The 144179-nt window shown below is 49.0% G+C and overlaps 1 protein-coding gene across 2 annotated transcripts; it reads left to right on the top strand.

Annotated features, from left to right (window-relative positions):
• The first annotated feature begins 11436 nt into the window (after positions 1–11436).
• Positions 11437–117145, top strand: syt8 (synaptotagmin VIII). Of its 2 annotated transcripts, none has more exons than XM_072466307.1 (9): positions 11437–11630; positions 71879–72038; positions 81748–81908; positions 89786–89875; positions 95270–95437; positions 96525–96692; positions 111551–111668; positions 113225–113358; positions 115980–117145. In XM_072466307.1, exons 2-9 carry the CDS (start codon positions 71915–71917, stop codon positions 116202–116204), a joined length of 1188 nt encoding a protein of 395 aa, XP_072322408.1. In that variant the 5' UTR covers positions 11437–11630; positions 71879–71914; the 3' UTR covers positions 116205–117145. The 2 variants fall into 2 exon arrangements, with proteins under 2 accessions (XP_072322408.1, XP_072322407.1); XM_072466306.1 differs by having other exon boundaries at positions 11438–11618.
• Positions 117146–144179: the final 27034 nt, after the last annotated feature.

The following is a 144179-nucleotide window of genomic DNA, read 5'->3' on the forward strand; positions in this document are numbered from 1 at the left end:
ATTGTTTTCTACTTACTCCTGCTGCAATTACAGCATTGTTTGATGGCTTCCGGAGTTAGCTAATTTGCTGAAGACTAGGGAGTGGTGTAGCACATGTTAATTCAACCTGACCTAAAGGATTCTGCATAAACCAGTCGCTCCCAGACATGATGCAGTATTTGCATTCTTCTTGGCCTGCAGAATGACAGGGACAATGAACAGAGGTGGCACAGGTTGGGATAAGCTGCTGGAATAGGGAGGAGGAGAAGGAGGGAAGGGGGTCTTGTAAGGAGACCATATCCACCCAGGATATTCAGAGTGCAATTCTCCTACCTGAACCTTGGGGACAATTAGCATTGTCAGACATCTCCACTTTGCTGTGCCGATCCTCACTGAATTCTGCCACCTGCTGAAGCCACCACTGCAGCCTCAGAGCAAGATGACGGTGGCTTTGCCAGTGGATGTGAGGGTGACTATGGCCGTGGACCTTTATTGTGCTGGGCTCCTTTCAATATGGAACAAGCGATATTTGCAACATCTCCACTATCACCGCCCACTGTTGCATTGGGAGGTCACTGAACCGCAGTATTACAAGACAGCTGAAAACATTTCATTCTCTCTTGCCAGAGAGGAGCAGGTGGAGTAAGAAAATGGTTTGAAGAGCATTGCGGTCTTCGCAGGGCGCAGACTTTCATTGACTGCACGCACAATGTGTGGGTCTACATGTCAGCACTGCAATGTACCGCAATTAAAAGGGATGACCTTCCTCAGTCTAGCTGGTGTGTGACCATACACAGTATATCATGTATGTTACTGCCTGATATCCTGGCATCAGTCATGATGCCTTCATTCTGCGGCCATCTCTTACTCACAATTGAACCACCACAAAACAATCAGAGCGTAACTACCTTATGAAAAGGGTTATCTACTGACCACACAACGATGACTCTGGTGTGAAAGTCATTCACAAGTGGGAAACATGCATTTCTTTATTAGTTGTTGATGAGATATGACCAAATTGCCCTTGAGAATGTGGTGGTGAGCCGCCTTCTTGAACTGCTGCAGTCCATGTGGTGTAGGTACATCTTCAAGGCTGTTAAGGAGGGAATTCCAGGTATGCCATTCTACCACAGGAACATGATTGAACAGACTATTAGGGTGCTAATGAAATGTTTCATGCAAGGCTCTAGAGGAACATAAGAAGTAGCAGCAGGAACTGAACATACAACTCCTTGAGCTTGTTCCACCACTCAATAAAATCATGGCCGATCTTCTGCCTAAATCCACTTTCCACCCCAGTCCCTGTCATGATATGCAGACTGATATGCCATCAATTAAGACGGAGAACGCAGAGTGAATTAACTGTGGCTTTAATTGACTTACAACAGAGCTGGCAGCATGCCCCAGAATGAGGCAGTGTGAGAGGCCGGCAGCTTATATACCCAGGCCCTAGGGAGAGGAGCCACGGGCAGAGCCAAAACCGTATAACATGTAATATAGTGGCAATACTGTACAACAAGTAATATGTGGCAGCACAATACAACGCAGTGGTTTCAGCACATTCACCCCCTGTTTTAAAAAAAAGTCCAGCGGGGGTGAAGTGAACAAGTTCCGTCAGAGATTGAGTCTGATGGGGGCTTTGATTGTCTGCCGTGACCGCCTCAGTTCCGGCTGTGGTGTGGGTATCGAAGTCGGCTGAAGCGTTGAGGCCTGCGTGTCCGGGAGCAAGACAGCTTCTGTGCTCTCAGGCGGGTGGGCAGCAACGGGGGAAGGAGGTATAGGGTCGGGTCGAGTAGTAATGGAGAGGCGAGGAATAGAGTCGGGAGCGAGTCGCTGGGGAACCTGCGGGTGCCAAATCCCGAAGAGAGACTGGGGGGAGAGAGAGTTGCAGGCGGTCGGGGTCAGGCCCTAGGACTCTGTTTTCCACGACATAGCCAAGGATGGCTAGTCGGGTTGTGTGGAAAACACATTTCTCCTTATTATATGTCAGATTCAGGAGCTGGGCAGCATGGAGGAATTTCTTGAGGTTAGCGTCGTGGTCCTGTTGATCATGGCCGCAGATGGTGACATTAGATACGGGAACGTGGCCCGCAGCCCGTACTGGTCAACCATTCGGTCCACCGCTCGCTGAAAGACCGAGACCCCATTGGTGACGCCGAAGGGAACCCGGAGAAGTGGTAGAGGCGGCCGGCTGCCTCGAAGGCAGTGTACTGGCGGTCCTCCGGGCGAATAGGGAGCTGGTGGTACGCGGACTTCAGGTCCACGGTGGAGAAGACCCGGTACTGCGCAATCTGATTGACCATGTCAGATACTCATGGGAGGGGGTACACATCGAGCTGCGTGTACCGGTTGATGGTCTGACTGCAGTCGATGACCATCCGATGCTTCTCCCCAGTCTTGACGACCACCACTTGAGCTCTCCAAGGGCTGTTATTGGCCTCTATGATCCCTTCCTGCAGGGGCCGCTGAACCGCCGACCTGATGAAGGTCATGTTTCGAGCACTGTATCGTCTGCTCTTAGTGGCGATGAGCTTACAGTCTGGGGTGAGGTTGGCGAAGAGTGAGGGAGGGGTGACCCTAAGGGTCGAGAGGCTACAGACGGTGAGAGGGAGCAGGGGTCCATCGAACTTCAGGGTGATACTCTGGACGTTGCACTGGAAGTCGAGACCCAGAAGAACTACCGCGCAGAGGTGTGGGTGGACGTAGAGCCTAAAACTTTTGAAATCTACGCCCCGTACCGTGAGAGTCACGACACAGTACCCACGGATTTGCACGGTATGTGACCCGGAGGCCAGGCAGATGCGGGTAAAATGGGAAGGGTGTAGCGCCGTACCGTGTCCGGGTGAATGAAGCTGTCTGTGCTCCTGAAGTCAAAAAGGCAGGCCGTCTCGTGGCCGTTGATCTGGTCCGCCATCATAGATTTTGCGAGGTGACGAGGCCGAGACTGGTCTAGGGTGATGGAGGCGGCCATGGGACGGTGGGCTGCCTTTGGACGGCGGGCGGGCTTCGGACAGCGGGCAGGCTGGTCGAGAGTAGCGGAGGCCAGCTGACGGACGGGCAAGCCGGGGTTCCGGGAGGCGGCGGTGGATTTCGAAAATGGCATCGGAGATGCGGCGGTGGACTTCAAAAATGGAGTTGAAAATGATGTCCACGAGGTTGCCGCATGGTCGGAGGCATAGGCACCTATGTTACGGAAGGCCACCTCCAGCGATTCAGCAAGCTGCACCGTTTCCTGGAGGTCGAGTGTCTCCCTCTCCAGCAGGTGCTGGCGAACGCAGTGTGAGTCAATGCCGGCATCATAGGCGGCCCGGATCAGAAGGTCGGTGTGCTTAGCAGCCAACACCGCCTCGTAGTTGCAGGCCTCGCCAAGCACCCGCAAAACGTGCAGAAATTCTGCCAGGGACTCTCCAGGGCGTTGACGCCGCGTGGCAAGGAGGTGCCTGGCGGGTCCGTTAACCCGCCTCACATCCCGTCCTTTCAAGAGAGTAATGGCTTCATCAAACCAGGCTGCGTCCCGGAAAATGAGAAAAATTTGCGGGCTCACCCGGGAGATGAGGACTCTCAGCTTGTGTTCTTCAGAGACAGCGACAGCGGCAGAATTGATGAAGGATTCTAGACAACGAAGCCAGTGTGCGAAGAAGACATCGGCATCGGCTGATTGGGGGTCGACCTGCAGGAGGTCCGGTTTGAGACCCGGATCCATGTTAAACAGCTCTTTGATTTAATGTAAGTCAATTAAATTGATATGCCATCAATTAAGACGGAGAACACAGAGTGAATTAACTGTGGCTTTAATTGACTTACAAAAGAGCTGGCAGCGTACCCCAGAATGAGGCAATGTGAAAGGTCGCAGCTTAAATACCCAGGCCCTAGGGGGAGGAGCCACGGGCAGAGCCAAAACCGGACAACATGTAATATAGTGGCAATACTGTACAACACGTAATATGGGGCAGCACAATACAACACAGTGGTTTCACCACACAGACATGCACATAATGAGATACAAACAGGCAGCTAATGAATACAGAGAACAGGACATAACCAATCAGCAGGCAGAACACTTGGGGGTGGTTTCCCACTATAAAAGGCACGAGGCACTCACACTCCACCTCTTTCCACTGGTGACATCTGCAGTGTGAGTCAGGGTGTATATCATATAACCCCTACAGCACGTGGCTAAGAGCTAGTCTGGTTCAGTCAGGCAGAGTAATCACACTAGGTTAGCAGAGAGTCGAACTCACAGAGGATTGAGCTAACTGTGTGACAGGTTCAATAAATCATATTGAACTAACTTCAAGGTGTGGAGTATCTCTCAAGTAAAGCTGCATCCAGTTGCAGCCTGTGCTATCTTGCTGTGCTCAACACGACATGATACCAGGAGACTGCAATCCCTAGGTGATTTACCTCAAGCTGTTCCGTGACGACCAGCAAATGTATCCCGGCACCATGGAGAAGATCCAGGCTCCTCAACAGATGCGGACCTCCGGCAATCTCAGTGCCAACAGGCGGACTTTCAAGCAAAGGTTTCTGCTGTAAATCAAAGCCTCAGACCTCGAGGGTGCGTCTGATACAAGGAAGATCACGCTCCTTCTCTCAACTGCAGGGATACGCCATACAACTCTTCAACTCGCTGAACTTCACCGAAGGCCAGGACAAGACAAAGTTTCAGACCGTCCTGGACAAGTTTGATAGTCATTGTGAAGTGGACACCAATGAAATCTTCGAGTGCTATATGTTCAAACAACGCCTCCAAGGTAAAGATGAATCTTTCAACTCCTTCCTAACTAATCTGCGTCTACTAGCGCTGTACTGCAACTTTGGTGATATTGCTGACTCCATGATCTGGTGATCGTTTTCAGAGTTTACTCTGATCCTCTGAGAGAGCAACTTTTAAAAATCAAGAATATGACCCTGCCAGTCGTGATTGAAACATGTACAGTGCATGAGCACGCCAAAAACTGGTATTCCCAATATAAATCGGATGAAAAGGAGAAACTTGCCTCCCACGAGGCAGAGAGTGTGCAGGCCATTGCCCGGATGCAGCGCCTCAGCCTTGATGAAAGCGGCCAAATTGCGCGCTCTTCCCGGAGCCCCACGCATGCGCGATGTGACTGGGCCAATGAAGCGGCCAATCACCACTCTGTGCAGGTGCGAACGTCTGCATGGAGCGTAATGACATCAGGACGTGCCCGAACTGCGGCACCGCCCACTTAAAGAAACACTGCCCTGCAAGAGGCAGGCGATGTTTAAATTGCGGAAAGCCTGGACACTATGCAGCCGTGTGCAGGTCTGCACCACCAGTCAGGCTTCAATCCCGCTATCAAGGCGCCGTCGTCCCCACCACTACCCCTCCGGCGGTCGACCAGGATCAGACGCAAGCCCCAGAGACTGAAACTTATGAACATTTGTTTTGTTTGCTACGTTCTGTTTTCGCACCTTCGCCACCTGCTTTCACATGTATATATGTTCCCATCTGCTACTGTATGTAAATAAGCTAGTTTTTCGGCCTACACATGTAAATACTTTCACATAGGCCATAGAAAAACATTTCAAAAGGGGAGATGTTATGATATGCAGACATGCACAGAATGAGATACAAACAGGCAGCTATTGAATACAGAGAACAGGACAAATCCAATCAGCAGGCAGAACACTTGGGGGTGGTTTCCCACTATAAGAGGCACAAGGCACTCACATTCCGCCTTTTTCCACTGGTGGCATCTAGAGTGTGAGTCAGGGTGTACATATCATATAACTCCTACAGCACGTGGCTGAGAGCTGGTCTGGTTCATAAGAACATAAGAACATAAGAACTAGGAGCAGGAGTAGGCCATCTGGCCCCTCGAGCCTGCTCCACCATTCAATGAGATCATGGCTGATCTTTTGTGGACTCAGCTCCACTTTCCGGCCCGAACACCATAACCCTTAATCCCTTTATTCTTCAAAAAACTATCTATCTTTATCTTAAAAACATTTAATGAAGGAGCCTCTACTGCTTCACTGGGCAAGGAATTCCATAGATTCACAACCCTTTGGGTGAAGAAGTTCCTCCTAAACTCAGTCCTAAATCTACTTCCCCTTATTTTGAGGCTGTGCCCCCTAGTTCTGCTTTCACCCGCCAGTGGAAACAACCTGCCTGCATCTATCCTATCTATTCCCTTCATAATCTTATATGTTTATATAAGATCCCCCCTCATCCTTCTAAATTCCAACGAGTACAGTCCCAGTCTACTCAACCTCTCCTCGTATATCAACCCCTTCAGCTCTGGGATTAACCCAGTGAATCTCCTCTGCACACCCTCCAGTGCCAGTACGTCCTTTCTCAGGTAAGGAGACCAAAACTGAACACAATACTCCAGGTGTGGCCTCACTAACACCTTATACAATTGCAGCAGAACCTCCCTAGTCTTAAACTCCATCCCTCTAGCAATGAAGGACAAAATTCCATTTGCCTTCTTAATCACTTGTTGCACCTGAAAACCAACTTTTTGCGACTCATGCACTAGCACACCCAGGTCTCTCTGCACAGCAGCATGTTTTAATATTTTATCATTTAAATAATAATCCCTTTTGCTGTTATTCCTACCAAAATGGATAACCTCACATTTGTCAACATTGTATTCCATCTTCCAGACCCTTGCCCATTCACTTAGCCTATCCAAATCCCTCTGCAGACTTCCAGTATCCTCTGCACTTTTTGCTTTACCACTTATCTTAGTGTCGTCTGCAAACTTGGACACATTGCCCTTGGTCCCCAACTCCAAATCATCTATGTAAATTGTGAACAGTTGTGGGCCCAACACTGATCCCTGAGGGACACCACTAGCTACTGATTGCCAACCAGAGAAACACCCATTAATCCCCACTCTTTGCTTTCTATTAATTAACCAATCCTCTATCCATGCTACTACTTTCCCCTTAATGCCATGCATCTTTATCTTATGCAACAACCTTTTGTGTGGCACCTTGTCAAAGGCTTTCTGGAAATCCAGATATACCACATCCATTGGCTCCCCGTTATCTACCGCACTGTTAATGTCCTCAAAAAATTCCACTAAATTAGTTAGGCATGACCTGCCCTTTATGAACCCATGCTGCGTCTGCCCAATAGGACAATTTCCATCCAGATGCCTCGCTATTTCTTCCTTGATGATAGATTCCAGCATCTTCCCTACTACCGAAGTTAAGCTCACTGGCCTATAATTACCCGCTTTCTGCCTACCTCCTTTTTAAACAGTGGTGTCACATTTGCTAATTTCCAATCCGCCGGGACCACCCCAGAGTCTAATGAATTTTGGTAAATTATCACTAGTGCATCTGCAATTTCCCTAGCCATCTCTTTTAGCACTCTGGGATGCATTCCATCAGGTCCAGGAGACTTGTCTACCTTTAGCCCCATTAGCTTGCCCATCACTACCTCCTTGGTGATAACAATCCTCTCAAGGTCCTCACCTGTCATAGCCTCATTTCCATCAGTCACTGGCATGTTATTTGTGTCTTCCACTGTGAAGACAGACCCAAAAAACCTGTTCAGTTCCTCAGCCATTTCCTCATCTCCCATTACTAAATCACCCTTCTCATCCTCTAAAGGACCAATATTTACCTTAGCCACTCTTTTTTGTTTTATGTATTTGTAGAAACTTTTACTATCTGTTTTTATATTCTGAGCAAGTTTACTCTCATAATCTATCTTACTCTTCTTTATAGCTTTTTTAGTAGCTTTCTGTTGCCCCTATAGATTTCCCAGTCCTCTAGCCTCCCACTAATCTTTGCTACTTTGTATGTTTTTTCCTTCAATTTGATACTCTCCCTTATTTCCTTAGATATCCACGGCCGATTTTCCCTCTTTTTACCGTCCTTCCTTTTTGTTGGTATAAACCTTTGCTGAGCACTGTGAAAAATCACTTGGAAGGTTCTCCACTGTTCCTCAACTGTTTCACTCTTAAGTCTTTGCTCCCAGTCTACCTTAGCTAGTTCTTCTCTCATCCCATTGTAATCTCCTTTGTTTAAGCACAAAACACTGGTGCTTGATTTTACCTTCTCACCCTCCATCTGTATTTTAAATTCCACCATATTGTGATCGCTCCTTCCGAGAGGATCCCGAACTATGAGATCCTGAATCAATCCTGTCTCATTACACAGGACCAGATCTAGGACCGCTTGTTCCCTCGTAGGTTCCATTACATACTGTTCTAGGAAACTATCGCGGATACATTCTATAAACTCCTCCTCAAGGCTGCCTTGACCGACCTGGTTAAACCAATCAACATGTAGATTAAAATCCCCCATGATAACTGCTGTACCATTTCTACATGCATCTGTTATTTCTTTGTTTATTGCCTGCCCCACCATAATGTTACTATTTGGTGGCTTATAGATTACTCCTCCTATCAGTGACTTTTTCGCCTTACTATTCCTGATTTCCACCCAAATGGATTCAACCTTATCCTCCATAGCACCGATGTCATCCCTTACTGTTGCCCAGATGTCATCCTTAAATAACAGAGCTACACCACCTCCCTTACCATCCACTCTGTCCTTCCGAAAAGTTTGATACCCTCGGATATTTAACTCCCAGTCGTGACCATCCTTTAACCATGTTTCAGTAATGGCCACTAAATCATAGTCATTCACGATGATTTGCGCCATCAACTCATTTACCTTATTCCGAATACTACGAGCATTCAGGTAAAGTACAATTATGTTGGCTTTTTTACCTCTGTTCTGAATCTTAACACCTCGATCAGTAACCTCTCCTAAGTTATATTTCCTCTTAACCTTTCTCCTAATTTTCCTTGTCGTCGAACCCATATCTTCCTGTAACAACCTGCCTAGTCGCTTACCATTAATGTTTTCACTTCCCGTTTTATTTCTTTTAGTATTCCTGGTCCTATTCACTGAGCTCCCCTCAGTCACTGTACCTTGTACTGTCACCCTTTTTGATTTTTGACTATGGCTTCTCTGCCTTACACTTTCCCCCTTACTGCCTTTTATTTCTGTCCCTGTTTTACTACCTTCCAACTTCCTGCATCGGTTCCCATCCCCCTGCCACATTAGTTTAAACTCTCCCCAACAGCTCTAGCAAACACCCCCCCTAGGACATCGGTTCCAGTCCTTCCCAGGTGCAGACCGTCCGGTTTGTACTGGTCCCACCTCCCCCAGAACCGGTTCCAATGTCCCAGGAATTTGAATCCCTCCCTTTTGCACCATCTCTCGAGCCACGTATTCATCCTCTCTATCCTGACATTCCTACTCTGACTAGCTCGTGGCACTCGTAGCAATCCTGAGATTACTACCTTTGAGGTCCTACTTTTTAGTTTAACTCCTAGCTCCCTAAATTCAGCTTGTAGGACCTCGTCCCGTTTTTTACCTATATCGTTGGTGCCTATGTGCACCACGACAGCTGGCTGTTCACCCTCCCCCCCCCAGAATGTCCTGCAGCCGCTCCGAGACATCCTTGACCCTTGCACCAGGGAGGCAACATACCATCCTGGAGTCTCGATTGCGTCCGCAGAACCGCCTGTCTATTCCCCTTACAATTGAATCCCCTATCACTTTAGCCCTGCTATTCTTCTTCCTGCCCAGCTGCGCAGCAGAGCCAGCCACGGTGCCATGAACCTGGCTGCTGCTGCCTTCCCCTGGTGAGCCATCTCCCTCAACAGTATCCAAAGCGGTATATCTGTTTTGCAGGGAGATGACCGCAGAGGACACTTGCACTGCCTTCTTACTCTTGCTCTGTCTTTTGGTCACCCATTTACTATCTCCCTCAGTACCTTTCACCTGCGGTGTGACCAACTCGCTAAACGTGCTATCTACGACGTCCTCAGCATCGCGGATGCTCCAAAGTGAGTCCATCCGCAGCTCCAGAGCCATCAAGCGGTCTAACAGGAGCTGCAACTGGACACACTTCTTGCACGAGAAGGAGCCAGGGACAGTGGACGTGTCCCTGAGCTCCCACATCGCACACGAGGAGCATGACACGGGTCTGAGATCTCCTGCCATGTCTTAAACCTTCGGTTAACTTCAACAATTTCAATTTCCCCCCCAAAGATTTTAAATAAATAAAGAAACAACGAAGAAAAAAATAAATAAATATACCAATGAAAAGAAACAGAAAAACAGAAACACTACTTACCAGTCACAAAAAGCACTTCCTCCCCACCCAGCTTCGAATTCCCACCTCGATTCAAATTCCCAAACTCACTCTTTGCTGCCTCATTCCTGGCTGTCTTCTCTCTGGCTCACTGGGAGAACTCACCTTCAGTCAGACAGATTAATCACACTAGGTTAGCAGAGAGTCGAACTCACAGAGGATTGAGCTAACTGCGTGACAGGTTCAATAAATCACATTGAACTAACTTCAACGTGTGGAGCATCTCTCAGGTAAAGCTGCATCCAGTTGCCGCCCGTGTTATCTTACTGTGCTTAACATGACAGTCCCCATATCCCTTGATTCCTTGAGAGAGTAAAATTCTGTCTAGCTCAGCCTTAACTATATTCAACAATGGAACATCCACAATCCTCTGAGGTGAATAATTCCAAAGCTCTGCAACCCTCTGAGAAAGATATTTTTCCTCAACACACTCACTTATCCTGAGACTGTGCCCGGATAATTTAGATTCTCCGGCTGAGGAAAATTCAGGAGAGTAGAGGCTCAATTCGCTCCCTGCACTATTCAGAACCAGTGGCAAGTTTCTGCATCCTGCACAAACTTCACCATCATAAAAGCAACAGCTCTTGCCACCAGCTATAGAGTGACTAACTGTGAAGCAGGAGGAGGAAGAGAAGAAGGAATTAGGAAGGGAGGAGGCACCGACATGGCTCCTGGCTGTCCATGATCAACTTATCCATCTGCAGTAGCCTGGTTTAGCACACTGGGCTAAATCGCTGGCTTTTAAAGTAAACCAAGGCAGGCCAGCAGCACGGTTCGATTCCCGTACCGGCCTCCCCGAACAGGCGCCGGAATGTGGCGACTAGGGGCTTTTCACAGTAACTTCATTTGAAGCCTACTTGTGACAATAGCGATTTTCATTTTCGTTTCATTTCATTTTCATTTCATTTTCATCAACTTATCCATCTGCAGTAGCCGTGAAATCAACCTCAGTTCCCCAATCACCAATGATCTCACACCTAATATTCCCTCTGTTACAGACCATAACAGTGTCCTCCAGGCCACATTGCTGAAATAAAAACCACCACAAAACAAAAACATTACCAACTAGATTTATACATTAAACAATGGTGTACTGAATGTAGAAGTCATCTAACCACATTGCCTTCTGTATGTTGTTTAAAGGAGATTAGTAGCCAGCCGAAAGGCCGAGTTCTTCCTGCAAATAGAGCGAAAGATTCATTGGAATTTTTTCACTCTCTTGTGGAGGCAGGGAGAGGAATGTGGTTGTGGGTGTTTCTTACCCGATACAGGTGCACTTTCGTCATTTGGGTGTGGCCAGTTCTAAGCATCAAATTTCTTCATATTACAAGAGGAAAAGCTAGTCTGGCGTCTTTTACAACCAGTGATTTTCATAAAGGCACACTGACTAAAATGCCACCAACAATGAAGGAGCAAGCAGGAGCGAGCTAGAAGGGCTTTGGATCAGGCTGGTGTGGTCCTGACTGATACTCTCCCGGGAAAGAAGGTGAGTGTCACTGTAAGTGAAGTTTACCACTTCTTTTAACTGCTGAGTAACCGAGCAGCTGAAACGTCTCTGTGTTTAGGGAGTCAAGGGAGATTATAAACGGCTAGTTCTCTGTGCTTTGACAGGTTATAGATTTTAAACCTTTGATTTTCTCCCTTTCTGTTTCACTGGGATGCTATTCCACAGGCACTTACTGCCCTCCAGTTGCCCCTCAATTCCATAATTGTGAGCTTTTAAAAAGACCTGCTGTTCTACGTGACCGCGGAGGGGATAACATAGAAACATATAAAATAGGAACAGGAGTAGGCCATTTGGCCCTTCAAATCTGCTTTGCCATTCATTATGATCATGGCTGATGATCCAACTCAGTAACATGTTCCTGCTTTCCCCCCCCATATACTTTGATCCCTTTAGTCCCAAGTGCTCTATCTAACTGCCTCTTGAAAACAGACAGGGGTGAATTCTCCACTGGCCGGGATTCTCCGTCCCGCCAGCAGTGCACCCCTGCCTGCGGTTTTCCCGGTGGCATGGGGCGGCCACAATGCAAAATCTCAATGGCCGGTGGCAAGAACGGAGTATCCTGCTGCCGGCAATGGCATACCGCCGAAGAACATACGGCTGGGGAGGTGGAGAATTCGCCCCACAATGTTTTAGCCTCGCCTTCTTCATGTTGTAATGAATTCCACAGGCTCACCACTCTGTGTGGTGAAATTTATCCTCATCTCAGTCCTGAACGGTGTACTCCGTGACCTTAGACTGTGACCCCTGGGTTCCGGTCTCCCCATGATCGGGACCATCCTTCCTCTCTCCATGATCAAGAACATGCACTCTCTAGCAAAGGTGTGGATAACAATTGGAGGTGAAAATCCTACTAATCTTTCCCCTCCCTAACCCAGTAACACAGGAGTGTAGCTTAATCCAGTTGTAAACAGTCCTCTTTCGTTGCTCCAGGTAGTGCAGTAGAGCAAGTAAATAAATCACTCACTCTGTCACTGCCTGGCGATTAGAAATTAAGAACCTAATCTATTCTTTCTCCGTGCTTGGGAAGAGAGGGAGGGAAATTAAGGCCGATTGAAATACCCAAGGCCCTGCTTCACCAGAGGCTACCGAATGCAGCACAAAGGCATCAAACAAGAAGTCTGAGTTTAAGCTGTGTTTTAACGCAGAGTTGTCGAGTAGCAATCTGTGCCTACTCACAGGTGTGGCTATGGCAACTCCAATTTAGCTGCATGCATTCCTTTTGCACACAATGCAAGTAAATATAATTCACATGTATATTTACTTAAACATCAGCAGAGATTTTATCATGTGAATTTGGCAGGCAGATATGCTGGGTAGAATTTTTTTTTTTTGTTGCAATCTCATAGTCAACGTGTCATCCTCAAAAGGATTTAATTTACAAACAGCCCAGTCACAATCAAGTCCTGCAGAGAGCTGTGCTGGGACCATTGCCGTTCATGATCTTCATAAATTATTTGGATGATGGAAGTCTATAGAATTCTAATATCATTAATAGAATTATTAATAAAAGTAAATTTTTGGATCACACCAAAATATAAAGGGGAACTGAAAATTTAGATAAAACGAATAGTTGTATGAAGAAGTTTAGAACTATGTGGTATTTACAGCACAGAAACAGGCTAATGAGCCCAAAATGTCCCAATTCCATCCGGGTCCTTGCACTCTCCCTCCTCAGCCCTATCCTGGCTGGAGCTACTGTACTAGTGGTTCCACCAGTACAGTTCCAGATCTGAGTTCCAGTCCCTCTCTGGCAGCCTTTGATTCTCTGATAACGACTGGCAGTTAACTCTCCTCCACGTACTGGGGGTGGAGGGGGGGTGTGGGGGTGATTTTCAGCCGTAATTCGCCGCAAGCGAAAATGCGATGCGGTGGAAAATCCTGCAAAAAGCGAGAATGAGAACCTTGGTGGCCAGGCCTCATTCTTGGATTATCCCTACCCCTCGCTGGTGACGTGACAAGGTTCCCGCCCAGAAAGAGTAGAAACCTCATTTAAATATATTTAATACATTTAAATGTTTTAAAGGGCTTCCCCGCCACATGTTCCCCCAGGTAGGAAATACCCCTTGCTGGTGCAATGCCAGGTTGACGAGGTTTATAACAGTTTTAGCAAAACGGTAAGCAGTTGAGGGAAACACATCGGGGCGCAAATGTGAATATAGCCCCCAGGGGAGAGGGGCATGCCTAGCACCCTGGCAGTGCCAGTCTGGAAGTGTCAACTTGGCAGTGCTTGGGTGGCAGTTTCAGGGGTGGGCCCGTTGGGGAGCCCCACTGGGGGATTCCCCTTATGTGTGTTTGTGTGTCAGGGTTGGGGGTGGGGGGGAGGGTGTCCCTGATGCTTGTGTTAGGGTAAGGTTGGCTCCGGTGCCTGTGTGGGAGGGGGTTGCCTTATTGCTCGTGGAGGGGTGATGGTTGTCCCGATGCTTTTGGGAGGGAGGGGTCATCCCGATGCTTGTGGGGGTGAGACAGTGATGTTGCCCTGATGTTTGTGGAGGGGGAGGCAGTTGTCCCGATGCTTGTGGTCTTGTCCCCCGTGTCAGTGGGCGGTGGGAAGGGGGGGTTATTTCACACGCAGATCAGGGCACTCTTTAAAGATGCTGCCCTGAACTCTGTGGAAACAGCGTTGCAGGCTCTTTCAGGCTCCGCCGTGCCAGGGTTACGGTGGAAACCATTCCCCTCCAGATTCTCCGTGTACAGAATGTTAGAGAATCTGGAGAGAAGTCTCAACTGTGCAGCCGGAGAGCTACATGCCTGTTTTCTTGCTGAAACCAACACTCTCACAAATTATTGGAAGATTCTGCCCACACTTTCTTCTCTTAGTCACTAACCCCACTTATTCATTTTCCTTTGACCCATTCTATATTTTACCTTTGGCTTCCAATATCAGACTGATACTGCTTTTCTCCGGGTGCTCCCATTTCCTCACACAGTCCAAAGATGTGCAGGTTAGGTGGATTGGTCATGCTAAGAAAAATGCCCCTTAGTGCCAATGGTTATGGGGATATTGGGCCTAGGTAAGGCGCTCTTTCAGAGGGTCGGTGCAGAGTCGATGGGCCAGAGTCGATTCTGCACTGTAGGGATTCTATGATTCTATTCTATTCTAACCTTGCTCTGGATTAACCCCTCAGTTCTAACTGGATCTCTAAGTTCTGGAAAGGGCATCCACAATCTCATTCGATTTCCCTGCAATATGAGTGAACTTAGGTGATATGGTTGGAGAAACCAACTCCAATGAATTATCTTTGCATCCTGAATTTTTACACAAATGTTAAAAGATTATGGCTGGTACATACTTTGGTCTCGCAGTATCCATTTTGCATTTTATATTTATCCATTTATCTCAAGGTTTTTGAGAGCCAACGATAAACCTAAGGTTTCCTTTTCCAATGTGGAATCTTTTTTCTGACTTTTAGTTTTTTGGAGAAGTATCCGATTGGTTTCTCTATTCCAGATTCGTCCTCCTAGCGGAAGACAGCTTTTTCTCCCCAAAGTTACTAGCTTCAATGGTTACTTTAAATGCTTGGTTAAAATCTGGAGCTGCTTGCACTGGTTCATTTATTACAATAGGTTTCAGCTTTTCAAAAGCTGCATTTTCTGCAGTCGGTCTGTTGGCGGGCAGCTGCTGTGCTGGAGTTTGAGACAAATTTGTGGTAGAATCCACACATCCCTAAGAATGTCATGATTTCCCATTTTGTTGTGGGAATGGGGAACCATACTCCTGCATGTACCTTTGCAGCCCTCGGCAGTATTTGTTATTGACATGCTATGGACAGAATTTCCCCCAAATTGTACAGAGTGCTGGATCAGGCAGATAAAGCTGTGCGAAAGGCATGGCTTAACAGGCATCTTTTATTGCCTGATGATTACACAATTTCAAAGTGCTGTCAAGTATCACACAGCCTCCTGTATGCATTGTGGCAACACCCTCACCATAACGCTAATATCGGGGAACACCCCAAACTGTCATCAGTGCTCTCCCCTATCCCCCACTTGTGCTGGCATCGGAGCTCTCCCCTCTCTCCTCCCACCACTCATAAGGGATACCCCATCCCCACTGGTGGAGGGTTATTCCCAACGCACCAGAGTCCACTCAGCACTGCCCCCTTCATGTGCCCACTTTGCACTTCCCATTTGGCACTGCCTCGTTGGCATACCTCCTTGGCACTGCCAGATTGCCAAGGGGCAACACCCAGCTTGCCCCTCAGCCCCTGGGGCTTCCAACATCTCTGAGCCACCAGTGTGGTCATCATGACTAGTTTTCACTTTTGAAAGCCTGTAGTGCTAACCTGACACCATGCTGCCAGGGGAAGGATGCGTCATGTGCGCGATGTTATGGCGTAGAGCGTTTAATCACATTAAACTGTATTCAAATTCATGGAAGTCAGGTTCACTTCACTGGTGGTGTGTGGGGAAGATCTCTTACCGAGATCTTGCTGGCGCAAAGCCTGTTTTTGCCGTGTCGCGAGATTTAGCAGCCATAATGGGATTTGTGCTGTGGTAAAAGAGGATGCTAGATCTTGCCCTATCTGTCCGATGGAGGTCACCTGAGCCCGAGTGAACTTGCTCTTTGTGAGACTGACCACTTGGTCAGCCAATTACAATTTCTGGTAGAGGGCTTCCAATTGCTCTAAGCGATATTCCCATGTGCCCTGTGTATACAAGCAGGTTGTCTAGGTACACTAATTGGATAAGCCTGCCATTACCTGGTTCATCCATCTTTGGAAAGAGGCTGGGCCATTTCTGAGTCCAAATGGCATGATTTGACAATGGTATCACCCATCTGGAGTTATGAAGGTGGAGATTTCCTGGGCTCTATTAGCTGATACTTCAGTATGTAGTTAATCTCCTCCCAAACTTAGGCCAGATTTTATGGTCCTGGATGTTGCCTTATGAGGGGCTGCTATAAATGTGGTGCAGCCTGGCTTTTAAATTCAGTGAATGGCCTTGTCATGTCTGCTCACTGTTCTGCACTTAGGTGTGTGAATAAAGAGTCCAAGTTCTCTAGAATTTCTGAGTTTGTGAGCCAGATGCTAGGGGGCTCAATGCAGGCTTCAGCCACATCCCCCTCCAATTGATCCTCACTGTTATCACGTAATCTAGGTCAGTGACTATGGGACACAGTCACAATTTCCTGTTGTGATACTGTGCTGTCCATTCAATGTTATCTGAGAATACTACAGTCAAATGTGTTGGGGATATTGAGGTTCTGGAGCAGCTATAGAAAAGAGTGATCAAAATTATATCGTTACTAGGGCACTTGTTAACAGGATAAACTCAATAATTTGCATCTATTTTCATAGTTGTGATGACGTCGAGGATGAAGGAATTAGATCATGTCCCGATGGATAGGTTATTTGAGACAGGGATGGGTAATCTAGGGTAAAGAATGTTAGCAAAGGGTTAATTTACATGTTAGGATTTTAAGAGTCATTTGACTCTGGATCAGATTACTGGAGCATGTGTGGTGAATATGAATTCACTGCAGTGCTTCAAAATCAAGTTGGACATTGTCCTGAGAGAGTAAAACTAGTTCGAGAGAAAAGTTGTGGAATAGTGATATCTGTTCATTACCGTGGGTCCTTGGAGTTAATTTGGAAATTGAAGATAAATTTGCCAGAATATTCCCAGAATTGGTCTCAAATGTTATTTTGCCTGGAAGGGCAGGTGTACTTTGTTGCACAATGTTTTGCCTAGAATTGGCAGACTTATGATGGATGATAGACTAACCTATTTTTACAACCCTTCTGGCCTGTGGCAGAATTAATGAAGTTAATACCACATTTGATTTTAAACAAAAATGCTCCACTCAAGGATCTTGCCCCAAAATATTCTTCAAGTGTGCAAATTTAAAATAGGCATTTGAAAGATGGTAGAAATGTGCTTCTATTTTCTGTTCTGTGTGACTTTATGGCCCAGAAAAAAATTAAAACCATTCCACCATGTAGTGGAAGAGCTACCCCAGATTTATTTTCCTGAACTTATTGTATTATTTAGGTTCATGGTGGAGCCAACAAAATTTACATTTTCTTTGCGGGTATTTACTCAAGGGTGTGGGGGAGGCAGCAGAGGGAAATTTCATGATATCCACATCAACATATCATGGTGCAATCACACACACACTGATGGACAGGCAGTTGGACCAACCAGCACACACATAACATCGTAGCCAATCACCAGTGAGAGCACACGCACTATTAAACAGGGAACACCACAGTTCCCGCTCATTCTACCAGGAGATAGCTCAGAGCACAGAGCTCACAGCATGCCACTCAGACAGAGACCATGTGCTGAATGCCTCACTAAGATAGTGATAGGGCTGGGTCCACAGGTTAGCTGGTGAAGCACGTACCCAAGCCAGCAGTTAGTAGTTGTCGTTGTTAAGACAATAAAACAGAGTTGTACCATCTGCAGCCGTGTTGGATCATTTGTGCATCGGAACACACAACACGACAGGAAATATGGGAAATGCAGCTCAATTGGCACCACGTGAAAGCAGATTCATGTCAGGGAAGGCCTCATTGTGGGAGAGCAAGGTTCACTCTGAGAAATGTGCCCTGCTCATGATGGTATTGCAGCCAGTTAAGAGAAGCTAATATCATGGGTAAGTGAGTCATTGAGAACCATGCCCCAAAGCAGCTGCCATTTGGGATTAGCAAGTTCAACTGGAGAAATGTCAGGTCCAAGAGTAGCAAACCTGAATAATTAAGACCTATAAACAAGTCATATTTCCTGTCATCAATGAACCTAAAAAAAAATCACAGAAGCTGGTGGAGACTCAACCAACTAAGGGAAGCTTGTATGAAGACACAGCCTGCCACATAGGTTGTTTCTGCAATCAACCTTCTTGATTGCTCTTTGTGCCTGCAAAAAAACAAAGCTATTATGTGAGCCGCAGCAATTGAAAAAAACCTCAAGTGGCATTCCTCACGACTTTCCTGCTCATTCCTTTTGAGGCTTGAAACCGTGGCTGCATTCTAAAACACCCAATTGCTCAGGCCTCAATGCAAAGCTTACAGCTTCAAGGTGAATTGTTTGATTGGGCAACAGCAATGCTGCCTCCCCTTCTCCTGATTCCGATCCCCACTTCTGTCATCTTTACAACATGAGGAATGCTGCATATATTGCATCAGTAATTAACCTTGCTGAATTTAGTTTAAACTCTTATAGTCAGGAGGCTTACTTCTGTCTTACAGGAGATTTGAAGGTTCGAGCTTTCTTTTGTAGTGTGGCAACATGTGAAATGTTGAACCAAACATCAGCAGGAAAAACTAATCTTCAGGTTTCAATGAAAGACACAGTTATGCTTGTAACTTGACTTAATTTTACCAAACAATGCTAATACTAATCAATAATCAATCACAGTTGAACTTTGATCAATGTTCATAAATTCATCACATAAAATACAGCAATTTTGGTTTATTTAGTGGCCGCCTTGGTCACAAGTCAGTATTGGTGCCAGATGATCATGCAACTGTGGAGAGGGAAAGTGGGAACCACAGATACACACAAGGAGAAAAGGAAAGAGAGGAACATAATTACAACCAGGTCTGTGGTAGAAGAGATAGAAAACAATCACTGAAACAGTGAGAAAAAAGAGACACATGCAGAGGGAGAGGGAGCAAGAGAGAACCACAGAGGGATGGTCACAGAGATAGAGATAAAGAGAGAACATCACTCCCATCCAAGAGGTAACCATAGACATATATATATATATAGGGACAGAGAGAGAGAGTGAAAGGCACACTTGCAGAAATACTATCTGCAGCGTGAAAAGTAACAGGTCTCCTTCAATATATGGCTGGATAGAAAGAAAGACAACCAAGAATGAAAAGAAAGATGAGGACAGAGAAGCACAAACATAAACGAGGATAGGGTAAGCCAGAAAATAAAACACTACAGGCATATTCAGGAATAAAAAGAGAGAGAGAAAACGAGAACCACAAATACACACAAGGATAGACGGTGTTGGAGGAGAAAATATTACTCTCCCTTTTGTCTTGAGTGTGAAAGCCACAGGTACACGTAGTGAAGGAGAAAAGGCGATTGTTTATGGTAAATTCATCTGAGCGAGCTGCATGCGAAGGCAAGTGTACTGATTATAAAATTCAAAAATTTTGCTCTCGGGTTTTAACTCTAATAAAATTGGGTACGCATGTATCCGTAAAATAAATGAGGACTGAGTACCCCTAATTGCTACTGTACCTATCAAAATTTTTTCTACTTGTTTCATAGATTATCATAGAATTTACAGTGCAGAAGGAGGCCATTCGGCCCATTGAGTCTGCATCGGCTCTTGGAAAGAGCACCCTACCCAAGGTCAACACCTCTACCCTATCCCCATAACCCAGTAACCCCACCCAACACTAAGGGCAATTTTGGACACTAAGGTCAATTTAGCATGGCCAATCCACCTAACCTGCACATCTTTGGACTGTGGGAGGAAACCGGAGCACCCGGAGGAAACCCACGCACACACGGGGAGGATGTGCAGACTCAGCACACACACAGTGACCCAGGCCGGAATCGAACCTGGGACCCTGGAGCTGTGAAGCAATTGTGCTATCCACAATGCTACCGTGCTGCCCTTACCGTGCTGTTGATTGACATTAGTCATTGGCCTACTGGACGTATTATCAGAATGAACCAACTGTATGTTTTACTGCTGAAAAAAGAGACATGTTGAAACTTTTCGTCCTGCACTCACCAGGACACTTTGCAATAAAGAGAAAACAACAATTTATACCGTATGAAGGGATTAGGTTGTGTCCAGTTGGATAGGTTATTTAGCTTCAGCATCCCTAAATAAGGGAGGGGGAGTTATTCAGGATTCCTACTTTTACTTGCTCGCTGGTGACCTTTGGTGGGAATTACATATGTGCAAATATCAGGCGAGGAAAAGACTGGGATTACCTGTGATTCATTCCACAGTTGAATTGCTTGCCATCGCTGGCTGATAGGCTCCCACACAAAAAGTGTCCACTTCAGTGATGTACCAGAGAAACCTTCACCCAGCAAGGCTTCTATGTCTTCTGGGGCACAAATACTTGGAGAGAGGTAAATACTTTCTATCATTTGTGTCCTCTTTCTCAATGTGTTCACGGCTGTGTGTATACAGAGAAAGAAGATATAGGGGAGAGGATCTTTTTCTCAGTTTTGCTACTTTTATTGAAGCCAATGTCAACACTGACACTACCTGACGACCCTAATGAAGGCTGTGTTATAAGTAAAATATGAATGCAAAAGGAGTCTTGAGAAAATAGCTCATAAATTTAAAGATTTAAATTACGTCAAAAAAACATCCTGCCTGGAACTCTCCAGTTGTTGCGATTCATTTTTCCCGCTGGCAGCGCACCCCCATCCATGGGTTTCATGGTAGCGAGGGGTAATTTCAATGGGAAATCCCATTGACAAGTGGCGAGAAGATAGAATCCCCCTGCCAGCGAACTGCCCTCCGTCGAGAAACACGCGACTGGGGAACCGGAAAATCACGCCCCATGCCTGATGTCAGTGCAGCATAAATAACATCCAACTGTCCATCACAGAAAGAAAAATAATGGTTGGTAATTATTTGATCAATGGAGATGGTGTTTCTTTAACCCTCATCAGGGTGGAAGTTGCATTTTCAGCACTTTGAGGTCCAAAGAAATCCCTGCACTTTCACAGGAAATTTGATCAAGAGGAAATATCGAGAAAACTTCCCACCAGAACGATTAGAAGAACTAACGCAGGAAAAGGATTTGACACCAAATGCTGTTTATCCGGAGACTCAGAGAAATTAAACACTTGACCACAATTAAAGTCAACTAAATTACTATTTAGAAACATCAGGGATGTTATTATTGGGAAATTTAGGCAAAGGTGCGTGACTCATAATGCAAAGATTGTAAAGAGTAGGAGAGAAGATGAAGTAAATTAAGAGTTAGTACTTAATTGATGCCAACTTTTACTTTTAAAAGCTTGCAGTTTCTAGGCAGAAGGAAAGTCTGTGGGAGGTAAGTTTTATGATTTATCCTGGGAGAGACTATCTTAAAGTAACAATGCGATGAATCCGCCATTAATTTCTTTTCCAACTAAAATGCCTCCCCTTAAATGCATCTTTATTATTCACCTCAACCACTCCCTGTGGTAGTGAATTCCACATTTTCAGCACCCTTTGGTTATGGAGGTTTCTTTTGAATTCCCTATTGAATTTCTTGGTGACTCTCATATACTGTTTTGTTCTTTCAAGCAAGCGGAAAATATTTAATAATTTTAAAGGTCTCTTGGTCATTCATCTCTTTTCAAAAGAAAAGAAACATGGCCTGTTCACTTTTCCTCCTGTTAGGTGTTTTTGTATTCATTCATGGGATGTAGGCGTCGCTGGCTAGGCTAGCATTTATTGCCCAACCCTAATTACCCTCGAGAAAATGGTAGTGAGCCGCTTTCTTGAGCCTCTGCAGTCCGTGTAGTCTAGGTATATCCACAGTGCTGTTAGGGAGGGAGTTCCAGGATTTTGACCCAGCAACAGTGACGAAAAGGCAATATATTTCCAAGTGGACAAAAGAGCTGAACTCCAGAGGTTAGGTGAGAATGACTGCCCTTAACATCAGGGCTTCATTTGATCTGGTATAGCATCAAGGCACTCCTGACTTGGCCGACTCTATTGTGGATAAAGATATCTCCCACTGAAGTCATGAGTGTAAGCTAGTAAAAGTGTCAATGATCCATGTTTATTGGTCTAGAGAGAATACAGTGGATCAATGGGCATGGAAGTGTCACAGCCTGACATAAGGAGACATAGGAGGAGAGTGACTGGCATTTGGGCATGACTGGCATGAATTATGAATGGGAAGTATTTTGAGTGTGATAAGGTTTGAGGGGTAAGGGGTGGAGGCCCTTTTTGTTTTTATTTTAACTGGGATGAAGTCCCACAGCACCTAAGGGCACCTTTTATACAGTCCACCTTTTAGCCAGCAGCCTCTGTGGCTACCTCTGCACTTCTTCTCCTTGGCTGGCCTGACACTCACACCTGGTCCCCAACAATGAAGATACTGCCTTGGTGGGCACTTCCACCTGAGGCAGACTGGCCAACGTGGAATTTTCCCAACTCCCCTTAACCACCTTGAGATTAACTTGGTGTCATATTTTGTTTTTCAATACTTTGTTAAGTGCCTTGGGACATTTTATCATACAAATAACACATACAAACATAAGTTGTTATTTTAGTCACAGACAGAATGTATGTGATTTTGTACTGCTGGTGATCAGTGTATGGTGTTTGGAGCGAGTGTGCCTTTTCTTACTCATTTGAGTGCGTATACCAATTGAATAATTCAGCAGCAAGCTTTTGTGAGTTTTGAAATAAATAATGTTATTTATCCTCACACACTTACCCCAGATAAATGCAATGTTACCTACTCAACCTCACGAGTGCTCTTTCACACGTAGAATAGTTACAACAAAAGGTAGTAAACCATTACAAGTTACAGTTAAGTGAGTCCCCGGTTTTTGATTTCCATTCTCACATGGCAGGTCTATGGTTTCTTGGATAGTCTTGATGCTTCAAAATTGAAGTGAGGGTCCTGCAGAGCGTACACCAAGGTTCACAGCTGGTTGTGAAGTTTCTTCTAGTCAAATTTCTAGCAGGTTGATTCTCAGGTGAACTTTGGAAACTGGAACAAGTTAAGTATTTTGGCTGCTTGTTGTCTCATAGCTGGTTTCTGAGTCTAGTTCACAGACTATCTGAACTGATGCTTCTTATGGCTGTGGTAGTCTGTTTGCAAACAACTCTGATGCTCTATAAACAAAGAAGCATGGTTGCCTTCATGTGGCTTTTCACAAGTTCCAGGTACCTTCCAAATAAGGAGTTGTGTTTATGTTGATTCCACACTATGCGTTGTGGATTAATACCTTTGCTGTCCACCCAGTCTAGCTTGGATGGGGAAATCCACCATGATTCAATGGGATTGTGATAGGGGTCATTCAATTATATCTGTCACTAATTGTTTCAATCTTCCTTTTTGTTCACGATGATACATGAAGACAGGCAGTCCAGAAAATTCCATTGTCCCTTTATGTTGGCCCACCCTTAAAAAAAGAGATGTGCGAATTCCCCAGATGGCCATTGTGACAATCCCAATTGATGTCATAACTGGACAGGAAGATCTCAGAATGGAACCCTAGCTTTATATGTATTCATAAAATGTGGAGCAAGAAAGTTACAGGACCGCTAGTTAATTTTAACAAGGGAAATACATTTTTTAAACATGAAAAATTGGATTATTATACAATACTCCTTTACTTCCCCATTATCTTAACAAATATACCCAGATTTTAAGATGGACATGGATTACAAAGTACATTTTAAGTTACCATGGTCTCGGTAACGCAAAGTCCCTCTAAACACCAAGTATGACTGTGGTCAAAGACACACACTCTGCTCTGAACCCAAGCTAGTGCCGATGGATTTCTCCTCCGAATCCCCAGATGATTGTCACATGAGAGTTTCAAAACTCCACTGCTTGTTAGGTGAATTGGACATTCTGAACTCTCCCTCTGTGTAGCCAACAGGCACCGGAGTGCGGCAACTAGGGGATTTTCACAGTAACTTCATTGCAGTGTTAATGTAAGCCTACTTGTGACAATAATAAAGATTATTATCAAAAACATGCTTTCAAATCTTCATTCGTAATAATGCTATCCCTTAACGATTTGCATTCCAAAATCCATTCCGGGTTTTACAAATGACTGTTTTAAAAAAAGCTTCAACTCCAATTTTAACAGTGAATCCAGTCCAGGACTGTTTTAAAAAAAAAAAAATTTAGAGTACCCGATTATTTTTTTCCAATTAAGGGGCAATTTAGCTTGGCCAATCCACCTACCCTGCACATCTTTGGGTTGTGGGGCGAAACCCACGCAAACACGGGGAGAATGTGCAAACTTCACACGGACAGTGACCCAGAGCCGGGATCGAACCTGGGACCTCGGTGCCATGAGGCAGCAGCACTAACTACTGCGCCACTGTGCTGCCCTGAGTCCAGGATTGTTAACTCCATTTTGTCTTGACTCCTATATAAACTGTTCGCAATTGCTTTAAGTTTCGATTCTCGGACTCTCGTAAAATTACATGAAAAGTTTGATTTACCCCTGGAGTCTGCTGTCACACTTTAAATCTGGTTACTGCAATTATCTCTTTAACAGAGAACATTTTCCTTACTCTTCCTTGAATTCTTTGAACAATACTTGGTCTCTGTTATCTTAACTTCAGGCATCTTAAGGCATTCTTTCTGTCCCAATTCCCTGGTTACCTGGATAGTAATTGATTATTTAGGAAGCCTGCTTCTTTGCAAGATCCCATCCTGTCCAGTCTCCCTTCCGGCAGAGTTGAGTGATGTTCATCCCACAGTGATCTGCCTCCAACAAATTCAGCTAAACCTAATACTTCAAAACTTTTCTACTGGACAAGGCCCCCAGTTGCTAAACAACCACTGATAGATTCTTTACTCTTCCCTCTCTTAGCACAATGGAATCACAGTTGGAACTTAACACAGTTGGAACACATACAAACACCCTTTTCCAGCATGAATCTAACTATAGATGATATCCTTCCAGGCATAGAAACATGAAATTAAATCCACTTAAAAATATACTTTATCTTTAAGGTTTACCAATACAAATATAAACCTATTAAAACTACCTTTGTTTTCCAAACACTGCGAATATCCAGATTTAATTAGATATTTGCGTGAGACTTGATACTGACTGTAGCTCAAATGCCAAAGGTTTGGTGAGCAATTTTGTCAGTTTGTTTGCGTCTATCTTTTTAAAAGTATTGACTAAAAATTGATAATATACTGGGCATGACAGTTTGCTGTTGTAAATCTGGACATTTGGGTGATATTAACTGTCGATTTTAAAAGGTTGTAGTAAGTGAGGGAAAGGGAAGAATGTGGTAGGTAGTGAATTCTCTTATTTGTGAGCCTCAGAAAGAATGACTTGGAGTAAATTAATCTGCGATTTACTTATTTTCAGATATTTGCAAAGTAACTTAAAATTTCCTATGAGTTTCTGTAAATCACTTTTACTTCAGCAATAATTAACTGCTATAATCTATGCAGAACAAGCAGGCTGACTTGAAACAATTTTTACTTTAACCATTCTGTCTGCTAATCCTCCATTACAATGCAGATGGGGTCGCATCACCCCTGTTCCTTCACAATTCACTACATGATCCAGACCTGATTGTGCAGGGAACAATTTCAAAATTTGCAGGCAATACAAAACTTGGAAGCATTGTAAACTGTGAGGAGGATGAAGTAGAACTTCAAAAGGACATATGGTTGGAATTGACGTATAGTTGGCAGATGAAGTTCAATGTGGAAAAATGTGAGGTGATACATTCTGGTAGGAAGAGCATAGAGAGACAATGGGAGGGATACTCTCAGCCCGCACCGGCTCGGAGAATCACTGGGCCGGGCGCGATTCGTGCAACGCCGCCCCGACGCCAGCCTCCCCCCCCCCCGGCGATTCTGCGCCCGGGATGGGCCGAGTGGGCGCCAAGAAAGCCCGAGTCCCGCCGGCGGCGTTCACCTGTGGTCTTACCTGTCGGGACCTCGGCATCCATCCTGTCGAGGGCGGCCTGGTGGGGGGGGGGGGGGTCCAACCCTGGGGGGGCCTCCACCATGGCTTGGCCGCGATCGGGGCCTACCGATTGGCAGGCCGGCCTCTCCTGGTGGGGGCGTCTTTTACTCCGCGCCGGCCCCTGTCGTCCTACACCATGTTGCGTTGGGGCCGGCGGGGAGAAGGAAGCTACCGCGCATGCGTGAGTTCGCACCGGTTGCAGTGCGCATGCGTGCATTCACGCACGCAGCATGCATGTGTAGACCCGCGACACACGTTTGATGCCGGTACCGGCAGCTGGAGCGGAGTCAACACTCTGCCATCAGAAGGGAGAATCCAGCCCAATATAAAATAAGGGGTACACTCTAAAGGGGATGCAGGAGCAGAGAGAGCTGGGTGTATATGTGCATAAGTCATTACAGGTGGCAGGAAAGGTTGAGAGAGGCAGCACGGTAGCGTTGTGGATAGCACAATTGCTTCACAGCTCCAGGGTCCCAGGTTCGATTCCCGGCTTGGGTCACTGTCTGTGCGGAGTCTGCACATTCACCCCATGTGTGCGTGGGTTTCCTCCGGGTGCTCCGGTTTCTTCCCACAGTCCAAAGTTGTGCAGGTTAGGTGGATTGGCCATGCTAAATTGCCCTTAGCGTCCAAAATTGCCCTTAGTGTTGGTTGGGGTTACTGGGTTATGGGGATAGGGTGGAGGTGTGGACCTTGGGTCGGGTGCTCTTTCCAAGAACCGGTGCAGACTCGATGGGCCGAATGGCCTCTTTCTGCACTGTACATTCTATGTTCGATGTTAATAAAGCATATAGCATTCTATGCTTTATTACTAGGAACATGTGGTAACTTGAGACCACAAAGTAAATAGCCAGATGTGTTGTTTAAAAAAAGGAACTTTTTTACATCAATAAATACCAAATTTTAATAATAGCAGTAATAACTAAGAAAACAGGAGCTCTAGTAAAACAGATCTTGCTTGCAGGCCACTTCTTGCAGACTATAAATCCCTTCCATAGCTTGCACATGCGCAGAACCCTCACAGGAGAAAGGCTCATAAGACCATTCTGTACTCAAAATGTCACTCTTTGATACAAGCAAGGAGGTTATTTTGTATTTGTATAACACACTGATTAACCATCAGCTTGAGTACTGCATACAGTTTTGAGCATCAGAAGTATTCAAAATCATGAGGGATCCGGACAGGGTAGCTAGGGGAATCCATTGACAAAATGATCGTGAACCAGAGGGCACGGATTTAAAGTAATTGATTTTAAAAAAGCACATGTGAGGCGGGATTCTCTGAGTCTCTGCGCCAAAATCGTGATCGGCGCAGGGTGGAGAATGGGCGTCAAACCGGGAGAAACGCCGTCCCCGGAGAAACGCTGCTATACGCGCGCGCACATGTGCGCGGTCGACGCGGCACCAGTCGGGGACCATTGAAAGAGGCCCCCACAGCGATTTACTGAGTGCAGCTGGCCGAGTTCCCGACAGCATGGGTCTCTCATGGTTACACCCGTGGGGAACTCGGCATGGCAGCTGCAGACTCAGTCTGCGGCTGCCCTGGTGGGGGGCAGGGGGATCATTCATGGGGGGAGGCCTCCAGGACGGCCATGATACCGCTCGGGGGCCACCGATCCACGGGCGTGCGCGATCTGGGGGGGGGGGGGGCCTATGTTATTGGTGCCGGTCCGCGGTGTAGGTCGGCCATGTCGTGCGGGGCGGTCGCCGCTGTGTGCATGCGCGGACCTCCAACCGGAAGTGCAGGGCCCCGTATCGGCAGACAGAGCTGTGAGGCCTACTCCGGGGACCTGTTGGCCCCCTGCAAATCGGAGAATCACCCTGGACTATCTCCAGGTAAATCCAGAGTGATTTCTGCACTTTTTCGTGGGCGTAAGGTCGTAGCCCCTTTATTGGAGAATCCCAGCAGTGATCTGTGAAAATCTTTTTCACACAATGAGTGGTTAGGGTCTCGAATGCACTGCCTGTGTGTGTGGTGGAGGTAGGTTCAACCAAGGCATTCCAGAGGGAATTGATGATTGTTTGAAAATAAATAATGTGCAGGGTTATGGAGAGAAGGCACGAGAATGACTTTAGGTGAAATACTCACTTGGAGAGATAGTGAAGACGAGATGGGCCGAATGGTCTACTTGTGCACTGTAAAAATTCAGTGATTCTGTGATTCAGTTCTTGGTTGAGTTATTGGGCTAGATTGTATTGCATGATTCTACATTTAACCAGGTGGAAGAGTGCTGGCGGATGAAGAAAACTGTTGGCAGTGTGTCATACAACAGGGCTAGGCCCCTCTTGGAATTCCGTCCTATCTGCCTCTGCTACTACCGTTTCCTGGAACCTACCACAGGGAAGGTAGCTGTTGGTCCTAGGGAAGAAGCAATAATAGCCGTAAGGTGCTCCCATAGAAGTAGAGGCCTTGTAGTGGCTACATCCCTTTAATTTTCTGTCAACTCTTAGCTGCTAATGGTCTCAATTTAAGCCAAGCTTTAAGTGGGTCATCTGATTGATCTTGTGAGTATTTCCATTGCTCTAACAGAGTTCCCATTACTTTTGTGGTTGCAGCATTAGTCCCACTGCAGGATTGCGGAGGGGGTCTGATCCCAAACGTTCTGTAGGGGGGGTGAGTCCGATACCAGGAGTCCAATCAGATTCCGGGATGTCTGATCCCATGGGATCCCATGATCTCTATCCCTGACTGTCTTTGTATGGTGCAAGGGGAGTGATCTGTTGGAAAATGTGGAGTTCCTGAGACAGCATTCCTGCTTCTGATGGCCCACAGCATTTGTCTTCTCCCTGAGGCTGTCCTAGCATTGCTTCAGCTGTTGGGTTTCCTGAGGCTTCAGAAGCCCACACAGTAAACCTGCAAGGCAGGTTAAACCAGGTGCTGCCATCGCCATTTTAAAAATGCCAACCTGTATCCTGAGCCTTGTGATGTCTCGATAAAATACAGAGTTCAGCAAGTCGGAGCAGGCTACCTGACATGTTGAGGTTTTCCTGATTTAATTGCCCCCTTGTATCCAATACCATGTGCTCATCCATGTTAAAATTCTTCCCTGAATCTTAATGATCCCTGACCCAAGAAAAGGATCAGGATTCTGGTAGCATCAGAGGAAAGGAATCCTAGCCCTTGTCTTGATTATTGGTGCTTTGCAACATTCAAAGACTGAAATCCCCAGCAGAGGACACTCCATTATTGTGGAATACACACCAGTAGTGGAGCCTGCCTGATTTTTCTTCCACTTAAATGAACGGATGGAGAAATGGACGGGCTCCGTGTACACTCCTCCCTGCCCAGTTTTCGTCTCTGTGTTGAGGGTGTTGACATGTCAGCACAGAGATTAGGTCAGGGAGGAAGTGAGGTTGTGACACTTTGCTGAATGCACCATACGCAGGAGGCTGTCACCATACAGTGAGGCGCTATTTTGGATTCCAAAGGTGACTATTCCAGATTTGTGAGATATCTCTCCAGATGCTATATATGGCAACAAAGTGAGAACAAAGTGGGAAATCCGACCATTTATTCAATGTATTAATTTTAATGATTGTAGATATTTTAGAATCATTATTCCTTGACTCATGAATTCCCTCTGCCAGTTCTATCACTCTAAACTTTGCAAAACTTAATGGTAGTCATCAACACATCTAACTTTATTCTTAAACTGAATCACAGAAAACCCTCATCAAACAGATCATAATTTGTATATTATGGCAATTACGTAATTCCTGTGACATGTGCAATCTGCTCTAATTACTGCATGGTTTGGTACATTTAATTTTCCCTGTTTTATTCAAAATGTTCAGAAATCGTAGAATTTCGGGCAGCATGGTGGTGCAGTGGTTGGCACTGCTGCTTCACGGTGCTGAGGTCCCCGGTTCGTTCCTGGCCCTGGGTTACTGTCCGTGAGGAGTTTGCACATTCACATTCTCCCCGTTTCTGCGTGGGTCTCACCCCCACAACCCAAAAGATGTGCAGGGTAGTGTGAAATGGCCACGCTAAAATGCTCCTTAATTGGAAAAAAAGACTGGATACTATAAAAAAAAACAACAAAAATCGTAAAATTTAATACCAAATAAAATCATTTTCAAACTTGCATATCTTAACGCCAATCTTAGCGATGTATCGCAATATTCTTTTAAACAGAATGATGCCTGTCTAAAAGTAATATGCGATGGAATAAAGTGCAAGTCTGCTTAACATTTGTACATAAACTTCACTAATTGGAAAATATACCATAATTTCTACTCAGAATGACTCAAAGCCTGAAGAGACTGATTTAAATATCACAATTGGTTTGCTTAATAACAGTTCCATTCTGAACACACCAACCTGTACTTAAACCAACAATAGCAATATTCTGTAACTGCAACATTCCTCCAGACTCTATTTCCCCGTAATTTTCAAAACACACACAGACCTATATTCAATATTCATACAGTTACCTCATTTTTTTGCTCACAAACAGAATAAACACTGGGCTAGTGATAATCCAAAACTGCTATGGGCTAAAGCAGTTCCTGACTTCCCTGAATAATTTCATAATTTGTCCAAATATAGTTTTTATAGCGTCATATTATGCCTCGGAGCTGACCATACCTTGCTTTCATAATGTGAACCACACCTGGTATAGTATTGCATGTTATAGATAAGCCTGGTTAGCGTAATAGCTGGTGGATGAAATACCAGCCCCTAAAGTTTTACGATTGGTGAAGTGAGTAATTTAAAAAGGATGCAAAGGAGACACCTAGAAACAGGGAAAGCATTAATCAGAGGGTCACACCCTGCCAGTGTACAGCACAAAAACATTATCTAATGGCTTGTGTGATGTGGTGCAGGAGAGACAGGAAAATCTGGAGAATACATTTTCACACCACTGTAATAATTGTGTGGGGAGTAGGAGGTGCTTCGACTTTTGATTATTTTAGTTCATAGCCAAATAGTTTTAAACATGTTATCCAAAGGCAGCCTCATTAATGCTTCAATTGGCTAAAAATTAAGCAGCTGCCTAATTTAGAGCAGACACGTCTTAGATATGTTCTTGTTGTTAAGTGAACTGCGGAAGTCAGCTGTGGAAGAGAGAGGCGGCCAGGGAATTAGAGATGGGGGGGATAACACGGTGCTGAGCTCGGAAAGGATTAACGAGGTCTTCAAGGACTTTTATGGCAAATTGTACGAGTCAGAACCCCGGGGGGGGGGGATGAGGCAGTTCCTGGACCAATTGACGGAGTTAGCGGGCCGTCTTACAGCGTAGGTCTGCGGGGACCCGGGGAAGGTCTGTGGGGCTGCCGCTGCAGGGTGCCACACAGCCCAGGAGGCCGCCGTGCGGTCGGGCGCATAGGACTCCGCGTTTCTGGAGGCAACGTCCATGGACCCTGCCAGGGCTCGTGCCTCTCTAAGTCCCAGGGTGTCTTTCTCTAAGAGTCTTTGGCGGATCTCTGAGGAGCTCATACCTGCTACAAAGGCATCCCGGATTAGGAGTTCCGTGTGCTCGCTCCCCTAAACTTGCGGGCAGCCACAGTTTCTGCCCAGCACCAGTAGCGCATGGTAGAATTCCTCCAACGATTCCCTGGGGCTTTGCCGTCTAGTTGCAAGCAGGTGACATGCGTTGACCTGATTTACAGGCGGATATAATGTCCTTTTAATAGTTCGATCGCAGCATCGAAGTCCTCTGCCTCCTCGATGAGGGTGTAGATCCCAGGGCTTACCCTTGAGTGCAGGAGATGCAGTTTCTGTTCTCCTGAGGGGGTTCCTCCGGCCGTCTCGCGGTAGCCTTTAAAGTACGCCAGCCAGTGCTTAAATATCGCCGCGAGTTCTCCGCGTGGGGCGCTGAGTTGTAGCCACTCCGGCTTGATTCGGAGATCCATCCTTTCAGCTTAAGTGTAGTCTATTAAATTGATGCACGATCAATTACAATTAAAGACGAGGTAGTAACATAACTGACGGCTTTAATAGACTAGAACTGTTCCCCAGCAGCTTCGGTACAGAATGAGGGCTGCTGGGACGGCACCGGTTGTTATACTCCGCCTGTCAGGGCGGAGCTACATACCAAACAGCCAATGGTAAACTCCTAGCTTTAACTAATGGTCTTCAGCCTCTCGGGTACTGCAATACCTGATAATACCACACTCCTACAGGCTGATTTCGCTCCTTAATGTGGATGCCAAGCTGTTGGCCAAGATTTTGGCCACTAGGATCGAGGACTGTGTCCCGCAATGAGGATCAGACGGGGTTTGTGAAGGACAGGCTTGGGTCAGTGACATGGCTGCATTTCTCAGGTTGGAGAGGATAAAGTTTGCCTTGCGAGGGCCCTTGCAGGGGTTCTCCAGGCGGTCGCAACCGTTCCTTGACTTTCTCACGGAACGTTAGGTGGAGGTCAGCAGCAGCAGCAAACCGTGAGGGGGGGGTGGGGGGGTGGTTTGGGCGGTGGATTGATTTCATTTGTAAAGGGCAGATACCCCACCTTGCTTTGTTAAATTGTTAAATTGTTAAATGGTTACGTTGTTTTCTGTTTTATTGCTATGTTTTCTTTTCGTTGTTTTTCTTTTTGTAGTGGTTTGTAAAAATTATTGAAAATTTTTGAATAAATACAAATTTATAAAAAAGAAATGATATGCAGACATGCAGATAATGATATACAGACAGGCAGCTAATGAACACAGAGAACAGGACATGACCAATGAGCAGGCAGGACACTCAGGGGTTGTTTCCCACTATAAAAGGCACGAGACACTCACACTCTGCCTCTTTCCAGTGATGAACATCTATCGAGTGAGTCAGGGTGTATGTACAGTATCACACCTCCAGCACGTGGCTAAGAGCTAGTCTGGTTCAGTCAGACAGAGTAACCACACTTAGGTTAGCAGAGAGTCGAACTCATAGAGAACTGTGCTAACTGTGCTACTGGTTCAATAAATCAGATTGAACTAACTTCAAGGTCCGGAGTATCTTTTGGTTAAAGCTGCATCCAGTTGCAGCCTGTGTTATCCCAGACTACATAACACAACACCACTCACTCCAATGCCGTCACCGGAAGTCATAGCTGCTTATTGTAATGCACTTCAGCCAGTCTCCCACTTTCTTTCCTTGCAAACGTAGGTACTTCCAAAACCCATCTCATGCCCTAGCTCATACTAAATCCTGTTCACCCATCACTGTATGCGGTGACCTAGGCTGCGTCCTGGTTAAGCAACACCTTGATTTTAAAATTCTCATCCGTGTTTTCAAATCCCTCTTGGGCCCTCCCTATCTCTGTAATCTGCTTCAGCTCCATTCCTCCATTTTCAGCGCCTGATCCCTGATTTTATCTCTTCACCGTTATTTGTAGCCGCGCCTTCAGCTGCTTAGCTCCCAAGCTCTGGAATTGCCTCCATATACTTCTCTGCCTTCTTTCGTCCTCTAAGATAGCCTTAAAACATACCTCTTTTTAAAAAAAAATTCAAATTAAGGGGCAATTTAGTGTGGCTAATCCACCTACCCTTCATATCATTGGGTTGTGGGGGTGAGACCCACGCAGACACAGACAGAATGTGCAAACTCCACATGGACAGTGACACGGGGCCTGGATCAAACCCGGGTCCTTGGTGCTGTGAGGCAGCAGTGCCAACCACTGTGCCACCGTTCTGCCCAAAACTTACCTCTTTAACTAAGGTTTTTTCATCTGCTCTAATATTTCCTTATCTGAATCTTAATCTTTTTATTAATGTCACAAGTAGGCTTACATTAACACTGCAATTAAGTTAGTGTGAAAAGCCCCTAATTGCTACACTCTGGCATCTGTTCGGGTACACAGAGGGAAAATTCAGAATGTCCAATTCACCTAACAGCACTTCTTTCGGGACTTGTGGGAGGAAACCCACGCAGACACGGGGCGAACGTGCAGACTCCGCGCAGCCAGTGACCCAAGCCGGGAATCGAACCTGGGTCCCTGGTGCTGTGAAGCAACAGTGCTAACCACTGTGCTATTGTGCCACCCAGTGTGGCACCAACAAGGCAGCGAACTGTTTGTAAAATTCCACCAGAAAACCATCCGGCCCCGCTGCTTTCCCCGATCGTATGGAACCGATACAAACCATAACTTCCTCCAACCCCTTCAAAGCCTCCATGGCTTGATTTCATATTTTGGTTATAATGTTTCTGTGGAACACTTTTGGACATTTAGTACATTGAAGGCGCTCTATAAGTACATATTGTTGTTTTATTGTGGATTTAATTCAGCTTTCGGTTCAGCGGATTCTTCGCTAATTGCTCAGTGGCCACTGGCAATCTGATATCATATCACAGAATAATACAGCTCAAAAAAAGCCATTCAGCCTATTGTTCTTATGTCGGCTCTCTGAAAGAGTTATTCAATTAGTCCTACTTCTCTGTTGCATAGCCACGAAAATGCTCCTCCATGTATTTATCCAATTCCCTTTTGAAAGGTACTGTTAAACCTGACTCTATCACCTTTCAGTCAGTGCATTCAAGATCGTAACCATTTGCAGCTTGAATATTTTCCCCTTCATCTTGCATCCGATTCTTTTACAAACTAAATTTAACCTATGCCATCCATTTGCCAACCCTTCCATCACTGGAAACAATCTCATCTTATGAACTCTTATCAAATATTTTCATGACTTTGAACACTCCTGTAAAATCTCCTTTTGCCATTTCTTGCTCCAAGGAGATAAACCCAGCTTCTTGCATCTCTCAACATAACTGAAATCTCATGCCTCCTCTCCCAGTCTAATGAATCTCCCCTGTATCCTCTTCAAGGCCTTGTCATCCTTCCTGAAGTTTGGTGACAAGAATTACCTCAGTCATTCCCATTGCCTCCACAAGATCCCCTTTTTGTTCTATAATTGGTCTCATTGTTCCTTTCACTATCCTTTCACGATTGATATATGTTTATAACTAGCTTAGTTCTCTGCAGTATTATAAGCCTGACATTTATCATGAACCCCCTACCCCTTATATCTAGTCTATAACTGATCATTTTCACCTTTGGAAGCGTCTCATTGCTTATTTACTATCTGCTGTTTTACCTGACAGTGTTTGATTGTAATGTGCTTGGACTGGATCCCTTTATCACTAAAATCACCTCTACTCCAGTTAAATATTTTCACATTTGATTTTTCCTTGTTCTTTTCCATAACAACTGCAAATTTTAAAAAAATATAAATTTAGAGTACCCAATTTTTTTCCAATTAAGGGGCAATTTAGCGTAACCAACCCACCTACCCTGCACATGTTTTGGGTTGTGGGGGCGAAACCCACGCAAACAGGAACAACTGCAAATTTATATATTAGTTGTAAGGGCTTCAATTAGCTCAATGTGCAGGAACTCTGGAACAATCTGGACCACTGGTTTTTGGTGTTGGACAAGTCGAGTTCACATTATTTCAGCTGCCTCTCCCATGCCCATCTCACTCTTGCCCACCAAGCCAAAGCACCCCAAGATTTCCCAAACACTTGCCCACAACCTATGACATTTTCAAGTTTACTCATGTCCTCTCGGTGTTCATCTTGTCCATGAGACCCACCTGCTGCACGCTTCATCGCATTCCTATTAAACTGCCTTCATGGCCCCCAGAGGTCCAGGTGTAGTGGAACTGGGTAAAATGCACTTTCGGAGGGCTGGTACCGACTTAATGGGCTGAATGGCCTCCTTCCGCACTGTAGGGATTCTATTATAATAAATAGGAGCAGATCCTAAAGCTTGTTCTGGTATTCAATAAGATAATGGTTTATCTGATTATTGCCTTAACTCCCCTCTCCAGCCTGCTCCACATAGCCCATGCAGATCAAAAATCTATCTAACAAAACCTTGAATATATTCAATTACACAGCCTGTACTGCTCTCTGGGAAGAGAATTCCAGAGGTTAAAGACCCTCTGAGAGAAGAATCCTCTGCTTGTCTCAGTCTTAAATGGGAGTCCACTTATGTTAAACTTTGCACCGTTGTTCTAGATTCCCCCATGAGGGGAAGCATCCTCTCAGCATCGACCCTGTCAATCCCCCTCGGAATCGTATACTCCACTAAGTATGGATCCAACCTGATCAACCTTTCCTCATAAGACAAAATATTCATCACAGGAGCCAGTGCGAGCACCACGACAGCTGCCTGCTAGCCCCCTACAAGGCTGTGAATCTGTGGCCTTTTGACTCCAGTTTTTCTGGCGTAAAAGACCACAGTTTTCACGAAGGGCGTGGGGACATAGACTCTGAAACGGAGAATCCAGCCCTTTAACTGATTGGAAGATAAACCCATGACCTCTACCTTCGAGAAGGGCAAGGGCAGCAGATGCATGGAAACACCACCACCTAAAAGTTCCCCTCCAAACCACTCACCATCCTGACTGTCACTTTCCCTTTACCGTCACTAGGTCAAAATCCTGGAATTCTCTCCCTAACAGCACTGTGGTTGTACTATGTACCTACACAACATGGACTGCAGTGGTTCAACAAGGCACCTTACCATCACCTGCCTCAAGGGCAGTTAGGGATGGGCAATAAATGTTGGCCCAGTGGGCGACGCCAACATCCCATGAAGGAATTTTTAAAAAAAATTGTTGCTGGTACAATTCCAGGAGGCACGGGGTGAAAGGCCAAACTAGTTTATGTTAAACAGAAAAGAAAGCTGCTACCATACCATACAAAACAAACATTTCAGCCCAGGACTGCCGGTCCAGGCCTGAGAGCTACCTTTAAAGGTTCTGCTAAATAGTCCCAGCTGAGAAGGCTTCCACCCGCTCACCACGGGAACTCGAATTTTACAAAGTCCACGGGGAGATCAATCAGCGATCCCCCATGGTCTTCGTGAGGGTTAGCATACTATCCTGTACCTACTCCCGCTTACCGATCAGCCTGCATGCTGGCCTACATTGGCTCCTGGTTCCCTGGTACCTCATGCTTTAAATTCTCATCATCAATGCAAATTACTTCAACACATTTCCCCTCCCTATCTTTATAACTTTATCCAGCCTCATAACCCTCTGATAGCTCTGTGCTCCTCCAATTCTGGTCTACCACAATTCATCCATCCAACAACAACATTTGCATTTGTACAGCACCTTTAAAATAATGAAAAGTCCTAAATCACTTCACAGGAGTTTAATCAAACAAAAATTGACACTGAGCCACATGAGGAGATATTAGGACAGATGGCCTTTTACTTGACCAAGTTTATTACAGATATTGGAATCTTAGAATCATCAAATCGCGACGGTGCAGAAGGAGGCCATTTGGTCTGTCAAGACTGCATCGACCCTCTGAAAGAGCACCTTACCTATGCCCATTCACCCACCCTATCCTGTAACCCCACCAAACCTGTACATCCCTGGACACTAAGGGGCAATTTTATCACGGCCAATCCACCAAACTTACATATCTTTGGACTGTGGAAGGAAACCAGAGCACCCGGAGTTAACCCACAGAGACATGCGCAGAACATGCAAACCCCACACACACAGTCACCCAAGGCCGGAATTAGACCCAGGTCCCTGGCACTGTGAGGCAGCAGTGCCAACAACTATGCAACCATGCTGCCTCAAAGGGGCAAAAGTGTGGAGGGATTTGAAAACAAGGCTGGAAAGTTTAAAACTGAGACACTGTTAGATGAGGAGCCAATGTACGTCAACAAACACGGGGGAGATGGATAAAATGGTGAGAGCTTAGAAATGGGCAGCAGAGTTTTGATGGAATAGTCAAGTCTAGATGTAAGAATATGCTAAGCTGTTCGCCCTAATAATAATAATCTTTATTGTCACAAGTAGGCTTACATTAACACTGCAATAAAGGTACTGTGAAAAGCCCCTTGTGTCACATCCGACGCCTGTTCGGGTACAAGGAGGGAGAATTTAGAATGTCCAAATTATCTTTCAGCACGTCTTTCAGGACTTGTGGGAGGAAACCAGAGCACCCGGAGGAAACCCACGCAGACACAGGGAGAACGTACAGACTCCGCACAGACGGTGACCCAAGCTGGGAATCGAACCTGGGACCCTGGCTGTGAAGCAACAGTGCTAACCACTGTGCTTCCGTGCTGCCCCTTAGAGAAACCATGCATAAATTGGAATGGTACCGTTGTAAAAGACTGAAATGATTCACAGAACTAGTGCAGCATAAATCATCAATATCGATAGATATTACTTTGATTGCTTATTCAAGGCATCATATTGTAACACTAACATTTTTAGCACTTGTTATTAACAGCACAGATTGTATTTATATTGTAAGCATAATCCAATCTGTACTGTTGATTACAAGTCCATGGGGAAATTGTCCCACCTCAACTTCACTTAGATGCTGTTGACTTTTAAGCCTTAACTATCATTTCTTAGAGTGTGAGCATCTCCATCTGGTAGCCCAGGTGCTTTGTTTGAGTGCTGCTCCCTGGCACCTTGGCAGTGCCAACTCAGATTACGTCAGCTGCAGCAAGCTGGGAGCATCATGCACTGTTCAGTGCCCGGCACGAACCCCGTTTAGGGGCTCTCCCACTATTCTCCCAATGTGGTGAGTTTTGCGCTGGGTGTAATGCAGTCGGAGAATCGCCCCCACGATGAATCACATTTTAAAAGTCTTTTTTCACATTTTCAGCCATGTGGAGGCAGCAGAGCCATATGCTATTTTTGTCAATATAATATTGGACAGGTGACCTGATGATAGTATTGTGGTGGTATGTATTAGGGGTAATACGGTACACCACGTGTCGACAGGCTATTGGTGGAGGGATGCCAGGTCCCGATAGGATCTGCCACCTACTGGCCTCCACCCAGAAATGCCGGTATAAGAACCCAGATTTTCCCTCAGCAGCTGCATTCTGTAACCACGCTGCTGGGGATAAAGTTCTGCTTAATAAAGCCTTCAATTGACATTACCTCAACCTGCCTCGCGTCATATTGACGGTGCTACAATTTATTAAGCAGAATTTAAATTGAAGAAAACGACGTGGGAACATGGAGCTCCGAATCACCCCGGAGTGCCTGCGCATCGCACCCCAAGCAGCTAACTCAGCCTCTATCTTCAAGCACTGGATGGCATGCTTTGAGAGCTACCTCCGAACGGCTCCCAGCACACCGACAGACGAACAAAAGATGCAGGTCCTCTATTCCAGGATGAGTCCTGACGTCTACTGCCTTATCGAGGAAGAGGACGGTTTCACCGGTGCCATCGCCACGCTGAAGGATATCTACACCTGGCCCGCCAACCAGGTTTTTGCTCGCTACCAGCTCCCGACTGCACTACAGCCCCTTGGGCTCCGTGGACCCCCGCTGCGGTCGACTCTCCGACACCCCCCACCCCCGCAAACATGCGCGGCCAAAACACCAGACCAACCGGGGGGGCCCCCGCTGCTATTTCTGCGGCCAGCCGAAACACCCTCGGCAGCGATGCCCGGCCCGCGCAGCTACCTGCAAAAGCTGCGGGAAGAAGGGCCACTACGCGACGGTGTGCAAGTCCCGCGGGGTCGCCGCTATCTCCGGGGAAGAAACGGGACCACAGACCCAGCCCCCCCAGCGATCCACGTGTGACCAACGGACGCCGCCATTTTGGACCCCGAACGCCACGAGGGAGAGATGGGTGCCGCCATTTTGTCCACCCCCGACCGCGCACAATCCGTGGACGCCGCCATCTTGGCTGAAGGACCCCGACACAGACGGCCACATACTGCCTGATTACGATGCTCAACTTCAACAACCACGTCTGGCTTCGACGACCCTCGACCAGTCGCGACCCTGGACGCTCCAGACTGCAACTACTACAGTCCTAGTGAATGGCTACGAGACGCCGTGTCTTATCGACTCTGGGAGCACGGAGAGCTTCATTCATCCGGACATGGTAAGGCGCTGTTCCATCGTAATTCGGCCAAGCACCCAGAAAATTTTCCTGGCGGCGGGATCCCACTCCGTTCAGATCACGGGGTTCTGCATCGCTAACCTAACGGTGCAGGGGAGGGAGTTCCAAAATTACCGGCTGTATGTCCTCCCCATCTCTGTGCGCCCACACTCCTAGGGTTGGACTTCCAGTGCAACCTGCAGAGTTTAACATTTAAATTTGGCGGCCCTATACCCCCACTGACTGTCTGCGGCCTCACGACCCTCAAGGTTGAACCGCCTTCCTTGTTTGCGAACCTCACCCCGGATTGCAAACCCGTCGCCACCAGGAGCAGACGGTACAGCGCCCAGGACCGGACGTTTATCAGGTCCGAAGTCCAGAGGCTGCTGAAGGAAGGCATCATCCAGGTTATCAACAGTCCCTGGAGAGCCCAGGTGGTAGTTGTTAAGACCGGGGAGAAACAGAGGATGGTCATCGACTATAGTCAGACCATCAACAGGTACACTCAGCTAGATGCGTACCCTCTCCCCCGCATATCCGACATGGTCAATCGGATTGCACAGTACAAGGTCTTTTCCACCGTGGACCTCAAGTCCGCCTACCACCAGCTCCCCATCCGTCCCGGTGACCGCAATTATACTGCCTTCGAAGCAGATGGGCGGTTATACCACTTTTTAAGGGTTCCATTCGGCGTCACGAACGGAATCTCGGTCTTCCAACGAGAGATGGACCGAATGGTTGACCAGCACGGTTTACGGGCCACGTTCCCGTATCTCGACAACGTCACCATCTGTGGCCACGACCAGCAGGACCACGACGCCAATCTCCAAAAATTCCTCCAGACCGCTCACGCCCTGAACCTCACTTACAACAAAGAAAAATGCGTGTTCCGCACCGATCGTCTAGCCATCCTGGGCTACGTAGTGCGTAATGGAGTGATAGGCCCCGACCCTGAACGCATGCGCCCCCTCATGGAGTTCCCTCCCCCCCACTGTGCCAAAGCCCTGAAACGTTGCCTGGGCTTCTTTTCTTATTACGGCCAGTGGGTCCCCCAGTACGCAGACAAGGCCCGCCCACTAATCCAGTCCACTACTTTTCCCCTGTCGACAGAGGCATGCCAGGCCTTTAGCCGCATCAAAACGGATATCGCAAAGGCCACGATGCGCGCCATCGACGAGTCCCTCCCCTTCCAGGTCGAGAGCGACGCATCGGATGTAGCTCTGGCGGCCACCCACAACCAAGCAGGCAGACCCGTGACCTTCTTCTCCCGAACCCTCCACGCTTCAGAAATCCGCCACTCCTCAGTGGAAAAGGAGGCACAAGCAATAGTGGAAGCTGTGCGACATTGGAGGCATTACCTGGCCGGTAGGAGATTCACTCTCCTCACTGACCAACGGTCGGTTGCCTTCATGTTCGATAATGCACAGCGGGGCAAGATCAAGAACGACAAGATCTTGCGGTGGAGGATCGAACTCTCCACCTTCAATTATGAGATCTTGTATCGTCCCGGAAAGCTGAACGAGCCATCCGATGCCCTGTCTCGCGGCACATGTGCCAATGTATAAGTGGACCGTCTACAAGCCCTCCACGAGGACCTCTGCCACCCGGGGGTCCCTCGTTTCTACCACTTCCTTAAGGCCCGCAACCTCCCTTACTCCGTCGAGGACGTCCGAACAGTCACCAGAAACTGCTAGATCTGCGCTGAGTGCAAACCGCACTTTTTCAGGCCAGATAGAGCGCACCTGGTTAAGGCCTCTCGACCCTTTGAACGCCTCAGTTTGGATTTCAAAGGCCCCCTCCCCTCCACCGATCGCAACGCGTACTTCCTGAACGTCGTTGACGAATACTCCCGTTTCCCTTTCGCCATCCCCTGCCCCGACATGACAGCGTCCACGGTCATTAAAGCCCTCGGTACCATTTTTACACTGTTCGGTTTCCCCGACTATATCCATAGCGACAGGGGGTCCTCCTTTATGAGTGACGAACTGCGTCAATTCCTGCTCAGCAGGGGTATAGCCTCGAGCAGGACGACCAGTTACAACCCCCGGGGGAACGGGCAGGTAGAAAGGGAGAATGGAACGGTCTGGAAGGCCGTCCTGCTGGCCCTCCGGTCTAGGAGCCTCCCAATTTCCCGCTGGCAGGAAGTCCTCCCGGATGCCCTTCACTCTATCCGGTCCCTGCTGTGCACCACCACGAACCAAACGCCGCACGAGCGCCTCCTCCTCTTTCCTAGGAAGTCCTCCTCTGGAACGCCACTTCCGACCTGGCTAGCAGCTCTGGGACCCATTCTGCTCCGGAAACATGTGCGGGCGCACAAGTCAGATCCGTTGGTGGAACGGGTGCATCTCCTTCACGCCAACCCGCAATACGCCGATGTGGAGTACCCCGATAGGCGACAGGACACGGTCTCCCTGCGAGATCTGGCGCCCGCCGGAGCTACCCACACCCCCCAATGCCAATCACCACTTCCTCACTCCCGCCGGTTCATCCCGCAGCCACTCCCTTCCCGGGGGGTTCGGTTCTCCTCCCAGACCCGCCCAGGAGTAAGGACACAGGGGACAGCGCTACACTCCCAGAGTCGACGGGATTCGAGCCAGCGCCATCACCACCACGCCCGAGACGATCGGAAAGGACGACCAGGGCGCCCATCCGGCTCATCGAATCACTTTAACTCTCAGCGTTTTCAGTTATTGTGTCTTGTTATAGTTATGGCATCATGCCGACCCTGTTTGGCCCGTTGGCCCAGTTGAAGCGATAATTTTGTGTTTTGTTCAAAGTTACGGCACAGTACCGACTCTGTAAACCCCTACCACCATGCGAACCACCATCCCGCCGGGTTTTTCTTTCAACAAGGGGTGAATGTGGTGGTATGTATTAGGGGTAATGCGGTACACCACGTGTCGACAGGCTATTGGTGGAGGGATGCCAGGTCCTGATAGGATCTGCCACCTACTGGACTCCACCCAGAAATGCCGGTATAAGAACCCAGTTTTTCCCTCCATTTCCCTCAGCAGCTGCATTCTGTAACCACGCTGCTGGGGATAAAGTTCTGCTTAATAAAGCCTTCAATTGACATTACCTCAACCTGCCTCGCGTCATATTGACGGTGCTACAATACTATTCTCCCAACGTGGTGAGTTTTGCGCTGGGCGTAATGCAGTCGGAGAATCGCCCCCACGATAAATCACATTTTGAAAGTCTTTCTTCACATTTTCAGCCATGTGGAGGCAGCAGAGCCATATGCTATTTTTGTCAATATAATATTGGACAGGTGTCCTGATGATAGTATTAACATTATTTGTGTCATGATATTTTGGGCTTGAAAACAGAAGAAATACTGAACACATTAAAAAAAATAATTGGAACTGGACCCTTTTCACAATTTTGTTTCAATGATGTATACTGAAGAAAATATGAGTTGGCGTGGGTTTGACATACTGCAAAACTGTGCTTCAATCTGGCCTAGGTTTAAAAAGGTTATTGATTTTATAGAAATGAATGCGCAGATTGCCCTGTGTCTGCATGGGTTTCCTCCGGGTGCTCCGGTTTCCTCCCACACAAGTCCCGAAAGATGTGCTTGTTAGGTAAATTGGACCCTCTGAATTCTCCTTCGGTGCACCTGAACAGGAGCTGGAATGCGGCGACTAGGGGCTTTTCACAGTAATTTCATTGCAGTGTTAATGTAAGCCTACTTGTGACAATAATGATTTTTTTAAAAATTGGAAGCAACTGGCACAGCTTGAGTGTGGATTGTGATCCAGGATCTATTTTCGGGGGCTAATACATTTTGCCGCATTATTTTGAACATTTCGGAGTAGGGTCTGTATCTAAAATGTCGAATTTTCTTCTCTCCATCAAGTGCTTAGAGCATTTTCCCCTCCTGTTTCAGATTCCAAGAATTTGAAGAATATTGGGCGGGATTCTGTGATCCTGAGGCTAAGTGTTGACGCCGTCGGAAACGCCGTCGGGAAACGCATCAACATGGCCTCAGGATCAGCAATTCTGGCCCCTACAGGGGGCCAGCACAGTGCTGGAGGGACCCACGCCACTCCAGCTGCTGCTCCCGGCGTCAGCTGGGCGCCATGGGGTCCGCGCATGCGCAGTGGCACCGGTGCCAGCACGCGCATGTACAGTGTCTCCCTTCTCCGCCGTCGGCTCTGACGGCAAATGGCGTAGGGCTAAAGGGGCCGGCGCGGAAGAAAGGAGGCAACCAGCCCGAGGGGCCAGCCCGCCGATTGGTGGGCCCCGATCGCGTGCCAGGCCACAATGGAGGCCCCCCCGGGGGTCGATCCCCCCCCCCCCCCCGCCCACCCCCCCCCCCCCGCCCCAAAGGCCGCCCGGACCCTTCCACGCCGAGGTCCCGCTGGCTGAGAGCAGATTAGAACGGCGCTGGCGGGACTTGGGTTTACTGCTACGGTTGCTCGGCCCATTCCGGGCCGAAAATCGGCAGAGGGGCCGTGTAGAACGGCCCCCGACCGGTCCTGCGCTGACCACGCCGGCGCCAATGGCGCCGATTCTCCGCTCTGCGGCGTGGCGCGATCCGCGCCGGTCGCGGGGATTCTCCGGCCTGCCCCTGGGCTGAGAGAATCCCGCCCATTGCTTTCCGTTCAGATACTTCCTCTCACTAGTTTGCAGATACTGAAGTTATATTGATAACATCAGCAATAAAATGCGGAACGTGACTTTTTTCTTCCAAGTTAATGAAGTTCAGTCTCACACTTGGCAGTGGGCTTAACATAGATCTAGGAGCTAGATTTCCTATTCCTTTTGTTGGAACTGAACATGATATAAAATGTTCGAGGCTACAAATGCTCATCTAATCCCTGGTGCAACTGGCCCTTTAATACACCTGTTGGAGAATGGGAGTAGTTTAGCAATGACCCACAGCCTTGAAAAAGGATCCTGGAAACTGAGCATGCAAATAATTGGTTAATCAGTCAAGGAAATATTTAAAGTATTTGTGGAATGCAAGAGGCAAAATAAATTACAGCTCACTGAAACCATGGTAACCATGTTGATCCAAATGCTACGCAGAAACCATGTTGAAACACGCAGGTTGTGTTCCCGCAGTCCCATTATTTTAGCTTGTCTCAGATCTAGTTAATCAGAGCCTTTCCCACCTATAGTTGATCTATTTTAATAACTCGTTTTGTGTCAATATCTTTTCTTCAAACTGTTTTACTACATTAAGTATTCTTACCTCAAGTCCTGATTTTACTCAGTAAGAAGTCTTACAACACCAGGGGCGAAATTCTCCGTTATCGGCGCGATGTCCGCCGACCGGCGCCAAAAACGGCGCAAATCCCACCTGCATCACGCCGCCCCAAACGTCGCTAAGTCTCCGGTCTGGAATGGGCTAGCAGCGACATGACGTTATCCGCGCTAGCTCACGTGGTTCACGCCGCGTGGCGTAATGGCGCATAAGACGCGCTGCTCCCCCCACCCGACCAGAAGACCCGACCGGATGGCCGCCCGCTGCTCAGCCCCGAGGTTCCAGTCCCGCGACATTGAGGCGCTCCTGGACGCAGTGGAGCAGAGGAGGGAGGCCCTGTATCCCGGACACGGTCGCAGAGTCGCCCCACGCCACAGCCGGCGTCTGTGGAGGGAGGTAGCAGAGGCCGTCAGCGCTGTGGCCCTGACACCACGGACAGGCACCCAGTGCCACAAGAAGGTGAACGACCTCGTCAGGGCAGCCAGGATGAGCCCCCCCCCCCGCCCGATATCCATATCCCCCCTCCCCATACCCCCCTCCTCCATAACCCTCCTTCCCCCATAACCCCCCTCCCCCATAACCCCCCTCCCCCATATCCCCCTCCCCCATATCCCCCCTCCCCCATATCCCCCTCCCCATATCCCCCCTCCCCCATATCCCCCCTCCCCCATATCCCCCCTCCCCCATATCCCCCCTCCCCCATATCCCCCCTCCCCCATATCCCCCCTCCCCCATATCCCCCCTCCTCCATATTCCCCCTCCTCCATATTCCCCTTCCCCCATATCCCCCTCCCCCATATCCCCCTCCCCCATATCCCCCCTCCCCCATATCCCCCATATCCGCCCTCCCCCATATCCCCAAGTGAATCCAGCCCTAACCTTAACCTCTGCAATACACGCGCAACCGATGGCGTGCATTCATATACCTGCCTAACACTGTTGCCTTTTACCCCTGCCACCACCCCCCACAGGAGAAGCGCGCACACAACACCAGGGAGCATGTGAGGACTGGAGGAGGCCCAGCTGATGAGAGGCCACTGACCGAACATGAGGAAAGGGCTCTGGAACTGGCTGGCGGACCCGAGGACCGGGAGGTTGCTGATGCAGAGGTCGGGGGCCCACCAGCAAGTGGGCCACCGACAGCCCGTCCCCATATCCCCCCTCCCCCATATCACCTGATCACTGCCTGCGTGTCTAACCATGCATGCTTCATTGTGTATCGCAGGAGCAAACGTCGAGGCACCCATCCCCGCAGATGCAGACCGCCCGCATGATGCCCCTCGGAGACCACGGGAGACGGAGAGACCCGGACCCTCTGGCATGCGACACCCGCACGATGCCCCTCGGAGACCACGGGAGATGGAGAGACCTGGAGCAACAGGGAGACGGCGCCCCCGTCTCATGCGGGTGCGGCGACGCAGGCGTGTGCCACCCAGCGACGAGAGGGGCAGCCATAGGCCCCTGTCACAGCCGAGTCACAAAACCACAACCCAGGACACCCCTACCCAGGACACCCCTACCCAGGAAACTGAAATACAGGACAGTGACACAGACTGGATGGGCGGAGACGAACCGCCACCCCAAAGTGCCATGGACTCAGAGTCGGACGATGCGCATGACACAACGCCACTGCTGTCACCAACACCCTCCACCATCGCAGAGACGCTCACCTCGGTTGGGCACTTTAGTGATGAGGCGTCTGGTACACTCACTGGTGCGCACAACACAGCTGTCCTGGTACAGCAGGTGGAGGTAGGAGCAGCAGAGGGGCCGGGCGGTCGGAGGGCAGCCCAGCCCAAGCGAACATCAGCCGCCCAGATGGATCCCGGGTTCCCGGAGTTACCACACCCACCCATAGGTCCGATGCAACCACCGAACCTGAGATAAGCGAAGAGGGTGACGGCCAGCTTGCGGCGGCTGCAGTCGCAGATGGAGGAGTCCACCCGCGTCCAGGAGCTGGCAGTGGTGCCGGTCATGTGTGCCATCCAGGCCGACACCGCACGGGTGGCGTCCGCGGTGGAGGCAATGGGTGCGACGGTGTCAGACATGGGGAGCGGATTGCGAGGCCTGGGGCTTTCCGTGCAGGCGGCGTCTGTGGGCCAGGACATGGCTGCCCTCTTACAGGAGGCCATGAGCCAGCGCCAGCGGCAGATGGCAGAGGGGCTCAACTCCGTGGCACGGTCTCTGAAGGCCATGGCTCAGTCTCTGCAGGCCATGGCCCCATCTCAGCAGTCCATAGCCCAATCTCTGCAGGCCATGGCCCAGTCTCAGCAGGCCATCGCTAAGGGTATCGGCGCCATTGCCCATGTGCGAGCCGGCGTCACACAGCCACAGACAGGGATTGCCAACCCCCTGAGCTCCATGGCTGCAAACCTGCAGACCCCTGTCGATACCAGCACAGGCCTCCAGGACTGGCAGCGCCAGATGTCGGGGGGGGCGTCGGATGGCCAGTCCGTTCGCATCCCCCACCCATGTAGAGGCCTGGGGGCCATCGGGCACCCCGAGGGAGGAGGAGGTGCTGGGGCCCGTTCCGGGTCCCATTGTAGGGGAGGTCCCGGAACACCTCAATACCTCGGGCTCCCCCCTTCCGTCCCAGGTGCATCGGGTGGGCAATGGGCAGAACAGGCTGGCAGCTCACCATCCCAGTCGCCCGGGCCGCAGCCTGGCCCATCTAGGCCAGGACGCCCCAGGAAACGGCCGTCAAAGGGATCCCGTGTCAGAGGGCAGGAATCACAGGAGTCCACCTCCAGTTCTGCTGTACCGTCTGGGGAACCACCTAGGCGTAGTCAAAGGGCCCGTAAGGCCAAACAATTAGACACTGAGTAAGTTGGCACGAGTGCAGGGCACAGATGAGTTTTAGGGGCTAGGGCACATGCATGAACTCCTTTGGTTATTAAAGTCAATGTTCCACCTACCGAAGCTGCCTTTGTGCTCTGTCCAAAGTGTGCGGGGGTGTCATGTACGTTGAGCGCAAGTATGTGTGTGAGGGGTGGTCTTACCTCAGCCCCAGGTGAGTCTGCCCCCTTCCCCTTGGGCCGCCATCAACATCCCCCCGGGCAGAGGACGGGACCGTGCGCTGCAGTGTCACAGCCGCATGCAGGGATGGTCCGGGTGGATGGTGGTACTGTGGCCATGGGTCAGACATAGTCCAACGATGTGGAGCCAGGAGCTCATCGCAGGGCGGGTTGTCATCATCCTCCATGGCCTGCAATAGACACGCGTCCACCCGCAACTGTGTGAGCCCGGCCGTTGTGCCGCAGGTGGATCGGCAATGGGGGGTTGGTGTGCATGCGGGTGGGGTGGGTGGAGTTGGGGAGGGGGGTGAGTGTGCTGGGTGGGTGGATGGGTGGGGGGTGTGGGTGGGGGGTGTGGGGTGTGGGTGGTCGGGTGTTGCCATGGTGTGCGGTCTGTGGCCATACTACCCAATTCCCACGCCCATCTAGTCAGTGAAGCGGGCGGCTATCAGTCTGTCCCGTGCCCGCTGGGCCAGCCGGTAACGGTGGACAGCCACCCGCCTGTGTCTACCCCGTCTGCCCTGACCATTGCCCCCATCCCCCTCATCTGGGTTGGACTGTGCCTCTTCCTCCTTCTCCTCCACTCCGCCGTCCTCTGCCTGCGGCACATCGCCCCTCTGCTGGGCGATATTGTGCAGGACGCAGCACACTACAATGATGCGGCCGACCCTATCTGACCGATACTGGAGGGCGCCTCCAGAGAGGTCCAGGCACCTGAAACGCATCTTCAGCACGCCAAAGCACCTCTCTATCATTCCCCTTGTCACTACATGGGCATCATTGTAGCGGTTCTCCGCCTCATTGCGTGGCCTCCGTATAGGCGTCATCAGCCACGATCGCAATGGGTAGCCCCTGTCGCCCAGCAACCAGCCCCTCAGCCAGGGATGGTGTCTCTCGTACATGCCGGGGATGTATGACCGCGACAACACGTATGAGTCGTGTACACTGCCCGGGTAACGGGCGCAGACGCGCAGGATCATCATGCGGTGGTCGCAGACCACCTGTATGTTCATCGAATAGGTCCCCTTCCTATTGGTGAACACGGCCCTGTTATCTGCATGTGGCCGCACGGCGATGTGCATCCCATCAATCGCGCCCTGGACCATGGGGAACTCGGCCACGGCAGAGAAGCCCATGGCCCGGGCATCTTGGCTGGCCCGGTCCACAGGGAAGCGGATGTAGCGGTGCACAATGGCATATAGGGCGCCTGTCACTACCCGGATGCACCGGTGCATCGATGTCTGCGATATGCCGGACAGATCCCCACTCAGTGCCTGGAATGACCCCGTTGCATAAAAGTTCAGGGCCACTTTAACCTTGACGGACGCTGGAAGTGTGCCACGGTTTCCCGGCTCATCCGGAGTCTCCTCCTGCATTCCCGGTCCGTGATGTCCTGGTACGACAGCCGGGGCCGGTACAAACGGGGTGCCCTCGGGTGCCTCCGTTGCCGTGTGGCCGCGACGTCCTCCTCGCCCCTCCTCGTCCTGTCGGCCAGGTGTCCCTCCAGCCTGGTCGGCTGCCGCCTGCCCCTCTGCGGCAGCCTGCGCCGCCTCTCTGGCACGCTCCTCCTCCTCCTCCTCATCCAGGGCAACATGGACACTAGCGGCTGCCGCCACAGCGGCCAACATCGCTGGCTGACCGGAAAACATGACGGCCTGTGCGGGGGGGGGGGGGGGACGACAACATGTCATCATTGCCCATATCCCCTCCTCCCCCCATCCAGGTGGCATGGACTGCATGGGTCCGACTGTTGGAGGCTGGCACCTGGCCAGGTGGACCAACTCACTTGCCCCCGCCACCCCCCTCCCCAGCACAAACACCCCCCCGCGTCCCTCCCCGGCACGGACCCCCCCCCCCCACGTCCCCCTCCCCGGCACGGACCCCCCCCCCCCCCCCACGTCCCCCTCCCCGGCACGCACCTCCACGCCCCCCTCCCCGGCACGGACACCCCCGCCCCCCCACCCCGGTCCCCCTCCCCGGCAGTCATCCTCCCGTCCCCGGCACTCACCCCCCCCCCCTCCCGGCACTCCCCCGGAGCCCAGCCCACTCTAGCCACCCCCCCCCTCCCCCACCGCAGACACACACACACAACCCTACACACACCTCTCCCCCACACATACAGACTGCGGCCACGCCATCGCCTCTCCAGGCCGTCACCCACCTCCACGCTGGTCGGCGTCAACCATGAGCACTGGTTGACGCCAATTAATAGGTGGTTTGATTTACGCCAACGTGACCCGTGACCACGTCGGCGGGACTTCGGCCCATCCGGACGGGAGAATATCGGCAGCCCCGAAATCCATTGCCTTGCGCCCATCCGTGCCATTCTCCGAGGCGTGCGGCGTGATTGACGCCCCACCGACTTTTCTCCCTTCGGAGAATTCGGCGGGCGGCGGGGGCGGGATTCATGACGGCCCACAGCGAATCTCCAACCCGGTGGGGGGTCGGAGAATCTCGCTCCAGGTTATTTTACTCAGCATGCTCGAGTTCTGGGATCATTTTGTTAAATGTTAAAGTCGGATGTTTGTCTGATAAGGTGAAGATCGGGTGGCTGTATACATATCACTGAAGGTGGCTGAAGGTGGCAGCAAAAAGTCCCATATATCTGTGAGGTACTTTGGAATGGATTTGGAGAGCTTCTGCAGGGGCGGGGTTCAAAAAGGAGGGTGCAAGACCGATTCCAATGGGGTCAATGCCAAGGTAGGTTGAAGGATTAACAGATTCCGTTGCAGCTCACTACCTCTGGGGGCACCACAATCAGTCCTGCTGCAAATTCAACAGAGCAACCCTGATGGATGGGCTTCAGGAAGGGTTGTTTTTCACCTCACCCTAAGTATGAATATGATTTTCTCTGATTTAGCCTTTCTGCGTAGCGTTTGGATCTATCTAGCATTGGAGATATTCCTGTGCTCATTTAAGCTACTCAAATATTCCAACTCTTGATGAGCAATTGAGAAAACAACCCATCCCAGGGTCAATATTATTCTTCACATTGGGGCAAACATAGCAACTGAGTGATGGAATTGACACTCTGGAATTTTCTGGAAGATTTTGGCATAAATACAGCCTAATGGAGGAGAGTGATATCTTACCCATGAAAGTTCATAATTTACACCATTTACATGACAAAATATCACCATATGAGATATGAGAATTTCCTCAATCATTTGAGCGGCTCCCAAATTGCATCTGTTGGAATCCCGTGCAGCTCAATAATATACCGGGTGGAATTTACCTCCCCCCCGAATCCTGCAGGCAGGATCTTCCGGTTCCGGCAAAGTCCAAAGTCAATGAAGTTCGGACCAGAGCAGCACCCCTCGTCCCATACCGCTGTGGTGAAGCTCTAAAATTCCGTCCATAGTTCCACCCTGTGTGGAAATCCAGACAAAGACATTTCTTGAATAAAAGCAAAAGTCACTGGAAATACTCAGCAGGTTAACCAGCTAGTGTGGAGAGAAACAGAGTTAGCATTTTAGGTTGGTGACCTTTCAACGACTGTGAAAAGTTAGAGATGGAACAGAATTTCAGCAAGGGGTGGGTAGGACAAAGGCAAAGGAAACCTTCCTTTCTCAAATCTTATTGCATCTCTAAATTTCCCCAGTTCTGATGAAAGGTCACAACCTGAAAACTCTGTTTCTCTCTCCACAGATGCTGCCTGGCCAGTTGGATGCTTTCAGTACTTTCTGTTCTAATTGCCGATTTCCAGCATCTGTACTATTTTACTTCTTGTTTAAAGAAGCTTCTTTCCTTTGGGTGTAAATTTATGCCCAATATCTTAGGTGCAACAGGATCTGATAAAAGTCCTGATATCTATACTCCTGCCATTTTATAATGTTTCTTTTCAGTGATTTTCAAACATTTCTCCACTGAAATTACTCTGTAATTTCTACATATTAATGCATTTATGATATCAGAATCAATTATATTAAAAAGATAATTTTATTTATTAAGATAAATGATGTACATTCCACACGTTCCTCAAGCCCTGATTATTGACATTGATTTCTACTTGCGGGAATATGCTGATTAGATTTTCAGGGAAGTTGTGAAATACGTCATAGTTGGAGAATGCGCAAACAATGCCAGGAATTGTTTTTTAAGTCGACCCAAATAAATCCCTGCTCAAAAATTGTACTGGCAGAAATAACACCAACGTCTCATTTTCACCATGAGTTCACCTGAATAATTCAAGGAGTAGGCTACCACCAATTTCTCAGGGTGCTGCGGAATGAGGATTAAATGCAACCATGTCAGTGTTGTTCACACCCTGAGAACAAATATAGAAATAACAAAAGCAAGACTTTGCTTTTGTATAGTGTCTTTCATGACCTCGGGACATCCCAAAGTGCTTTACTTGTCATGTAGTTACTGTTGTACTGTGGGAAACAATGCAGCCAATTTGTGCACAGTATGTACCCAAAGCAGCAAAGTTGAAAAATCAAAAAACGAAATATAATTTTTCAGAGGTGATTGGATTGAGTTGTGAACAAGAATGCCATCACCTAAGAAAATTAAGACTAAATAAATTGGTACTAAGAAGATCTCAGACAAAGGATGCCGTAAGCATCTCCCTGCCAGGCACTTTTTCTAAAATAATGAGATAGATGTTTGCTATTAACTGGTAGTATAACTAACTATCTTGTCCGACTCTTTAATATCATAATGAATTTTTCTAAGGGCTTATAATTGATCTAAATGGTTACCATGAAAACCCAGCAGCTCTGGGATCCTAACCCATCTAACCAAGCCCCCACTGTCATAGTAACAGTTGTCATGAAAATGGTCATGTCACAAGTGCCTTGAAGGAGATTTGGATCTCATTCTAGTTGCATTTGAAATGCGAGGTGCTTATCTCCCAGAAGCTCTTGACAACTTATTTAGCATCTCTGTGATCTATAGTACTTCTCTAATTCATTCACAATTAAATCATAAAAAGACAAGAATTTTCAAGAACTGGACAAGGACATTTGCTCTAACAAATAAAACATTTGTTTTGTCCTAGCTTTATCCATCCACCTTTCTTACAATCGCTGTCACTTAAGATGTCTACTTTGGTTCACTGAAAATTACACTCACCTCAGGGTCAGAAAGTGGTGTGTACACGAGACTTAAACACATTGGCTGGAATTTTGCAGGCCCCCACGATGGGCTAGCTTATGGTGGGGCCATCGAGTCAATTTTGTTCACATGGGGCAGCATGGTAACACAGTGGTTAGCACTGTTGCTTAATGGCGCCAGGATCCTGGATTCGATTCCCAGCTTGGGCCACTGTCTGTGCGGAGTCTGCACGTTCTCCCCGTGCCAGCGTGGGTTTCCTCCGGGTGCTCCAATTTCCTCCCACAAGTCCCGAAAGACGTGCTTATTAGGTGAATTGGACATTCTGAATTCTATCTCTGTGTACCCGAACAGGCAACGGAGTGTGGCGACGAGGGGTTTTTCACAGTAACTTCATTGCAGTGTTAATGTAAGCTTACTTGTGACAATAAAAAAGATTATTATTATTATTACATCCACGGGACTGGAAGATCCCACTGGCTAGAAAATTCCAGCAATAATCTTATGCTGACACTTTGTGCCCAAGTGAGTGTCACACAATCGGAGTGTCTTTCAGGTGAAACATTAAACTGAGGCCGCCCTCCCTTCTCAGGTGGGCATAAAAGATCACATGCAATTATTCAAAGATGAGACAGGGGAGTACTTCCAGTGGCTTGACCAATACTTATCTTTCAACCAGATGATCTGGTCATTTTTCCATTGTCTGTAAAGTAACTACCACATTTCCTGCAGATTATACTTCAAAAATACTTCATTGACAACAAAGTGCTTTTCAACATCCTTAGCTTATGAAAGGTGCTGCATAAAGTAACGTTTTTCTTCATGTCAACCCCTTTTGTGTCCATAAATATGTCTGGTTGTCCCTTAAACTCATTGATACCATTTACTTCAATGGCCTTTGGTAACCTGTTCCTCAAGTCTTTATGATTTATATCAAGGTAAAGCAGTGGATGTAGTGTACATGGATTTTAGTAAGGCTTTTGATAAGGTTCCCCATGATAGGCTTATGCAGAAAGTAAGGAGGCATGAGATAGTGGGAAATTTGGCCAGTTGGATAACGAACTGGCTAACCGATAGAAGTCAGAGAGTGGTGGTGGATGGTAAATATTCAGCCTGGATCCCAGTTACCAGTGGCGTACCGCAGGGATCAGTTCTGGGTCCTCTGCTGTTTGTGATTTTCATTAATGACTTGGATGAGGGAGTTGAAGGGTGGGTCAGTAAATTTGCAGACGATACGAAGATTGGTGGAGTTGTGGATAGTGGGGAGGGCTGTTGTCGGCTGCAAAGAGACATAGATAGGATGCAGAGCTGGGCTGAGAAGTGGCAGATGGAGTTTAACCCTGAAAAGTGTGAGGTTGCCCATTTTGGAAGGACAAATATGAATGCGGAATACAGGGTTAACGGTAGAGTTCTTGGCAATGTGGAGGAGCAGAGAGATCTTGGGGTCTATGTTCATACATCTTTGAAAGTTGCCACTCAAGTGGATAGAGGTGTGAAGAAGGCCTATGGTGTGCTCGCGTTCATTAACAGAGCCGTGACGTGATGATGCAGCTGTACAAAACTTTGGTAAGGCCACATTTGGAGTACTGTGTACAGTTCTGGTCGCCTCATTTTAGGAAGGATGTGGAAGCTTTGGAAAAGGTGCAAAGAAGATTTACCAGGATGTTGCCTGGAATGGAGAGTAGGTCTTACGAGGAAAGGTTGAGGGTGCTAGGCCTTTTCTCATTAGAACGGAGAAGGATGAGGGGCGACTTGATAGAGGTTTATTAGATGATCAGGGGAATAGATAGAGTAGACAGTCAGAGACTTTTTCCCCGGGTGGAACAAACCATTACAAGGGGACATAAATTTAAGGTGAAAGGTGGAAGATATAGGAGGGATATCAGAGGTAGGTTCTTTACCCAGAGAGTAGTGGGGGCATGGAATGCACTGCCTGTGGAAGTAGTTGAGTCGGAAACATTAGGGACCTTCAAGCAGCTATTGGATCGGTACATGGATTACGGTAAAATTATATAGTGTAGATTTATTTATTCTTAAGGGCAGCGCGGTAGCATTGTGGATAGCACAATGCTTCACAGCTCCAGGGTCCCAGGTTCGATTCCGGCTTGGGTCGCTGTCTGTGCGGAGTCTGCGCGTCCTCCCCGTGTCTGCGTGGGTTTCCTCCGGGTGCTCCGGTTTCCTCCCACGGTCCAAAGATGTGCAGGTTAGGTGAATTGGCCAATGATAAATTGCCCTTAATGTCCAAAATTGCCCTTGGTGTTGGGTGGAGGTGTTGAGTTTGGGTAGGGTGCTCTTTCCAGGAGCCGGTGCAGACTCAAAGGGCCGAATGGCCTCCTTCTGCACTGTAAATTCAATGATAATCTATGATTAATCTTGGACAAAGGTTCGGCACAACATCGTGGGCCGAAGGGCCTGTTCTGTGCTGTATTTTCTATGTTCTATGTTCTATATGAATGAGTTCCACCTGGCTTCCCTGAATATGACTAACGACAATTTTTGACTAATATCCTCTGTGATTTGATCCTCTCAATATTGTGAACAACTTGGATCTGTTCATTAATCGTCGTCATTTAATGTTGAAAATTTCAATCGTGTTATGCTAAAATCTAATCGAATACAAAACTGCCACGCCTAAATTTCTTAACCTTGCCTCATTACAGATATTTCTAATTCATAGAATCTTCTTGGTTGCCTTATTTTGTAGCTTCTGGACTGGTAAAAACCCAACTTGTTAAATGACTAAAACGTCCTTCAATTAAAACAAAATTAATCAGCATGGATAACTATATACTGCCCTGTACTGAACAGCAGTATCATATTTGTATTATTACTGCATCTGCCTACATGGAATCACAAGGACAAATTACTCAATGTTTGAAAAGCCGAAACTGAATTAAAACAGAAAACGCAGGAAATAATCAGCAAGCCTGGCGGCAACTGTTGAGAGAGAAACAGAGTTTTGTTTCAGGTCAATGAGAGATCAAAAGGACGAAAGGTTATCGACCTGCAACGTTGTTCCTCTCTCCCCAGATTTTGCCTGACCTGCTGAGCATTTCCAGCATTTTCTGCTTTTACTCAATGCTTTGGCTGTGTGGCTGAGCAACACAGACCAAAAGGTAACAGTTTTGATTCCAGCTTTTAGCTGTTAGCTGATCTGATTTCACCTCAGAATATTACAGTTTAAGAGAGACTGCAGTTTGCACACTTAGTGGCCATCCAGTGAATGTTGTTGGGAAATGCCTGAGTGGACATTAGATTAGGACATGATCAAACCCATCAGTACTACTTTCATGTTTGAAATGTCTGCCAGTGCTCACTATATTCATGCATGGCGAATGACCACCTGAGTGCGGTATCATACCTGGGTCGGGATTCTCCGACCCCCCGCCGGGTCGGAGAATCGCCGGGGGCTGGCGTGAATCCCGCCCCCGCCGGTTGCCGAAGTCTCCGGCACCGGATATTCGGCGGGGGCGGGAATCGCGCCGCGCTGGTTGGCGGCCCTCCCCACACGATTCTCCGGCCCGGATGGGCCGAAGTCCCGCCGCTAAAATGTCCTGTCCACCTACCTTACCATTGGGACAAGGCGGCGCGGGCAGTCTCCGGGGTCCTGAGGGGGGCGCGGGGCGATCTGGCCCCGGGGGGTGCCCCCACTGTGGCCTGGCCCGCGATCGGGGCCCACCGATCCGCGGGTGGGCCTGTACCGTGGGGGCACTCTTTTCCTTCCGCCTTCGCCACGGTCTCCACCATGGCGGAGGCAGAAGAGACTCCCTCCAATGCGCATGCGCGGGAATGCCGTCAGCAGCCGCTAACGCTCCCGCGCATGCGCCGCCCGGAGATGTCATTTCCGCGCCAGCTGGCGGGGCACCAAAGGCCTTTTCCGCCAGCTGGCGGGGTGGAAATTTGTCCGGCGCCGACCTAGCCCCTTAAGGTTGGGGCTCAGCCCCCAAAGATGCGGAGCATTCCGCACCTTTGGGGCGGCGCGATGCCCGACTGATTTGCGCCGTTTTGGGCGCCAGTCGGCGGACATCGCACCGTTTCCGGAGAATTTCGCCCCAGATACCTGCCTGTGCCTCTGGAACTGTATGTCAGAAAAAGTCATCACCTTCAATGTAAGAGGAAGTGGAGAAATGACTATGGGTGGGATTCTCAATTTCTGAGACTAAGTGTTGACTCCGACACAGAATTTGTACCCTCCATCCAGATCCCACAGCCCACCTCCTGGCCACCCCCGCTACCCCCCTGGCCCTAGCAGAAGCCAGTGGCACAACTGTCAGCACACTATGGTGATGTTGGACACTTTGCATACCCCCCTCTCTCTCCCTCAGCAGCTACGACACCGGTTTCCCAATTTTTAAAAGCACAAGTGAACTGCGCCGTCGGGAACTCGGCCCATCGGAGGCGGAGCATCGCGGAGGCCCCGGAGGGTACCGTGTCAGGCCCGCTAATGCTATGCAAACGTGTTTACTGTACGTGCATTCCGGACCGCATTGATGCCATTGTCGAGGTGTCGGAGAATTGCGATTTGGCGTCAAATCAGCGCCCGCAGTGATTTTAGCGTCGGAACATATTCTCCGCCCAATCGTGTTTCGCGATTTCGGCATCACCCAATGGAGAATCCCTGTCCTAATTATTTGCCAATTGTGAGTTGTTTATAAGCCTCCTGCAACCCTTCAGCCCCACCACAACATCACCCACCCCCTACAATCCTGGCAGAGTTAGTGAGGGACTGAGAGCTGATTGCTTTAAAAAGAGTAAAAAGGTGTTAATGCAAAAAAAACGGATGAAAGACAAGGTAAACCTGATCCTTGTGCATGAACCCCTGTTGAATGTGTGTGTGTGTTGATGTTGGATCACACTCACCTATCATATCCCTTTCCTACCCACCTCAACCCCTTACTTCAGAAGTTGAATATTCTAACATTCACTGTTAATACTTATAAATTAACAATAATTATCAGGTGGCTTGTATTCAAACAAAAAGTCAATTCCTTCAGGACAGGAGGATGTGGGGAAGGGTGAGGAGATACAATTGGCAAATGAGACCTGGATTTTCAATTCTGAGGCGGTTGTGCAGAGTCAGGAAATACCCTAGCTCGTTGAATTGTGTGTAGGGATTTGGTGGGGAGGGCGGTGGTGGTGGAATGGTGTGGGGTGGGTTCTGGGTAGAGTCAGGCCTTCCTCCCCAGATGCAGATCAGAGACAGCCACAGTGGATTTACAGCTCCCCACTGTGATAATAATAGGCTGTGATAGCAATCAAGTAGTAATAATGCTATAATAATAGCACTTAGGGTTATGTCAACAAACAGCTATTGAAACAGAAAGTGCAGACTTTTTTCAACTCACACACAGCCAGGCTGGTGTTTTATTTTCAATATTTTAAAGGGTTGGTTATTTAAATAACTTGATAGCTGCATAGCACTACACACCTTATTCATCCTTCAAGTGCTTTTACATATACTTTCTAAACGGATAACTCACACACTGCGGGATAAGACACTTGCTCCAGCAAAAGTGGGGTCTGTATGAATTTAGCACGGTGTTCAAAAGCTCCTGCCGAGTTCAGGTGTCTCCCCATGTATGAGTCACATCCCATCTACTTTCCGCTACTGGTAAAACTAGGATCTGTTGGAAATGGGAGTGGGTTTCCAGATTGGAGTTCCCAGTGCCATTTTGGATAAGCTGTGAAGTCACCATGACACTGCGGCAAAAATCTGGAGCAGAGTTTTCAAGATGAAGTCGCATTGGGGATGCTTCGATAGTTCTTCATTAAGTAAAATTTTCAGCCCTGCATTCCTTAACTTGTTAGTTCTTTGCAGGCCTCAGCGTCAAGCTCACAAGGTTCCAATTCTTCTCACCATTTCACTGAACCGTGATCTTCTTAGTGATCTCATCTTCCTGTTGTATTTTCTAGAGTTATTGAACTGACTCTGGTTTATGAAGAGTGGGGCAATTCATTTTCCCCCACAGATCTTTCATCACATCTTATTTGCAAGCAAAGATAATACTGCTGAAAAAACTGTTTAGTATGAAGACATCTGAACTTGAAGCCATTACATGATTGTCACACATATCTAAGAATGTGTTAATGCTGTGGGTGTTGGTCTACAAATTGACATTCACCTAATAGGGTGAGGGTTAATTAATTGTTCATTAAAGAAAGTTAATATTTTGGAGGAATATATCCATTTCATGCTCCATGTCCAATCCTTCATTATTTCTAACAACATTTTCATGTTGTGGCTGATTCTTCAAGATCTATTGTTATCCATCACACTTCTCCTTCCCTCAGCTTTTCCCAGTTTACTTCAAGTCACCATAATGCAGGGTGATCATCCTTCCCCATCTCCTCCTGTCAGTCACACATTCTTCTTCCAATCCTGTTGTATTTATGCCTCTTGCCACCATGATTTCCATCTGGTCTTCAGCCTTGCTTTTCTCCTGGCCGTTACGTCTCCATCACACATCAACTCTCTCTCCATTACAGATGACCGTACCATTTCAGTCTCTTCTTAGATATTTTGTACAATGTTCTCGCAATCTTTACTGATCCCCCAGTGTACTAGCTCCTGAACTTGCCTTTCTTATCACTCCAGCATCTGCACCTCATTTGTACCCAGTTTCTGCTCTTCTCTTTTTGATCTTGCCCAGTTTTATGCACTATATAACAAGACTAATCTCACAATTGTCTTCAAGATTCTTCCTTTCAGTTTTAACAATACTTATCTATCACATAACTCTCCTTTGTACATCTTCCAGTTACTCCAACAAGAGCTAATCTGTTGCTTAATTTCCACCTTCTACCACCACTGACCCTAGGTACTTGAAGCTGTTCACTTTCATCCTTTACACCTTCACTCCGATCCTCTTCTTGAGGCTCAAGCTGATGGTCTGTATATTGGGCCTTTGGTGTACATCCTATCCTTCATCCTTCAATTTCTTTCATCATTGGAAAGCCAAAACAAAGACCATTTCATGTCTTGAAGTGTGAAACTGAGTAGGGATGATCATCTGTTAGCAAGAAATAAATAGCAATTTGGAAACTGCAATTTCATCAAAGTGCCTGGGACAGTAAACCATTATCAATGGTTGGAGCCTTATTGTTCAGAGTTGCTGTGGTGTGTGTCGAATAGGAGGTAATCCACGCATTTATCATCAAGAGATCGCAGTGCACAGTGTAAGATTGGATTGAAAAGAATGAGAAGCTGAGAGAAACAAAGAACTAACAGTTAGGGTCTTGTATGAAGACAGAAAGAATAGCGAGGTAAGAAGTTTCATGCCACTGACATCTTAGAAAACACTGTTTGGTGTGGGGCTGGGTGTAATTTTCAATGCCCCTACTGGCGGATATCCTTGTCCACTGACCGTATATTCGGGAGTTGCAGGCATTACTTCCCACTATGTGTATTTGATAGAGAATTACAGGAAGCAGGAAAACCTATAGGAATTTCAGAACAAGACAGAAAAGCTCAATGCAGAATTGACATTCATACACAACTCTAAATGGTTTTTTTAGAATAGATTGAAGTGTATTTGCCATGTAAAGCAGGCCTTCAAGACTTAGGAAGGTAGTTTTACGCATTCTTATTGCCAACTGCAAATTGGCTGTCTGCGATGACTTCTATTTATGAGCTGATTTTCTGTCCCTATATTCTGACTCATGCCTGTCTGCTGACAGCGCACTCACACCCTTCACCTACATGTGGGGGGCAGATCTAGGGCCACAGTGCCGGGGGACTGGGGCCGGGGGAGGGCAACTTGGGGTGAGGTTGCAGTCCGCAATGCGGAATAACATGACAGAGGCTTCACATGTCTCGGGTGTACAATCGTGACCTACCGATGGTGCTGCCAGCCCCCTCCTCCCTGCTGTCTAAGTGACCTTCAAACTGCTTAGCCCTCCTGGACCACCCAGTGCGGGCAGGGCAACATGCATGCCATCTATTACCACCTGACATGCGGCATCCCTGCAATGCATGGGGAATCCTGCTGCCCCGGCATCTTGATGGGCCTGGTCCAGGTCAAAGTTTACATAGTCCGATGCCCGGGAAAACAGGGCATTCGTGACTTCACGGATGCACTTGTTGGCTGTTGGTTGGGATATGCCACACAAGTCCCCGGTCGGGCCGTGGAATGAACCCAAGGCTTAAATGTTCAGGGCTGCGGTGACCTTCACACCTCTTCCACGTGGTGCCAATTCCACAAGGACATGGCACAGGTACCGCACCGTCCCCTTATTGAGACGGAGCCTCCTGTGGCACGTGCTGCCGACATCCCTTCAACGACCAGTGACACCTGTACACCTTGGGCTGTCGCCGGCCTCCCTCTTTGGGTCCTCTCCGGCCTGATGGGCAACCGGGTTCTCAGGGTGTGGGGCAGGCCCCTGCATATGGGGTGTTGCCTTAAGCCACTGTCGATGCTGCTGCCGCTGCCTTCTCTGGCATCTGGCCGCCTGACCTGCCACCACCACTGCGAGGGCAGCTGCTGCGGGATCCACAATATCATCCATCATATGATATCTGTAAGGAATTGAAGAGGCTGAGAGCCTGATAACCAGATATGGCTTCCACTGCGGTATCCTCAAATTCCCCAAGCCTCCCCACCCTTACATCCCCCGCCTTCTCCCAAGGTACTACCCAATGAGCTGTTGTGCTGGGAGAAGGATAATCCAGGGATAGCAAGGATAATCCAGGGAACTACAGGCTGTTGAGCCTTATGTCAGTGGTAGGGAAATTACTGGGGAGAATTCTTCGAGACAGGATCTACTCCCATTTGGAAGCAAATGGACGTATTAGCGAGAGGCAGCACGGTTTTGTGAAGGGGAGGTCGTGTCTCACTAACTTGATAGAGTTTTTCGAAGAGGTCACAAAGGTGATTGATGCAGGTAGGGCAGTGGATGTTGCCTATATGGACTTCAGTAAGGCCTTTGACAAGGTCCCTCATGGTAGACTGGTACAAAAGATGAAGTCACACGGGATCAGGGGTGAGCTGGCAAGGGGAATACAGAACTGGCTAGGTCATAGAAAGCAGAGTAGCAATGGAAGGATGCTTTTCTAATTGGAGGGCTGTGACTAGTGGTGTTCCGCAGGGATCAGTGCTGGGACCTTTACTGTTCGTAGTATATATAAATGATTTGGAGGAAAATGTAACTGGTCTGATTAGTAAGTTTGCAGACGACACAAAGGTTGGTGGAATTGCGGATAGCGATGAGGACTGTCAGAGAATACAGCAGGATTTAGATCGTTTGGAGACTTGGGTGGAGAGATGGCAGATGGGGTTTAATCTGGACAAATGTGAAGTAATGCATTTTGGAAGGTCTAATGCAGGTAGGGAATATACAGTGAATGGTAGAACCCTCAAGAGTATTGAAAGTCAGAGAGATCTAGGTGTACAGGTCCACAAGTCACTGAAAGGGGCAACACAGGTGGAGAAGGTAGTCAAGAAGGCATACGGCATGCTTGCCTTCATTGGCCGGGGCATTGAGTATAAGAATTGGCAAGTCATGTTGCAGCTGTATAGAACCTTAGTTAGGCCACACTTGGAGTTTAGTGTTCAATTCTGGTCGCCACATTACCAGAAAGATGTGGAGGCTTTAGAGAGGTACAGAAGAGATTTACCAGGATGTTGCCTGGTATGGAGGGCATTAGCTATGAGGAGCGGTTGAATAAACTTGGTTTGTTCTCACTGGAACGACGGAGGTTGAGGGGCGACCTGATAGAGGTGTACAAAATAGACAGAGTGGATAGTCAGAGGCTTTTCTCCAGGGTAGAGGGGTCAATTACAAGGGGGCATAGGTTTAAGGTGCGAGGGGCAATGTTTAGAGTAGATGTAAGAGGCAAGTTTTTTTACACAGAGAGTAATGGGTGCCTGGAACTCGCTGCCAGAGGAGGTGGTGGAAGCAGGGACGGTAGTAACATTTAAGGGGCATCTTGACAAATACATGAATAGGATGGGAATAGAGGGATATGGACCCAGGAAGTGTAGAAGATTGTAGTTTAGTTGGGCAGCATGGTCGGCATGGGCTTGGAGGGCCGAAGGACCTGTTCCTGTGCTGTAATTTTCTTTGTTCTTTGTGCCCTGCATGCACCCCCGGCCACAGCAGGGACTCCTGGGCATTGGACTTCAGAACACAGACCACGGACCCCCAACGGGAACATTCGGGAGCAGGTTCCCTCTCCGAGCCACACAGCCACCCTCTAGTCGCGGGGATATCCCACGGGCTGAGGCCCAGTCTTGGGGTTTGACTGTTGGTTGCTGCCCCTGTGGTGTTGAGGTGTTGAAGCCTCCAGTGTTCAGGCAAAGTGTCCAGGCTTCACAGTCTGATTGGGGATGCAAGGAAATAACACCAGCCTGCGATATGGCACGTCTATCCACGGGAATCCACTTCAGAGCTGTGGAGTTCTCACAACATGAACAATGCCAATTCACTGTTAGCAATAGTCTTCAACTGTGCAGTCAGAGGCTGCCATGGTCACTGAGAGTTAAAGTGACCTGCACCATATTACCACGAACAGAGCTCTGCCTTGGAGGTGATCAGTGGGATTGACAGGGAGCAGCTGAAGTTGCCCCTGCTGTGGGTATGCACCATCTGGGATGGGGGTGTGGTATGTTGGACTCGGGGGTGCTGCATCCATCACCCTCCAGCCAGGGGGCAACCCTCCACCATGGGGCATCCCCCTCCTCCCCGAGCACTGGGGCAGCAGCTCCCAGACTGATTGCCCATTTTCGAAGATGGCTACTCACCTCCACTGATCTCCACGGCAGCCATTGGATTAGCTTCACTTTCTAAATAGGTGTGCTAAAGGGCGCCCATTTTACCGCTCGTTGGGGAGCCAGTTAGATCACTGGAGGCCATTTAATAGGGGGTCCTTCTTGTTAATGAGAAGGAGATTGGCTTTAATTGGTGAATATTGGTTTCTCGCCATGTCGTGGAGGTACCTGGATTTGACCAGCGGGAGCGTTCTGGGAAGATCGGAAAACAATCAGCACCCAGTGCGGTTTCCGATTTTGGACTCTACCATCATCTAACCGACTCCTGTGGATTCGTGCCCAGCGCAATGTGGCCGTTAGATCGCACCCTTAGTCTCCCAAATGGAGAATCCAGCCCCCTTTATAATGGTCTCTAAAATTTTCCCAACAATAGATGTTAAGTTTTTTTTTGTTTTGTTTTTTTGTCCCTCTCCCTCCGTCCCTATCCCCTCCTCAGTCCCCCGCCCTCCCTCCTCAGTCCCGCCTCCCTCCCTCCTCAGACCCCCTCCCTCCCTCCTCAGTCCCTCTCCCTCCCTCCTCCTCAGTCCCTCTCCCTCCCTCCTCAGTCCCTCTCCCTCCCTCCCTCCTCAGTCCCTCTCCCTCCCTCCTCAGTCCCTCTCCCTCCCTCCTCAGTCCCTCTCCCTCCCACCTCAGTCCCTCTCCCTCCCTCCTCAGTCCCTCTCCCTCCCTCCCTCCTCAGTCCCTCTCCCTACCTCCCTCCTCAGTCCCTCTCCCTACCTCCCTCCTCAGTCCCTCTAACTCCCTCCCTCCTCGGTTCCTCTACCTCCCTCCCTCCTCGGTCCCTCTCCCTCCCTCCTTGGTCCCTCTCCCCCCCTCCTCGGTCCCTCTCCCTCCCTCCTCGGTCCCTCTTCCTCCCTCCGTCCTCGGTCCCTCCCTCCCCGGTCCCTCCCTCCCCGGTCCCTCCCTCCCCGGTCCCTCCCTCCCCGGTCCCTCCCTCGCTCCTCCCTCTCTCCTCGGTCCCCCCCTCCCTCCTCGGTCCCTCCCTCCCTCATCGGTCCCTCCCTCCCTCCCTCATCGGTCCCTCCCTCCCTCCCTCATCGGTCCCTCCCTCCCTCATCGGTCCCTCCCTCCCTCCTTCCTTGGTCCCTCCCTCCCTCCCTCCTCGGTCCCTCCCTCCTCGGTCCCTCTCCCACCCTCCCTCCTCGGTCCCCTTTGTGAGGGATAGGTCTTGCCTTACAAGTCTCATTGAATTCTTTGAGGAGGTGACCAAGCATGTGGATGAAGGTAAAGCAGTGGATGTAGTGTACATGGATTTTAGTAAGGCATTTGATAAGGTTCCCCATGGTAGGCTTCTGCAGAAAGTAAGGAGGCATGGGATAGTGGGAAATTTGGCCAATTGGGTAACAAACTGGCTAACAGATAGAAGTCAGAGAGTGGTGGTGGATGGCAAATATTCAGCCTGGATCCCAGTTACCAGTGGCGTACCACAGGGATCAGTTCTGGGTCCACTGCTGTTTGTGATTTTCATTAATGACTTGGATGAGGGAGTTGAAGGGTGGGTCAGTAAATTTGCAGACGATACGAAGATTCGTGGAGTTGTGGATAGTGAGGAGGGCTGTTGTCGGCTGCAAAGAGACATAGATAGGATGCAGAGCTGGGCTGAGAAGTGGCAGATGGAGTTTAACCCTGAAAAGTGTGAGGTTGTCCATTTTGGAAGGACAAATATGAATGCGGAATACAGGGTTAACGGTAGAGTTCTTGGCAATGTGGAGGAGCAGAGAGATCTTGGGGTCTATGTTCATACATCTTTGAAAGTTGCCACTCAAGTGGATAGAGCTGTGAAGAAGGCCAATGGTGTGCTAGCGTTCATTAACAGAGGGATTGAATTTAAGAGCCGTGAGGTGATGATGCAGCTGTACAAAACTTTGGTAAGGCCACATTTGGAGTACTGTGTACAGTTCTGGTCGCCTCATTTTAGGAAGGATGTGGAAGCTTTGGAAAAGGTGCAAAGGAGATTTACCAGGATGTTGCCTGGAATGGAGAGTAGGTCTTACGAGGAAAGGTTGAGGGTGCTAGGCCTTTTCTCATTAGAACGGAGAAGGATGAGGGGCGACTTGATAGAGGTTTATAAGATGATCAGGGGAATAGATAGAGTAGACAGTCAGAGACTTTTTCCCCAGTGGAAGAAACCATTACAAGGGGACATAAATTTAAGGGGAATGGTGGAAGATATAGGGGGGATGTCAGAGGTAGGTTCTTTACCCAGAGAGTAGTGGGGGCATGGAATGCACTGCCTGTGGAAGTAGTGGAGTCGGAAACATTAGGGACCTTCAAGCAGCTATTGGATAGGTACATGGATTAGGGTAAAATGATATAGGGCGAAATTCTCCGGAAACGGCGCGATGTCCGCCGACTGGCGCCCAAAACGGCGCAAATCAGTCGGGCATCGCGCCGCCCCAAAGGTGCGGAATCCTCCGCATCTTTGGGGGCCGAGCCCCAACCTTAAGGGGCTAGGCCGGCGCCGGACGTATTTCCGCCCCGCCAGCTGGCGGAAAAGGCCTTTGGTGCCCCGCCAGCTGGCGCGGAAATGACATCTCCGGGCGGCGCATGCGCGGGAGCCTCAGCGGCCGCTGACGGCATTCCCACGCATGCGCAGTGGAGGGAGTCTCTTCCGCCTCCGCCATGGTGGAGACCGTGGCGAAGGCGGAAGGGAAAGAGTGCCCCACGGCACAGGCCCGCCCGCGGACCGGTGGGCCCCGATCGTGGGCCAGGCCACCTTGGGGGCACCCCCCGGGGCCAGATCGCCCCGCGTCCCCCCAGGGCCCCGGAGCCCGCCTGCGCCGCCTTGTCCCGCCGGTAAGGTAGGTGGTTTAATCTATGCCGGCAGGACAGGCATTTTAGCGGCGGGACTTCGGCCCATCCGTGCCGGAGAATCGCGGTGGGGGGTGCGCCAACCGGCGCGGCGTGATTTCCGACCCGCCGAATCTCCGGTGGTGGAGAATTCAGCAACCGGCGGGGGCGGGATTCACGCCAGCCCCCGGCGATTCTCCGACCTGGCGGGGGGTCGGAGAATCTCGCCCATAGTGTAGATTTATTTGTTCTTAAGGGCAGCACGGTAGCATTGTGGATAGCACAATTGCTTCACAGCTCCAGGGTCCCAGGTTCGATTCCGGCTTGGGTCACTGACTGTGCGGAGTCTGCACATCCTCCCCGTGTCTGCGTGGGTTTCCTCCGGGTGCTCCGGTTTCCTCCCACAATCCAAAGATGTGCGGGCTAGGTGGATTGGCCATGATAAATTGCCCTTAGTGTCCAAAATTGCCTTAGTGTTGGGTGGAGGTGTTGACTTTGGGTAGGGTGCTCTTTCCAAGAGCCGGTGCAGACTCAATGGGCCGAATGGCCTCCTTCTGCACTGTAAATTCTATGCTAATCTCTGATTAATCTAGGACAAAGGTTCGGCACAACATCGTGGGCCGAAGGGCCTGTTCTGTGCTGTATTTTTCTATGTTCTATGTTCTATGTTCCCTCCCACTTCCTCCCTCCTCGGTCCCTCTTCCTCCCTCCTCCTCAGTCCCTCTCCCTCCCTCCCTCCTCAGACCCCCTCCCTCCCTCCTCAGTCCCCCTCACTCCCTCCTCAGTCCCTCTCCCTGCCTCCTCCTCAGTCCCTCTCCCTCCCTCCTCCTCAGTCCCTCTCCCTCCCTCCCTCCCTCCTCAGTCCCTCTCCCTCCCTCCTCAGTCCCTCTCTCTCCCTCCCTCCTCAGTCCCTCTCCCTCCCTCCCTCCTCAGTCCCTCTCCCTCCCTCCCTCCGCAGTCCCTCTACCTCCCTCCCTCCTCAGTCCCTCTACCTCCCTCCTCAGTGCCTCTAACTCCCTCCCTCCTCGGTCCCTCTACCTCCCTCCCTCCTCGGTCCCTCTCCCTCCCTCCTCGGTCCCTCTCCCGGCCTCCCTCTTCCTCCCTCCTCGGTCCCTCTCCCCCCTCCCTCCCTCCTCGGTTCCTCTCCCTCCCTCCCTCCCTCCTCGGTTCCTCTCCCTCCCTCCCTCCCTCCTCGGTCCCTCTCCCTCCCTCGCTCCTCGGTCCCTCTCCCTCCTCGGTCCCTCTCCCTCCCTCCCCGGTCCCTCTCCCTCCCTCCCTCCTTGGTCCCTCACTCCCTCCCTCCATCCTCGGGCCCTGCCTCCCTCCTCGGTCTCCCTCCCTCCCTCCCTCCTCGGTCTCCCTCCCTCCCTCCTCGATCCCTCCCTCCCTCCTCGGTCACTCTCCCTCCCTCCCTCCTAGGTCCCTCTCACTCCCTCCCTCCTCAGTCCCTCTCCCTCCCTCCTCGGTCCCTCTCCCCCCCTCCTCGATCCCTCTCCCCCCCCCCACCTCGGTCCATCTCCCTCCCTCCTCGGTCCCTCCCCCCTCGGTCCCTACCTCCTCGGTCCCTCCCTCCCTCCCTCCCTGGACCCTCCCACGCTCCTCCCTCTTTCCTCGGTCCCTCCCTCCCTCCTCGGTCCCTCCCTCCCTCCTTGGTCCCCCCCTCCCTACCTCCCTCCTCGGTCCCTCCCTCCCTCCTCGGACCCTCCCTCCCTCCTCAGTCCCTCTCCCACCCTCCCTCCTCGGTCCCTCGTCCTCCCTCCCTCCTCGGTCCATCTCTCTCCCTCCTCAGTCCCTCCCTCCCTAATAGATGTTAAGTTAACTGGCCTAGAGTATTTTTTTTTATCTCCCTCCCTATTATTTCTCATGTTCTTCTGTACCATTGATGTTAACCAGAGAGAATATCTAAGGGACGTTTCAAATCTGTAACATTCTCCCTTAAAAATTGATAACTGTTGGAATCTGTTTAGTTGATGTTCTAACCTCATGGGCAGAGGCAATCGGACATCCTTTGATTGGAATTCAATGTGACATAGGGCTGGATTTCCAGTTTTGAGGCTGGAGTTGGAAAAGTTTCTGGCTCACTGGTCAACCTCAGTGAAAGGTGCCTCAAAAGGTACAGTTTTTGTTCCAGGGTGGGGGTGTGGGGGGGACGCTGAGTGTGCTGGATTGGCCCTCCCACCTCGGCCATAGTTTGGAGGTGGCTACGGGGCCTACCACAGTTAAAAGGCTCACTCACATTTTGGGACTTTGTCCCAGTTGTTTTGTTCAATGTATGGCCCTTTAGTCCTCACATTTCTTCACCCTCCTCCCATTCTCCATGCCCCATCCATCCCAACTCATGCCAATACATGTCGCTCCTTTCATTTACCCTCAGTGTCACCTCCTATTGTCTATGCCAACCTCCCTGGTCCCTTACAGACCTGTTGCCAAGTTAGTGCCAACTCATGATCCCCACTCATTCTCATGGCTGTTTATAGGTTTGATGCCAACTTGGTGCCAGTTTATGCCTCCTACCAACCAACCTTTGTCATTAAACTCTCCCTGCCAGATTACCCAGTGCCCACCATGGGTTGACCTCAGGAGCCATGCTGAGATGAAAGAAAATAAAGTTCTAAGTATCCATTACAGACTTTACTATCTATAATACGTCACCTTTATCCCTGGAACTGTCAATCAAACTGTGAATTAGAATATAGAATTTACAGTGAAGAATGAGGCCATTCGGCCCATCGAGTCTGCACCGGCTCTTGAAAAGAGCACCGTACCCAAGCCCACACCTCCCCTCTATCACCATATCCCAGTAACCCCACCGAACAATAAGGGCAATTTTGAACTCTAAGGGCAATTTAGCATGGCCAATGTGCCTATCCTGCACATCTTTGGACTGTGGGAGGAAACCGAAGCACCCGGAGGAAACCCACGCAGACACGGGGAGAACATGCAGACTCTGCACAGACAGTGACCCAAGCTGGGAATCGAACCTGGGACCCTGGAGCTGTGAAGCAATTGTACTAACCACTATGCTACCGTGCGGCCCACACTAGCCCACATTATCGTCAACCATCCCCCGCCCCAATCCTTCACTGTGATAATGACAGATTGTGCAAGCATTCAAGATTTAATAATGCTAAAAAGGTCATTTTCAGGTTTATGTCAACAAACTATACTGAAACTGCAAGAACTGATTTTTAAAATTCCCAGAGACAGAGAGGCAATTTTTGTTTCATAATTTAAAGGACGTGGGATTTTAAAAAATAGAATAAATTTAGAGTACCCAATTCATTCTTTCCAATTAAGGAGCAATTTAGCGTGGCCAATCCACCCACCCTGCACATCTGTGAGATGTGGGGGCGAAACCCACTCAACCACGGGGAGAATGTGCAAACTTCTCACAGACAGCGACCCAGAGCTGGGATCGAACCTGGGACCTCGGCGCATGAGGCAGCAATGCTAACCACAGCGCCAGCGTGTTACTCAAAGGCCATGGGATTAAAGTAATTTGACAGCTTTACAGTTCTACGTACCTTATTTGCCCTTTATGAACATTTATATCTCCACCCTGAAGTTGTGGAACATACACCATTGGTTGCAGCCATTCCTGGTGTGATAATCCTATCTGCTTGCACTGTGCACTGAGGTTAAATGGCCCAGCTGAGTTTATGTTTCCCCTCATCTGATATGCATACCCCCACCTGAAAAATGAAAATGAAAGAATGAAAATCGCTTATTGTCACGAGTAGGCTTCAAATAAAGTCACTGTGAAAAGCCCCTAGTCGCCACATTCCGGCGCCAGTTCGGGGAGGCTGGTACGCCTGTGAAAATGGTGCCTGTCAGAAATGGGGGAAGCACTTCCTGATCTGGGTCCCATCACCATTGTAAAGGTCTCTGGAGTCTCCCTGGATTCCTGAAAATTCAGCCCGTCCCATGATATTGCATTTACATTATATCTCATGTTGCAACATTGCAAAGTGCTGCACACTGAATTACTTTGAAATGCAATAACTGCAGCCATACAGTCAGCAGTGTCCCACAGGGAATCATAGAATCATAGAATCATAGAATTTACAGTGCAGAAGGAGGCCATTCGGCCCATCAAGTCTGCACCGGCTCTTGGAAAGAGCACCCTACCCAAGGTCCACACCTCCACCCTATCCCCATAACCCAGTAACCCCACCCAACACTAAGGACAATTTTTGGACACTAAGGGCAATTTATCATGGCCAATCCACCTAACCTGCACATCTTTGGACTGTGGGAGGAAACCGGAGCACCCGGAGGAAACCCACGCACACACGGGGAGGATGTGCAGACTCCGCACAGACAGTGACCCAAGCTGGAATCGAACCTGGGACCCTGGAGCTGTGAAGCAATTGTGCTATCCACAAGGCTACCGTGCTGCCCCTGGAGATGAATGACAGTTAAAATGTATTATTTTTGGTGGGCACTGTTCTAAGTTGATTAAAGCCACGGTTTACTTTTACTCTTGTCTCGAGTGAATTGATGTTGCATCAGGGTGTTTGGGGGGAGGGTGGTGGGGGGGGAGAGGAGAGGTGACACCAGAAGAAACATCTCTTCCTATAGAATGGTGCACTGGATCAACATCCACTTGAATAGGCCCAGGTATTCTCTTCAAACTAAAGAGATCTGCAACAGAAAGCAAATGAAAGTGAGCTGCTTTAACATGTAATCATTGAAGAAATATTGCACAGTGATTATTTCAACATGGACCATGGACCAACATGGAGTAGTGGGAGACAGTAACCTCATCATTCGTAGACAGAAAGTGGGCTTAAATGGAGGATGTGACAGAGTTCACCATTTGCTGTCTGGTTTGCAAATGCCTTCCAGTCTTATTTCTGAATTTAAGGTGTTCTTGTACTGAGTGACCTTGGTAGGAAATTGATTTTCCCACAACTCAGAATGAAGGACCATAACTTGGGGTTGATTTATTTGCATATACTGAATGCATTTCCTTTTTCTTGCAGGTAATTGACTTAAATCTCATCTGAGAACAAAGAAAAATGAGTGCCTCAAATCTTACCACTTCTGTAAAGCCATTGGTCACCATCCATCCAACCAATAACACCCAAATAACCACTAGAGAAAATGGAAACATTGTTTCTAATTTGATCAACAAAATTCCATGTAAGTACATAAATGATATGTGAGCTTCCATTCTAGGAAATATAACTATAGAGGATTTAGTTAGATTGTAGACAGAGACAGAAATATGAGTAGAGGTAGAGTGGGAAAAGTTCTGAATACAGGAATCTAAGTGCTGTCCAGCCTCATGTCAATCCAGTTCATTGCACTCATCCCAGAAGCAATAAGCAGATAAACAGGGCGATCTTCCAGCCTCGCACAATCGCGCTCAAGCATAACGAGGCCGGTGAATAGCGGGAGAGGCCAAAAACGGGAACCGTGCCAGGCGCCAAACAGTTTGCGATGCAACCGGCCTGCTCCCGTAGGCGAATTCGGAATCTCGCCATAGCATGGCGAGAAACCAATTAAGCCCCATTTCCATGTAATTAACGAGAGCCACCCATCATCCAGTGGCGTCCTGCCATTCACCGGCCTCCCCAGCAAGTGCTCACGCTGGTGCCGATTTGTACTCCTTTTGACAAACGTGAACCTGGCGGAAGGGCTTCCGTGGAGAGCCGAGGAGGGGAGGAGCGATCTTTGTTCACAGGCAAAAAGACCGGTGGCGCTAGGCTTGCCACTCCTGTGCTCAGCGGGGTTGGGGGACCCTCCACAGGGGTGGCCCGCCATAAGAGGGTTGGGGGTGGGGGGGGGAACTATGGGGGGCAATCGCTCTCGACACCACCATGCCAACCCCTGGATGCCAACCTCATTCTGGGAGAAAACCCCTGTCCCTATACGTGTGCCCCACCAATCACCCATAACCCCACCGACTGCGGAGGCCTCTCGCTGCACAGTTGAAAGCAATCGCTAATAGATAATTGTCAATCGTGATTAAGTGAACTCTTGACACATGCCAAGTGCGTTCCTGTAGGTAGGCGGGCCATGTAGCATGTGGGAGTCATTGCCTAGCCATCCGATCGCACCTTGATGCCTGGATACTGTGTGGGAGTCACACGGCCTCATCAGGGAGGTGGAACTCGAGAGTGCTGGTGGCTACCGCCGCTGCCCCATGGAACGGGCCGGGGTTGGAACTCAGCACCCCTTCCTCCCAGTTGGTGCCCATAGGCCCTGGGGTTCACCTTGGGATGGAGGGCAGCTGGGTCGAGGCCCTGCTGCCCCTGCATCATCTGACTCTGCCAGCCCTAATGGTTCCCCATAGTCCGCACCATCATGTCGACGCCCTCGACAATGCTCCTCAGTGACTGGGACACATCCCCCAGTGAGGCAGACATACTGCAGAGACTCTCAGCCATGGCCGTTACCGACTGCGTGATGCCTTGGACACCTTCACTCATGGTGCCGACGTCGTCCACCAGGCTTACCAATGCGGTCGCCACCCTAGCAGTGTTGGCCTCGGTGCCACTCATTGCCAGCACCATCCCCTGTGCCCATAGCCTCTGGGACTCCTCCAATCGGCTATGGATCTGCTGGAATAATGCTGGCATCTCCCTCTGAATGTCCAGGTTGGTCCCTATCACCCCCGGCTACTTCTGTTCCAGAGGCTCAGCATCAGGCTGAGACACAGCTGGGTCCAGGGATCCAGCAGACCTCAAACTGCTGTCTTGCCTGTGGGTTCCTGTCACCATCTGATGTCCATCAGCAGCAGTGTGGTGCTCACCAGATTGTGCCCCAGAAGCCTGACCACTAACATTTCCCACCAAGGTGTGTGTACCTGTGCTGATGGAGGGTGGGGATGACAGCTGTGCCGCGACTATAACAGTTACATCCTCAGAGCTCTGCTCTGAGTCAGGAGAGGATGCCGCCTGGGATGGGCCGGCGCCATCGGCTGCTGGACCTGGGGGAGAATGGTCATATGGTCAGTGGGGTCAGTCAGTAATGCAATCACTCCTCACTTTTGACAGGTCCTCCGGGTGGAGCCTGGTGGTCCCTCACGTCTGCCAGCCTCCGCGTTGGTGACCGCCCTGTCCTCGGCCACACCAGTCACCTCCAGGGCCCGCTCCTCGAAGGAGGTGAGGATTTTCAAGTCCGGTACCCCACTGCAAATTTGGGCCCTCCTGGTGATTATGGGAGAACTTTTCCCGAGGGGACACAGAGTGGGCATCATTCGTCACACCCAGGTCAGCATCCCTGAATCTTGGGGCTGGTCTGCTCGACGCCATTGTTACGAGCTGGCTGGGGTTGACTGAGCAAGTGCAGCCTCAGTGCTGCTCGACGTTGTTAGCTGGGGGGCTGACGAGCGCGGTCTTGGCGAATCAGCTGGCAAGCCTTCATTCGCTGACTGTCCACTGTGAACATGGGGCCACAGGTCGTAAGGGTGTGTCCCCAGGCCACCCCCCCTCATTCCCAGGTGCCCCCCGTCCCCAGCCCCAGCTGACCCATCAGCGGGATGGCAACCAGTGCCGCCTTGTTGGCTGGGATGGTGTGTGTGGGGAGTAAAGTGTGTATATGCGGCTACAGCTTGTCAGCCTCCCAAGTGTCAATCATGGGCCCAGCAAATCATGCACCATTTCTCATTGATTCGATTGTGTTCCAGGTGGTGCCGGTGCTAGTCCCTCAACGGTCGTTGAATCGGTCCAGGTGCGGCACCAGTTTTGCTGTTTTAGAAGTCCATCAATCCTGCCCCAATGTCAACAGTTAGTCTCAAGAATGGAGATTTCCGCCGCATGTCTGTTACTTTTGGGTGTGATTCAGCCACCGCATTGTGTCGGCAAATCCCGCGAATCCCGCGAGAGCCCCAAATCTGGCTCTGTGCCGGGCCAATCACAAGTCACCCAACTAGCTCTGCCCGGCACGATCTGGATCACGGCGTTGCTGGGCGTGATTAAGATGAGCATATTTAAATAAGCCATTAGGCTCATTTAAATGCCCGGACAGCACATTCACCTGGCTCCCCGGAGTCAACAGCCATGCCTGCGAAATCTTGGCAGGGTTTCGTTTGGCGTGGTCCCAAAAACGTGGACCAGCATTATGGCACCTCAGAGGGTTTCAAGGGCCATTAAAGACCCACATAATAATAATCGCTTATTGTCACAAGTAGACTTCAATGAAGTTACTGTGAAAAGCCCCTAGTCGCCACATTCCGGCGCCTGTTCGGGGAGGCTGGTACGGGAATTGAACCCACGCTGCTGGCATTGTTCTGCATTGCAAGCCAGGTGTTTAACCCACTGTGCTAAACCAGCCCCTTCACATGTGGTGTTGGACAGGGCAGATCATACCCTGACACTCCTCCAGGCACCCGGTCACCTTGGCACTGCCAGCCTGGCCCCTGGAAGTGCCAATGGCAGTGCCAGTTTGGCAGTGCCAGGCACTGGACCCAGGGAGGGCCTGGCCCTTTAGAGGCTGGGCATGAGGGGGTAAGTTTCCAGGGGCCACTAGAAGGTTGTGGGGGTGAAGGGCGGGGGTGTCCAGAAAGTTGGGAGGGGGTTAAAAGGGGGGAGGGGTGCAGAGATCAGGGCGGTCAGTAGAATTGGTGCCTGGATCTGTGTGGAGCCGTTTCTGCTCAGCTCGCCAGTGCAGGAAAACTGCTAAAGTGTGGCCTCGATGGGCAGAAACTCCCCAAGACCCAAAAACCGGCAAAGTGCCGGTGATTCATGGAGTGAAGCTTGGCGCTGCAGATGCTGAGAAACACACCGCAAAATGTGCTTGAAACCGGACTTCGCTTCAAGTCTGCTGAATCTCGCCCTTTATCTGTGCAACTGGAACTGGTTAAATAATAAATAATCTTTATTAGTGTCACAAGTAGGCTTACATTAACATTGCAAGAACGCGCGGCATGGTGGCACAGTGGTTAGCACTGCTGCCTATGGCGCTGAGGACCTGGGTTCAATCTTGGCCCCGGGTCACTGTCCGTGTGGAGTTTGCACATTCTCCCCGTGTCTGCATGGGTTTCACCCCCACAACCCAAAGGTGTGCAGGTTAGGTGCTTTGGAAACACTAAATTGTCCCTTAATTGGAAAAAGTGAATTGGTTACTCTAAATTTAGAAAACAAAAAATGACCGCAATGAAGTTACTATGAAAATCCCCCAATCAGGCGCCTGGTCGGGTACACAGAGGGAAAATTCAGAATGTCCAATTCACCTAACAAGCACGTCTTTCGGGACTTGTGAGAGGAAACTGGAGCACCCGGAGGAAACCCATGCAGGCACGGGGAGAATGTGCAGACTGCACACAGACAGTGACCCAAACTGGGAAAGCTATGATGGTCATGGGCCTGTCCCATAGTTTCTGCGTGTGGTTATAGATAACAGTATGAGTCTTTTTATTGACCTGACCTCATGCGTTCTGTGTGAAGGAAGATCATAGATCATAGATCATAGAATTTACAGTGCAGAAGGAGGCCATTTGGCCCATCGAGTCTGCACTGGTTCTTGGAAAGAGCACCCTACCCAAGGTCCACACCTCCACCCTATCCCCATAACCCAGTAACCCCACCCAACACTAAGGGCAATTTTGGACACGAAGGGCAATTTATCATGGCCAATCCACCTAACCTGCACATCTTTGGACTGTGGGAGGAAACCGGAGCACCCGGAGGAAACCCACGCAGACACGGGGAGGATGTGCAGACTCCGCACAGACAGTGACCCAAGCCGGGAATCGAACCTGGGACCCTGGAGCTGTGAAGCTGTACATATTTATTGGCTAAGGTTTAATCATACAGTTGTTGATCATGATGGGCGCGATTCAGCGCACTTGAAACTCAGTCCAGTTTTGGGTGTGTTTGGCAGGGTATTTCTCAGCAACTGTAGTGCTGAGATTCACCCTGCAATTCACCGACACTTTGCCAATTTTCTAGCCTCGGGGAATTCTCCCCACCCAGTCCACACTTTAGAATTTTTCCTGCCCAGCTGAGCTGATCTCACCAGCAGGAACGAATCCTCGCAGATCGGGGTGCCATTTTGACTGGCAGCTCCAATCTCTGCATTCCCGCTTTCAGTCCCCACCCCCCTGCTTTCTGGACCCTCCTCTTCACCCACAAAACCTTCCATTTGCTCTTGGAGCCCCCCTATCCGGACTTGCCCTCTAATGGGCAAGGCCCTCCCCCCGGCTTGACTCCTACTGCCAGGCTGGCAGTGCCAAGGTGCCCAAGTGCCATGGTACTACCCTTCCCTGTCGCGAAACATCCCGTTGTCTCTAATGGCCTGCAAGACCCCCCACCCAAGGTGCAGTCGCCTCTGATTCATGTTTATGGAAACCAGTACTGAGTTCTCGCAGGTACGGTTGTTGATTCCCGGGCGCCGGGTGAAACGCCGTTCGGATATTTAAATGAGCCTGATGGCTCATTAAAATATGCTGATCTGCATCACGTCCAACGAGGAAGTGATCCAGATTGCGCCAGGCAGAGTGAGTCGGGTGACTCGCGATCGGCCCGTTCCCCGGCGCAGATCCTGACTTGGGGCTCTCGCGAGGTTCACCATTAGGGTGGCATGGTAGCACAGTGGTTAGCACTGTTGCTTCACAGCACCAGGGTCCCAGGTTTGATTCCCGCTTGGGTCACTGTCTTTGCGGAGTTTGCACGTTCCCTGTGTGGGTTTCCTCCGGATGCTCCGGTTTCCTCCCACAATTCCCAAAAGACGTGCTTGTTAGGTGAATTGGACATTCTGAATTCTCCCTCTGTGTACCCGAACAGGCGCCGGAATGTGGCGAGATTTTCACAGTAACTTCATTGCAGTGTTAATGTAAGCCTACTTGTGACAATAATAAAGATTATTATTATTGCGCCCGGTGCAATGGCTGAATTACACCTGACATGAGGAAGCGATTACGATTCAGAAACTCGATTTGCTTTTGTTAGTCACAAGACTGCTTCACTATATTGCATCATTGGACATCTTTTTTATCAGATGTAACAAGCTAGATTTAGCTTTTAGCCATCAGTGTGTCCCAAAAAGGCTTTACCAAAGATATAACCCTCCCTGCGTATTCTCTCTTCCAACCTCTTACACCGGGCAGAAGATACAAAAGTCTGAGAACACGCACTAACAGATTCAAAAACAGCCTCTGCCCCGCTGTTACCAGACTCCTGAATGATTGTATTATGCAGTGTTCTTCAAACGTTTTTCCAGGGACCCATTTTTACCAACCTGCCAACCTTCGGGTCCCAACCCAGTTGACCTTCGCGACCCACCATTTTCTCTTACCTTGTTTGCTGCTGACAAAAATGGAGGAAATGGTTATGGGTCCCTTTGGCCCTCGTACACTCTCCTCCAATGAAACCTGTTGGATGAAGGTGAAGCCTTCTGGTGTCGGAAAGTATGGATTCTCCATCTGTCCAAAGTTCTGAATTTTTTTCCTGTAAAATTTTTTCAAATAAACACCCCGCCCCCGAACTTGTAAAAAAATAAATTAAAAAAATAAAATGAGTAAAATAAATGAAAAAAATGAATAAAACCCCCCCCGAACTTGTAATAAAAAATAGAATGAGTAAAATAAATGAAAAAAATGAATAAACCACCCCCCCCCCCCCGAACTTGTAAAAAAAATGAATAAATGAATAGAACATAGAAAATACAGCACAGAACAGGCCCTTCGGCCCACGATGTTGTGCCGAACCTTTGTCCTAGATTAATCATAGATTATCATTGAATTTACAGTGCAGAAGGAGGCCATTCGGCCCTTTGAGTCTGCACCGGCTCTTGGAAAGAGCACCCTACCCAAACTCAACACCTCCACCCAACACCAAGGGCAATTTGGACATTAAGGGCAATTTATCATTGGCCAATTCACCTAACCCGCACATCTTTGGATTGTGGGAGAAAACCTGAGCACCCGGAGGAAACCCACGCAGACACGGGGAGGACGTGCAGACTCCGCACAGTCAGTGACCCAAGCCGGAATCGAACCTGGGACCCTGGAGCTGTGAAGCAATTGTGCTATCCACAATGCTACCATGCTGCCCTTGAGAACAAATAAATCTACACTATAACATTTAACCGTAATCCATGTACCTATCCAATGGCTGCTTGAAGGTCCCTAATGTTTCCGACTCAACTACTTCCACAGGCAGTGCATTCCATGCCCCCACTACTCTCTGGGTAAAGAACCTACCTCTGATATCCCTCCTATATCTTCCACCTTTCACCTTAAATTTATGTCCCCTTGTAATGGTTTGTTCCACCCGGGGAAAAAGTCTCTGACTGTCTACTCTATCTATTCCCCTGATCATCTTATAAACCTCTATCAAGTCGCCCCTCATCCTTCTCCGTTCTAATGAGAAAAGGCCTAGCACCCTCAACCTTTCCTCGTAAGACCTACTCTCCATTCCAGGCAACATCCTGGTAAATCTTCTTTGCACCTTTTCCAAAGCTGCCACATCCTTCCTAAAATGAGGCGACCAGAACTGTACACAGTACTCCAAATGTGGCCTTACCAAAGTTTTGTACAGCTGCATCATCACCACACGGCTCTTAAATTCAATCCCTCTGTTAATGAACGCGAGCACACCATAGGCCTTCTTCACAGCTCTATCCGCTTGAGTGGCAACTTTCAAAGATGTATGAACATAGACCCCAAGATCTCTCTGCTCCTCCACATTGCCAAGAACTCTACCGTTAACCCTGTATTCCGCATTCATATTTGTCCTTCCAAAATGGACAACCTCACACTTCTCAGGGTTAAACTCCATCTGCCACTTCTCAGTCCAGCTCTGCATCCTATCTATGTCTCTTTGCAGCCGACAACAGCCCTCCTTACTATCCACAACTCCACCAATCTTCGTATCGTCTGCAAATTTACTGACCCACCCTTCAACTCCCTCATCCAACTCTTTAATGAAAATCACAAACAGCAGAGGACCCAGAATAAAAACCACTACCGAACTTGTAAAACAAAAAGCTGCAACCGTTTAAAAAAATAGCGGCCGTACTGCGCATGCGTGTTCGTGGCCGTTTGCAGCCGGCGGTATGAAAAGCCGGCTGCTGTGTGGGGATTTGCGCGATCGGGAGCGCCGAGGACAACGGCTCCGCGACCCCCCCCCGTGACCCACCCGCGGGTCGCGCCCCTGACTTTGAAGAACACTGGTCTTATGGACTGACTGATATCTTCACACACCTTATTATTGAGTAGTGCTGCACTATGTATGCTTCACCCGATGCCTGTGTCTGTGTATTTACATTGTGTATTTATGTATGGCCCATGTTTTTTTTTCATGTATGAAACGATCTGTCTGGACTGTATGGTGAACATTACTTTTCACTGTACCTTGGTACACATGACAATAAACAAATCCAATCCCAATCCAACTGAGTCATGACTCCACCATACAGTGGTCGACCTCTGTACAACATCATGATTCCAACTAACGAATCTGATGAAGATGTGTTAATCGGGAAACTCTAGTGCTTAGTGTGTACAGGAATGATTACACTTAATCAGCAATGTTAAATTATACCCAAAGGACAATGCTGGTGAAAAATAAATCCAACACTTGTTCATGCTTTAGACTGCAATTAATTTGATTTTCACAAAGTTGTTAACAGATCAACTTATGACTCTCCCAGCACAGGTTCACAATGTCTTTGGGGCTTTTGAGCATTGTATATTAAACAGCTAAGAGTGCAGAAAGTTTATACGCCAACATGATGCTAATTACTAATTGATCTCCAGGGGCGTTAATAGATGCAGAGGCTTAAAATATCTGCTGTCTCCTGTTGGAAGCTACTTAACACATTGTGGTCACATCCTGGCTTCACACAAGAACCGTGCATAAAATTGCAGTCTCAGTATTAAAATTAAATCTGCAGTACTATAAGACATACACATCCAATTATCACGGGCAGAATTTTATGGTCTCCTCACAGCAAGTGTTCAGGCGGGGCGGGTGGTTGAAGGGAGGGGAGGGCTGCAGAATTCTCCAAGTGGTCTCCCGCCACATTCCCACCAATCCTCAGCCTGCCTATGACATTACAGGAGGACGAGAGGGCTGCCCTCAGCCTCACCCCATTGGCCACTCGAAGGATAAGTAGGCTGGCTCATTGTCAGAAATATATTTGGTCGTTGGTGTCTACTCACTTGTACTGCCCAGTGCAGGTCATTGACCTTTTTCCTACACTGGAGGCCAGTTCTCCTGGTCGCACCCCCGGCGCTCACGCTGCTGCCACCTCGTCCCAGGCAGCACTGGCTGCCCTATGGCTGACCCTCCTGGACTCTTGGGGGAACAGGACATCCCTCCTGGCCTCCAAAGCATCTAGCAGCCTCCTCACCTTGGGCTGGTCTCCTGGACACCATTGTTGCGGGATAGCTGGGGTTGGCTGAGCAAGAGCTATTTAATTGGGGCTATTTAGTTAGTGAGGGGCTGGCGAGCGCTGTCCAGGCGAATCGGCTGGTGAGCCTTCATTCGCGGTGAGAAGCTCGTGAGACCTCGTTAAGTGGACAAATTAACATTGAATAGGGTTGCCGGCCTTGCTGGGCCAAGCACCGTGAGGCACGTGGCCACTCCCGCTTGCTACAACACTTCGAAATCTTTCCGGAGAATCGTGCCCGAAGTGTAGGATTGTTGTCAGGGTTAGGGCTATGACTGGAATGAATGCTAGATTTTGTTTTTGGGATTGGATTTAGGATTCCTGCAGGTGTCAGAGTTAGTTTTTGGATTTGGAATTATTGTCCATTTGGGACCGAGTCTGCGACTGGAATTAGGATTAGAATTTGTAATGTAAGCTGGGATCTCTTAACCAATGTCCATCTTCTCATATTTTATACGCTTTAGTTATTGCACGATTCATTCACCTTCCTCTTCCCTTGTTTATTATACAGTACCAAAATGGGCCTTGTATGCCATTGCTGCTGGGGTGGGGCTCGTCATCCTCATCTGTGTCATCTGTATCTGTGTGAAGTGCTGCTGCAAGAAGAAAAAGAAGAAAAAGAAGGAGCAGGTTAACATGAAAAGCATAAATGGTTCCACCACTGCAAGTCTGGTGAGTACGAGCAAATAATGGCTCATCTCATTGCAGGAATTCTACTTTCAGCAGGTGACCATCATCAATGGAACAATTTTACTGAAGCAATTTATAAAAGGTGGGCTGTCTCCAGTCTCCCAGCCAGGTGTTTCTCAGCAACGCGCTGTTCGCTGCCGGCGGGATTTTATACTCCCGCCGCTTGTCAATGGGATTTCCCAGTGAAGCCACCCTGCACCACCGGGAAACCCCCGGGCAGGGGTGCTCTGCCGGTGGGAACAGAGAATCCCAACGGCCGGCTAATTCCAGTCTGTATTTCCTTGAAGCAAACATTGATTGATTTTAATTTATCAAAACAAATTATCTTCTTGTTTGCACGATCAGCATCTGCAATCCGATCAATAACATTAAATTGCACTTGCGTTATCATAGAATCCCTACCGTGCAGAAGGAGTCCCATCGAGTCTGCACCAACCCTCCGAAAGAGCACCCTACCCATGTCCACGCCACTGTCCATCCTGCAACCCAACCTGCACGTCGCTGGACACTAAGGGGCAATTGATCAAGGCCAATCCACCTCACCCACACATCTTTGGACTGTGGGAGGAAACCAGAGCACCCGAAGGAAACCCACGCAGGCACGGAAAGAACATACAAACTCCACACAGTCACCCAAGGCTGGAATTGAACCCCGGTCCCTGGCATTGTGAGGCATCAGTGATACCACAGTGCCTCCGTGCCACCCATCTTTTACATAGAAAACTGCTCCAAACAGCAAACAAAAATGGAAGGACAAGGCCATGAAGGGAGAGTGAAGAATTTCAAATTTGAGGTATTGAGCGACCAGGTCAGCAAGGACAATATGCCTTAACTTGCTTCCTTTATGCACTAAACAGCAGAATAGGAATTTGGCTCAATGCGATCTCAATCTCGCTCTCCAAATTCCACTCTCTCCATCATACTGTTTAAAGACCTAGAGATTGTTAAAGAAGTATACAGCAGAACTCAACACCCTCTAACTAAAAATTATACCCATCTGTTGAAAACGTCATAACTTATCAGAGAACCGTCGTGATGTATAACATTGAATGTTCACAGAGCATTAAGGCTCACCATTCCTCCCCCACCTCCTCCTCGTAGATTTCTTGTGAACACATGCAGAGGTCAGTCGTAATACCCATCTGCCATAATATCTGACATTAGGGAATAGGCTAATCCATATTTAACACTAAACTGTGTCCGTGTGGAGTTTGTACATTCTCCCCGTGTTTGCGTGGGTTCCGCCTCCACAACCCAAAGATGTGCAGGCTAGGTGGATTGGCCACGCTAAATTGCCCCTTAATTGGAAAAATGAATTGGGCACTCTAAATTTATTTTAATAAAAATCATTAAACTATCCTAGATAATTTTTCACCTGAAATATTATATCAAAATCTATCCACAGGTACAGCTTTTAATACTTGAACTTTCTCCAGAGATGAAAAAGCCCATCATACCTATTTTGTCCCATTTCTTAGCACCATAACGCCTTTAATAGAACAATAGTATGTTTAATTTTAATGTATAAAACAATATGGACATGAAAAAAGAAATATTGGTGTATCCTAAAATAGAATCATAGAATTCCTACTTTGTAGATGGAGACCATTCGGCCCATCGAGTCTGCACCTCTGAAAGAGTACCCCACCTAGGCCCGCTCTCCCTGCCTGTCACCTGCACATCTGTGGACACTAAGGGGCAATTATAGCAAGGCCAATCCACCTAACTGCATCTTTGGACTCTGGGAGGAAACCCACACAGACACATGGAAAAACTCCACACAGTCACCCAAGGCTGGAATTGAACCCAGGTCCCTGGCGCTGTGATGCAGCAGGGCTAACCACTGTGCCAGCGTGACACCCATACTGCTACAAGCAACTGGATGCAGCATTTCTACATTTATAAGAATACAGTAACATTAGTGTATTTTAGTGAATGGAAACATTGTAGTACTAATAAAATTGTGTTCATTACCACATCCAACGCTAACCAGAATTCCAGTGCAGCAATAATAGAGTCTAATAGTGTAGTTACCCTGCATTGTTCAAGGCAGTGCTCCCATATCTATAAAAGTCCAGTACCATTTATGATATAAAGCACTGATTCCTTGCTGTGGGAAGACCAATTTATTATATGGTTTTAATCCTGTCCAAAACAAAATACTACACCCTGCTCTGAAAACATCCAGCAGTATGTGTTACCCGTTAACTTAGTTATTGATTTTAATGTGATATTGGTATGCTGGGGTTTTTACAGAACAATTCACTTGTGGTCATGAATCTAGAATTGCAGGGGTGGTATGTGGTGCAGTGGTTAGCACTGGGACTGCAGCACTGAGGACCCGGGTTCGAATCCTGGTCATGGCTCACTGTCTGTGTGGAGTTTGCACATTCTCCCCATGTCTGCGTGGGTTTCACCCCCACAACCCAAAGATGTGCAGGTTAGGTGGATTGGCCACGCTAAATTGCCCCTTAATTGGCAAAAAATAATTGGGTACTCTAAATTTATTTTTAAAAATGAATCTAGAATTGCATCTAGCTGGATTTGGTTAACAGAGCCCAATTAAAATTCAGTTAGAAACTTACAAATTCTGCAATAAAATACAGTGGCGCATTTGCACATAGCAAGACCCCACAAATAGCAATGGACTGAATTTTATGCCCCCCCACCCTCAGCCAGTGCATTTGTAGTTTGCAGGTCAGGAGGGGCAAGGACACATAAAATAGAATGGGTGGATAGCCTACCACCTTCCCTCCGACTGTAATGTCCGGTAGCTCAGCGGTTAGCACTGTTGCTTCACAGCGCCAGGGTCTCAGGTTCATTTCCCGGCTTGGGTCACTGTGCGGAGTCTGCATGTTCTCCCTGTGTCTGCGTGGGTTTCCTCCGGGTGCTCAGATTTCCTTCCACAAGTCCTGAAAGACGCGCTGTTAGGTAAATTGGACAGTCTGAATTCTCCCTCAGCGTATCCGAAAAGGCGCCGAGTGTGGCGACTATGGGATTCTCACAGTAACTTCATTGCAGTGTTAATGTAAGCCTATTTGTGACAGTAATAAAGATTATTATTATTGTTACTGGGTCCTGCACATATTACTGCAGCAGTGTGGAAACAGGTCCTTAACTGCGGTCCACCCCTGAGCTGTCCTCCACATTAGGAGTGGGTTAGGCATCAGCCAACCTGCCCACCCTAAAGCCTATTGAAGACGTTAACAGATTATTAATTGGCAAGTTATGGGCCTGTTTCCACTCTGCTGCAATAATATGTGCAGGACCCAGTGGCAGGGACTGCACTGCACTACAAAACCTAACTTCCATTTCATACATTACAACATTGGCTGTAAAGCATTTTGGGACATCCTGCAGTTGTGAAATGTAAATAATATATGCAGCGGGGGAAGAGAGAATGAATTAAGCCACCCTGAATTTTCACCAACTCGAGCTAAAAGAGAGGAAAGAAAGGTAGTTATCTCCCATAGGGGGTGCCATGTTGCATCAGAGTACCCCTCCAAAGATGTTGCCCCACTTTGTGTCTCTCTATGCCCCCAGTCTCCAGATATCACCTCCGGAACCCTGATCCCGCCCTACCAAAACCACAGATTCACCTTTCAGCCCAGCCTCCATGGTCCTTTCTCTGGACTGTTTGTAGTTCCAGCAGTGACCACAACTGAATTCTGACGCAGCTGGGACTACTCAGCTGCTGGCCAATCAGATTGGCTGGCAGCTCTCAGGGCTGCGACTTGTTTTTCCTTAGGTGTGCAAGTTCCACTCTCAGCTCGTTAAGCTCGTTATCACTGTGGGGTAATCTTTTTCAAAGTCAGTCAGCTCAAGAATGACTTTTCTACTGGAACAATATGGCATTCCACCCCTCCCCGTAAAATTCATGCCAAAATGACAATGGCTAAACCATCTGTTTTTGTGATGTTGGTTGAGGGACAAATATTGGCTAGAACATCAGGAGTAACTCTGATACTCTTCTTCAAAATATTGTCACAGGATCTTTTTTCTCCATCTGTGTGGCCAGATAGGACTTTGATTTAATGCCTAATCTTAAAGACAGACCGTTTGACAGTTCAGCGCTCCATCGGCATTGCACTAGTGTTAGCTTTGATTTTTGAGCTCAACCCCTGGGGTTCTGGCACAGGGAGGGAGAATGAACACAAGAATGTAAGAAATATGGGGGGCAATTCTCCGAGCCCCGCACCGGGCCAGAGAATCGCCGCAACCGCACCACAACGCCGGCGCGCGATTCTCCGAGGTGCGGAGAATCGACGCCATTTGCGCCGGCGCATTTGATGCGCCGCCAGCTGCGGGCCGCTGTAATTGGTGGGGCCGCCGATTCTCCAGCCCGGATGGGCCGAGCGGCCGCGCGGATATGACAGAGTCCCACTGGCCGTTCACCCCTAATTTCTGCCGGTGGGAACTCTGCGCGAAGGGTCGGGGGGGGGGGGGGGGGGGGCGGATAGTGGGGCGGGGAAAAGCGATCCTTCACCGGGGGGGGCCGCCCATGGGGTCTGGCCCACGATCGGGGCCCACCGATCGGTGGGCCGGCCTCTCCCCCCCGGGCCTACTTTGTTGCGCGGCCAGCCCCTGAACACTGACGCCATGTTGAGTCGGGGCCGGCACGCTGAAGAAGTCCGCCATGCATGCGCGGGTTGGCGCGGCGCCCATTTGTCACCGGAAAGGGAGGCTGGAGTGGCGTGAACCGCTCCAGCACCGTGCCGGCCCCCTGTGGGGGACAGAATCGGTAATCCCCGGGCCCGTTTCGTGCCGTCGTGAAACGCGACGGCGTTCACGACGGCGCAAACACTTGGTCTCCATTTTGGAGAATCTACCCCATGAACAGGGGTAGGCTATTAGGCCCCTTGGGCGTGCTCTGCTATTCAATAAGATCATGGTTGACCTGACTGTGGTCTTAATTTCACTTTCTTGTCTGTCCCCATAACCCCGAGCTCCTTTTAAAATCTAAGCTCTGTCAAACTCAACTTTGAACATAGCCAATGACTCGGCCCCCACAGTCTCTGGTGTAGCGAATTCCAAAGATTAATGAGCCTCTAACAGAAGAAATCCCTCCTCTGTCATAAATGGGACACCCTGGGCGCGATTCTCCACTCCCACGCCGGTTGGGAGAATCGCCTGGGCCGCCAAAATTTCCGGGGACGCCGGTTCGACGCCCTCCCGCGATTCTCCCAAGCGGCGGGAACAGCCCGGTCGAGTTTCGCGGGCCGCAGGCCGGAGAATCGCCGGAGACACCGAAAATGGTGATTCTCCGGCACCCCCGCTATTCTGAGGCCCGGATGGGCCGAGCGGCCAGGCCAAAACGGCGGGTTCCCCCCGGCGCCGTCCACACCTGATCGCTGCAGTCGTGGGCGGTGCGTGAACGCTGGGGGGGGGGGGGGGGGGGGCGCCTGGGGGGGGGGGGGCGAGGGGGGATCCTCCAGCGGGCTTTACCTGGAATGTGGGGTGACCCGCGATCGGTGCCCACCGATCGTCGGGCCGTCCTCTCTGAAGGAGGACCTCCTTCCTTCCGCGGCCCCGCAAGGCGCAAGATCCGTCCCCCATCTTCTTGCGGGGCGGACTTAGAGAGGACGGCAACCACGCATGCGCGGGTTGGCGCCGGCCAACCCGCATGTGCGGATGACGCCCGTTATGCGGCGCCGGCCGCGTCATTCATGCGGCGCCGCTTTTACGCGGGCGATAAGGCCTGGCGCGTGTAGATGATGCGGCCCCGATCCTGGCCCATTGTCAGGGCCTGAATCGGTTGGGATCGGGGCCGTTCCGCGCCGTCGTGAACCTCAACGGCGTTCACGACGGCGTGGCCACTTCGGCATGGGAGTGGAGAATCCCGCCCCCTTTACTTGAAACTGTGGTCCATGGTTCTAGATTTTCACCAATAAGGGGAAACATCCTTTCAGCATTTACCCTGTCAAGTCCTCTCTAAATCTTTTATGCTTCAATAAGATCCCCTTTCGTTCTTCTAAACTCCAATGGGTAATGGGCCCAACCTGCTCAATGATTCCCCATAACATTTCATCCCAAGAATCAACCTAGTGAACTTTCTCTGAACTGCCTCTGATGCAAATATAGTCCCTTTATAAGGAGAACAAAACTGTATACAGTCCTCTAAGCATGGATTCAATAATGCCCTGTACAGTTGTAGCAAGATTTTTCTTACTTTTGCAGTCTATCCCCCTTGCAATAAAGGTCTTCCCATTTGTCTTCCTAAATATTTGCAGTACTTGCATACAAACTTTTTGTGATTCAGGTACCAGGACATCCAGATTCCATTGTATCACTGCAATGTCCAGTCCCTCTCCATTCAAATAATATTCTGCTTTTTATTCTTCCGACCAAACCTCATATTTTTTCACATTATGTTCTATCTGTCAAATTTCTGCCCACTTACTTAACCTATCTATATTCCTTTGAAGACTTTTCGCATCCTCCTCACAACTTGCTCCCTAACCTGTCTTTGCATTGTCAGCATATTTGACCACAATAAGGTTCCTCCATCCAAGTCATTAATATAAATTGTAAATAGTTGAGGCCTCAGCACTGATCCCTGGGGTGCTCAGTAGTTACAGTTTGCATTCGTGAAATTGACTGCCACCAAATGAACCACAGTTCACATAAAGAAACATGGTGGATAAGATCCAGTGATCTTTGTGATCTGGATTTCAACTTCTCCAACATTAATTTGAATCTGCCACAAAGTCAAAGGGATCTCTGGGCATCCAGAAACAGTGAATATATTTAAGCATGCTAAACAGCCAATCACATTGAAGAATTCTGACGGACAGCAAACCAAGCAGTAAAATGTGATTAGCCTTCACCTTTTAAAAAATATATAAACAATGAAATCAGTGTGAAGATAAATGCATTGGATATTTAAATATAAACTTATATTTTATTACTATAAAAACTATGGAATTTTGTTGTCATAATAGAAATAATTGAGATTACAGAAATATAAAATTAGTTCGGCCCACAGGAATTGTTCAGCAGTAGATATTCTTAGTTTACCATTAGAACGTAAGGGTGGAATTTTTCGTAGTGGTAGTAATCATGCCCAACAGCTGAAAAATCACGGGCAAATCCACCTCCACTGGGCCGGGAATCAATTAACAGTTGTCAAACACTTAACTGCCTGAGGTAGTAGCTTCAGCGTTCGCGTGGGAGGATGTTCCACCTCCAAGCGTTGCTGACTAATAGATGGCCAACAGCTCTCCAGTCTCCGCAGCACCATTGCTGGGACAGCAGTCAGTCCATGACGGGATGCACTGGAGGAGGGCGGACAGCCAGGTAAATGGGGAAGCTTCGCTGGGAACAGTTAGGGTGACCGATGTAACGGGGGAACACCCCACCATTGGTGGAATGTCAGCAGCAGTGGGAGGAGGCCCTTAAATTACAATTAATTGGCCACTTAAGGCCCTCAAATGGCACAAAAGTGTGTGGGCTGCGTGACAGTTACTGCATTGCACGTGAAATATCAGTGGTGGCAGGCAGGTGACTGGTATGTTCCCTTCCCCCATGCTATCCACTTTTATTTCCCACCTGTCCCCGGGGGCATTCGGGGATATAATCCCAACCTAAGTTACATCTCATTACTGAGGTGTAACTGTTTAGGGGTTCAAACAGTGAAATTTCACATAAAAGGGCAAGTTCTCATCAGTTCAGTAATTTCTAAAGATTGTTGGCTGCAGGTTCTTCAACAGTACACATATGGAAAAGTAGCAACCTCTGGGTTTCTGTATTTTACTGTGCACCTGTGGACACCAAACGTTGCTGTCAGTGGGCCATTCATCTCTGGTTCAGGTAAACAGATTTCCTCGTTACTGATCAGCTTTTTGCATTGTTGTTTACAGGTGCAGCCAGATATGGATGACTTGAATGGAGCTGAGGAAAACCGCGGAAAATTACAATATTCCTTAGATTATGATTTTAAGAAGGAAGAGGTAAATATGATTTTATCTGCATCAGTTGCTGTGTGTTACTTCAATGGTTTCATTGTTCTGTGTTTGTTGACTGATACATATTCACTGTGCTTGACTGATTAAACCTTGGTATACTCTTTGAGGTCTTCCAGAAGCTTCCAGAAAGAGATCCGAAGCAAGAGCTGTTAATATATGTGTAGAAATCTTACGATTGCTGAGATAGTTTAAAGGACTGTAAATAAACCTGGTGAACCATTTAAACATCTGGCTTTGCCGATTAAATAGCAGGAAAGACCAAAACACAGATTTATACTCCTTTTTTAAAAACATGAAGCTGCCCAATGGCTGCTGAGGGGAACTGAGGAGGTGAGTAGCCATTTCCATTTTCCGGCATTCAGCTCAAGGGCACTGAGCTACTGCCCCAGTGCTTGGGGGAGGGTGAGAAGCCCTTCAGAGGGGTTGGGTTCGGTCAGGGAGCTAAAGCGTTCCAGGTTGTGGGTCACCCCTGGACTGTGGGAGAGGTGAGGGACTTTTCATCTATGTAGCCTTCAAGCCATCTTTAAATATTGTGGATACCCATTACAGGAGCAACTACAGCTGCTGCCTGTCTGTCCTACCAAACACTTCTAGGACAGAGCACTGCTCTTGGTTCTTTGTTGAAGTTCACTTTAACTCCCTTTGACTGTGAGCAACCTCAAGCTTCACAGTTAAAGGCTAAAGAGGAATTGGCCGTGTTAGTTGTCAAAGCACTTCACAGCTGCAGGTTGTGTTTGCTGCTTGCTCCTGCTGGTGTTTGCAAATGCCTGGAAGCTGCTGTTGCTGTTTCCTGCCTTTTCTGTAGCTGGAATGAAGGACAATACATGGGTCCTGGAACACGGGGCTCAGGGGGATGTAAGGGTCCAGAAGGCAATCCGATTTGAAGCAAAAAGACGCTGCGGGGACCTGGTGTGCGACATTGATCCAAATGGGCCACCTGATGACGGCGTTGAAGAAATACTTCTGCAGATTGCTGATGCTTTTGCTGCTGGTGTGGTGAGTGTTCGTAATCACGGGTTAAACATGCTGGAAGTTACAGATGTTCAACTGCACCTTGAGTGCCAATGGAATATGTGGATGCAAGATTTGGTTCCGGTGAGATTGAACTGTGTGGGAGGGCCTGCACAGCTGCGGCTCCTGGAGAATAGCACTAATACACATTGATGGACAGATCATTTCTATGACAAAGTTCTGGAAATGATAACACATTATCCATTTCCATAGAGGAACCTGTGAGGGGTGCTACCATGTGTTTTGTTTTGTGAAAATGAGCTGAAGTAGCTTTGCATTGGTACCAAAAGGAACAGTGATGTTTCCTCCTTGTTTAATGGTTAGTGTGACATGTGGAATGTTACGTAGTTGATTTTGAAATCTTTGTTACTGTTGACTATTTAATAAACAAAATATTCTCAAGTGGTTTCTCGAGGGAACAAGTGCCATGTCTCAGACGATGATTGGTGAATTGCATTTCAATCAAACTTTGAAGCCTGAACAGTGCCTGAACTCTAGAAGTGTCAGCACAATAGAGGCAGCAGACAACAATCAAACACTAAAGAGCTGAGCTTCTGGGGGACATTCTTGCAACCGACAGTGAGTGTGTGGATCAGGGGAAGGCACCTGAGCACGGTCTCCCTAATGTTCCCGGCAGGGATCTGGGATCTAGGGGCGCTTGCTGTGGCCGGGGGTGAGTCTGCAGAGTGGTGTTTTCCAGCAAAACTGGTGAGCACTCTGAGAAAAGGGACAAGTAAAGGTTGAGGAGGCTTGCGGGATTTGAGGGTGCTGAGGTAGAATCCCTAACTGATTGTTGGTCTCTGTCCTCAATTCCTTACAGATATAACAATATGGCTGGTTATGTCAGTCCCGCAGAGGCTGCCCTTGCAGTGCTGGTGGCAGCCAAGGCAGTCAGATGCCGGAGAAGGCGGCAGCGTCGACACAGACTGGAGGCGGCACTCCCATGCAAGGGGTCGCCGCACACCCAGAAGACCTGGCCGCCCATGAGGAGGTACCCAGAAGTGGACAGCCCATGGTATCCAGGTGTCGTTGGTCTTTCGAGGAGATAACAGACAGCATATTCCGCAGGAGACTCCGTCTCTACAAAGAGACAGTGCAGCGCCTGTACCATGTCCTTGTAGACTTGGCATCCCATGGAGGAGGAGGACACCCATCCCAGGTGGCCATGAAAGTCACCGCAGCCCTGAACTTCTATACAACTGGTTCATTCCAGGGCTCAAGCAGGGACTTGTGCAGCATTTCCCAAGCTATCCAAGGGATGCCTCCCCCTCCCCACCCCCACCCTGGCACAGGAGCCCACCCAGTAATCCTCTCTCTTCTTGATCTCTTGTGGTCTACTGCTATGTCTAGGTGTGTCCCCAGGATCAGAAGTGGAGACAGCCTGCTGCTTTCTACGCCCTGTGGCCTTTGATGCCCTTGGGCTGACGTCCTCTGTAGGGCCTGGAACTGGGCCCAGTGTCACTGGCATTGCTGTGCCACCCTGTTCTGTCCACTGCTCTTGAGATGCACCAGTGTGAGGTTCCTGTAGGGCCCTGGGGATCTCCATGGGATGGAGGGGCAGCTGGAGTGAGCTCCAGAGGCCTCTGCATCATCTGGCTCTTCAGCCCTGGCAGCTCTCCATTGTCTGTGCCACTGTGTTGATGCCCTTAGCGATGGTCCTCAGTGACAGGGCCATGCTTTGCAGTGCCTCAGCAATGCCCACCTGTGTTTGGGGCATGTCCCTCATCGACTGGGACATGATGTCGAGGCTCTCAGCCATGGTCATCACGGACTGAGCCATGCCTTGGGCAGCACCGCACAAAATGCTGATGTTGTGCGCAAGGCTTTCTACTGCGGTCATCACCCTAGCAGTGCTGGTCTCAGTGCGCCATTTTGTCGACTTAATCTCCTATGCCCTCAGCCTTTGGGACCCCTCCAATTGGCTACACATTTGCTGGTACGTGACTGCTATCCCCTCCTAAATCCCACGGCTGCGTCCTCCCCTCATGAATCTCACAGCTGTATCTTCCCCTCATGAATGTCACGTCTGTGTCCTATCATCTACATAAGCTCTGTGAGAACCTTGTCCAGAGTCTCAGTATCTAACCGGGACTCAACTGAGACCTGGGATCCAGCAGACCTCTGACTGCTGACTCTCTTTGATGTTCCTGCCTCCTTCACCTGATGTCCATCAGCAACAGTGTGGTGCTCACCAGACTGTGTCCCAGAAGCCTGTCCACTAATTTCACCCACCGAGGTGTGTGTCTCTGCTCTGGTTGAGGATAGGGGTGATAGCTGTGACGTGTCAATGGTGGTCTCCTTGGAGCTCTCCTCCAAGGTGTTCTCTTGGCTGGTGGGGGAAACTGACTCCAGATGGCCCAGCCCCATCAATAATAATAATAATCTTTATTGTCACAAGTAGGCTTACATTAACATTGCAACAAAGTTACTGTGAATAGCCCTGAGCTGCCACATTCCGGCGCCTGTTCGGGTACACAGAGGGAGAATTCAGAATGTCCAAATTACCTAACAGCACATCTTTCGGGATTAATGGGAGGAAACCAGAGCACCCGGAGGAAACCCACGCAGACACGGGGAGAACGTGCAGGCTCGGCACAGACAGTGACCCAGCCTGGAATCGAATCTGGGACCCTTGCGCAGTGAAGCCACAGTGCTAACCACTGTGCTACCGTGCTGCCCTAGCAGATGGAGATCCTGCGAGACAATGTGATCAATGAGAGTGAAGGATCATTTTATCTGACATGAACAACTCGCTTCAGACAGCTTTTCTGCGTGAAGGGGCAATGGATCCTTTCCTTTTGTGGCGTAGGCTAACCTCACTGTCAGTGACTGCTCTCTCTTCGGACAACTCCACGATTTCCAGGGCCCAGTCCTCGTAGGGGGTGAGGACACAAATTTCTAATACTCAGGCCCCCGTCTTGGCCCTTTCCTGCTTATTATGGGCTATCTCCTCCAGCGGGGACAAAGAGAGGTCATTGTGAGCCACACGCTTCATGGGTCAGGAGAGTCTATAACAAATGGCATGTATGGGTACCACACCTGGACATGAAAGGCTTATGCTGTGGGTTCTGAGGAAACAGCACAAAGATCGGATGTGGGAAGTTTGCGAGGTGTCAGCCAGTGATTTATGGGGAAGAGGATTGGAAATTTTAGTGGTGGCAAGCGGAACTGATGCCAGGAGAGAGGTGGTAACCTACCCTTGAGCTCAATGGAGGTCATTGGTCTCCTCCCTACATTGGTCAGCAGTCCTCCTGGTCATGCGGCCTACACTGACAGCCATTGTCTCTTAGGTGGTATTGGTGACCCTGCTGCTGGGCCTTCAACAACCTCTCATCGACGGAGTCGAGAAGCCTGGTCAGGTTGGCATCCCCAAAGCGAGGAGCAGGTTTGCACGCTGCCATGCTTGTGTGTTGACTGTGAGTGAGTGGTGAGGGAGCGTTTAAAAGCAGCTCTCGTTAGCGGCGAGACGCTGTGGCGTGAGTCTGACGAATCAGACGCCGACTCAGCCATTAATGGCGAGAAGCTCATGGGAGCTGATTTCTGGCTCTAAGTGCCGTTAAATACGAACCGCGATCTTACCAACGCGGCTGTCGAGAAAGACTCCGCTAATCACACCCAAAATCAAAATGTTTCCGTTAAACTGTGCCACTGTTGTCGAACTAAAACTAGTGACATCTCAGCATTGCTCTGGGAATACACAACATTGTGCAAGCATAAATATCCTTTAAATTTTGAGATGGGAAGGGTGGGAATATGTTCAAGCAGGATTTCTGCTGCTGAACATGATCCAGTGACATCCTATTTGAAAGGGCGTTATATCAAAATCAGTGAAAGACAGGATCACGCATAGCAGTGGTTCTTTCCACTGTCAATTGTACCACTAAACAGTCATCATGATTCGCACATGTAGAATTGCCACTTAGCTGAGCAAGTGAAGGGTGTCTGAAGTTTCTGGAACTAGTCCATAGCACTTAAGGATGGGGAGAAGAGAAACATTGGAGACAAAAAATTGCATTCATAGAAAATTGTTAAATAAAATAATTCCATCAAATCCCTCATGGTTTTCACATGCTTTGAGGATACATTGAGCCCCAAGTTCTTCCAATTTTAGCTGCACCCATACTGTCAAGTCTGCCCCTTTTTTTACCTCCATAATATCTATTGGATGTGAGGGGTGTACTTCTTGTCTCGTCTCCATCTGGGTGAATTAACAAGATGAGGCCTTCTGTTCAAATTCACTTTGGTTCCGCCTTATTTGCACTTACGATTTGGGTGTGGCAAAAACTGCAATAATGCTGTAAGTGCTCCATCAAGTTGTGATCCAAGGAATCACTAATTTATATTCCTTGTGCTTATGCTCCCTTGCAGATTACAGTTGGAGTTGTACAGGCAAAGGACCTAAAGGCCATGGACCTTGGAGGAACGTCTGATCCTTATGTCACTGCATATCTTCTCCCAGAAAAGACACAGACGTTTGAAACTAAAGTCTACAGACGAACACTAAATCCTATCTTTAAAGAACGCTTCACTTTCAAGGTGCAGTAAAATATTTAACAGGTTGTTGGATTTATGCATTTTTCATTGAACTGGTCCAGGACAGTTGAAACCAAGAATAAGGACACGTTTTGGCTGACAGGAAATGTGGTCTACTTATGGCAACTGTAGGGAATAGGTGGAAATTATTTCTAAAAACTTTTCTCAAGGAACCAACAGATGAAACTGGGTTCAAGCTATTTGTAAGAAAACATGTCATATTAATTCATTTTAGGATAGATGGTGACAAAGTGCTAAGGTCTTGGACTAGTAATGCCAAGGTCCAAGCTAATGCTTTGGGCCGATGGGTTTAAATCCCACAACAGCAGCTGGTGGAGTTTAAATTCAATTAATAAAATCTGGAATACAAAGCTAGTCTCAATAATGGTGACCATGAAACAATCATTGTAAAATCTCATCTATTCACTAATGTCCTTTAGGGAAGGAAATCTCTCATCTTTACCTGGTCTGAGTTACATATGACTCCAGATCCACAGCAATGTGATTGATTCTTAACTGCCCTCTATAATGGCACTCAGTTCAAGGGCAATTAGGGATGGGTAACACATGCTGGATTGCTGGGCCTTCTGACAAGCCTAAACGGCCTTGAGATTTGCTGAGGCCTTTCAAGAATGTAAAGGGAGGAATTTCCTAGCGAACCCCAGAAACTCCCCATTACGTAAGATCCATCCACTGCCTCCAATTGGATTTTAAAGATACAGTTCAAATGGGTTGGATTCCTGATCCAGCCAATTTATACATTCTCCAAATGCTGTCTTTAGTTGTCAAATTAAACATAACATTATTTGGAACTTGTCAACATAAACGTCAAGGAGAGCTTTCTCTCTGCACGTCTGACTCTCTTGCAGCTTCCAGACATTTTTAGTTTCCATGGATGAACTGCCAAACAACCTTGCAGCCGGCTTTCTCGGAGTGAGCTCCAGCCGGCCAATTACAAGCTAAGTTTGCACAAGAACAATAATCTGAAAGCAGGATTGGTTTAAGTGATTGCATTGATAATCCTCATTAGCTGGCATGGTCCAGCATTTTTTTCTAATTTCCTCAAGAGCTTCTTTTTCTTACCTTATAGGCGAGCCAGGCTGATGTTGCCGAAAAGACTGTGGTGATGCAGGTTTATGACTTCAACAGATTTTCCAAGCATGACGTAATTGGTGAAGTGAGAATCCCACTCAGCACCATTAACCTGAAAGATGTGGTTGAAGAATGGCAGGATCTAACCTGTGCGATAAAGGATGAGGTACGATTGTCTCAATGGAGAATAACATATAAAGGTGGCTTAAAGCAAAATACATAGGACTAGGAGCGGGATTTTCTAGTCCACCCCCGCCCCCAGCATGTTTTCCAGCTGCGGAAACAGGTCACCATTGGATGCTGGCGGGATCTTCCAGTCTCACTTCCAGTCGGCATTTTGAGTGGTTAGCCCGTCCCGTCGTCATGGAACTTGCCACGGGGAGGGCGTTGCCTTTGGCGGGATGGGAAGATCCTGCACTAGAACTCTAAAAGATAACAGGAAATGTTGTAAGTCCTTTTCCCTTTTTACCAGAAATTATTTTTCCCTACAACAATGTTGCCCACTGTGCAACCAATTAAATGAGCTGCTATTTTCTATGCAATTGGACAATTTGAATACCATTGTCCCTCTCACAGACAGGCCCTGCTTACGAAGCCACGGTTCAAGGGAATTAAGTTGATAAATAACTGATGATCACTCTGATAAATTGCTTAAAATATTAGGAGGCAAAGATAACAGAGGTTTTGTTTAAGGGCAACGAAATGAAAACTTACTTGATTTTACAATAACAATAAAATACAGCTCCAGTAGTTCCCTACTGGGTCTTGTCTGGTAAGTACATAGAACATAGAAAACACAGCACAGAACAGGCCCTTCAGCCCACGATGTTGTGCCGAACCTTTGTCCTAGATTAATCATAGATTATCATTGAATTTACAGTGCAGAAGGAGGCCATTCGGCCCTTTGAGTCTGCACCGGCTCTTGGAAAGAGCACCCTACCCAAACTCAACACCTTCACCCAACACCAAGGGCAATTTGGACATTAAGGGCAATTTATCATTGGCCAATTCACCTAACCCGCACATCTTTGGACTGTGGGAGGAAACCTGAGCACCCGGAGGAAACCCACGCAGACACGGGGAGGACGTGCAGACTCCGCACAGACAGTGACCCAAGCCGGAATCGAACCTGGGACCCTGGAGCTGTGAAGCAATTGTGCTATCCACAATGCTACCGTGCTGCCCTTGAGAACAAATAAATCTACACTATATCATTTTACCATAATCCATGTACCTATCCAATAGCTGCTTGAAGGTCCCTAATGTTTCCGACTCAACTACTTCCACAGGCAGTGCATTCCATGCCCCCACTACTCTCTGGGTAAAGAACCTACCTCTGATATCCCTCCTATATCTTCCACCTTTCACCTTAAATTTATGTCCCCTTGTAATGGTTTGTTCCACCCGGGGAAAAAGTCTCTGACTGTCTACTCTATCTATTCCCCTGATCATCTTATAAACCTCTATCAAGTCGCCCCTCATCCTTCTCCGTTCTAATGAGAAAAGGCCTAGCACCCTCAACCTTTCCTCGTAAGACCTACTCTCCATTCCAGGCAACATCCTGGTAAATCTTCTTTGCACCTTTTCCAAAGCTTCCACATCCTTCCTAAAATGAGGCGACCAGAACTGTACACAGTACTCCAAATGTGGCCTTACCAAAGTTTTGTACAGCTGCATCATCACCTCACGGCTCTTAAATTCAATCCCTCTGTTAATGAACGCGAGCACACCATAGGCCTTCTTCACAGCTCTATCCACTTGAGTGGCAACTTTCAAAGATGTATGAACATAGACCCCAAGATCTCTCTGCTCCTTCACATTGCCAAGAACTCTACCGTTAACCCTGTATTCTGCATTCATATTTGTCCTTCCAAAATGGACAACCTCACACTTTTCAGGGTTAAACTCCATCTGCCACTTCTCAGCCCAGCTCTGCATCCTATCTATGTCTCTTTGCAGCCGACAACAGCCCTCCTTACTATCCACAACTCCACCAATCTTCGTATCGTCTGCAAATTTACTGACCCACCCTTCAACTCCCTCATCCAAGTTATTAATGAAAATCACAAACAGCAGAGGACCCAGAACTGATCCCTGCGGTACGCCACTGGTAACTGGGATCCAGGCTGAATATTTGCCATCCACCACCACTCTCTGACTTCTATCGGTTAGCCAGTTCGTTATCCAACTGGCCAAATTTCCCACTATCCCATGCCTCCTTACTTTCTGCATAAGCCTACCATGGGGAACTTTATCAAATGCCTTACTAAAATCCATGTACACTACATCCACTGCTTTACCTTCATCCACATGCTTGGTCACCTCCTCAAAGAATTCAATAAGATTTGTAAGGCAAGACTTACCCCTCACAAATCCGTGCTTGCTATCCCTAATCAAGCAGTGTCTTTCCAGATGCTCAGAAATCCTATCCTTCAGTACCCTTTCCATTACTTTGCCTACCACCGAAGTAAGACTAACTGGCCTGTAATTCCCAGGGTTATCCCTAGTCCCTTTTTTGAACAGGGGCACGACATTCGCCACTCTCCAATCCCCTGGTACCACCCCTGTTGACAGTGAGGACGAAAAGATCATTGCCAACGGCTCTGCAATTTCATCTCTTGCTTCCCATAGAATCCTTGGATATATCCCGTCAGGCCCGGGGGACTTGTCTTTCCTCAAGTTTTTCAAAATGCCCAACACATCTTCCTTCCTAACAAGTATTTCCTCGAGCTTACCAATCTGTTTCACACTGTCCTCTCCAACAATATCGCCCCTCTCATTTGTAAATACAGAAGAAAAGTACTCGTTCAAGACCTCTCCTATCTCTTCAGACTCAATACACAATCTCCCGCTACTGTCCTTGATCGGACCTACCCTCGCTCTAGTCATTCTCATATTTCTCACATATGTGTAAAAGGCCTTGGGTTTTCCTTGATCCTACCCGCCAAAGATTGTTCATGCCCTCTCTTAGCTCTCCTAATCCCTTTCTTCAGTTCCCTCCTGGCTATCTTGTATCCCTCCAATGCCCTGTCTGAACCTTGTTTCCTCAGCCTTACATAAGTCACCTTTATCCTCTTAACAAGACATTCAACCTCTCTTGTCAACCATGGTTCCCTCACTCGACCATCTCTTCCCTGCCTGACAGGGACATACATATCAAGGACACGTAGTACCTGTTCCTTGAACAAGTTCCACATTTCACTTGTGTCCTTCCCTGACAGCCTATGTTCCCAACTTATGCACTTCAATTCTTGTCTGACAACATCGTATTTACCCTTCCCCCAATTGTAAGCCTTGCCCTGTTGCACGTACCTATCCCTCTCCATTACTAAAGTGAAAGTCACAGAATTATGGTCACTATCTCCAAAATGCTCCCCCACTAACAAATCTATCACTTGCCCTGGCTCATTACCCAGTACTAAATCCAATATTGCCCCTCCTCTGGTCGGACAATCTACATACTGCGTTAGAATAGCTTCCTGGACACACTGCACAAACACCACCCCATCCAACCTATTTGATCTAAAGAGTTTCCACTCAATATTTGGGAAGTTAAAGTCGCCCATGACTACTACCCTCTGACTTCTGCACCTTTCCAAAATCTGTTTCCCAATCTGTTCCTCCACATCTCTGCTACTATTGGGGGGCCTATAGAAAACTCCTAACAAGGTGACTGCTCCTTTCCTATTTCTGACTTCAACCCATACTACCTCAATAGGGTGATACTCCTCGAACTGCCTTTCTGCAGCTGTTATTCTATCTCTAATTAATAATGCCACCCCCCACCTCTTTTACCACCCTCCCTAATCTTATTGAAACATCTATAACCAGGGACCTCCGACAACCATTTCTGCCCCTCTTCTATCCACGTTTCCGTGATGGCCACCACATCGTAGTCCCAAGTACCGATCCATGCCTTAAGTTCACCCACCTTATTCCTGATGCTTCTTGCGTTGAAGTATACACACTTCAACCCATCTCCATGCCTGCAAGTACTCTCCTTTGTCAGTGTTCCCTTCCCCACTGCCTCATTACACGCTTTGGCATCCTGAATATTGGCTACCTTAGTTGCTGGACTACAAATCCGGTTCCCATTCCCCTGCCAAATTAGTTTAAACCCTCCCGAAGAGTACTAGAAAACCTCCCTCCCAGGATATTGGTGCCCCTCTGGTTCAGATGCAACCCGTCCTGCTTGTACATGTCCCACCTTCCCCAGGATGCGCTCCAATTATCCAAATACCTGAAGCCCTCCCTCCTACACCATTCCTGCAGCCACGTGTTCAGTTGGACTCTCTCCCTATTCCTAGCCTCGCTATCACGTGGCACCGGCAACAAACCAGAGATGACAACTCTGTCTGTCCTGGCTTTTAACTTCCAGCCTAACTCCCTAAACTTGTTTATTACCTCCACACCCCTTTTCCTACCTATGTCGTTGGTACCAATGTGCACCACGACTTCTGGCTGCTCACCCTCCCCCTTAAGGATCCTGAAGACACGATCCGAGACATCCCTGGCCCTGGCACCCGGGAGGCAACATACCTTCCGGGAGTCTCGCTCGCGACCACAGAATCTCCTATCTATTCCCCTAACCATTGAATCTCCTACAACTATTGCTTTTCTATTCTCCCCCCTTCCCTTCGGAGCCCCAGAGCCAGACTCAGTGCCAGAGACCTGGCCGCTAGGTCCTTCCCCCGGTAGGTCATCCCCCCCAACAGCATCCAAAACGGTATACTTGTTTTGAAGGGGAACGGCCACGAGGGATCCCTGCACTTTCTGCCTGTTTGTTTTTTTCCCCCTGACTGTAACCCAGCTATTCTTGTCCTGTACCTTGGGTGTGGTTACCGCCTTGTAACTCTTCTCAATCACCCCCTCTGCCTCCCGGATGATCCGAAGTTCATCCAGCTTCAGCTCCAGTTCCCTAACACGGTCTTTGAGGAGCTGAAGTTGGGTGCACTTCCCGCAGGTATAGTCAGTAAGTACCTCACTGGCCGATGCTATTTATACAAAGCCAAGTATTGTTAAGGGTCTCCCGCCCCCTTATTGGGGGAGCTTGTATTCTGCAAGATCCACGGGGTAGTAAATCATCCCTACCACGTAAGACCCATGCGGGTTTTAACAAGAGGGAAGGCCATTCAAGAGCAACTCATTAAAAAATTGTTTCCAGAACATCGAGGGACCATGGCCGGGATTCTATGAGCCTCCGCGCCGAAATTGCGTTGGCGCAGGGGCAGAGAATGTTGCGTCAGACCCACGATTGGGTCCGATGCCTTCCCGTGATTCTCCGCGGACCGTAGAATCACCGCCAACCGTGCGAGCGCAGTCGAGGCGGCGCTGGTCGGGGGCCATTGAAAGAGGTCCCCACGGCGATTCTCCGCCGGCAGCTGGCCGAGTTCCCGCTGGCGTGGTTCTAACATGGTTCCACCCGGCGGGCACTAAGAGTGGCAGTTGCCGCGGTCGCCCTGGTGGGGGGGGGGGGGGCAGGCATATCCGTCACCAGGGGGGGGGTCCTTCAGGATGGCCAGGGTTCCGATCGGGGGCCATCGATCGGCGGGCGCGCGTGATCTGGAGGGGGCCTATATGGTTGGGGCCGGCTTGCTGTGTGGGTCCGCCATGTTGTGTGGGGCTGCTGCCGCGCGCATGCGCGGACCCGCAGCCGGACGTTCAGGGCGCCCTATCGGCAGCCAGAGTTGCGCAGAGCACTCCGGCGCTCTGCTGGCCCCCTTAAGATAAGTGAATCGCTGGGCCAAGTGTTCCGTTGACGCCGGCGTGAAACACTCCGGTGTTTATGCCGGCGTCAACACTTAGCCGCCCGGCCCATGTTCATTGGATTGAGTGATGAACGTGAGGCACAAAATAAGTTTAAAAGGGTAATCACCGAGGGGCGGTGTGAATTCCGCACCCGCCAGCTGCCGAATTCTCCGGCACCGGGGATTTGACGGGGGTAGGAAGCGCGCCGTGCTGGTCTGCGGCCACTGGCAGCGGCCCGCCCGACGAACCTCCGGCCCCCGATGGGCCGAGTTGCCGCCCGTTGTTTGCTGGTCCCGCCAGCGTAAATTAGAGTAGGTCCTTACCGGCGGGACCTGGCGGCGGGGGTGGCCTCTGGGGTTCTCAGGGGGGCGATAGGGGATTTGGCCCCGGGAGGTGGCCCCACGGTGGCCTGGCCCGCGATCAGGGCCCCCCCGATCCGCGGACGGGCCTGTGCCGTGGGGGCACTCGATTCTTCCGCACTGGCGGCTGTAGCGGTCAGCCATTGCCGGTGCGGAGACGAAGCCTTCTGCGCATGCGCTGGGATGATGCCTGCACACGCTGGTGCTCCCGCGCATGTGCCAACTCGCACCGGCCGCCGGAGGCCCTTCGCCGCCGGTTGGCGTGGCGCCAAGCCTCTTCCCCATCGGCCGGCACAGCACAAATCACTCCGGGGCTGGCCTCGCCCCTGAAGGTGTGGAGGAGTCCGCAGCCAGAGTGGTTCACGCCACTCCTTCCCGCCGGAGTTGCCCGTCCCGCCGATTCCTGCAGAATCCCACAAGAGATTTGTTCTGTAAGAATGAAAAAAAGGATTTCAAATCATGGACTGTTGGAGCTCCTGTCGCTGCTGTTAGACCTGGAATAGGTTGATTCAGTGTCCCGAAAAAGCAATTCAAATAGTTTAAACCTAATCAAACCGTATCAACATAAAACTTGGGTTAAAGAACTTTTTTGATACACGAGGTGCTTCTTATAAGACTATCTTTGAAATGTGTACAAAAGTCACTTTATTACATGGAGCATATTACAACTGCTCTATATTTATGCCTTGCTGTGAGGCAGAGTCACAGGCAGTGTACTTTATTGAGTGTGGAAAGTGTGAGCAGGACATGATTGGGCTCGGCTACACTGCCCTCCTCAGGTAACTAATTGCTGAAACTCTGTCCAACCGCAATGTGAATAATAGTGAGATGTCATTTTTAAAAGGTGCCCAGAAAGCTGCAGCTTTATCCCATTCTGAACTGTAGTCCAGAAAATGGCTTGGAGACGCCAGGCAGAACCAGCTGAAGTGCTGAATGTAATACTGCTGCATACAGTGGAGGACTGCATTTCTCTTCCCCAAGGATGAAAGGAGGAGGCCCACCTGACTTAACAACCCTGCAAAGGAGATAGCTGCCAGGGTGCTTACTATGAACAATGTATTCCAGAGAACAGCCCTGTAGTGCTAGAAAAGGATGAGTGGCTTCATCAGCACTGCCACGGCAAGTGAACCCACTACTGTTTCAACTCACCTCACAGAGTGGGAACTGGGACATGGGCCTCAGTCGCTAGGCCATGATCTGAGCTGCCCATGGATCAAAGGCTTCTAAACATGCTCCATTGATACCTCATGGCCATTGTGGTGGTATGTATTAGGAGTAATACGGTACACCATGATGCCGAGGGGCTATTGGTGGACAGATACTGGGTCCTCATTGGATCTGCCGCCTACTGGGCTCCACCCAGATAGGCGGGGTATAAGAACCCGGTTTCTCCCAGCAGCTGAATTCTGCAACTGAGCTGCTGGGGAACAAGTCTGCTCAATAAAGCCTCGATTGAGTTTCTCTACGTCTCACCTCGTGTGTTATCGATGGTGCCACAATTTATTCAGCAGACTTAAAAAAAAGGAATATGGAGCTCCGGATCGCCCCGGAGTGCCTGCGAATCGGCCCCCAAGCAGCTAACTCCGCATTGGCGTTTAAGCACTGGCTGGCGTGCTTTGAGGGATACCTCCGAACGGCTCCCGGCAGACCAACAGAAGACCAGAAGATGCAGGTCCTGCATTCCAGGGTGAGTCCCGAAATCTACTCGCTCATCGAGGACGTGGAAGATTTCCCAGCGGCGATCACCTTGCTGAAAGAGACCTACATTCGGCACGTCAACCAGGTCTATGCACGCCATCAGCTCGCGACGAGACGACAAATCCCCGGGGAATCGCTCGACGAATTCTACAATGCTCTAAAGATCCTGGGAAGAAATTGCAACTGCCCAGCGGTAACGCCGAATGAACACACGGAGCTCCTGATCAGAGACGCGTATGTAGCAGGTTTGGCATCATCGCAAATTCGCCAGAGACTTTTAGAGAAAGACTCTCTCGGACTCAGAGGCACGGGCCCTTGCGGCCTCCCTCGACGTGGCCTCCCAAAACACCCGCGCCTATGCCCCCGACCGCGCTACAGCCCCTTGGGCTCCGTGGACCCCTGCTGCGATCGACCCCCTGGCACCCCCCACCCCACGCACAACTGGACCATCTCCAAGCCCTCCACGAGGACCTCTGCCACCCAGGGGTCACTTGTTTCTACCACTTCATAAAGGCCCGCAACCTCCCGTACTCCGTCGAGGAGGTCCGAATAGTCACCAGGAACTGCCAAATCTGCGCAGAATGCAAACTGCATTTTTTCAGGCCAGATAGAGCGCACCTGATAAAGGCTTCCCGTCCCTTTGAACGCCTCAGTTTGGATTTCATAGGCCCCCTTCCCTCCACCGATCGCAACACGTACTTACTTAACGTCGTTGACGAATACTCCCGTTTCCCCTTCGCCATCCCCTGCCCCGACATGACCGCTGCCACGGTCATTAAAGCCCTCTGCACCATCTTTACCCTGTTCGGTTTCCCCGCCTACATCCATAGCGATAGGGGGTCCTCCTTCATGAGTGACAAACTGCGTCAATTCCTGCTCAGCAAGGGCATAGCCTCGAGCAGGACGACCAGCTACAACCCCCGGGGGAACGGGCAGGTAGAGAGGGAGAGCGGAACGGTCTGGAAGACCGTCCTACTGTGAGCTCCCCACACCCCCCCAAAACCAATCACCACCCCCTCACTCCCGCCGGTGCACCCCACAGCCACCCCCTTCCCGGGGGGATCGCCACTCCTCCCAGGCCCGCCCAGGAGAACGGAAACAGGGATGGACAGCGCGATGCTCCCAGAGTCGACCGGACCCGAGCCTGCACCACCACCACCCGGGCTGAGACGATCGGAAAGGGCGACCAGGGCACCCTCTCGACTCATCGAATCGGTTTAAGATGTAAATAATTCAGTGGCCAGTAAAAGCGGCATTGTTGTATATAGTTAATGCTGCGAATCGGTTCAAGATGTAAATAATTCAATGGCCCAGTAAAAGCGGCATTGTTGTATATAGTTAAATGGTTAAGGCACCATACCGATCCTGTAAACCCCTACCACCATACCATCCACACCATCGACCACCCCACCGGGTTCCTTTTTAACAAGGGGTGAATGTGGTGGCATGTATTAGGGGTAATACGGTACACCATAATGCCGAGGGGCTATTGGTGGACAGATACTGGGTCCTGATTGGATCTGCTGCCTACTGGGCTCCACCCAGAAAGGCAGGGTATAAGAACCCGGTTTCTCCCAGCAGCTGCATTCTGTAACTGAGCTGCTGGGGAACAAGTCTGATCAATAAAGCCTCGATTGAGTTTCTCTACGTCTCACCTCGTGTGTTATCGATGGTGCCACAGCCATATAGCATTCCATGTAGCCTGCAGGTAGAGAGATGACCACAGGTCCTGGATCCTGCCAGACTCAAGGCTCATATTGTGGAAGGGGGTGGGGTGATGGGAGAGGGGGGTTCTGGCATGGAGGGTACCAGCAAGCACAGCTGATGCCATGCCTCTTTGTGCTTTATTCTTCTATCTGCATGAACTCAATGCTCTTGAGGGTGCTGCCAAAGAACCCTAGCAGACGAGCTGAAGTGCATCTTTCACATGGCACACAAGAGCCAGAGGGTTGCTGCTGTCGACTGGCAGCTTGTGAATGTCACCTGCATCAAATGCTCTCAAGCCACCTTTTCTCCTTGTACAGGACAAGTTGCGCACAACAAGTAATAATAATAATAATCTTTATTGTCACAAGTAGGTTTACATTAGCATTGCAATGAAGTTACTGTGAAAAAGCCCTTAGTCGCCACATTCGGGCGCCTGTTCGGGCACACAGAGGGAGAATTCAGAATGTCCAAATTATCTAACAGCTCTGGACTTGTGAGAGGAATCCGGAGCACCCGGAGGAAACCCACACAGACACGGGAGAGAGGATGGGAAGGGGCATGACTCAAGAGGCATGTGTACTCAGGGAAGCTTTAACTTTTGCCTGGGTCCTTGCCAGCATTGTGCAAGAAGGCTCCTTTGCCTTTCACATTCCCTTCGATTCCCAAGCCTTTGCTTCAGCAAAACAACGGGCAGGGGTTCCCCTTCAGTCGTTCAGTTGAGCTTCACCCACCTGATGGCTCAACTCCATCCAGTTTCTCGACATCTCCACCACAAGGAACTGAATAGTTGTGAGTGGTCATGGTGCATGACATTTTTAACTGCAGTCCAAAACCCTTCATGCTCCCGCTCTTTACCCACACGCTCTCTACTCTAACCCCCCCCCCCCATAACCATTGACCCTCCTGGTGTTACTTTTGACCCCCCCACAGTCATCCTAGAAACATCTTGTAATTCTTTGTCTGGTGTAGATTCATGTTACACCCCCTTTCTTCCCAAGGAGCCCATCCCAATAACTGTAGAGATGCCCCCTTACTCTGCCACCCCCCATAATCCGCATTTATTTCCGTCTGCTATCCAACAACCCTCATTTCTCCTTCATCATCAGCCTCCCACCCTACCAGATCCCAGTGCTCCCTTTAACCTTCACCATCTCTTCATACCCCTCAGTTATATCCCCCTCCCCATGCTCCACAGCTCAGGAGTAGATATCACAAACTCCTCTCTCAGAACCCCTTCCCCCACTCCGCCCCCCCTCCCCCACTGTCCATTTGCACCTGTATACCCTAATTTCCTGTTCACACCTGCACAGCCCCGCGCCCGCAACTGCCCGTTCGTACCTGCACACCTTCCCCCACTGTCCGTACCTCACCATGGCCCTTTTCACATCCCTGTTCCATAAACCATCTCACCCATCCAGCCACCTACAACTTTTCATTCTTTCTCCCACTTACCACCTCTGATGTCCCCCGCTCCCCATCTAGGTCTCCACATCCACCTGCTTTTTCCTCTTCTCCCCATTGTCTTGCCCCGACAGCACAATGACCATATCATGCCACACAACCACAGACTGCCCCTCATGTGCTGGAGAGCCCACCTGAGCGATGGACACCTAACTGATGGAAACTGTCATCTTTTCCACTGTCCGTGAACTGTCCCAGGCCTCCATCCAGGTAAGTCCGACAAATGCACGTCACGTTGGTCCGGACATGCTTCAGACCAGTGTGCTATTTCATGCTGTGGGGGGTGGATAGGGAGGTGGGGAGATGGGGGGGGGGGGCGGGGGGAATGCATAAGATGAGGGAGGGGGAAATTCCAGTCAGGGGTTAATTTAGATTTCGTCAATGGGATTCATATGGGCTTCCCGATGACCTGTGGTGGGACTGGCGACATGCCTCTTTTACGCCACAGTTGTCGTAAGTTCCCATTGTCAAATCCCAGCATTGGGAAGCCGATTTTCAAGTTCCGACGGTATTGTATCCCCTCGTCTGCCATGATGCCAGTTGATGTCGAAGGACAATTCTGTCCAAATAAGCTGTCAGAACAGTTGGCAGCCGATGAACACGTGTCTCCTGAGGAGCGCACAAGTAACTATAGTTCCTGAGGGAACCTTTTGAATAAATTGCGTTTTTCAAAACCTATTGTAAACCTCACCGACATGATGTCACGTGAGCGAGTTTTGAATATTTAGTGAGGGGGGAATCGTATGGCAGGGGGTCTGGCTAATTATATTAAAATGCATGTAAAACCATTAAAATTAAAATGATGTTTTTTGCCCTTTGTGGGTGTGAACATTATGACATCATGGGCAAGCGGCGTGGAAAATCGGAAAGTGATCTCTCCGGGAAGAATCGTGTTTCCCGATTCTCTCCACACTTTCCACCCACATCGGTGATCCCGCGGACTGCTAACGTAGGCTCAAAATGGCCTCCATAGAGTTTTTTGCACAAAAAGGCCCTTCTGCCCATTGTGGCTGTGCTGGCCATCAAGCCCCTATCAATTTTAATCACATTTTCCAGCACTTAGTCCTTTTGTTTGTTCTGTTTCTGTTTTAGAATTTTATTAGATCTTTTTACAACCACATAATATTCTGTTGGCCTATACTCCAAATTCATCTGCTTTCCACAGCATTGAACCTCCATCCAATCAGTGTACGGTTACTGGTTTTAACATAGTTCCAAAGTTCAGCATCTCTCACCTACTAGCATTAACTTCTATCATCATGTTTTGATCCACTCCCTATCTTATCAATATCTTTTGACAGCTTCCTTTGGTCTTAAAAAGCAATTATGGACAGAATTTTACCACGACCTGCTGGTGGGTTTACAGATACAGGTGGGCCCGTAACATTCCCCAGATGACCTTCCCACTACCTTCCCACCCACCCTAAACTCGTCATCATTTTAGCTGATGGGCGAGGCCTAGGATGATCTGCCCATCCTTTCCCAAGGCCCTTAAGTGGGCAATTAATGATCACTCTCAGTCATTTCCCACTCAGCCTCAATTTTCGGGCTGGAGTTCAGGAGCAGCAGATTGAAGGAGTGGGGGGATCTGTAAAAACGCTGCTCAGCCCTCAGGTCGGAGGGAGGGGGGAACTCCTCCTCCAGTAGCCTCCTTTCCACACTGAGCACCCTCCTTGAGGCCAGTCCCCTGTGGGTACCCCCCCACACCCCTCTCCCCTCACCTTCCTGGGCCTCGCCTCCTCACTGTGTCGTGAGGCCATCCCCACTGGTCCTGGATCCTGACACCTTGAATCTGGGGAGTCCCAGGCTTGCTCACTGCTGCCACTTGTTCTGCTGTAACTATGGAGCGGCCCACCAATCAGATTAGCTAGCAGCTCTCTCAAGGCAGAGCGTTCTCCCAAATGAGGGGCGAAAGACCTGTCTCCAGCCGATTTAGCACATTTGGAGCATTGAATGACTGCCATGCAATCAGCGTCGGTGGGGATGTTTCAGGTGCCATCTATAAAATCATGTCCCATATGTATCACCTATTCTTGTATAAAGTTTATCACCACTACCTCAAGACCCATAGAATCATATAATTTACAATGCAGAAGGAGGCCATTTGGCCCATCGAGTCTGCACCAGCTCTTGGAAAGAGCACCCTACCCAAGCCCACACCTCCACCCTATCCCCATAACCCAGTAACCAGCCAACACTAAGGCCAAGTTTGGACACTAAGGGAAATTTAGCATGGCCAGTCCACCTAACCTGCACATCTTTGGACTGTGGGAGGAAACCGGAGCACCCGGAGGAAACCCACACAGGCACGGGGAGAACGTGCAGACTCCGCACAGACAGTGACCCAAGTTGGGAATCAAATCTGGGACCCTGGCGCTGTGAAGCAATTGTGCTAACCACTATGCTACTGTGCTGTCCATAGGTATTAGCTGTGGCTCAATGGTAGAACCTTTACCTCTGAGTGAAAACGTTGTGAGGTCAAGTCCCACTCCATGATATCTGAATAATAATCTAGGCTGAAGCCTGTCTATCTGATGTTTTATTAAACTGAGGTTTGGCTTAACGTGGAAGTAGAAGACTGCTGGAATTTCCAGTTCATCCAGTCTTGAGACTGGAAATTTCTGCCTGAGGTCAATGGGTCCATCAAATTTTCCATCACACCCGGGACGATGCCCACGATGGGTGAGACCAGAAAATGTGCCCCGTTGTTTTTTCCCTTCCAGCCAATTGTTTGGACAGTTTGCTACCCCCCTAATTCCATGTCACTTGGACTTTTCCAGTAATCTTTCAGATGCACAGCTTTTCTTCTCAGTCATTGACTTGGTTTGTGCCTCCATCAAAAAAAATTCTGATGTTTGTCAAGCATGATTGCCATTTCTTAATCCATGCAGACATCTTGCAGCTCTTACCTCTTTATCTAGAATGATTTCAGTAATTTCATTTTCAGGAGCCCTAATATTTTGCCAACCGCAGATCTTCACTGACAGGCTTGTCATTTCTGAGACTAAATCTGCCTTCCTTTATAAAATGGGCACTACTCAAGCCACAGATAGTGGCACTGATAACTTGTTGAACCAAAGTTAAAATAAAGCCCTGAAATAAAGGGGGGATTTGAAATTTTCACCCGCCTAGAGCAGGGGTGGTTAGGGGAGGGGCGAGGGGGAGGGGGATGTAATAGCAAGCTGGAAATCCAAGTTTCCTCTAAAGCTGACCCTGCGCTCCAAAAACATAGACTCTCCTCTTGATAGTCAACCTGTCTGATTTACTTTGCCTTGACTTGGTGGGGGCTGCTGAAGAAGAGGCTACAATGTCAAGTTGATCCAAACTTGGGGGTTAGCGATGGTCTGATCCTGGGTTCCAGGGGTGGGATGATAGTCATAGTTCACAGGGATTGGAGGCTGGGGTTGTGGGGCTTCAGATTGAAGGGCTTTGGAATCAGAGATTGGTGGGTGGGGAGCTCACAGGCCTTGGAGGGAGTGAAGCTGGACGCCTTAGGTGGAGATCGGAGGGTCTGTGAGGAAGGTCAAGCGGAGATTGGAGGGTGTCACTTTGTGTGGGTTTAGCGAAGCCGGAACGTCTGGTCCTGCAGATTTGCCTTTCTGTGTTTGCCAGGTTTCCCAAAGTGATATTCTACAACCTTAAAGCAACACAGCAACAGGGTCAGAAAAAATTGGGAAACTGGTACCATTGAAAATCTAAAGTGAAAATGAATAATGCTACAAACATATAGCAGGTGATTAGCACCATCTAAAAAGAGAAGTGACAGATTTACAGTTCAGACTGAAATCCTTCATTCAGATTTATTTTCTGCTTCAAGGAAAAGAATGCAGACATCTTCGTGGAGGTGTTACTCAAGCCCAAACAGAGCAACATTTTGCACCTCCAAGGGGTGTATGTCATCAAAAATGACCAAAATTACCAAAAGAATCTTTGGGCCAACAGGAGATTTTTGGTTGCTAAGCTCTCTTGGTAACAATGCTACCATGTTTTCTTTCCTTGTATGCTATTGTCTGAATACTGATTACTTTATTCTGTTTGGTTTCTTTATTAGCAAGTGAGACTTGGTGATATCTGCTTCTCCCTCCGTTATATTCCCACTTCGAACAAGTTGACGGTTGTAATTTTAGAAGCCAAGAATCTGAGGATAATGGATAAAGGTGGTTTATCCGGTAAGAGCGCCTACTCCAAATGCTTGTGGCTGTACGTTTGGCTGAGGTTAATGCTTTCACAAAATTAGGGTATGATGGAAGGCCTCTCGCAAGATTTGCGGTGCTCACGAAATGTACGAGATCTTGCGAGATTTATATATTTAAGTGAACAGTTGGGTTCACTTGAATATGTTGGTGTCGGATTCTCCCAGCCCAGGAATGAATACCCATGCCTGGGAGACCTCGGCATGGTGCCGTTTAGCACTGGGGAACACACAAATGTGGACCAGGCGTAATGGCATGTGGAGGGTCTTCAAGGCTTTCGGAGAACCCCGGGTGGTTGGGCACTAGGCAGGGTCGTACCCTGACACTCCCACTGCCACATGGGCACCTTGGTACTGCCAGCCTGGCATATTGACACTGCTGCCTAGGCACAGCAAGGGTGCCTTTGTGGCACTGCCAGGCTGGCTGGGGCACTGCCAGGGTGCCAGGCTAGCAGTGGCAAGGTACCCAGGTGCTAGGTTGTCTGTGCTGGAGATATGGCCCGGGGTGCTCTGCCCTTATGAGGTGGGGTGAGGGGGGCTCAAGGACCCTCTAACAGGTAAGTTGGAGTGTTGGGGGATCCAGAGGTTGAGGTGGCGGGGGGTGGGGGGGCTGGGCGCGTTAAGAGATCAGGCCAGCACTGATGAGCTCCATTCAAATTTCACCAGTTGCTGTGGTGGGGCTTGAACACATACCCCCAGAAAAGTAGCCTGGGTTTTAGGTTACAAGTGTAGTGATACCAATCTTTTAAAAATAAAATTGAGATACACCAAGCCCAAACCATTAATATTTTCTGTTCAGGTAGTTGGGATGAAATTGGTCTTGATTGATAGCTTAAAACAAATGATGGTGAGTTGGCAGTTTGTTGATCAGAAACTCTTGTGCAGAGAGTGGTGAAGGAGAGAGACGGGAAGAAAAGGAAAGTACAGAGAGAGGGCAGGGGAGAGAGGAGAGGAGGGGTAGAAAATGCTGGTATGAGGCGAGGGGGAGGAAGGGAAGGGAGAAGGGACAGGGCAGAGAAGCTGGGAGGGGTGGGGGTGGGTGGTGAGAGAGAGCGAGAAAACGGGGTGAGGAGGAATACTTGTTATATCTTTTACTTTAATATATTCAGTTTGCACTTTTTCCCCGTGTCTGCATGGGTTTCCTCTGGGTGCTCTGGTTTCTTCCCACAGTCCAAAGGTGTACAAATTAGGTGGATTAGCCATGCTAAATTGCCCCTCAGTGTCGAAAAGATTTGGTGGCATTACTGGGATAGGCGGGTTAATGGACCGAGGTAGGGTGCTCTTTCAGAGGGTTGGTACAGACTCGATGAGCCGAATAGCCTCCTTCTGCAGTGTAGGGATTCTATGATATTCTCAGATATTTGCTTATGTATGTAACACAACTCAAAGAAATAGTTTTTGGTTATATTTAAAACCAGTGTCCTCAAAATAAATGTGACCACATACTGTTGAGACAAGGCTAAATAGAAAACGACAGAAACTGATGGACTTTATTTTCACAAGTATTTGGAAGCATCTCTATCTTTTTTATAGACCCTTATGTGAAGATGCGCCTGATGCTCAATAATAGAAAGTTAAAGAAGAAGAAGACAACAGTTAAAAAGAACACATTGAACCCATATTTCAATGAATCTTTTAACTTTGATGTAACCTTTGAAGAAATACAGGTGAGGAGAATATATGAAAGCTTTAAAAAGAGTAAGGTACAGCAAGTTACGTTCTTTCTGTCGAACATGAAAAAGTCAAAAGTAACTTGAGCAGCCTTGGATTAAGCGATCCCTGGTCAAAACATCCAATAATTCAGCACTATTTCACCAAATTGATATTCTGACTGAAAGAGACGCTAAGTAGAAATAGAAATATATTGGTGTCCTTCTGAGATTTGTACATTGTTACAGCAGCGTCTTAACTTACATAGTCCTGACATAGATCACTGGGCACTCAAGATGGAAACATTTTCATTCATCACACAGCAGTGGCATTATTAGCATCTGCAGTGATACAAACAAATTATCCATATGTTTGGAAGAGGGGCAGATTTTGTACTGCGTTGCTTTCTCCTTATTTCTATCTCTCGGCCGTCCATTTAAACATTTGTGACAATTGTGCATCTGCTGCTCCCTTGTTCATACCTTTATCAGTCTTCAACTCACCGCATAGGTGTGTAATGCCAATGCAGTGACATCTGATTAACCAACTCACACCCCTTTTTGTTGGAAGCTACCATTAGCCAGCTGTTCCCCCCACCCCCAAGTCTGGTCTCATGTGTGCGTGTTACAACTGGCTTCATTACTCCTGAGCTAGGGCATGGAAAAAAATCACAGCCAATGTAAAAATTGGTGCTTTTCAAAATTCCACCTGGAGAGTACTTACCTGTATCCTGATACCCATTTGGGATGTGAGTGAACTCAGTTATAATGTCTTCAAGTGATACAGCCTGCTGCTGACTCACAATATTTAGATTAAAAAGAAATTCTCACTTAAGTGGGGTCCTGTGGAATTGTATCTCAGAATGTGCATAATTTTTAAGTTCGAACAAATGAATACACCATAAATTAGATACTACTTTTCACCTCTGGGGCTTCCATTTCAATCCAGTCCAGATGAATTCCCATTAATGTGTGCTGTGTGCTGTAAATTAGATTGCCATGTGAAATGACGTCAAATAGTCTTAATATATCTCCAACAGCCCATAGAAGCTGCATAAAACTGACTGCATTAAATTTGAAATCTCATCCAGGGAGCACATGCCAGCTAATGTGGAAAATGGGGAAAAAACAATTTTATGTTCTGCAGTGATCCTGGTGTAAAGCTGAATGGATGTGCGCAGTGGGATGTGCACAGGATTGGTCTCAATTGCGTTGCATTTCTCAGTTGACATGTTTACGTCTGCTCACACATCGTAAAACTGCAATGAAAACAAAATGCTGCGGTTGCTGGGCATCTGAAATAAAAAAGAAAATTCTGGAAAAATTCAGCAGGTCTGGCAGCATCTGTTGGGAGAGAGACAGAGTTAACATTTCGAAGAGTCATATGGACTCGAAATGTCAACTCTGTTACTCGCTCCACAGCGGCTGCCAGACCTAAGTTTCTTTCCCCAGCATTTTTCTGTTTTTATGTCAAACTAATTGTTGCAGTTTGGGATTTCTTTTGATGCTCTAACTGGGGCACATTGTCGGGGCAGTGCTGAGCATAATTTATTCTGCCACATCGGATCCAGAATTATTTGGGTTGACATTCCTCCTCCTTCAGATAGCAGGCTAAAGGGCATGGCAATCATAGACTTCCATTGGATTGAGCCATGATTATGCTTGGCAAAATGTAGCAGTATGGCTGAGCAGGAAACTTTCCCGCTTTTAGTGCCTGTCATCTGGCATACTTGAGGAATTAAAGGCTGATAATCAACTACATTATGAACGCACCTTCAGTGGTCATCAAGTCCTGAAGTCGGACTTGAACATAGCTTCTGGCACAGAAGTAGGAACGTTACAATCTGCGTCGCAGGGCTTCCACTGTGTTGACATGGGTGCTGAAAAATCTCCATTTCATAACACTCGTCGGTTTTGAGTATCGAAGCAGGGATGTGTTGCTGCAATTATACAAGGCCTTGGTGAGGCCACACCTGGAGTATTGTGTGCAGTTTTGGTCTCCTTCTCTGAGGAGGGATGTTCTTGCTTTCGAGGGAGTGCAGCAAAGATTTACCAGACTAATTCCAGGGATGGCGGGACTGTCATATGAAGAGAGATTGACTAGGTTGGAATTATTCTCGCTGGAGTTCAGAAGAATGAGGGGGGGTCTCATCGAGACTTATAAAATTTTAACAGGACTAGACAAGGTAGATGCAGGGAAGATGTTACCAATGATAGGTGTGTCCAGAACCAGGGGTCACAGTCTGAGGATTCAGGATAAACCATTTTGGACAGAGATAAGGTGACATTTCTTCACCCAAAGAGTGGTGAGCCTGTGGAATTCATGACCACATGAAGTAGTTGATGCTAAAACTTTGAATATATTCAAGAGGCGGCTAGATATAGCACTTGGGGAGAATGGGATCAAAGGTTATGGGGAGAAAGCAGGATTAGGCTATTGAGTTGGAAGGTCAGCCATGATCGTGATGAATGGCGGAGCAGGCTCGAAGGGCCAAAAAGCCTCCTCCTGCTCCTATCTACCATGTATCTATGTATATCCTGAAATGCCTGAAATCCATAAGAATTTTTTTTAAAGGTGAGAAATGCACTTTTAAAGCCTCTTGCATCCTCTGTTATATGTTTCTTCTTTCATCGAACAGAAAGTGCAGTTAGTGATCTCCGTGTGGGATCATGACAAGATGTCAAAGAACGATGCCATTGGAAAACTCTTTCTTGGCTGCAAAGCCACTGGAAATCAGCTACGTCACTGGTCTGATATGCTGGCCAATCCCAGAAGACCAATTGCTCAATGGCACACTCTTCAATCCAAGGAGGAAGTAGATAAAGCACTTGGGGTGAAATCTCGCTTCCAAATCTTCAAGTGAAGATTCTAGATTGAAATCAGAGGTATCTCTACCAGGTCATAAATTAGAAGCTACCTTTTTTCAGAAAAACCTGTTCTTTTGCTAAGAAATCATCTGTTCCGACATTCTGTGTTGTAAAAGTTGAGCTGAAGTGAAAGAGGTGGAAATTATTTCAATATTTGAAACAAACCGAATACACAACACAGAATTCATTATAGATACATTGCTATACAACTTTCTGATCCTGATTGTACTGGTAAAGCTGAGTCCAGTTTACACGACAGAGTATAGTGCACATCAGACAGCCTGGATATTTGGGTCATTTTCACTTTCCTGGAATATGAAACCATAATGGAAATAAATAGAAGACAATTGATTGAATGAATAGCTTAAATAACTGTAATGTTGTAAATCTTCAACTTGCTTTATATTCATCCTCTGATTCCCTAGATTGAATTACTATTTTAATGGGCCATCATTTCCATGATTTTAAATTTGATAATCCAAAATACAACGATTCCAGCAGAACTTCCCGATCATTATAGATTAGGAAGATCCAAAATTTGAATCTTGTCCTTGATCCATGGTGGGTTAGTTGATCTCCTCCAGGCAGCAATTGGAACAGTGTCAGGGAGAGTAGAAAAATTATCCATGGTTCTGGTCTTGCACATTATCCAGTGACCACTGCTGGAAATAAGCTCAGTTGGATGTTGAGATTAGAGTCGGCTTTTATGCACTTCACATTTGATGATGTCTCGGGACTTGGTAAATACTGAAGACCATGTAACCAAGGTATAGAAGCTGTTCTGCCTCTTTGCAAGTCTCTTCCTTTTGGCAGACCATGAAGAAAAGCCAGGATCTGTATCAATTTGCTCTCTGCAATTTCCGGGTCTTTTAAACATAATTCCAGATGCCCTTTGTAAGATAAATGTTGCATGCAAGTCTTGGAGATGTGGGTGATGGTGGGGGTGGGGGGTGGGTTATTGATTGGGGATAGAATTGGGGGCTAGTATTTTGTGTGCCCTGCAGTTTTCCTGACTCAGTAAAAATCCAGGCATATCTCTGAAGACCAGAATACCAAATGAGATTGGAGATACAGACTTTCAGAAATAAGAGAGCAGCCTGGGCCTTCAAAGATAGGGCAGAATTTTGAAAGGAATTGATTAACCCCACCACCACCACCACATACCCGCATCTTTCTTGACTGCTGTGAGGGGCCTCTTTACTGCCCATCTACCAGCCGCGAGCAAATTAGATAAATTTCCACTAATCATACAAACTGCAGTGGGGTCAGAACACTGGAGCAAGATCCCAGTGTGAACACGGGTCATTTCCTCAGGATATATAGAATAGTTATGTTCTCTTCCCAGATAGATAAAATTAGTTTGCTATACTGCTCTTGTGAAAATATGCTCTTAAATGTATTATTTATGTCGGTGTCTGCACTTTACTGAGAAAATATATTTGTAACTGTTGTATATATTTGCTAAATTTATATGAAAGGGTTAACTGCTTCTACTGCCTATGGTATGTGTATTGGAGCAGGGAATGGTGTTCACCACTGAGGTTGGGTGTTTACTTTGACCTTGTGACAGCCCTAATTTGTATCTATTCATGACATTCAGATGGGAGCTCTGTCTGCCAGGAACATTTTCCCACTTGGAAAATCAGGCAGGTTCTGCAATAGGTGTAAACTGGGTGGAATAAACTGGCACCATTTTTGAGTGCACTCAGTGTTACAAACAGAACACAATTAGACAAGCATATTTCCAAATCCAAAAATAAATTTTCTGTGTTTTTCAGATTGACTACCAAGTTATCTGCCTCAAAAATAAATTTAATTTACAATTCTTTGTCTTGCTCTCAAAATTACAAGTGAATTGCTTGTTGAAGCAATCTAGCCCACTTGCAAACCAAATTGTCCAAAATACCTCGTCTGCCAGTCTTTCTTTTAGTTCCCACACTCTGTCGTAATTGCACAATTTCTCATTGTTGCTTATTTTATCAATGCTGTTTTGGTTAATGCTTTCTTCTTAAGTATTGAATAAACTGCTCAACATGGTTTCTTACTCTTTGCTGCATTCACACTTGTCCTGATTAAAGATTAATTGTTTATGCTTCTACATTAGCCCATTTCCTTCCCCCCTTCATGCAAGTCTTAACTTTATCACAATATACAAGGTTCTAAAGTCCAGCCTTAGCTTCAGGTACCAACCAATACCTCATCTTCTCAATGATGGTCATGTCTTGAGCTATTTCCTTGACTTTAAACCTAGATATTTCAATAATAATTTTAAAGTACATTGTTGATTGATAACTTGTCCAATACTAGGATGGATTCATTCACCTATATGCGAGTATAGAAATTGTGCCTTTGACTTCTTTTGAATCCAGCTAGAAGCGAATCGTTTTGGGACTATGTATTTATAATAGGTCATAAAATTCTCGGAATAGCTCCTAACCTGTGAGTGTCATATTGGAAGGACCATTACCACCAGAATAAAAACAAATGTCATTATTCTGCATGAAACAAACGGAACTAAACAAGGTTAGGGTGCTTACATTTAGCGGAAAACATTTCATGTCCCTAATATGAACGGTACATGATTTGCAAGTAAAATACTTTCATGGTTTATTTAATATCCCAATAGAGGCAACCATCCTAAAATAAAGGTCTTAATGCATAAATATTATATTGACTAATACAGAACAAGAGGTTCTCCGATTCAATCCCTGCTCAATATTGAGTTAGATACCAATCACTGAAGTAGTGCGATACTATCTGGCTTCAACACCCTAGAGCTGGGGAAGGCAAATCATTTTTATTCAAGTAAATAAATGGGCACATCAATATGTCAAATTAACAAATTTGCAAATGCAGGAACGCATCAGCGCAGGATGAAAAAAAACTTTAGAATACAGGAATTGTCCATTTAAGCCTGTTTCCCCATTTTGTTACCTTTTTATCTATTTAATTTCAATTCCTTGTACTTTTTCCCATCTAAACATTCCAATTGTAACAGACTGAATTGATATGTCTGTAGCCTTCATGATCAACACTGCACATGCTGACAACCATTTATGTTAAGAACCTTTTCCTAGATTTGCTTTTGATTAATTAAATTCAAATATTCAGGTATAGTTGGTTCAAATTATTTCTGAAATAAAGTATGGACTTTATGATGGTAAGAATGTGTGATGGAATTATATAAATAAATGGGAAGGAAAGACTATATTAAAAGCTGGGATCATAATGGTAGTTAAGAAGCAAAGATGTTGTGAATATAAATCTGATTTTACAAATAAAGATATTTAAATCTGTACTTTTTGCTTCTTGTCCTGCTTTACGTGTTTTATAAATGCATAAAACTGTTAAGATACTATTAGATTAGGTAGCATTGTATCATTAAATTAAATAAGTCATTAAGCTTCCATGCTGCTTAATTCAGGAAACTGTGTGAAGTATGAGGTGCATAGTGCAAGTCACAACAAAGGCTGAAAACAGTAGGACAGTAGGCAAGATACATCATATAGAAGTACATAGCTGATGCAAAACTAAGATTTTAAAACATGAGGAAAACAAGCACCGATGGAAATATTAAAGTCCTGGGAAATTATTAGAGTAACGGGTACTGCATTAAGTCTACATATAGATCAACACCAAGGTGGGGGCAAGCAAGAGCGTGTACGTGGTACATTCAGAGCTTTGAAGGCATAATAAATCGGAAAAGCAATCAGACTGTCAATAAAAATGTGATGAAATTTATATCCTTCAACTCACAGAATTGCTTTAACAATTGCCTGACTCAACTGTTGTTCAGTTGATAACACTGTTAGTTCAGTTGATAACACACTTACCTCTGAGTAAAGGCTATACGTTCAGGCCCCACACCAGAACATAAGCACAACCATCTAGCTGCACATGGCAGTGATGGGCTGAGGAAATGATCCACTGTTGGAAGTGTTGTCTTTCAAATTAGATGTTAAATTGATGCCTCTGTCCTCTTAGGTGGATGTAGAACGGTAGCACAGTGGGTAGCACTGTTGCTTCACAGCACTAGGATCCCAGGTTCGATTCCCAGCTTGGGTTACTGTCTGTGCGGAGTCTGCACGTTCTCCCTGTGTCTGCGTGGGTTTCCTCCAGGTGCTCTGGTTCCCTCCCACAAGTCCCGAAAAGACGTGCTTGTTAGGTGAATTGGACATTCTGAATTCTCCCTCTGTGTACCCAAACAGGCGCTGGAATGTGGTGACTAGGAGCTTTTCACAGTAACTTCATTGCAGTGTTAATGTGTTACTTGTGACAATAAAGTTTATTATTATTATAAAAGATGCCATGTGACTATTTTGAAGAATGCGGAGTTATCACTGGAGTCCTGGCCAATATGTATTCTTAAATCACTATCACAAAAACATCACATTGCTGCTTCGGGGATCAGTTTAGCTGCCCTATATCTTGCAACGGTGATTACACATACAAAAATTACTTAATTGGCTGTAAAGCATCTGGTGGTCATGAAAGGTGCTATATAAATGCAAGCCTTCCTTTCTTTCTCAACATTTCCAGTATAAGGTTTGCATTTTTTAATGAATAATTTATGAATCAGGACTTCAAAATAAATAATCAGAGATTACCATGGTGTTATGGGCGAGGCTTTTCAGAACCCCAAAATGTATCATGGAGTTCAACCAACCTCTCCCTTGAATGAATTTGTTGCTTTACCGAGCACACGGCTTTTTCCCATAGGTGTGGGATTACAATTATGGACACGTGGGTTTGTAAACACAAAACACTGTTTATTCCATGAACTCAACTTAACACCTTAAATAAACATTGGATCTCTTAACACCCCTTACTTCAAAGATAACTCAGAAAATATTGCAACAGTAAATACTTCCTTAAAATGTCCCTTCAAACTTCCAAGAGACTTAACACCTTTAAACAGTATCACATCAGGTTAAAGGATATATATTTTTTCTGTAGAATGGCAGAGATATATTATGCTTGGTTGACTTCAGCTCCAGCACCCTGCTTTCTTCCTGCAAACTCTCTGGAAAAACAGACACACCCAAGCTGCTGTCTCAAACTGGCTTTCTACTTTTAAACTGCTCACAGAAAAACAGCCAGGCCCTTTTAAAACTAACTGCAGCTCTCTTTCAAAACTGAAACTAAAAACCTGCAAAACACAGACTGCAAAATGGCTGAACTGAGCTGAGCCCCACCCACTCTCTGACATCACTGTTTTCTTAAAGGTACATTGCTTAAACATCCATGTCTTAAAAGTACTCTCACATGACAATGGGAATGCATTAAATGCAGGACGGGCCAGTTTATTTTAAAGAAATCAAACATCCTTTAACATCCTTAGAAGGTTCTAGAGTTCTACATAGTCCACTAAATTAGCTTTGGATTATAGTCACTTTGTTGTGCAAGCAATAACAGCAGCTAATGTACACACAGTAAGGTCAGCCAAATGCCAGTTAGACAAATAACCAGTTAATTTATTTTGGTGGTACTGGTTTAAGGAACATTGGCCAGGATACTAGGAGAACTGAATTGTTTTCTTTGGATACGCCCTGAGATATTTGCAAATCACTTTGGGAGACAGACAGAGCCTAAGTAGGAAGTGAAGCAAATATCAGCCTTTACATAGAGTCTTAGATGTTTACAGCATGGAAACAGGCCCATTGGCCCAGCTGGTCCATGCCACCCAGTTTCTATCACTAAGCTCGCCCCACTTGCCTGCATTTAGCCCATATCCCTCTATACCCACCTTGTCAGTAACTGTCTAACTGCTTTTTAAAGGACAAAATTATACCCGCCACTACCACTGCCTCTGGCAGCCCGGTCCAGATGCCCACCACCCTCTGTGTAATAAAAGTTCCCCTCTGGTCTCTTTTGTATCTCTCTCCTCTCACCTTTAACCTATGCCCTCTAGTTCTAGACACAATTACGATCAATTTGTTCTGTTATGTTTTGTTTAAGCAAGATCATTTTCAAAATGTTAATTCCAATAAAAAATGTTGGCTTGTGAGAATAGATGCAGGTTGTAGCATTCCATATATTACGCACTCGATGCACTATTGGGTACACTATTACAATATTATACACATAGGGTTTGCAGCATCTTCAAGGTAAGAAACCAAAAAAATTGTTTGACAGAAAATATTGGGTATTAACAGGAAGTCAATTTGCATCTTAAATTTCTGGTTCTGCATTTAATTTTTGGCTGTTGAGCCATCTGTAGTGACAATAGTTTGCTATCTATTCCATTGTGTCATTAGTGTAAGGGGTGATCTCAAACCAATATTAGGGTGAGCTTGGGTCTTTGGATGAGGAAAGCAAGGGCTAAGCCATGTCCATTGTTTAGTATACTACTAAATAGCATTATTATATAAATAAAAGGGATGAGAGTTTTATGACTGAATTTAGTGCTGGTGATAGGGGTCCAGCTGACAGACCTGAAAGCGGGAAGGGCACAACCTGCTTCAGTGGGCAGTGGGACCCTAGGCTGCATCTCGTCAGCAACATGGTTGCAGGAAGATGACAGGCATTTAACCTGAGTTCCAATAAATATTCGCTTAACCTCTCCTCAAGAGATCTGAAAGCTAGATTGGTCTGAACTATGATGTCTTTCAAGCTGAATTGTCTGCACACATTCAGGGAGCCAGGATTTCCTGATAGACATTAATTAAACAAATGCCTGGCTTGAAAATAATGCCAATCAGAAAATCCCAGGCTACTGCTGAGATACAAATCATAGAATGATTCTCACTGAGAAAATAAATCCTGCTTGGAGTCAAGGAGAGAAAATTGAGGAAAGGAAATTGCAAATTCTGGATCCATATTAAGACTATCTGTACAACTTACATATAGTATTGGATACATACAAACAATTTCAAGAGTGTTCAAAGGAGTTTTCTTAACTTTTTTTGTTGGGGGAGCTGACCTATTTTTTTCCATCAGGATTTCCCTCTAATTAACCTTTTGCTTTTCATCTTTTATGAGGCACTGTTCTCAACTAAAATAACTATGTACTGAATACAGTTTTAACATCATCTCATTCCGAAAAATGAGGTACTGCATGACTCATTCCCCAAACATGTTCCAAACACCTGCTGCAAGATCATTAAATTCAAGCTCCTTATAAACAAGTACAAGTGTGACGCACTTTTGGAATTACTATTTAATAAGTACAGTGGCACACTATCATTAAATCAGACCAATCACTGTCATTCTGAAGTTCCTTAGGCTTAACAAAAGCCCCAATGTTAGACTTTTTGCAATGTGCTCATTCTAAGATTCATTATGGAGTTTATGCATTCCACGCATTTTTGGAGACAACAACAAAGTGAATATCGAAGAGGGGGATGTTAATTGATCCCTTACATTGCTACATTATAATTGCATTGTGGCACTGGAGGACCTCGACGTTAACATTGGCTAAACATTCAGTCTCAACAATATGCCCTATATATAGCCATATGTCCATTTGCTGCTGACAATGAGTGCAGGGGAGAATTACTGCTGACCTCAATTTCTGACCTTGCTGGAGTATTTCAGATCAGGGTGGGTGCATCTAATTCAAGCAGGTGTCCATGTCATATTGGATGCATCCTGGGTGATGGGGAAGGGAGAGATGGCACTGAATGTGGGGTAAATCCAAGCCCCCTCAAGAGATTGCAATCCTTCTCTTTGTAAAGGGGGTGATTTAAAAAAGTAACACAAGCGATTCTAGAGTATTTCTGTTCAGGGCCAGTCTTTGACCTGGAGACCATGATCGGCTACGCTTGTAAGAAAGAATGAGCTGGGCAGTAGGATGTTCCCAGTATCCAGTCACTCGGTAGAAATGAAATGGAGCCATGGGAACTTCTATAGGAGACAGCCATCCTGCTTGATAATGTAATGGGCTATCTTTGGGACAAGACAGGAAGATGGGCCCCATTGGCAACACTCAGCAACTTTTCTGCTAAAGGCTATAGGTCCACTCATCATATTCCAATGTCACACTCAGGCTGTCACAGATTAATCCTGTAAAATAATCTTCAAAATGAAACAAAGGTAGTGACAGAATGCTCCAAATGCCCTCAAATTATCCTCAGAGGTTGACATCGGACCTGGCGGAATCTACTTACATCATTTTTGCACAGGGAAAGCAGTGAACATAAGAGGACAAGTCATGTTAAAACCAGTTTCATCTTAGAAAGCTGAACAGAACAATTGTGTTCAACCCTGAGGGTATTCATCAGTAATTGCACAGGAGACCCATTAATAAGTTGTAGAAATTGTACAGCTGCATAATTTTACTCCAAAGCGCCTAGGCAATGCCCACTTGAGAGTAGGACATGTTCCACACCAGCTTGGAAAGGTCCACCTACGTTAGGGACACGTCCCCCAGCGATTCTGACATGCTGTGGAGGTGCTCAGCCATGGCCGTCACTGAATCAGCAATGCCTTGGACACCACCACGCATGGTGCTGACATTGTGCTCCAATTTCTCCACTGCAGTCACCACCTGGGCAGTGTTGGCCTTGGTGCCATGCATTTCCAGCACAATCCCCTGTGCCCTTCGCCTTTGGGACTCCTCCAATAGGCTATGGACCCACTCGAGAGTCACTGACATATCCCTCTGAATCTCATGGCCGCACCCTTTCGACTACATCAGCTTCGGGATCGCCTGGTCTAGACGCTCAGCATCTGATTGGGACTCGCTAGGTCATGGGATCCAGCAGATCTCCGAATGTTGTCTCCCCTGGACATTCCTGCCTCCTCCTGATGCGCATCTGCAACTGTGTGTGCTCACCAGGTTGTACCCCAGAAGCCTGTCCACTACTTTGGCCCACTGAGGTGTGCGTCTCTGCGCTGGTGGAGGGTGGGATGGCAGCCGTGATGCATCGACGGTGGAATCCTTGGAGCTCACCACCAAGGTGTCCTCTTGGGTAGCCGGGGTGGGGGCCATCCCGGATGGGTCGGCATCACTGGGTTGCAATCCTGCGGGAGAATGGACATGTGATCAGTGAGAAGGAAGGATCACCATCCTGATATGAACTCACATGTCAGATCATCTAGGTGGGAGCTGGTGGATACTCACCTCTGCAATATAGGCCAATCTAGATGTTGGTGACCGATCTGACCTCGGCCACCTTGTGACTTCCAGGGCCCATTCCTGATAGGGGGTGAGGATCCTGAGGTCTGGCAACCCGTCGTCCGTCTGGGCCCTCTGTCGACAATTGTGGGTCAACTTCACCTGCGGGGACACGGAGCATTGAGAGCCACAAGCATCAGGCATCATGAGTGGAGGGGGAGCATGGTGAGGGGACAGGTGGGTACGCCACTGTTGGGCATGGGTGGGGCCTGTTGGAGGATGCCAGGGTGTACTGAGTCACAACACAATATTGTGCTCATGGGGCTGCCAGTGGCAGGGTCGCCAAAGGGGGGTACAGTTTCTGGGGGTAGCAGGCAGGACCGGTGCCAGGGGGCTGATGCCAACTCAGTCGTGCGACCCGATGCAGGACGATGAGCTTCTTGCGACATTGGGTGGCGATCCTCCTTGCCACATTCTCCATGCTGGCGGCTTCTGCCACTGCCTCCCTGGCGGCACTGGCTGCCCTGTGGCTGACTCTCCGAGCCCCTCAGAGGAACAGGGTATCCCGCCTGGACGTGATCACGTCCAACAATCTGGCCAGATCAACACCTCCGAATTGCGGCGCTGGTCTGAGTGGTGGCATGGCGATGTGTTATCTGGGGTTCTGCGGGATCGGTTTAAGTGCTGCTCCCCCTCGTTAGCAGTGAGCTGCTGGGCATGGTCCCAGTGAATCAGTCGGCGGGACAGTCATTAAGTGCCCTAATTAATGTTCGATACCGCTGACGGCCTCACTGGGTCGGCTGTCGGGAAACACCCAGCATTCCCTTTTCACTGCCACTGTTTGAATCTTTTCCGTTAGATCGCGCCCTTGCTCTCTCGGTTTTTCAAAATTCTGTGAAAAAAGCCTACTGAACATCAAATGCCAGGTGACGAAAAGAAATTCCATGAAAACAGCTGATTAAGTGGGACTGAGGAGTCTGTGGAAATTTGAGAGACACTGCACATGCTCAGTCTCCAATCAACTTCAGCTCACCGAACCAAAGCTCTAATCAAGGCTTTGGTTTGGGAAACTCTGAGGCCTTCAAATAAAATCTTCAAGATGGGCATGTAAAAATAATTAAGTGGGGCAGCAAGGTGGCACAATGGTTAGCACTGCTGCCTCACGGCGCCAAGGTCTCAGGTTTGATCCCGGCCCTGGGTCACTGTCCTTGTGGAGTTTGTACATTTTCCCCGTGTTTGCATGGATTTTCCCCCACAATCCAAAGATGTGCAGGGTAGGTGCATTGGCCATGCTAAATTGCCTCTTAATTGGAAAAATGAATTGGGTACTCTAAATTTATATTAAAAAATAAATAAAAACAATTAAGTGTGCAAACATATGGGGTGGGATTCTCCAATAATGGGGCTATGTCCCCACGCCAGCGTCAAACGCTGGTGAATCACTCTGAACTTTCCCGAACTTTCCCGAAGAAAGTCCAGAGTGATTCTCCTACCTGAAGGGGGCTAGCCAGGCCCTGGAGTAGTCCTCGCAGCTCCAGCTGCGATACGAGGCCCTGCACTTCCGGTCGGGGGTCCGCGCATGCGCCCGGTGGCAGCCTGCGTCGGCGGCGCCGCGCGACATGTCGGACCCACACCGTGGACCGGCACCAAAAAGAGAGGCCCCCCGAGATCGCGCGCACCCGCGGATCGGTGGCCCCCGATCGATAGCCTGGCCGTCTGTGAAGGATCTCCCCGCCCTCCACCAGGGCGGCCGCAGACTGACTCTGCAGCCGTCACTGGCTGTTCCCGACAGGCAAAACGCAGTTAGAACCACGGGAACTCGGTCAGTTTACGTTGGAGATTCGCCGCGGGGGCCTCTGTTAATGTGTAGACCGCGCACGGGCGATTCGCGGCGTTGGACCGGATTTCAGGTTTGACGTCCATTCTCCGCCCCCACGCCGATTGCGACTTCGGCGCAGAGGCTCGAAGAATCCCGCCCATGAAATATGTAGGGCAGGATTCTCCATTGGCTGATACCGAAACTGGGAAATGTGATTGGGCGGGGAATAGGTTCCGACGTCATAATCGCGGCGGACACCGATTTGACGTCAACTTGCAATTCTCTGTCACCTCGACAATGGCGTCAACGCGGTCCGGGATGTATGTACAGTAAACTACATTTGCATGTCATTAGTGTGCTGGATCCGATGGGCTGAGTTCTCAACGGGGCGGTTCACTTGTGCTTTTAAAATTCATGAAACTGGCATCGTGGCTTGTGAGGGAGCGAGAGGGGGTACAGAAAGTGTCCAACATCGCCATAGTTTGCTGACAGTTGTGCAGCTGGCCGGGGGGCCTCTGCCAGGACAAGTAGCGGGGGGTGGTCAGGAAGTGGGCTCTGGGGTCGGGATGAATGGGGATGGAACTCCATTGTTGCGGCTTGCAAGGCAGCCATGCAGCTGCACACATGCCGCTGTCTGTCCAATGTGAACCTAGAGCCACAGACAACATGGCTATCTCCCCAGGGCACCCCCCTAGGTGCCTTCTGGCCCCAGGCGACACATCAGCAGGATGGGCATACTCCAGTGCAACCAATGCCATTTTGTTGACTGGGATGAGTGTGTGTGGGGATTGTAAGGTGTATGCGTGGCTGCAGCTTGTCAGCCTCCAGAGTGTCAATCACAAATCCGGCGAATCCAGCCCCATTTCTCATTGGAATCAATTGTGTTCCACGTGGCACCGATGCTAGCCCTTCAACAGTTGCTGAATTGTTCCAGGTGCGGTGGCAGTTTTTCTGTTGCGGAAGTCCACGAATCCTGTTCTGGCATCAACACTTAGTCTCAGTAACAGAGAATCCAGCCCGTATTATTCTCCGTTTTGGGGGAAGATGGGCTATTTTTGAGACTAAGTGCAGAGGATCTGTGGCGTATTACGTCAAAACGATCGGCGCGAACCCCTCACCGATCCTGCGACCGATCAGGGGCTCGCAGCTGCGCTGAGTAAAACTCCCGTCTCCCACGATATAAATGGCTGGAGTGGCCGGGTCTGTGGCCGTGAATGCGCACAGCGACGACCTGCAGCAGTCGGGCTGTAAAACATGGCGCCGGTCGTGCGCGCATCCGACCTGCCAGATAGTGCCCCCTGGCCAACCCCTCACCAGTCCACCCCCCGCCCACGCAGAAGCCGCCCCGGCCAGCATCATAGCTCCCACCTGACTGTGGCTATGGACAGTCCGCAGCCGCCACGCCGGGTTTCCGACCGCTGAGACCGTGCGGTCGGGAGCATCGCCCATCGGGGGTGGAGCATTGGGAGAGGGCCTTCAGGTGTTTGTCGTGTTGGGTGTTCCGCTATACAAACGAACCAACACGGTTGTAGATGGTACAACTCTGTTTTATTATTCTTGATAACATCTACTGTATACTTCTGGCTGTGGTTCGTACTTTACCAGCTAACCTGTGGACCCAGCACTAGCACTATCTTAGAGAGGCACTCAGCACATGGTGTATGTCTGAGTGGCATGCTGTGAGCTCTGTGCTCTGAGCTATCTCCTGCTGGAATGAGCGGGAACTGTGGTGTTCCCTGTTTTATAGTGCGCATGCTCTCACTGGTGATTGGCTGTGTTGTTGTGTGTGTTGATTGGTCTGTTGATCTGTCCATCAGTGTGTGTGTGTTTGCACCATGATATGTTTATATGAATATCATGACATCCCCCCTTTTCACAAGAATATGTGCCTATATGGTAATAAATATTGGTGTGTACTGAGTGCAGCTGAATATATGTGTGCAATATCTACAACATGTACATGAGGCTAAACTATATACAGAGGAAGGTGTCAGGTGCAACAGAGCAACGAGGTTGTACCATAAACAAAACAAGTGCAATCATCAAATATCGAAAGCGAACTCCTGGAACGACAAAAAGAGGAACACATCAACATTGTTGCATAACAATTCAGTGAGTCCAATGTGCAAACAGGCTCATAAGTCCAGCCTAGTAGGTGGGCGACGAATTTGGGTTGACCGCCTCAGGGGTGGGTCAGGATCCACCGGCTGAGGAATGGGCCTGGCCACGGGCGATAGAGGAATAGGCATAGTGGCAGGAATCTCCACGAAGTCGAAATCAGGGACAACAGGAGGGCGTGGCACCGGTGCAAGATCACGTAGCGAGCGCGGAAGCAGCCGAAGGGCCCGCCGATTACGCCGGCGAATGGAGCCATCAGGCATGCGAATCAGGAACGAGCGGGGAACCACGCGGTGGAGAATTTCGGCAGTTGCCGACCAGCCACCCTCTGGTAGGTGTATGCGGACGTTGTCTCCAGGTGCCAAGGCAGGAAGATCAGTTGCCCGAGTGTCATGTGCCACATTCTGCTGAGCACGCTGCTGTCGCATCCTTTGCAGTACTGGAGCATGGTCGGGTTTAGGAACATGAATGGATGGTACAGTGATCCTGAGGGCACGACCCATCAACAGCTGGGCTGGTGAGAGGCCAGTGGACAGTGGGGCCGAACGATAGGCCAGCAGGGCTAAACAGAAGTCAGATCCGGCATCAGCAGCCTTGCAGAGGAGCTGCTTCATGATATGGACGCCCTTTTCCGCCTTGCCATTTGACTGGGGATGCAGAGGGCTGGACGTCACGCGTGCAAAGCCATACGAAGCGGCAAAAGAAGACCATTCTTGGTTCGCAAAACACAGCCCATTGTCCGACATGACGGTAAGCGGAATGCCATGGCGAGCGAAGGTTTCCTTGCATGCTCTGATTACAGCTGATGATGTCAAATCGTGCAGGCGTATGACCTCCGGATAATTTGAAAAATAGCCAATTATGATGATGTAGTTCCTGCCGAGTGCATGAAAAAGGTCCACACCCACCTTCGCCCAGGGGGATGTTACCAACTCATGGGGCTGAAGTGTCTCAGGGGGTTGCGCCGGCTGAAACCTTTGGCAGGTGGGGCAGTTGAGCACCATGTTGGCAATGTCGTCACTGATGCCTGGCCAGTACACAGCTTCTCGGGCCCTCCACCTGCACTTCTATACCCCGAGATGGCCTTTGTGTAATTTTTCGAGGACCAGCCTGTGCATGCTGTGTGGAATCACAATCCGGTCCAACTTTAGGAGGACACCGTCAATGACGGTCAAGTTGTCCCGGATATTGTAGAATTGTGGGCACTGTCCTTTGAGCCACCCTTCCGTCATGTGGCGCATCACACGTTGTAGAAGGGGGTCAGCCGCAGTCTCCCGGCGAATACGGGCCAGATTTGCATCATTAGCTGGTAGATTGGCTGATGTGAAGGCCACATGCGCTTCGACCTGACAGACGAACCCCCCCGATTCGGGCGGTGTGCTCACTGCTCTGGACAGGGCATCCGCGATGATGAGGTCCTTTCCCGGGGTGTAGACCAGTTGGAAGTTGTACCTCCGGAGCTTGAGCAGAATGCGCTGGAGGCGAGGGGTCATCTCATTAAGGTCCTTTTGTATGATGCTGACCAGGGGGCGATGGTCAGTTTCCACGGTGAACTGAGGGAGACCATACACATAGTCATGGAATTTATCTATGCCGGTTAACAAACCCAGGCACTCCTTCTCAATCTGCGCATAGTGCTGTTCTGTGGGGGTCATGGCCCGCGAGGCATAGGCGACCGGGACCCATGATGGAGTGTCGTCCCATTGCAGGAGTACCGCCCCAATGCCGGCCTGGCTGGCATCAGTCGAGATCTTTGTATCTCAAGTAGTGTCGAAGAACGCCAATACCGGGGCTGTGGTGAGCTTGATCTTGAGCTCCTTCCATTCCTTCTGGTGTGCGGGCAGCCACTGGAACTCCGTAGTCTTCTTCACCAGGTGGCGAAGAGCCGTTGTGTGGGAGGCAAGGTTGGGAATGAACTTCCCCAGGAAGTTGACCATCCCGAGAAAGCGTAGCACTGTCTTCTTGTCTGCCGGCTGCGGCATGGCTGTAATAGCTGTCACTTTGTCTGCATCCGGACGCACCCCTGACCGGGATATGTGGTCCCCCAGAAACTTTAGCTCAGTTTGGCCAAAAGAACACTTGGCTCGGTTGAGGCGCAGGCCGTACTCTCGTATCCGAGCAAAGATGCGCTGGAGACGACTGATGTGCTCCTGTGGTGTGGTGGACCAGATGATAACATCGTCAACATAGACGCGTCATGGAACATCTGTTCCATGATGCGATGAAACACCTCGGATGCCGAGATGATGCCAAACGGCATCCTATTGTAGCAGTACCTGCCAAAGGGAGTGTTGAAAGTGCACAGCTTCCTGCTGGACTGATCCAGTTGAATCTGCCAAAAACCCTTTGAGGCATCAAGCTTTGTAAAAATTTTAGCCCGGGCCATTTCGCTCATGATCTCTTCCCGTCTGGGTATGGGGTAGTGTTCCCTCATGATGTTATTGTTCAGGTCTTTCGGGTCGATGCAGATCCGGAGTTCGCCGGTGGGCATTTTTACGCACACCATGGAGCTGACCCATGGCGTGGGCTCCGTGACCCGGGAAAGCACTCCTTGGTCCTGGAGATCCTGCAGCTGCTGCTTGAGGCGGTCCTTGAGTGGTGATGGGACTCTACGAGGTGCGTGAATGACCGGGGTGGCGTCCGGTTTGAGCCGTATTCTGTAAGTGTAGGGCAGTGTGCCCATGCTCTCGAAAGCCGCCTGGTTGTGGGCGAGGAGCGAGTGGAGCTGCGCCCTAAAGTCTGCATCCGGGAAATCGGACGTGCCTTCTGGAGACAGAGCGTGTACCCGCTGAACGAGGTGGAGAACCTTGCACGCCTGTGCGCCTAGCAGGGAGTCCTTCGAGGATCCAACTACCTCAAAAGACAGTGTGGCTGTGTATGAATTGTGCGTAACCTCGAGCTGGCAGGATCCCATGGCCGGGATAACATTACCGTTGTAATCAACCAACTGACAGCGGGATGGCCGAATCGGTGGTTTGACCTTCAAGGCGTAGAAGGCTGACTATGCAATGAGATTGGCGGAGGCACCAGTGTCTAAACGGAATGTGATTGGTGATCGGTTGACCATTAGGGTGGCACACCATTCATCACCCGGATTGACGCTGTGCACTGGCATCGGCTGGTGGATCCTACTTGGGGACATCCGATTTCTGCCAATTACCGCAACGCGGAAGGCTTCCCGGTCGTCGGTATCACCGGTCTGTACATCGTCAGGGTATGACTCGGTGTATGGAGGCTGAATGGCCCGCACGTCCCTGCGAGGCTGGTGGAATTGGGGAGCATTGGCAGGTTAAGCTGCTCGACAGCAGGCCCATCTTGCCACAGCGGAGGCATTGTCGATTTTCCGCTGGACATTGCCACTTTAAATGTGCGGATCCACAGTTGCCGCACGCGTGACGTCATGGCGTTCGTTGCGCCACCGCGCATGCACAGTTCGGTCCTGCGTAGAGTGTGCCTGCGCGTCACGTCCCTCTGCGCCGACGTCTCTTTTGGCGCATACAAGCGTGGGAGGCAACGCGAAATGGCCGCCCTCGTCCAGGCCGCGGGCTGGGAGGACTCGATGGAGTGAACCCGCTCGGCCTCGTTGGATCCCTGCCATGCCGATTCGGCCGCCTGGAATTGGGAGTACCGGCTGGTCGCGTTTTCGTGGAAAACGCAGGTTTCGATGGCGGTGGCTAGGGTGAGGCTCTTTATTTTGAGGAGTTGCTGGCGTAGGGTGCCCGAGGTGACCCCAAAAACTATCTGGTCCCGAATCATGGAATCGGAGGTGGCCTCATAGCCGCAGGACTGTGCGAGGATACGGAGGCGTGCCAAAAAGATTGAAAAGGCTCATCCTTACCCTGCAGGCGCTGCTGGAAGAGGTACCTCTCGAAGCTCTCATTGACTTCCACACTGAAGTGTTGCTCAAGTTTTAGAAGGATCGTCTTGTACTTCGTCTTGTCCTTGCCTTCCGCGAATGCCAGGGAGTTGTAGATGTGGATGGCGTGTTGTCCTGCCGTGGAGAGGAGGAGGGCGACCTTCCTGGTGTCCGATGCATTCTCCCTGTCTGTGGCTTCTAGGGAGAGCTGGAAGCACTGTTTAAACAGCTTCCAGTTGACACCAAGGTGTCCAGCGATTTGGAGCGGCTGCGGCGGGCTGATGGTGTCCAGGGCGCAGGATGGCGGATCGCTGAAGATGTGTAGGTAGGTCTCACAGTTGCTGGGTTCCAATCCTGGTACTATGTCGTGTTGGGTGTTCCGCTATACAAACGAACCAATGGTGCAACTCTGTTTTATTATTCTTGATAACATCTACTGTATACTTCTGGCTGTGGTTCATACTTTACCAGCTAACCTGTGGACCCAGCCCTAGCACTATCTGAGTGAGGCACTCAGCACATGGTCTATGTCTGAGTGGCACGCTGTGAGCTCTGTGCTCTGAGCTATCTCCTGGTGGAATGAGCGGGAACTGTGGTGTTCCCTGTTTTATAGTGCATGTGCTCTCACTGGCTGTGATGTTGAGTGTGTGTTGATTGGTCCGTTGATCTGTCCATCAGTGTGTGTGTGATTGCACCATGATATGTTTATATGAATATCATGACAGTGTTGTGATAACGCCGTTCCAACAGTGCGAGCACATGATGCAATGATACCATTTCGAAGGGGGCGGAGCATCCCAAACCTACGTCAAACAAGCGCTGCCCCTGATTTCGGTGTCAGAAGGGATTCTCCATCCGATCGGTCATTACAAAATTGACATCGGGGAACGGTGAATCCTGCCCGATGTTCTCCCGCTGAAGGAGAATTGCTACTGATTTGACCCCCCAGATCAGGAAGCAATTCAGTATCCCTCCCATGTAAATTCTGCATAGCGAGGAATACGAGGGAATCCCGTCATCGGCCCACCATTTCGAGCAGGCAGCCCGATAGCGAAGTCCTGTAGCAGGCACCCCCTCCCACACCACAGATTAGCACAACCCCCCATGCACTGCAAAGCAGCCCCCCCCACCCCTGCATTTTCTGGGTGCCCCCCTTCCCCCAAGTATGGGGTGACCCCCCCCCCCCCGGGCGCTCAAATAGGGAGACCCCCATAGGGATCCCCTAAATTGGGAGAGCCCCCACAGGGATGCCCTAAATCAAGTGACCCCCACAGGAACTCACGAACAAAGGAACTTCCCACCCCAGAGACCACTAACTAAAGGGATTTCCCTTCGGGACATTAACTAAAGGGACCCCCCAGGCACCCCTAACTAAAGGGAGCCCCCCTCACAGACCCCCTAACTAAAGGGACCACCCACAGGAACCTCCTAACTAACGGGACCCTTCAGAGACCCCCATCTAATGAGACACACCCAGAGACCCCTAACTAAAGGGTCCACCCACAGGGACCCCCTAACTAAAGGGACGTCTCCAGAAAAGGGATCCCTGTCTGGAAGCTAGAGAGCAGCCCGGACAGGGGCAGTGAGCAAAATTACAGTTGGAACACTCACCTGGAAGCACCACATGTCCATTCCTGGAAAGAGAACAGCTATGGCCTGTGTTTAAAGCCCTCAGATCCTGTAGCTGCAAGCCATGCATTCATTTCTGGTGTAGGTTGTGGTTGGCAACTTCCACAAAACAGCTGTACGCATTGCTTCATTCATCTTCTTCACTTCAAGTGCAGTAACCATAATGTTTACAAACATCAACCACATCAAAGAGAGTTAAGTGCATTCAAATCACACCCCTTCAAGCTTGAGCGATTTTGAAGTGCTGAGCTGGAAATTGACAGCACTTCACTCACAGCCCGCAGGAGAAATGAATGAATGGGGATGGCGAGGTTCACTTGTGCTTTTAAAAATGATGAAACCGGTGCTGTGGCGAATGAGGGAGAGAGAGGATATTGGACACGGAGAGGCATGACTGTGGGCTGCCGGGCTGGACACTGGCCAGGCTGGCTGGGATGGGGGTGGGCCCTGCCAGGGATGCGGGGGCTGGTGACAGGCCGTATGGCCATGGTGACCCTCCACGGGACTGGAGCGGTGTGCAGTCATGGACTGCCATTGCCACATCCTGCAAGGCAGCCATTTTACTGTGCACCCCACTGACCCCACCCCCCAACCTCCGCACCCCACCCTCCGCATACCCCCCCACCTGGCCTCCACCCACCGGCGGGGCATGAAGCAGCCCACCCAAGGACAACGGCCACTGTGCCCTCTACGGGGCCACCGGACGGGTGCCACGGAGCGTACCGCTGGCACGAAACGTTAAGACACTTTTACAGGCAACATTGAACATTAAACTTTATACATTCATTATATGTGGCGAGTAAAGTGAACGAGTTTTACTAAGGTGTTCATAAACATGCTCTGTGTGACATTGTGCCTCCCTCACGGGATCACCTCTGTTTCTCTTGCTCTTCGCTCTGTGCATTTGGAAGGTCTGTATCCATGGCTGCCATACTTGTGTTACTAGTCGCTTTCTCTTTCGCTTCCTTGCATGCTACGGGTTCCTACTTGCGACTGTTTTTGTTGCTGGTTTGTTGGTGGGATAAGCCACCTCTCTCAGTCTTCTCCACTTTTTTCTTTTAACTTTGAGGACACGGTGATGGCTTTTTGTGTGTCTCTTGGGTTTTGTTTTCGTAGCAGCCTCTGGCGTGGTGCTGGTCGTTGCTATGTGCTGAGAGGTCGGCAGAGGTTTAGCCCTTGCGTCATCTTTGGGTGGTATGACCACTTGTGCGGCCTCACCGACATGCTGGATTACTGTGGTAGTAACCACTGTTGTATTATATTGTATATATGGGTATTACGGTAGGGCCCCTGTACTACAGGTACGGGGGTAGATCCCTGCCTGCTGACTCCGCCCAGGAGGCGGAGTATAAATGTGTGTGCTCTCCGAACAGCAGCCATTTTGTAAGCTGCTGTAGGAGGCCACACATCTCTGTGTAATAAAGCCTCAACTACATTCTACTCTCGTCTCATCATAATTGATAGTGCATCAATTTATCACACAGCGATTTTTCAGAGATGGACCTCCGCATCAAACCGGATCGCCTGCAGCTGCATCCTCAAGCAGACAATGGCAAAAAGGACTTCCAACATTGGCTAGCTTGCTTTGAAGCATACATCGGGTCTGCGCCAGACCCAATCTCAGAAGCACAGAAGCTCCAGATTCTGTACACGCGGCTGGGCTCCAACGTTTTTCCCCTCGTCCAGGACGCGCCGACCTACGCAGAGGCTATGGCGCAAGGAGAATTACGCTCAGCAGACCAACAAGATCAACGCCAGGCACCTCCTATCCATGCGACACGAACTTCCCGGTGAGTCTGTGGAAGATTTCCGGTGTGACCTGCTCGCCCTGGTGAGGGACTGTGACTGCCAGGCCGTTTCGGCCACTGAACATTCGAACCTGCTAATGAGAGACGCGTTCGTTACGGGCATAGGGTCTGACTACATCAGAAACTAGCGCTCTCGCTCACGGTCACCTCACGCATCGTGGACCCCGCCAACGGCCACCCCCATCGTGGACCCCATCAGCGACCACCCTCAGCAACCCCACGCCTGCGCCGCTCGGCAGCCAACCAACCCTGGGGGACCCAAGTGCTACTTCTGAAGACAGACAAAGCTCCCCGGGAGCGCTGCCCGGCGCGGAACGCGCTCTGCAAGGCCTGTGGCAAGAAGGGACATTTCGCTGCAGTGTGCCAGGCCCGCTCAATCGCCACTATTGTCCCGGCACCCCCCACCTGCGGCCGGTGGGCGCCACCATCTTCCTCTCCTCAGACCACGTGCGGCCTGTGGGCGCCGCCATCTTGCTCCACTCACAACACGTGCGGCCCGTGGGCACCGCCATCTTGCCTGCCCCAGGACACGTGCCGCCCGAGGGCGCCGCCATCTTGCTTGCCCCAGGACACGTGCGGCCCATGGGCGCCGCCATCGTACCCGCCTCAGGACCCCGTCATCGGGCCGCTCATCGCCTGCAACTGCCGACGACCAGCTGCATCTCGCCTCGGTCACGACAGACCAGTCTCAACCGCACAACCTCGCGACCGTTTCGACAAAGGTGAAGGTTGATGGGAACGAGATATCCTGCCTTCTGGACTCCGGGAGCACTGAGAGCTTCATCCACCCCGATATGGAAGGCGCTGCTCCCTCGCGGTACACCCCGCTAACCAAAGAATCTCCGTGGCCTCCGGATCCCACTCCGTGGCGATCCGGGGGTACTGCAACGCCATCCTCACCGTCCAGGGCGTAGAGTTCAGTGGCTTCCGGCTCTACGTCCTCCCCAACCTTTGTGCTGCCTTGCTACTCGGCCGGGACTTCCAGTGCAACCTCCAGAGCCTAACCCTGCCACCTACCTCCTACCACCCCTTATGTCTGCGGCCTCGCGACCCTTAAGGTCGACTCGCCTTCCCTGTTTGCAAACCTCACCCTGGATTGCAAACCCGTCGCCACCAGGAGCAGACAGTACAGCGCCCAGGACAGGACCTTCATCAGGTCTGAGGTCCAGCGGCTGCTGCAGGAAGGCATCATCGAGGCCAGCCACAGCCCCTGGAGAACTCAAGTGGTAGTGGTGAAAACTGGGGAAAAAAACAGGATGGTCGTTGACTACAGTCAGACCATCAATCGGTACACGCAGCTCGACGCGTACCCCCTCCCACGCATATCTGTTATGGTCAATCAGATTGCACAGTACCGGGTCTTCTCGATAGTGGACCTGAAATCTGCCTACCACCAGCTCCCCATCTGTAAGGCGGACCGCCCATACACTGCGTTTGAAGCAGACGGCCGCCATTACCATTTCCTTAGGGTTCCCTTCGGCGTCACCAACAGGGTCTCAGTCTTCCAACGAGAGATGGACCGAATGGTTGACCGGTACGGGCTGCAGGCCACTTTCCCGTACCTGGACAACGTCACCATCTGCGGCCATGACCAGCAGGACCACGACGCTAACCTTTCCAAATTTCTCCACACCGCCACTCTCCTCAACCTAACTTACAACAAGGAGAAGTGTGTGCTCAGCACAAACCAATTAGCCATCCTCGGCTATGTGGTTCAGAATGGAGTACTAGGGCCCGGCACTGATCACATGCGCCCCCTCATGGAAATCCCCCTCCCCCACTGCCCCAAGGCCCTCAAACGATGCCTGGGGTTGTTTTCGTATTACGCCCAGTGGGTCCCAAACTATGAGGGGCTGTTTAGCACAGGGCTAAATCGCTGGCTTTGAAAGCAGACCAAGGCAGGCCAGCAGCACAGTTCAATTCCTGTAACAGCCTCCCCGAACAGGCGCCGGAATGTGGCGACTAGGGGCTTTTCACAGTAACTTCATTGAAGCCTACTTGTGACAATAAGCAATTTTAATTTCATTTCATTTCATTCATTTTCATGTGGACAAGGCTGGCCCCCTCATTCAATCCACTGCTTTCCCACTGACGGCCGAGGCTCACTAGGCCTTCAACCATATGAAGGCCGACTTCGCCAAGGCCGCAATGCACGCGGTCGACGAGACGCTTCCCTTCCAAGTCGAGAGCGATGCATCAGACATTGCTCTGGCTGCCACCCTCAACCAGGCAGGCAGGCCCATGGCATTCTTTTCCTGCACCCTCCATGCCTCCGAAATTTTGGCACCCCTCCGTCAAAAAGGAGACCCAAGCCATCATTGAAGCTGTGCGACATTGGAGGCATTAGCTGGCCGGCAGGCGATTCACTCTCCTCACTGACCAACGGTCGGTTGCCTTCATGTTTAACAACACACAGCGGGGCAAGATCAAAAACGATAAAATCTTGAGGTGGAGGATCGAGCTCTCCACCTACAATTACGAGATTTTGTATCGTCCCGATAAGCTCAACAAGCCCCCCGATGCCATGTCCCGAGGCACATGTGCTAGCGCACAAGTGGACCGACTCCGGACCCTGCACGACGATCTCTGTCACCCGGGAGTCACCCGCTTTTACCACTTCATTAAGGCCCGCAATCTGCCCTACTCCATCGAGGAAGTCAGGGCTATCACCAGAGGCTGCCAGGTCTGCGCGGAGTGTAAACCGCACTTCTACCGGCCAGACGGTGCGCGCCTGGTGAAGGCCTCCCGCCTCGTTGAATGCCTCAGCGTGGACTTCAAAGGGCCCCTCCCCTCCACCGACCGCAACACGTACTTTCTTAATGTGGTCGACGAGTATTCCCGATTCCCTTTCGCCGTCCCATGCCCCGATATGACGTCAGCCACCGTCATCAAAGCCCTCAACACCACCTTCGCTCAGTTCGGTTTCCACGCCTACGTCCACAGCGACTGGGGATCCTCATTTATGAGCGAAGAGCTGCGCCAGTACCTGCTCAACAGGGGCATTGCCTCGAGCAGGACGACCAGCTACAACCCCAGAGGAAACTCTCCCTCGACCTGAGCAGGTCCCCCATCCTCCTAATACCTGCCCTGTACCAGCCTATCCAGAGCAAATCTGTGGTTACTCCGTATCGGGGTCCACACCGAGGCCCCCTCCTCTCCCCTGTGTCTCCTCCACTGTCCCCAGATCCTCAGTGCTGCCGTCACCACCGGACTAGGGGTGTATCGCGCCGGCGAGAACGGCAGCGGAGCCGTAACAAGTGCCCCTAGACTGGTGCCTCTACACGACGCTGCCTCCAACCGCCCCACGCCACCCCCTCCTCCATCATCCATTTCCTGATCATGGCCACATTGGCCGCCCAGTAATAACTGCAGAAGTTCGGCAGAGCCAGTCCTCCCTCTACCCCCCAGCTAAGCTCCAAGAATATCTTTTTGACTCACGGGGTTTTATTCGCCCACACAAATCCCGTAGCAATCCTATTCACCTGCTTAAAGAAGAACTTGGGGATGAAAATGGGGAGGCACTGAAATACAAAGAGGAACCTGGGGAGAACTGTCATCTTCATAGTCTGCGCCCGTCCCGCCAAGGAAAGCGGGCGCATATCCCAACCACTGTTGTATTATATTGTATTTATAGGTATTACGGAAAGGCCTCTGTACTACAGGTACGGGGGTAGATCCCTGCCTGCTGGCTCCACCCAGGAGGCGGAGTATAAATGTGTGTGCTCTCCGAACAGCAGCCATTTCGTAAGCTGCTGTAGGAGGCCACACATCTCTGTGTAATAAAGCCTCGATTACATTCTACTCTCGTCTCGTCGTAATTGCTAGTGCTTCAATTACCTTGGTTTCTGGTGCCTGCGTGAAGGTTGGAACTGGGGTTGCCGGTCTCACCTTTTCACATCGTTGCTGAATGTGGATGCTAAGCTGTTAGCAAAGATCATGGCCTCGCGGATTGAGGACTGTGTGCCGGGGATGATAGGGGAGGACCAGACGGGGTTTGTAAGGGGGAGGCATCTGTCGGCGAACGTTAGGCGCTTATTGAATGTGATAATGGCGCCCCCGGTGGAGGTGGAGCTGGTGGTCACTACGGACATGGAGAAGGCCTTTGACAGGGTAGAATGGGAATGTCTGTGGGAAGTGCTAGGACGGTTTGGGTTCGGGCAGAGGTTTGTGGATTGGGTCCGGTTGTTATATAGGACGCCGGTAGGAGTGTTAGGGCGTATCGGGTTATTTTGAGGTATTTTGGATGGCATTGTGGGACAAGGCAAGGCTGCCCACTCTCCCTATTGCTTTTTGCCTTGGCTTAGGGCATCAAGGAGTTGGAAAGGGATAGTGTGGGGGGTGGAGCATAGAGATCCGCTATATGCAGTAGACAATTTGTTGCTATATATTTCGGACCCACTGGGAGGCATTGGGGGGTCATGAGCATCTTAGAGGAAGTTGGCCGGTTGGGGAAGAGTGAAGTCTTCCCAATCCAGGCAAGGGGACAGGAGAGAAGGCTAGGCGAGCTGCCATTTAAAGTGGTGGGGGACAAACTTTGGGTATCTGGGCATTCAGGTGGTGCAGGGATGGGAGCAACTACACAAATTGAATCTGACGTGGTTGGTAGAGCAGATGAAAGGGGAAATTAAGAGATGGGATGTGCTCCTGCTGTTGCTCGCAGGGTGGATGCAGACCGTGAAAATGACAGTACTTCCAAGGTTTTTATTTGTTTTTCAGGACCTTCCAATTTTTATTCGCAAGGTCTTTTTTAGGAAAATTAATGCCCTGAATTTGGGGTTTGTGTGGGCGGGTAAATCCCCAAGGATAAAGAAAGTGCTGCTAGAATGGTACGTGGGTGGTCGGGTGGGCTGGCCTTGCCAAATTTAATGAACTACTACTGGCAGCGAATATAGCCATGGTTAGCAAGTGAGTAGTGGGGGAGAGTTCGGTGTGAGAGCGGATGGAGGCAGCCTCTCGTAAGGGCACTAGTCTAGAGGCACCGTTGATGGCGCATCTGCCATTATCGCCGGCCAATTACTCCAGGAGCCAGTGGTGGTGGCGGCCCTGAGGGTATGGGGACAGTGGCGGCAGCGCCTGCGGTTGGAGAATGCCTCGGTTTGGGCACTAATTTGTGGGAATCATTGATTTGCGCCTGGAGGGTTGGACGTGAGGTTTCGGGAATGGATTGAATGGTTCAGGGTCCTATTTGTGGTGGGCAGCTTTTTGAGCCAAGAGGAATTGGAAGAGGAATATGAGCTGCCTAGTGGGAATGGGTTCCAGTATTACAGGTACGGGATTATGTAAGGAAGCAGGTGCCGTCCTTTCCCGATCTGCCACCCCCGAGGCTGCAGGACAAGGTGGTATTGAAAACAGGAGTAGACGAGGTTAAGGTGTTGGAGATTTATAAGGAATTAATGGACTGGGAGGGAGCCCCGATAGGAGAAGTCAAACAGAACTGGGAGGAAGAGCTGGGGAGAGAGGTGGAGGCTCTGAGGAGAGTGAATGCATCCTCTTTGTGTGCTAGGCTTAGTCTTATTCAATTCAAAGTGGTTCATAGGGCACAAGTGACAGGGGCCAGAATGAGCAGGTTCTTTGAGGGGGTGCAGGACAGATGTGAGTGACAGAAGGCCTGCGAACCATATCCCCATGTTTTGGGCTTGTCCAAAGCTGACGCGATTCTGGCAGGGATTCGCTGACGTTATTTCCGAGGTACTGAAGGTAAAGGTGGCCCCGAGTCCAGAAGTGGCAATTTTTGGAGTGTCGGAAGACCCGGCAGTCCAGGGGGCAAGAGAGGCTGACGTTTTGGCCTTTGCCTCCCTGGTAACCTGGAGGTGGATTTTGCTGGAGTGGAGGGATTCAGGGTCGCTGAAACCGGGGGTGTGGGTGAGCGACCTCATGGAATTCCTTAGACCTAAAAAAAATCACCTTCACCTTGAGATGGTCTGTGGGGGAGTTTGCTTGGAGATGGAAGCCATTTATTGACTTCTTCAAGGATAGTTACGACATCAGCAGTGGGAGGCGGGGGAAGGGAGAGGGGTTAGAGGAGGTAAAAACAGGGGAGACAGGTTGGGTGGAGGGGAATGGTAGGGAGGGTTGGTCGGTGGGGTGTTTCTTTATTAGTTATGAGATTTCCTGTTTGTTCTCTTTTTGGTTTTGGTTGTGTTTCATGTGTATATATATATATCGCGATTTCCAGTGTTAATAAATGTTTTGCATCACTCATTCCCTGTGCAATTTGGTCTCCAAGCATTTAATGTCTTAAAGCAGCATTGTTACTGGTGTTATAGTGATCTTCAAATTTTTTGAGTATTACTTCTAATGTGGTGTTGTCTTCACCTTTCAAGTATTTAAAGCCGCTATAGATTTCGCTAGCTTCATGTCCTGATAGGAGCAGTGCTATTTTCATTCTCCTGAGGCTGTTCTCAAATCATTAGCTATGATATATATTTCAAACATTTGTTTAAAGCTTTTCCATATATGACGTTAATTACCGGTTGTGGACTGCGTTGGAGTTCCACTGAGTTTCATTGAATCAGCTAAGTCTCCCCATATCGAATGTCCGGTACGAGTTTCCTTGTCATTTCGATCTTTCTGTGTCTGCATCTTGTGCAATCTTATAGTAAGCGTTCTGAAGTCTCCTGGTACCATGTGCTATTCCTCGTGTCTGAATAAAGCTCGTAGTCTTACAGTTCAAGTAGATGCTTTATTTTTATGAGTTTGTTCTCTCTCCAGCGCTTATGCTATGTTACACCTGAGCTGCCTGTCTGTGTCCTGCTCACCAGCTGCCGTTCCTGTGAAGAGTCCCTGACTTCCTGTCTGTCTGTATTTATACATCTCCCGTGCTCCCTCTAGTGATTGCTTAGTTGTATTGCATTTACATTGACCCCTTGTGTATATACACAGATATGCAGATCACTACGATGCCTCAATAAAAATATTTAAAAAAAATAATACTTACATCTCATTATCAGGCACATACGGCTGAAGGCTCGGTTATTGTTGCGGTTGTAGCCGAGGCCGTGCGTCATCATGGAGCCAAAACATTGGGCCGATTCTTGATGAGGTGGGCGAGAAGGTGGGCAGGATGATATTTCTTTCAGGAAACCTCATAGCTTGCATTTTCTTCCACCTGCTGTGGAGTTTTAATGCCTCAGTGTGTGTAGCTTTGCTCTGAAAGGTTTTCCACCCAGAAGTCAGCCTGATCCACAGTCAAGCTGGGAGTACTCCAGAGGACGCCAGACCTTTACCTTCTGCCTGGAGGTTAAAATCAACCAAGTATAAAACTGGACATGTATCAAGGGTGGCCCACTTACCCCACTCCCCATCTGCCAACTCACATTCCCAACTAAAATTGGGGCTTGTTGCTGATTTTTTCCTTGGTTCAATTGCTCTGTTTTATTACCTTTGCTCTCGAGTCACCAGGTATCTTTATGATACCGCCACGAGGTTCAAGTCCGAGTAATGATCAATAACCCAATACACCGATTAGTAAGATTTAAATCAAAGCACATTTATTATACACAGTAATCGCTACTCATGCACAAATTCTACGTCTAAGCTACTTCTACAACTAACAGGCCTATACTTAACTTCGGACTGGCCCGCCAGGTCAGGGAAACAAATGGCCTTTCGTTCGGGTTCTGAGTCTGCGGGATTCGAAGTTGGTACGGATTGGTATCTAGGACCGCCTATCTCGTAGCGAGC

The sequence above is a fragment of the Scyliorhinus torazame genome, chromosome 10 (genome assembly GCF_047496885.1).
Source record: "Scyliorhinus torazame isolate Kashiwa2021f chromosome 10, sScyTor2.1, whole genome shotgun sequence".
Classification (NCBI taxonomy): Eukaryota; Metazoa; Chordata; class Chondrichthyes; order Carcharhiniformes; family Scyliorhinidae; genus Scyliorhinus; species Scyliorhinus torazame.

What these genes read in the sequence shown, in the direction of transcription:
- syt8 (XM_072466307.1), top strand. Translation starts at nt 71,915, where the DNA reads ATGAGTGCCTCAAATCTTACCACTTCTGTAAAGCCATTGGTCACCATC. An exon ending in ATGATTTTAAGAAGGAAGAG is followed by an intron (nt 89,876 to 95,269) that starts GTAAATATGATT and finishes GCTCCCTTGCAG; the next exon opens with ATTACAGTTGGAGTTGTACA. An exon ending in AAGAACGCTTCACTTTCAAG is followed by an intron (nt 95,438 to 96,524) that starts GTGCAGTAAAAT and finishes CTTACCTTATAG; the next exon opens with GCGAGCCAGGCTGATGTTGC.